The 122,922-nt window shown below is 42.9% G+C and overlaps 1 protein-coding gene across 1 annotated transcript; it reads right to left on the bottom strand.

Moving 5' to 3' along the window:
- Window positions 1-28,875: 28,875 nt before the first annotated feature.
- VWA3B (von Willebrand factor A domain containing 3B) lies at window positions 28,876-121,630 on the bottom strand. The gene is given in 35 exon segments (XM_069972949.1): window positions 28,876-29,077; window positions 30,214-30,448; window positions 31,919-32,084; window positions 34,301-34,393; window positions 34,947-35,065; window positions 35,932-36,018; window positions 47,243-47,402; window positions 48,022-48,116; window positions 57,283-57,449; window positions 63,244-63,341; window positions 64,826-64,960; window positions 65,561-65,685; window positions 67,247-67,364; window positions 72,140-72,344; window positions 73,495-73,545; window positions 74,764-74,882; window positions 81,971-82,127; window positions 82,238-82,295; window positions 82,827-82,964; window positions 91,737-91,876; window positions 92,184-92,314; window positions 93,132-93,314; window positions 94,823-94,921; window positions 103,122-103,253; window positions 105,040-105,178; window positions 107,336-107,490; window positions 108,912-109,099; window positions 111,148-111,258; window positions 112,034-112,131; window positions 112,691-112,860; window positions 114,024-114,180; window positions 114,471-114,721; window positions 119,208-119,296; window positions 120,603-120,736; window positions 121,470-121,630. Coding segments are annotated over 35 exon segments (4,758 nt in total). The 5' UTR covers window positions 121,523-121,630.
- Window positions 121,631-122,922: the final 1,292 nt, after the last annotated feature.

The raw sequence follows: 122,922 nt of genomic DNA, 5'->3' as shown, positions 1-122,922 counted from the left end.
TATATGTGCACCCTAACACTCTCCAGCCTCAGAGATAGCACCTGTATGTCTCCTCATATATGTGCACCCTAACACTCTCCAGCCTCATACGTAGCACCTGTATGTCTCCTCATATATGTGCACCCTAACACTCTCCAGCCTCATACATAGCACCTGTATGTCTCCTCATATATGTGTACCCTAACACTCTCCAGCCTCATACATAGCACCTGTATGTCTCCTCATATATGGTGCACCCTAACACTCTCCAGCCTCAGAGATAGCACCTGTATGTCTCCTCATATATGTGCACCCTAACACTCTCCAGCCTCAGAGATAGCACCTGTATGTCTCCTCATATATGGTGCACCCTAACACTCTCCAGCCTCATACATAGCACCTGTATGTCTCCTCATATATGTGTACCCTAACACTCTCCAGCCTCATACATAGCACCTGTATGTCTCCTCATATATGGTGCACCCTAACACTCTCCAGCCTCAGAGATAGCACCTGTATGTCTCCTCATATATGTGCACCCTAACACTCTCCAGCCTCAGAGATAGCACCTGTATGTCTCCTCATATATGTGTACCCTAACACTCTCCAGCCTCATACATAGCACCTGTATGTCTCCTCATATATGGTGCACCCTAACACTCTCCAGCCTCATACATAGCACCTGTATGTCTCCTCATATATGTGCACCCTAACACTCTCCAGCCTCATACATAGCACCTGTATGTCTCCTCATATATCTGCACCCTAACACTCTCCAGCCTCATACATAGCACCTGTATGTCTCCTCATATATGTGCACCCTAACACTCTCCAGCCTCATACATAGCACCTGTATGTCTCCTCATATATGTGTACCCTAACACTCTCCAGCCTCATACATAGCACCTGTATGTCTCCTCATATATGGTGCACCCTAACACTCTCCAGCCTCATACATAGCACCTGTATGTCTCCTCATATATGGTGCACCCTAACACTCTCCAGCCTCATACATAACACCTGTATGTCTCCTCATATATGGTGCACCCTAACACTCTCCAGCCTCATACATAGCACCTGTATGTCTCCTCATATATGTGCACCCTAACACTCTCCAGCCTCATACATAGCACCTGTATGTCTCCTCATATATGTGCACCCTAACACTCTCCAGCCTCAGAGATAGCAACTGTATGTCTCCTCATACATGTGCACCCTAACACTCTCCAGCCTCAGAGATAGCACCTGTATGTCTCCTCAGATATGTGCACCCTAACACTCTCCAGCCTCAGAGATAGCACCTGTATGTCCCCTCATATATGTGTACCCTAACACTCTCCAGCCTCATACATAGCACCTGTATGTCTCCTCATATATGGTGCACCCTAACACTCTCCAGCCTCATACATAGCACTTGTATGTCTCCTCATATATGTGCACCCTAACACTCTCCAGCCTCAGAGATAGTACCTGTATGTCTCCTCATATATGTGCACCCTAACACTCTCCAGCCTCATACATAGCACCTGTATGTCTCTTCATATATGTGCACCCTAACACTCTTCAGCCTCAGAGATAGCACCTGTATGTCTCCTCATATATGGTGCACCCTAACACTCTCCAGCCTCAGAGATAGCACCTGTATGTCTCCTCATATATGGTGCACCCTAACACTCTCCAGCCTCATACATAGCACCTGTATGTCTCCTCATATATGTGTACCCTAACACTCTCCAGCCTCAGAGATAGCACCTGTATGTCTCCTCATATATGTGCACCCTAACACTCTCCAGCCTCATACATAGCACCTGTATGTCTCCTCATATATGTGCACCCTAACACTCTCCAGCCTCATACATAGCACCTGTATGTCTCCTCATATATGTGCACCCTAACACTCTCCAGCCTCATACATAGCACCTGTATGTCTCCTCATATATGGGGCACCCTAACACTCTCCAGCCCCAGAGATAGCACCTGTATGTCTCCTCATATATGTGCACCCTAACACTCTCCAGCCTCATACATAGCACCTGTATGTCTCCTCATATATGTGCACCCTAACACTCTGCAGCCTCATACATAGCACCTGTATGTCTCCTCATATATGGTGCACCCTAACACTCTCCAGCCTCATACATAGCACCTGTATGTCTCCTCATATATGTGCACCCTAACACTCTCCAGCCTCATACATAGCACCTGTATGTCTCCTCATATTTGGTGCACCCTAACACTCTCCAGCCTCATACATAGCACCTGTATGTCTCCTCATATATGTGCACCCTAACACTCTCCAGCCTCATACATAGCACCTGTATGTCTCCTCATATATGTGCACCCTAACAGTCTCCAGCCTCATACATAGCACCTGTATGTCTCCTCATATATGTGCACCCTAACACTCTCCAGCCTCATACATAGCACCTGTATGTCTCCTCATATATGTGCACCCTAACACTCTCCAGCCTCAGAGATAGCACCTGTATGTCTCCTCATATATGTGCACCCTAACACTCTCCAGCCTCATACATAGCACCTGTATGTCTCCTCATATATGTGCACCCTAACACTCTCCAGCCTCATACATAGCACCTGTATGTCTCCTCATATATGTGCACCCTAACACTCTCCAGCCTCATACATAGCACCTGTATGTCTCCTCATATATGTGCACCCTAACACTCTCCAGCCTCATACATAGCACCTGTATGTCTCCTCATATATGTGCACCCTAACACTCTCCAGCCTCAGAGATAGCACCTGTATGTCTCCTCATATATGTGCACCCTAACACTCTCCAGCCTCAGAGATAGCACCTGTATGTCTCCTCATATATGTGCACCCTAACACTCTCCAGCCTCATACATAGCACCTGTATGTCTCCTCATATATGTGCACCCTAACACTCTCCAGCCTCCTACATAGCACCTGTATGTCTCCTCATATATGTGCACCCTAACACTCTCCAGCCTCAGAGATAGCACCTGTATGTCTCCTCATATATGTGCACCCTAACACTCTCCAGCCTCATACATAGCACCTGTATGTCTCCTCATATATGGTGCACCCTAACACTCTCCAGCCTCATACATAGCACCTGTATGTCTCCTCATACATGTGCACCCTAACACTCTCCAGCCTCAGAGATAGCACCTGTATGTCTCCTCATATATGTGCACCCTAACACTCTCCAGCCTCAGAGATAGCACCTGTATGTCTCCTCATATATGGTGCACCCTAACACTCTCCAGCCTCATACATAGCACCTGTATGTCTCCTCATATATGTGTACCCTAACACTCTCCAGCCTCATACATAGCACCTGTATGTCTCCTCATATATGTGCACCCTAACACTCTCCAGCCTCATACATAGCACCTGTATGTCTCCTCATATATGTGCACCCTAACACTCTCCAGCCTCATACATAGCACCTGTATGTCTCCTCATATATGTGCACCCTAACACTCTCCAGCCTCAGAGATAGCACCTGTATGTCTCCTCATATATGTGCACCCTAATACTCTCCAGCCTCAGAGATAGCACCTGTATGTCTCCTCATATATGTGCACCCTAACACTCTCCAGCCTCATACATAGCACCTGTATGTCTCCTCATATATGGTGCACCCTAACACTCTCCAGCCTCATACATAACACCTGTATGTCTCCTCATATATGTGCACCCTAACACTCTCCAGCCTCAGAGATAGCACCTGTATGTCTCCTCATATATGTGCACCCTAACACTCTCCAGCCTCATACATAGCACCTGTATGTCTCCTCATATATGTGCACCCTAACACTCTCCAGCCTCATACATAGCACCTGTATGTCTCCTCATATATGTGCACCCTAACACTCTCCAGCCTCAGAGATAGCAACTGTATGTCTCCTCATACATGTGCACCCTAACACTCTCCAGCCTCAGAGATAGTACCTGTATGTCTCCTCATATATGGTGCACCCTAACACTCTCCAGCCTCATACATAGCACCTGTATGTCTCCTCATATATGTGCACCCTAACACTCTCCAGCCTCATACATAGCACCTGTATGTCTCCTCATATATGTGCACCCTAACACTCTCCAGCCTCATACATAGCACCTGTATGTCTCCTCATATATGTGTACCCTAACACTCTCCAGCCTCATACATAGCACCTGTATGTCTCCTCATATATGTGCACCCTAACACTCTCCAGCCTCAGAGATAGCACCTTTATGTCTCCTCATATATGTGCACCCTAACACTCTCCAGCCTCAGAGATAGCACCTGTATGTCTCCTCATATATGGTGCACCCTAACACTCTCCAGCCTCATACATAGCACCTGTATGTCTCCTCATATATGTGCACCCTAACACTCTCCAGCCTCATACATAGCACCTGTATGTCTCCTCATATATGTGCACCCTAACACTCTCCAGCCTCATACATAGCACCTGTATGTCTCCTCATATATGGTGCACCCTAACACTCTCCAGCCACAGAGATAGCACCTGTATGTCTCCTCATATATGTGTACCCTAACACTCTCCAGCCTCATACATAGCACCTGTATGTCTCCTCATATATGTGCACCCTAACACTCTCCAGCCTCATACATAGCACCTGTATGTCTCCTCATATATGTGCACCCTAACACTCTCCAGCCTCAGAGATAGCAACTGTATGTCTCCTCATACATGTGCACCCTAACACTCTCCAGCCTCAGAGATAGTACCTGTATGTCTCCTCATATATGGTGCACCCTAACACTCTCCAGCCTCATACATAGCACCTGTATGTCTCCTCATATATGTGCACCCTAACACTCTCCAGCCTCATACATAGCACCTGTATGTCTCCTCATATATGTGCACCCTAACACTCTCCAGCCTCATACATAGCACCTGTATGTCTCCTCATATATGTGTACCCTAACACTCTCCAGCCTCATACATAGCACCTGTATGTCTCCTCATATATGTGCACCCTAACACTCTCCAGCCTCAGAGATAGCACCTTTATGTCTCCTCATATATGTGCACCCTAACACTCTCCAGCCTCAGAGATAGCACCTGTATGTCTCCTCATATATGGTGCACCCTAACACTCTCCAGCCTCATACATAGCACCTGTATGTCTCCTCATATATGTGCACCCTAACACTCTCCAGCCTCATACATAGCACCTGTATGTCTCCTCATATATGTGCACCCTAACACTCTCCAGCCTCATACATAGCACCTGTATGTCTCCTCATATATGGTGCACCCTAACACTCTCCAGCCACAGAGATAGCACCTGTATGTCTCCTCATATATGTGTACCCTAACACTCTCCAGCCTCATACATAGCACCTGTATGTCTCCTCATATATGGTGCACCCTAACACTCTCCAGCCTCAGAGATAATACCTGTATGTCTCCTCATATATGTGCACCCTAACACTCTCCAGCCTCAGAGATAGCACCTGTATGTCTCCTCATATATGTGCACCCTAACACTCTCCAGCCTCATACATAGCACCTGTATGTCTCCTCATATATGTGCACCCTAACAGTCTCCAGCCTCAGAGATAGCAACTGTATGTCTCCTCATATATGTGCACCCTAACACTCTCCAGCCTCAGAGATAGCACATGTATGTCTCCTCATATATGTGCACCCTAACACTCTCCAGCCTCATACATAGCACCTGTATGTCTCCTCATATATGGTGCACCCTAACACTCTCTAGCCTCATACATAGCACCTGTATGTCTCCTCATATATGGTCCACCCTAACACTCTCCAGCCTCATACATAGCACCTGTATGTCTCCTCATATATGGTGCACCCTAACACTCTCCAGCCTCATACATAGCACCTGTATGTCTCCTCATATATGTGCACCCTAACACTCTCCAGCCTCATACATAGCACCTGTATGTCTCCTCATATATGTGCACCCTAACACTCTCCAGCCTCATACATAGCACCTGTATGTCTCCTCATACATGTGCACCCTAACACTCTCCAGCCTCAGAGATAGCACCTGTATGTCTCCTCATATATGTGCACCCTAACACTCTCCAGCCTCATACATAGCACCTGTATGTCTCCTCATATATGTGTACCCTAACACTCTCCAGCCTCATACATAGCACCTGTATGTCTCCTCATATATGTGCACCCTAACACTCTCCAGCCTCAGAGATAGCACCTGTATGTCTCCTCATATATGTGCACCCTAACACTCCCCAGCCTCAGAGATAGCACCTGTATGTCTCCTCATATATGGTGCACCCTAACACTCTCCAGCCTCATACATAGCACCTGTATGTCTCCTCATATATGTGCACCCTAACACTCTCCAGCCTCATACATAGCACCTGTATGTCTCCTCATATATGGTGCACCCTAACACTCTCCAGCCACAGAGATAGCACCTGTATGTCTCCTCATATATGTGCACCCTAACACTCTCCAGCCTCATACATAGCACCTGTATGTCTCCTCATATATGGTGCACCCTAACACTCTCCAGCCTCAGAGATAATACCTGTATGTCTCCTCATATATGTGCACCCTAACACTCTCCAGCCTCAGAGATAGCACCTGTATGTCTCCTCATATATGTGCACCCTAACACTCTCCAGCCTCAGAGATAGCAACTGTATGTCTCCTCATATATGTGCACCCTAACACTCTCCAGCCTCAGAGATAGCACCTGTATGTCTCCTCATATATGGTGCACCCTAACACTCTCCAGCCTCATACATAGCACCTGTATGTCTCCTCATATATGTGCAACCTAACACTCTCCAGCCTCATACATAGCACCTGTATGTCTCCTCATATATGTGCACCCTAACACTCTCCAGCCTCATACATAGCACCTGTATGTCTCCTCATACATGTGCACCCTAACACTCTCCAGCCTCAGAGATAGCACCTGTATGTCTCCTCATATATGGTGCACCCTAACACTCTCCAGCCTCATACATAGCACCTGTATGTCTCCTCATATATGTGTACCCTAACACTCTCCAGCCTCATACATAGCACCTGTATGTCTCCTCATATATGTGCACCCTAACACTCTCCAGCCTCATACATAGCACCTGTATGTCTCCTCATATATGTGTACCCTAACACTCTCCAGCCTCATACATAGCACCTGTATGTCTCCTCATATATGTGCACCCTAACACTCTCCAGCCTCAGAGATAGCACCTGTATGTCTCCTCATATATGTGCACCCTAACACTCCCCAGCCTCAGAGATAGCACCTGTATGTCTCCTCATATATGGTGCACCCTAACACTCTCCAGCCTCATACATAGCACCTGTATGTCTCCTCATATATGTGCACCCTAACACTCTCCAGCCTCATACATAGCACCTGTATGTCTCCTTATATATGGTGCACCCTAACACTCTCCAGCCCCAGAGATAGCACCTGTATGTCTCCTCATATATGTGTACCCTAACACTCTCCAGCCTCATACATAGCACCTGTATGTCTCCTCATATATGTGCACCCTAACACTCTCCAGCCTCAGAGATAATACCTGTATGTCTCCTCATATATGTGCACCCTAACACTCTCCAGCCTCAGAGATAGCACCTGTATGTCTCCTCATATATGTGCACCCTAACAGTCTCCAGCCTCAGAGATAGCAACTGTATGTCTCCTCATATATGTGCACCCTAACACTCTCCAGCCACAGAGATAGCACCTGTATGTCTCCTCATATATGTGCACCCTAACACTCTCCAGCCTCATACATAGCACCTGTATGTCTCCTCATATATGGTGCACCCTAACACTCTCCAGCCTCATACATAGCACCTGTATGTCTCCTCATATATGTGTACCCTAACACTCTCCAGCCTCAGAGATAGCACCTGTATGTCTCCTCATATATGTGCACCCTAACACTCTCCAGCCTCATACATAGCACCTGTATGTCTCCTCATATATGTGCACCCTAACACTCTCCAGCCTCATACATAGCACCTGTATGCAGTGGCGGTCTTTGGCACCAAGCACCCCAAGCGATCGCTTGGGGCCCCCAACATCCAGGTGGGCCCCCACGTCCCGCTCTTGTGCTCAAGACCGCTGGACAGGGCCGCTGCCGCGCTCGCTGCTGCCATCTGAACTGTAACTATGAGCACTCGTAATGAGCGCTCAGTTACATGCAGCAGCACTGACAGGGCGGGAGCCATTGGCTCCCTTCCTGTCAGTCACTCTTGTGGCCGCAGGAAGGGTTTTCCCTGCGGTCACAAGCGGCAGCTTTGTCCTTGTGGTGCCATCACTCCAGTGACATCACTGGAGCATCGGCACCAGGACAAGGGGAGTGCGGCCTCTTGTGATCGCAGGGAAAACCCTTCCTGTGGCCACAAGAGTGAAGAGAAGAGGAGACGCCCGGACCCAGGTGAGTATAAGTGTTTGTCTGTATGTCTGTTTAACTAGGGGAGCACACAGGGGGGCTATATAACAGGGGGAGCACACAGGGGGGCTATAGACTACTGGGGCTTCATAGAGGGGTCTATATACTACTGGGGGCAGCACACAGGGGTCTATATACTACTTGGGGCAGCAGAATGGGGTCTATATACAACTTGGAGAGCACACAGGGGGGCTATATACTACTGGTGGGGCACACAGGGGGTCTATAAACTACTGGGGGAACATACAGGGGGTCTATATACTACTTGTAAGACACACAGGTGGTCTATATATAACTGGGGGAGCACACAGGGGTCTGTATACAACTGGGGCAGCACACAAGGGGTCTATATAATACTGGTGGGGCACACAGGGGGTCTATATACTACTGGGGGAACCACACAGGGGGTTTATATACTACTGGATGAGCACACAGGGGTCTATATCCAAGTGGGGGAGCACACAGTAGGTCTATATCCGAGTGGGGGAGCACACAGGGGGGCTAAATACCCCTGAGGGAGCAAACAGGGGGCCTATATACTAGTGGGGGAGCACACAGGGGTATATACAACAGGGGGCAGCACACAGGGGGTCTATATACAACTGGGGCAGCACACAGAGGTCTATATACTTCTGGGGGGAGCACACAGGGGCTCTATATATAACTGGGGGAACACACAGAGGTCTATATACTACTGGGGGAAGCAAACAAGGGGAATATACTATTAGGGGCAGCACACAAGGAGTATATATTACTGGCGGTAGCGCACAAGGGGTATATACTACTGGGGGCAACACACAGCGGTCTATTGTTTTGGAACGAGTGTCGAGGGGGGGGGGCCCAGACATAACTTCGCTTGGGGCCCCAGAAATGCCAAGACCGCCCCTGCCTGTATGTCTCCTCATATATGTGTACCCTAACACTCTCCAGCCTCATACATAGCACCAGTATGTCTCCTCATATATGTGCACCCTAACACTCTCCAGCCTCATACATAGCACCTGTATGTCTCCTCATATATGTGCACTCTAACACTCTCCAGCCTCATACATAGCACCTGTATGTCTCCTCATATATGGTGCACCCTAACACTCTCCAGCCTCATACATAGCACCTGTATGTCTCCTCATATATGGTGCACCCTAACACTCTCCAGCCTCATACATAGCACCTGTATGTCTCCTCATATATGGTGCACCCTAACACTCTCCAGCCTCATACATAGCACCTGTATGTCTCCTCATATATGTGCACCTTAACACTCTCCAGCCTCAGAGATAGTACCTGTATGTCTCCTCATATATGTGCACCCTAACACTCTCCAGCCTCAGAGATAGTACTTGTATGTCTCCTCATATATTTGCACCCTAACACTCTCCAGCCTCATACATAGCACCAGTATGTCTCCTCATATATGTGCACCCTAACACTCTCCAGCCTCATACATAGCACCTGTATGTCTCCTCATATATGGTGCACCCTAACACTCTCCAGCCTCATACATAGCACCTGTATGTCTCCTCATATATGTGCACCCTAACACTCTCCAGCCTCATACATAGCACCTGTATGTCTCCTCATATATGTGCACCCTAACACTGCCCACTCTCCAGCCTCATACATAGCACCTGTATGTCTCCTTATATATGTGTACCCTAACACTCTCCAGCCTCAGAGATAGCACCTGTATGTCTCCTCATATATGTGCACCCTAACACTCTCCAGCCTCAGAGATAGCACCTGTATGTCTCCTCATATATGTGTACCCTAACACTCTCCAGCCTCATACATAGCACCTGTATGTCTCCTCATATATGTGCACCCTAACACTCTCCAGCCTCATACATAGCACCTGTATGTCTCCTCATATATGTGCACCCTAACACTCTCCAGCCTCATACATAGCACCTGTATGTCTCCTCAGATATGTGCACCCTAACACTCTCCAGCCTCAGAGATAGCACCTGTATGTCTCCTCATATATGTGCACCCTAACACTCTCCAGACTCATACATAGCACCTGTATGTCTCCTCATATATGGTGCACCCTAACACTCTCCAGCCTCATACATAGCACCTGTATGTCTCCTCATATATGTGCACCCTAACACTCTCCAGCCTCAGAGATAGTACTTGTATGTCTCCTCATATATGTGCACCCTAACACTCTCCAGCCTCATACATAGCACCTGTATGTCTCCTCATATATGTGTACCCTAACACTCTCCAGCCTCATACATAGCACCTGTATGTCTCCTCATATATGTGCACCCTAACACTCTCCAGCCTCATACATAGCACCTGTATGTCTCCTCATATATGTGCACCATAACACTCTCCAGCCTCATACATAGCACCTGTATGTCTCCTCATATATGTGCACCCTAACACTCTCCAGCCTCATACGTAGCACCTGTATGTCTCCTCATATATGTGCACCCTAACACTCTCCAGCCTCATACGTAGCACCTGTATGTCTCCTCATATATGTGCACCCTAACACTCTCCAGCCTCAGAGATAGTACTTGTATGTCTCCTCATATATTTGCACCCTAACACTCTCCAGCCTCATACATAGCACCTGTATGTCTCCTCATATATGGTGCACCCTAACACTCTCCAGCCTCAGAGATAGTACCTGTATGTCTCCTCATATATGTGCACCCTAACACTCTCCAGCCTCATACATAGCACCTGTATGTCTCCTCATATATGTGCACCCTAACACTCTCCAGCCTCATACATAGCATCTGTATGTCTCCTCATATATGTGCACCCTAACACTCTCCAGCCTCATACATAGCACCTGTATGTCTCCTCATATATGTGCACCCTAACACTCTCCAGCCTCAGAGATAGCAACTGTATGTCTCCTCATACATGTGCACCCTAACACTCTCCAGCCTCATACATAGCACCTGTATGTCTCCTCATATATGTGCACCCTAACACTCTCCAGCCTCATACATAGCACCTGTATGTCTCCTCATATATGGTCGACCCTAAAACTCTCCAGCCTCATACATAGCACCTGTATGTCTCCTCATATATGTGCACCCTAACACTCTCCAGCCTCATACATAGCACCTGTATGCAGGGCCGATTCTGGGGTTTCTGCCGCCTGAGGCAAACCTCAGGCGGCCGCCCCGAGTGATTGCCGGCACTCCCCCCCTCCCCCCGTCGCCGCAGCCATCCACTCACCTGTCCCACGCCGCAGCCGGCCCGCGCTCTCTGCTGTCTCCACATCCCGTCAGGTCCCGCAATGTCACTCTGCAGCTGTCACGGACCTCCAGGCTGTGGTGAGTGAGTGGGGCGATCGGGTCGCGCGGGGCGGTCCCGCGCGACCCGATCACCCCAGCGCGTCCCCCACCGACCCTGGGCACTCACCACAGCCTGGAGGTCCGTGACAGCTGCAGGGTGACATCGCGGGACCTGACGGGATGTGGAGAGCGCGGGCGACGGGACAGGTGAGCGGCCGCTGTCATTTTTGTTAAGTGATACTTAACAAAAATGACAGCAGGGGGGACATAATGCTGCCCCCTGCCGGACCGCAAAATCTGCCGCCTGAGGCGGAAGGCTCATTCCGCCTCAAGGCAGAAGCGGGCCTTCCTGTATGTCTCCTCATATATGTGCACCCTTACACTCTCCAGCCTCATAGATAGCACCTGTATGTCTCCTCATATATGTGCACCCTAACACTCTCCAGCCTCATAGATAGCACCTGTATGTCTCCTCATATATGTGCACCCTAACACTCTCCAGCCTCATACATAGCATCTGTATGTCTCCTCATATATGTGCACCCTAACACTCTCCAGCCTCATACATAGCACCTGTATGTCTCCTCATATATGGTGCACCCTAACACTCTCCAGCCTCATAGATAGCACCTGTATGTCTCCTCATATATGTGCACCCTAACACTCTCCAGCCTCATAGATAGCACCTGTATGTCTCCTCATATATGTGCACCCTAACACTCTCCAGCCTCATACATAGCATCTGTATGTCTCCTCATATATGTGCACCCTAACACTCTCCAGCCTCATACATAGCACCTGTATGTCTCCTCATATATGGTGCACCCTAACACTCTCCAGCCTCATAGATAGCACCTGTATGTCTCCTCATATATGTGCACCCTAACACTCTCCAGCCTCAGAGATACCACCTGTATGTCTCCTCATATATGGTGCACCCTAACACTCTCCAGCCTCATACATAGCACCTGTATGTCTCCTCATATATGGTGCACCCTAACACTCTCCAGCCTCATGCATAGCACCTGTATGTCTCCTCATATATGTGCACCCTAACACTCTCCAGCCTCATACATAGCACCTGTATGTCTCCTCATATATGTGCACCCTAACACTGCCCACTCTCCAGCCTCATACATAGCACCTGTATGTCTCCTCATATATGTGCACCCTAACACTCTCCAGCCTCATACATAGCACCTGTATGTCTCCTCATATATGTGCACCCTAACACTGCCCACTCTCCAGCCTCATACATAGCACCTGTATGTCTCCTCATATATGTGCACCCTAACACTCTCCAGCCTCAGAGATAGCACCTGTATGTCTCCTCATATATGGTGCACCCTAACACTCTCCAGCCTCATACATAGCACCTGTATGTCTCCTCATATATGTGCACCCTAACACTCTCCAGCCTCATACATAGCACATGTATGTCTCCTCATATATGTGCACTCTAACACTCTCCAGCCTCAGAGATAGCACCTGTATGTCTCCTCATATATGGAAACAAAGATACAAACAACCTCCAACTCCAGACTACACGGATTATGGGGCGCAGGTCCAACTTGAGATCGAGGCACAGTGAGTAATAAAAATGTTTTATTGTGGAGACTCAACGCGTTTCGGAACCGCACCGGTTCCTTTCTCAAGAGTCATGATACTGACAAAACAAAACAGCAATATATATCACAAACCAAAATGACATCAAAAGGGGGAGGGGAACTCAGAACCTCCCACTTCAATCAACACAGACACCTGTGACACCAATAAAGGAAGGCATATAGCCATATACTACATTACATAAAATATTATTATATATTAATTATTAATATTAATTATTATAATAATACTCATAGGGATAATCTAACAAAAGGTGAGAGAAATGCTTTAGACTCTCTTAGATCTAATACTCAATTAGTAATACGCCCGGCAGATAAGGGGGGGGGCACTGTTCTTTTGAACAGGACGGATTATCTTGAGGAGGCATACAGAATATTATCTGACACTGATTATTATATTAAACTGGATACTAATCCTAATCATGGATACACTATTGCTTACAATACTCTAATACAAGAAGCAATGAATGAAGGTTTTTTGAACAAAAATGAAAAAGATTTTCTGTCTATTATTAAAGGGAACCATTCACCCCGTGGCCCCCGTTAGAAACAGACAAACAGTTACATAAAGGTCAATATACTTACCATATCGCTCCCGGTCCCGTCCCGGATCTCGTTGTTGACACGGAGAAATCGCCGATTCTTCTTCTCCCGCCCATTATGGTAATGAGCTGAGATGAGTCCAACGTCCATAGGAAACGACGGACGAGTCCAACTTATTCATGAGGTCCTCTTCTCGTCGCCGCCCATCCACGCCTCCTGGAACTTGATTGACGTCTTCAGTCTTCAGTCTCCTCACGAATTCCCGCGCAGGTGCCGTTGCGAAGGTCTCGTCATCTCTTCTGCGCCTGCGCGGTAAACAGGATACGTGCTCGTGACGTTCCTGTGTACCGCGCATGCGCGAAGTCCAACATGTCGCTTCAGCTCTGACAATCGGCGCACGCGCAGTAAACATTGAAGCTGTGGAGCGGCTTCAATTGTGAACTGCGCATGCGCCGAAAACGACCGTCACGGCGCCTGCGCGGGATCCGGCGAGAAGAAAGAAGACGAGGAGGAAGAAGACCCGGCGTCAATCAAGTGTCGGAGGCGGGGAGAAGGCTGGACTTCGGGCCGGCGGCGCTCATTACCATAATGGGCGCGAGAAGAAGAATCGGCGATTTCTCCGTGTCAACAACGAGATCCGGGACGGGACTGGGAGCGATATGGTAAGTATATTGACCTTTATGTAACTGTTTGTCTGTTTCTAACGGGGGCCACGGGGTGAATGGTTCCCTTTAATACTAATTTTCCCTATTTTTATTATCTTCCAAAAGTGCACAAATGTGAGAAGAAACCACCAGGGAGACCTATTATTTCGGGGGTGGGATCCCTCACATCTAATCTTTCCCATTATATTGATTTATTCCTTCAAAAATATGTTTGGGCACTACCGCCTTTTCTTAAAGATTCCTCACAATTGATTACTGAATTGCAGTCTCTTTCTCTACCTTCTAATTTTTCTTTTATCACTTTAGATGTAGGAGCACTTTATTCCAACATTGACATTGAATTAGGTTTAAATTCTACACAATATTATCTCACTAATGATAGTTCTTTACCTTCAGCTCAGTCCACCTTTATATTACAGGGTATACGTTTTATTTTGGAACATAATGTTTGTTTTTTTTTTAAGATGATATATTTCGTCAAATAAAGGGCTGTGCGATGGGCTCTCGTTTCTCCCCAAGTTTTGCCAACCTCTTTATGGGTCGTTTTGAGGCAGAGCTCATCGCACAGTCCCAAGTCTCTGAGATGTACAGTAAATTTGTGTTTTTTTATCGTCGTTACATAGACGACCTATTCATGGTGTGGACGGGGACTAATGATGATGCGTCTTTATTTGTGCATCTTTTAAATCAGAATGAATGGGGCATTAAATTTACCCTCAACTATAGTGACACTAGTATAGAGTTTTTGGATCTTTTAATTAAGAAAGATATTCCATCTAACAGTATTATTACCTCAAATTTTTTTAAAAAAGTGGACGTTAACAGTTTCCTAGACTATAAGAGTTGCCATCTTCCGAATTGGCTAAAAAATATACCATACGGGCAGTACCAGCGTATAAGAAAAAATTGTACCTTGGATACTGATTACCAGGAACAATCAAAAATTTTATATGATCGTTTTACTAATAAAGGCTATCCCAAACGATTACTATCCAGTGCTTACAGTAAAAACAAATGTACCACACAAAAAAAGATTTTAGACAAGATGACCAATAATCACAAACATGAAACTACTGAAGATCATAACAAATATGGCATCTCTATGATTACAGAATATAATTGTGGTACACAGGAAATTAGAAGGGTCCTAACGAAACATTGGGGTATTATTCTCAGTGATCCCATTTTGAAATCAGTTCTTCCCAAACAACCTAATGTTATTTTCCGTAGAACTAAAACATTACGTAGCCATCTAGCACCTAGCAAACTCTGTAAAATCACTTCAGACATGGAAAATAGTAATAATAATAAAAACAAAAACAAAAATAAAAAAACTAGGTCTGTGGGCACCGTACGTTGTAATGTAGCGAGGTGCTTATGCTGCAATTGGATAACAGATACCCCAGCATCAACATTTACTTCTATAGTCACCAATGAGATATTTTTTGTCCGTGAAACGTATTCCTGTTCATCACAGTACGTTATTTATCTGTTAGAATGCCCATGTCACCTGCAGTATGTGGGACGCACCATTCAGACGGTGCGTTGCCGCATGAACAAGCATCGAGCTAATATTAAAAATTCATTTTTATTGCTTAGTGTCTCTCGACACTTTTTTCTCAAGCATAATTCTGACCCTAGTAGTTTGAGACTCACTATTTTGGAACGTATAGGAGAGAATGTTCCCAATAGATATAAGCAGCTCATTAATAGGGAATCGTATTGGATTTTTAAACTTTGCTCTTTGTCACCAGATGGCTTAAATGAGACATTAGAAAATACGAAGGTATAATTTTAATTTTATATACTTGTTTCATACATATATATATATATATATATATATATATATATATATATTATATACATTATTTATTTTTTTTTATATATATATATATATATATATATATACTTTTTATATACTCTTTCTTATATATTGTTGTATTTTATGTAATGTAGTATATGGCTATATGCCTTCCTTTATTGGTGTCACAGGTGTCTGTGTTGATTGAAGTGGGAGGTTCTGAGTTCCCCTCCCCCTTTTGATGTCATTTTGGTTTGTGATATATATTGCTGTTTTGTTTTGTCCGTATCATGACTCTTGAGAAAGGAACCGGTGCGGTTCCGAAACGCGTTGAGTCTCCACAATAAAACATTTTTATTACTCACTGTGCCTCGATCTCAAGTTGGATCTGCGCCCCATAATCCGTGTAGTCTGGAGTTGGAGGTTGTTAGTATCTTTGTTTCCTTTTGGATATCGGGAGTGGCTGCGGTCCTTGATCTATACGCTGCAGAGTGTTGTGCCTCCCTTTGCACAACCACATCAGGTGAGGGTTGCCGTGCACCCCTAACCCCTTTGCACCTTGTCCTTCTGATCCTCACCATGGAGCGCTGTCGCCCTTTGTTTTTTCCTCATATATGGGGCACCCTAACACTGCCCACTCACCAGCCTCATACTTAGCACCTGTATGTCTCCTCATATATAGTGCACACTGATCCTTGTCCTGTGCTGTACACCTAATATATTTACACTGTGAATATGCACATGTGTAGCATGAAATACTAATCCACAAGTCACATTTATTGGGGAGTTCAGTACATTTATTTTAGCAAATCTGAAACTGTCATTTACCCAGTGGCAGAATGAGAGTGTTCTGGATCCCCAGGCATCGACAGTACCAAAACACTGGACTCAAAACTCTACAAAACCTGCCAACTAGTGATGAAAGAAACATCTCAATGTTCGTTTCGGATCCTAAACACGAACATAAAAAAACTTATTGCGATCAGTTTGTGTTCATCAAAAATTCACAAACAAATAATGAACATACAGTACAAGCATAAATTTTGGTTTACACATGTGTACAGATTATCAGGTGCAAAGTGAGAATGATGCAGTTGCATATGTTCGCAAGATCAAATATGTTTCAAAATGATCGTTATAACCATTCCGATCATCGAACAAATTGTTTGTGACCAGCAAACACGGACAATTAGTGTCATGTTTGTACGAACACACGAACATTTAAGAACATGTGATAAGGCGCCCATAGATCTTCTATAACTGTTGGCTGACAATTCTCTCTCCAGCAGAGATGAGTAAATTTATAGTATCAATGAAGCAAATTGATTTGTTAACTCGGCAGTCAGCTTATCAGCCCGCTGCCTTTGAACTCTTTGCTGCTCTGGATGCGTGAAAGAACTGGATCCAGTCCTGTGAAACTGGGAGAAGTTTCCCAAGACTGAATCCAGCTTTTCCAGACACCTGGTGAGGAACGGCTCAAAACCTGCTGGTGGACGATATAAGTGTATGGTGACCTCCTGCAGATGTTGTCAGGGGTGAGAAAGGTCTGTCATGTTGGATTTCCACTTTGCAACTTTATTCTTGGATAAATAAGTTGCCACCAGAGTTGTCTAGCTGTGGCATAACCCTCCCCTCTCCATAGAAAACACATAAATATTTGGTTGTGGCCACGGTTCATGTGTTTGGGGAGGTCGGAAAAGATAGATGAACATTGGGTGACATATATTAAAAGTATATGGCCACCTTTGGGCATGTTAGATTTCAATTACCCAACCCTTTTGTTTCTCAGAAAGATAAGCTGCTGCCAGAGGTTTCTAGCAGTGGATTACCCCGCTTCTCTTCACAGAGAACACATAAATGTTTGGCTTTGTGTAAGGGGTGATTGGAAGCAATGACTGTAGGCCAAATGTTTGATTGGTTGACAGCTATTTAGGGTGTAATGGTGACATTTAGGGTCATGTGCTCATTTACAACCACTATAGAAATGATTTGGGTAAATAGATTGATTGGATATTTTTCTATTCTGCACACTGCGACAGGTGGCCTCCCCTCTGACAATTAGCCCCAAGGGCCGTATTACATGGCCCGACCCGGCAATGTAAGCAAGGGCCAATCTACTAGATTAGCGATCACTTACAGACATATTACATGGCTTGAGAATGGTGCGGCAGGATTGTTAGCGATGTCCATGCAGTCCTTGCTGTAATAGGCCCTTAGCCCAGTGGGTAACAATCTTAACACATGTTTAAAGCCAGTGTTCAGCTGATGATTGGCTCCTTGGCAGATTACTGTCTCCATTACACGGCATGATTCAGCAGATAGTTGCTTGTGTAATAGGGCTCAGTGTCCTATTGCTAGAATGGCTAGTCCACCCCTGCTCTGTGACCATAGCATTATGTCTAGTGCAAAACAAAAAGAGAGATTTGTGTTTTTGATGGATTTAGCTTACAAAGGATTGTCTTTTTTTATTACAAATTCAGCAAATTCACAGCTTTTTTTACTCTGTAGTTTCTGTTCACTGACAGCAAGCGGAGGTCTTGAAAGGTAAAGGTGATAGGTAAATATATTGAAAAGTTTCATACATTTTCATAGTCAAATCTGACAGCAATGCTTTGGGTTCACTGTCTAACCAATAGCCTGAACATGAAACCTAGCACAACTCAACCTACATGTTCATGTAAAGATATATGATATGTTATTATGTTACTCTGCCTATGCAGCAAAAACCTAGCAGTACTGCCATGCAATAAGGCAACATGTGAACACAGTCTAAATGACTCAGAATAGGCAGCAATTGAGCTTGAATGATGCCGCATAGAACATACTCAACTGGTAGGGCTCAAGACCCCCATTCTACAAACACTAAGGTGTGAATTGCAAGAATTAGGGAAGAGTTCTTGTACAACTGAAAGGAAAAAGAGGCAGAAATTATAATAAATGTCCAATTCTTTATCTCATTTACTGTTTCATTTTCTGAATTTGTTTTTTGTTCAATACTCAGTGGCAGTAAATGTATTTTTTTATATTGGATAGCACTCGTTTTTTTACATAAAACATCACATTAAATGTATAGACATAAAGATGAATTTTAACCTTCTGCCTGCCTGCAGTCCAGGTGGAGCTTAATTTACATTGGTTTATTATTGTTTTCTAAGTTAAAGGGGCAAGGACCCCTTTCTGTTGAATATAAAAAATACCATACACTCACCTACCTGGCTCCCGATTTACCGATCATACGCCGCTACTCTGGTCCCTGATGTGTGGCAGCTTCCAGGTTCCGAGATGTAATGTAGGAGACCCACTTAGCCATTCAGCAGCTGTAGTGTTGTCCCACCTCTGCCACTGAATGGCTGACCAGCCCTGCTGCATCATGTCCCAGAAGCAGACGCACATCGGGGAATGGTGCAGCGGAGTACAGGCGGCAGCATGGGAGCCAGGGAGGTAAATGTATGTTATTTTTTAATTACCCCCTCCCCGGGCATTTATCAGAAATTGGTCCTGGCCGAATAACCTCTATAAAGGGGTAGTTCACCCCCTAATTTTTTTCTTTCAAATCAACTGGTGCCAGAAGTTTAAATACTTGGCTGCTGTATTTTCTATGGGAAGTGGTATTTTTTTCAGTCCAGAAAACTAGAGAGAATTTCTATGTGTATTTGCTACTACTCTGGACAGTTCCTGACAGAGACGGCAGCAGAGAACACTGTGTCAGACTGGAAAGAATACACCACTTCCTGCAGAACATACAGCAGCTGATAAGTACTAGAAGACTTAAGATGTTTAAATAGAAGTAAGTTACAAATCTCTGGCACTTCTGGTACCAGTTGATTTAAAATAATTTTTTCTTGTGAACTACTCCTTTATGACACTATGCACCTATTACCTATTAAGCTACCTCTTTGAGAATATATAAAATGTGTTAAAGTTCCCGCTGCAATATATCCATCCATAAGGTGTGTGTGCCTTTTCATGAATATAGCCAATGCTGTCCTGGATGAGATAATAAACAGTGTGCCAGCACTAAGGCCACTCCCTGTGGTCTCAGTATATGACAGCAACCACAATGTCTGGTCTATCATTCACTAACTAGGGATCTAGTGCTGATACTTGCTCTGATAACTTGCTTAAAGCCTGGTTGTGGAATTGTTCTGTACAACTACAATAGGAATAGAGCAGCAGTAACGTTCAGCTGTATATGCAAATTCTGCTCTCCTACATCCCCCTAAACTAACTCATCCAAAGGCTGATTCAATATTTATTCATGAACAGAAGAGAGAGAATCCATCAGGCGAAGCTTTGAAACCTCCGCCAGGGAAATGTCCTCAGCAGTTGACAGTAAAGCAGCTTTGCATGGTTATCCAGTAGTGAGACTATGTACAGAACACATCTCCAGAGACATATGTCAAATATCAAGCTTTTCAATGGGAGAACAATACTTCTAGCATCATCTCTAGCCTTCCTGTGATTCTACATGATGAGTGTGCAGAATACATAATATTAACTCAATATGTTAGTTACAACCTTTTTTTTTTTTTTTTTACCATGGGGCTATGTTCACACACTGTAAAATAAAAGCAAGATACGACAGTAAAAACAATAATAAGATGCAGCTGTATTTTGAATCTAATAATGTGCTAATAATTAACTAATAATAACTAATTAATTAATAATGTGCTAATAATTAACATTTATGGATTTTTGCCATAAATGTTGCCAGAATTAGCATAAGAGGAGATGTGAAGGCTTCACTGGTAAACGGTATACTGTGATATCAAAGATGACCAGGAAGCATCACACTGAAGTCTGGGCTCTACTGTCTACATGCCTGCATTAATAGCATGTCTTACCTAAGCCGTCTAGGCCATGAACCTTGGATTACTACTAAATACTACATAGCTACAGCTAAACACATGTGTGAGAGGGAATCTGTTCCATTTGTGTCACTCCCTATTTTCTGCTGTCTGAAAAGGAAGATTTGGTGGTGAGCAGACCAGACCTCATATCGTCACACAGAGAATAATAACATGATACTGTAATGTCTTTCTTCATTCATCCATCTGTGTGACATTTCAGCCCTCGAGCTTTTAAAATGGTTTAAAATATCACCAACATGGGTGAATAAAGAAACCACACTATGACACCTCACAGCAGTCATGGGGCCCTGCGGCATATGCCATTAATGTCCATGGTGAGAATTTGCTTACATTTCATTGTCAGAAATGCTCCTTTAACTCTGACAAAAAGTCCTCCCTATTGTAAGACAAATTCAGCTTAACTAAATGCATATAGGTATGGAGCTAGGAGCATGTAGCCACTTACTCCATCCAGCTCTATGCGTATATATGCATACCTCCCAACTGTCCCGGATCCTGCGGGACAGTCCCGTTTTCAGGGTCATGTCCCCCCTACGGGACAGCCCCCATGTGTCCTGCTAGCCCACCCCCCACCCCCGCGACGAGCCCCCGCACTCCACTTACTCTGGCGGAGTAGGAGACATCTGCTTCCTGCTCTGCTGAATCTCTTGTGACTGAAGGCGTCATTCTGCCTCGAGCCACATAAGGCCGCTCTCTACCCTATAGCTCCAGCACCTGAGTGAGTGAGGTCACTCATGCACAGAGCAGGGAGAAGAGACGCTGGAGGAAGAGGAGACCAGCTATAGAGGTGAATATATAGCTGTTTGTTTTTAACTGTACAGGGGGCATTGTCCAGATGGGAGATAGGAGGACTGCCTGCCAGGGGGCAATGGCTACCTGAGGAGGGGGGCTTACTACCAGGGGGCAATGGCTACCTGAGGAGGGGGGGCTTACTACCAGGGGGCAATGGCTACCTGAGGGGGGGCTTACTACATGGGGGCAATGGCTACCTGAGGGGGGGCTTACTACCAGGGGGCAATGGCTACCTGAGGAGGTGGGGCTTACTACCAGGGGGAAATGGCTACCTGAGGGGGGGGGGCTTACTACCAGGAAGCAATGGCTACCTGAGGGGGGGGGGTTACTATCAGGGGGCAATGGATACCTCAGTGGGGGCTTACTACCAGGGGTCAATGGCTATCTGAGGGGGGCTGGCTACCTGAGGGTAGAGCTTAATACCAGGGGACAATGGCAGCTGCATACTGCTCTAAAACTACAACGCCAAGCATGTCCTGACAGCTGCATACTGCTCCACAACTACAGCCCCCAGCATGTCCTGACAGCTGCATACTGCTCCACAACTACAACCCCCAGCATGCCCTGACAGCTGCATACCGCTCCACAACTACAGCCCCCAGCATGTCCTGACAGCTGCATACTGCTCCACAACTACAGCCCCCAGCATGTCCTGACAGCTGTATACTGCTCCACAACTACAGCCCCCAGCATGTCCTGACAGCTGCATACTGCTCCACAACTACAACCCCCAGCATGTCCTAACAGCTGCATACTGCTCAACTACAACCTCCAGCATGTCCTGACAGCTGCATACTGCTCCACAACTACAGCCCCCAGCATGTCCTGACAGCTACATACTGCTCCACAACTACAACCCCCAGCATGCCCTGACAGCTGCATACCGCTCCACAACTACAGCCCCCAGCATGTCCTGACAGCTGCATACTGCTCCACAACTACAACCCCCAGCATGTCCTGACAGCTGCATACTGCTCCACAACTACAGCCCCCAGCATGTCCTGACAGCTGCATACCGCTCCACAACTACAGCCCCCAGCATGTCCTGACAGCTGCATACTGCTCCACAACTACAGCCCCCAGCATGTCCTGACAGCTGTATACTGCTCCACAACTACAGCCCCCAGCATGTCCTGACAGCTGCATACTGCTCCACAACTACAACCCCCAGCATGTCCTAACAGCTGCATACTGCTCAACTAAAACCTCCAGCATGTCCTGACAGCTGCATACTGCTCCACAACTACAGCCCCCAGCATGTCCTGACAGCTACATACTGCTCCACAACTACACCCCCCAGCATGCCCTGACAGCTGCATACCGCTCCACAACTACAGCCCCCAGCATGTCCTGACAGCTGCATACTGCTCCACAACTACAACCCCCAGCATGTCCTGACAGCTGCATACTGCTCCACAACTACAGCCCCCAGCATGTCCTGACAGCTGCATACCGCTCCACAACTACAGCCCCCAGCATGTCCTGACAGCTGCATACTGCTCCACAACTACAGCCCCCAGCATGTCCTGACAGCTGCATACTGCTCCACAACTACAACCCCCAGCATGTCCTAACAGCTGCATACTGCTCAACTACAACCCCCAGCATGTCCTGACAGCTGCATACTGCTCCACGCTACAACCCCCAGCATGCCCTGACAGCTGCATACTGCTCCACAACTACAGCCCCCAGCATGTCCTGATGGCTGCATACTGCTCCACAACTACAACCCCCAGCATGCCCTGACAGCTGCATACCGCTTCACAACTACAGCCCCCAGCATGTCCTGACAGCTGCATACTGCTCCACAACTACAACCCCCAGCATGTCCTGACAGCTGCATACTGCTCCACAACTACAGCCCCCAGCATGTCCTGACAGCTGGATACTGCTGCACAACTACAACCCCCAGCATGTCCTGACAGCTGCATACTGCTCCACAACCCCCAGCATGTCCTGACAGCTGCATACTGCTCCACAACCCCCAGCATGTCCTGACAGCTGCATACTGCTCCACAGCTACAACCCCCAGCATGCCCTTGACAGCTGCATACTGCTACACAGCTACAACCCCAGCATGTCCTGACAGCTCCATACTGCTCCACAACTACAGCCCCCAGCATGTCCTGACAGCTGCATACTGCTCCACAACTACAACCCCCAGCATGTCCTGACAGCTGCATACTGCTCCACAACTACAGCCCCCAGCATGTCCTGACAGCTGGATACTGCTGCACAACTACAACCCCCAGCATGTCCTGACAGCTGCATACTGCTCCACAGCTACAGCCCCCAGCATGTCCTGACAGCTGCATACTGCTCCACAGCTACAACCCCCAGCATGTCCTGACAGCTGCATACTGCTCCACAACTACAGCCCCCAGCATGTCCTGACAGCTGCATACTGCTCCACAGCTACAACCCCCAGCATGTCCTGACAGCTGCATACTGCTCCACAGTTCAAAATCTGTGGGCTCATCTATATCTGCCTAGCTATCCTTAAAGGGGTTATCCAGTGCTACAAAAACATGGCCACTTTCTTTCAGAGACAACATGACTCTTGTCTCCAGTTCAGGTGCGGTTTGCAATTAAGCTCCATTCACTTCAATGGAACTGAGCAGCAAAACCCCGCCCAAGCTGGAGACAAGAGAGGGACTGTCTCTGGAAGAAAGTGGCCATGTTTTTGTAGAGCTGGGTAACCCCTTTATTGGTGAGGAAAAGTGCTCTGAGCTGATCATACACTAACGATTCCGTGGATTGTAATGTAGTAGCTTCCACCAATTCTAACTCCCAAGATGAACTCCCTTTCCTGTACAAAAGTGCCGAAATTGCAGCTCAGTGGACCTCTTGCTCATCTGCCGAAACCGAGCTACCAGCACTGGGGGGACAAGGCCACACTACAAAAAGGCATCAGGGGAGCAGGGCGTGCCCACAACCTTCAAGATTGTGTGGCTCTGTCACTGAAAGATATCAGGACCTTTACAAGAGCAGGTATATTGCCCAAAGCAGGCCAATCCCTAGTTTACTCCACAACTATGCCACAGGCAAGCACACCGATAGGTCATCTAGCATAAGGACCCATTGCTCGGTGTCCTTGCTATGGAAAAGATCTAATATACAAGCCCCTAGAACTGCATTATGATAAATTTTAAAATCAGGGAGGCCTGCCCACCCCTTTTAGCTTAGGTCGTGCTAAAGTCAATATGAGAATCTAGCTTTCTTACACCCACAGATAAATCTGTTTAATAACGTCCTAAGCTTCCGCAGGAAGAGACCTATAGGGACCATAGGAAGTCTGAAAATAATATAGTACGCGGGGTAATACATCAATTTTTACTGCCGCTAAAATTTCAGCCATTACCAACTATCTCTGTCTCCAATTCTCGAAATAATGGGAAAAAATTTGCCTCATATAATGCTCCTATCTCGGGCGTGATCTGCACTCCTAGATATTTGAGTGACTGTGATTGCCACCGAAAAGGGAAAGCCGATTTCAACAGGGACACAACAGGGCTGGGAAGGGAAATAATCAAAAGTTCTGATTTAGATGTAATGTGAATGATGCCTTTTATTGTAAGGATAGTCTTTATTTTATTGATATCACATTTAGGCTAGGTTCACACTCTGTATCTGTGCGGCTGTATTGCGGGCGGTAAATCATCGGCCGGATTTTTCCGCTTAATGCGTACGCTCGAAAGTATACGATATACGGCTGCACAGTGCACACTATGTATGAATCTACGGCCCGATCGTAAACGGACCCGTAAAAAATGAACAAGACCATTGTTTGCGGCTGGAAATGCGGCCGTGGATTGACAGGCGGTCCGTACGGAGTACTTCAAAAATAGCCGGCAATGATGCCGAATGCCGATGCCTCTAATAGTTAATATATTAAATTAATAAAACACATTTTCTTTGTAATAAAGTCCCTTTCGTTGTTCAATAATTTAATTCTAACGAATCCATCATTGTGCAATTAAATATACTGTTAAAATAAATATATATATAAATAAATGTATATTTATATATATATATTTATTTATTTTTTGACAGTATATTTAATTGCACAATGATGGTTTCGTTAGAATTAAATTATTGAACAACGAAAGGGACTTTATTACAAAGAAAATGTGTTTTATTAATTAAATATTAATTAGTACAGGAAGCTCCAGTAAGCCGTTAATTCATATTGCCGGCAATAGAGCATTCTGTACTAATCATCACGTTACTTTAATTAAAACATCAAATGTTTCTTCTAATTATGTTATCACAATAGCATTATTAGAAGAAACATTTAGAATTATATGTGCGCTCAGCTGATTGGCTGATCGGCTCAGCGCACATATAATTAGCGGGTCCGCAGCACAGTGACTTCATTGTGCTGCGGACCAGCGAAGAGGACACATCGGGGTGAGTATAGAGCTCTCCCCACCCCCTCCCCAGCACTGCACCCCTCCCAGCAAGGAAGGGGGGTCACTTAACCCCTTCCTTGCTGTGATGGATGCAGTCTGACATCAGTCTGGCCCCCAAGGGGTTAAGGGGGATGCAATACACCCTCCCTTAACCCCTTGGGGGCCAGACTGTAAGCAGCGATCTGTAAAGATGCTGCATACTGTAAGGTGCACAACACCGCTCACAATGATGGGTGTTGTGCTCCTGTTTGTGTGTTTTTTGTGTGTTTCTCCCTTTTTGATTTTCAGATATCGGTATCCTGTGGATTACGTTGGATTCGGTTGACTACGTCGATGACCAGCGGTTGTTTGTTATTTTTTTAAATAAAATGGTCAATGAGGGGTGTGGGGGTGTTTTTATTTGAATAAAAAAAATTTGTAACTTGTGTCTTGTCTTTATTTCTTTACTTTATAGACTTAGTAGTGGAAGCCGTCTAATAGACGGAATCCATTACTAAGTCGGGGCCTAGTGTTAGCCGGTATAAAATGGCTAACACTAACCCCCCATTATTACCCCAGTACCCAATGCCACCAGGGGTACTGGGAAGAGCCGGGTGCCAGCGGTCCCGGAGCGTCAAAATTGGCGCTCCTGGACTGGGGCGGCAGCAGGCTGGTAAGATTTAGGCTGGGGAGGGCCTAAAACAATGGCTCTTCCCACCCTGGTGTTACCAGGCTGCTGTCGTTTGGTTTTTAACCCGGCTGGTTATAAAAATAGGGGGGACCCTATGCCTTTTTTTTTTTATTATTTATTTAAAAAAAAAACCCGCATAGGGTCCCCCCTATTTTTATAACCAGCCGGGTTAAAAACCAAACGACAGCAAACGATATATAGTTATCAGTAGGGGCTGTGTTTTGCACAAATAGGTACAACTGGTAGGTGGAAGTGCAAGACAGAGATAGAACTATGAAATAGTAAAGTAACCAAGCGTTCTGGCCTTTGGTGTATGCTGAGCTGAGAAAGCTGCTAAAAGACATGCCATGGGGACTGCATTGAAACAAAAGGAGCAAGAAGCATGGCTTTCCACCCCTATGCCTATGGTATAGTATTTAAGTATCGGGGGAAAACATGTGTAGTAATAAGCATCACGTATTAATGTTTTTTTTTTTTTAATTATACCAGGAAAAAAAGAGGAAAAATCAGTGGACGCCTGGGCTTGACACCCTGCAATACTGTAGTTACCAAATGGAAGATATAAGCGGAGCTGGAATTTCTGCTCCCGTATGTACATTTTGAAGCTACATATATAATATACAGTATGTATGTATGTATGGAGCAGGGACTCCAGGTTACCAGCACAGAGCAGAGGAGAAGGAAGAAGGCCTGGACTAAGCACTGGAACAGAAGGGAGGTGAGTGGAATTATTTTTTATTTGGTAGGGGCCTACTAGGGGCATCTACTGAATTGGAGGGGAGGTAACTACCTTCCTGGGGAATCTTCTTTATTGGTAGGGGTTGGCTAACTACTGGAGCATCTACTTCATGGGGGGAAGGGGTTACCTACCAATTGGGTGAATTGGCCATGTATTCAGGGAACCTACTACTATGACAGGCCTACTAAAATTTGGACATTCGTGTGATGCCCTAATAGGGTTATATTATTAGGTACAATTACACCCACTAAACATTACCCCAAAAAGTCGAATGGGCTGGAAGGAGGGACAAGTTTAAGGGGAACTCCAGGTAGAGGTTAAAAAAAATGAAACTTCTGCAGAAGCATATAGCATTACTTACCTGTCTATCCTAGTTTTGAAACTACCAAAAATCCATTTGTTTGGGGGGTTTTTGTTCTGTTATGTGTTTTTGTCCTTCCTGGTTGATCAGTTTCCAGAATGCAATGCTTTCCCTCAGCTGACCATCACAGCCCCCACCCATCAGTAAAACTAGTACTGCACCTGCTTCTGGCCGGACAGAGATGGTGAATCAGTCAGGGGATTGGGGGATCCAGCCAAGCCTCCTGTGACATCACGCCCTGTCTGCATCATCAGCCTGTCCTCAGTAAACACACACGATGTGAGATAGAGGCATGGAATTTTTGTCTCCTAAGGTGGGATAGCAGAAGGAGCAGGAGACAATGTGAATTGGCACAGAGGCCATTTTTTTTTACTTCCTGGATTTCTATTAGCTACCAGTGTGGCAGAACCGCACAGATACGGTAATAAATTGTATAGACACAGCTATATAACTTTTAATGTACTTTTAATAGAAAACAAATTTTTCTTATCCGGAGTTCCCCTTTAAAGAAAACCTAAAAGTGATCATGTATCACACTCTGCAGGTGCAAAAGTTGCCTGCTCTCCGTAAAATGCAAATTGCACAGTTACAGTATATCCATATTTTCTTCATACAGGTAGAAAGAACTGAGCAGTTATTAGTTGGAGTTTTATTATTCCAATTTTTAAGTTCAGATTGCACAAGTTATAGCTTATTTTCACACTGAAATAGAAGTTTCCATTGTTACATGAATCACAGGCCTCTAACAGTTTACTTTTGGGAATCAACTGAGGATATTGTAAAGGAAGAGACATCTGAAAGTGTATCTTCGTTCTCTGAACTATGATCGTCATCAGAAAGTATTGTTGGATTGTTTATGTAGTATAGTTGCACAGCACCGTCGTATGTCTTCTCCGTGAGGCCAAAACAGTGATGAGCTTCCATATTCTGACATCTTAAAGACAAGAAGCATGAATGAGCATGCAGCATGACTTTCAGGAGCTGTTTACATCTTATTTACACTTATTATCACCAGAGAAGTTGTCATGTCAGTTCAGTTACATTTATTATAAATGGGGGATACTGAGAAAGACAGACCCTTTTACAAGGATTTCTTCTTATTAGCTTAGCAGTATATATGCAGTCATCTGTTTGATCCTAGTTTTGAAAAATCTGATCTGTCATGAGAATGCAGGTATGCACCGATATTATATACAATGGTCCAGATTTACTAAGGGTCCATTTACACAGAAAGATTATCTGACAGATTATCTGCCAAAGATTTGAAGCCAAAGCCAGGAATGGATTTAAAAAGAGGAGAAATCTTAGGCTTTTCTTTATGACCTGATCTCTGTTTATAGTCTGTTTCTGGCTTTGGCTTCAAATCTTTGGCAGATAATCTGTCAAATAATCTTTCTGTGTAAATGGACCCTTAAACAGTCTAATTCTTGCCATGTTGTGACAGGTTTAAAGTGACACTGTCACCCCCTTTGTGCATTCTGACATCTCTACACAGGTGTAAATGGTAAATTTAGCGTTTTTCATACCTTATTTCATATCATACGTCATGGTGTTTGTTCAAGTAAAAAGTGTCCTTTTATCAACTGCAGATTGTATTAAGTGGGCGTGGCCTTGTGGCATTAGCGCCACTTAGCCCTGCCCACAACAGCACTGTTGGCCCCACCCCCTTGACGCCCATTGGTTGGCCGACGTAGAGAGGGGGGGGGGTCTAGACCTTTCGGCCAGCTTGTTCCAATGGTCGGCGAGCCCGGGACCACGGCGGTTCAGAGCGGGTCGCCGCGCGGCCCTGCTCCAAATGCCCCCACCCGCGCGAGGACGTACAGTTACGTCCTCGTGCGAGAAAGGGTGTGCCAAGATTTTGGCAGTTTGTCCTAAGCCACGTCCCATTTGGCAGAAGCCCCACCTCCTTTTACTGACACCACACCTCTTTTCAGACACCAGAAAAATTTCAAAAAAGGTGTCTAAAACTAGGTCAGAAATTTGTTGTATTTGTAACAGTAAATTTGGGACAATAAATATTCAAGACCCCAATCTATAAAATGAACAAATACTATAAGAAAGGTAACCAACCTTTTTCCATTACAAAACAGTATCTGCAACGCGGTCCCATTGATGGCAGTTATGATACCAGGTAAGAACGTCAGAGAAGATGGATATGCTAAAGTCAACACATGACTGCCAACCTTTAGTACGTGTGGCTGGCTGAACTTCCCAAAAATCCATTCCATGTCTTGTATTGTTGTTGTACCATCTGCCCAGGAAATTACATACTCCTTGCGATTGTCTGTCAGCTTCTTGACTTCAGCTGCAAAAGTATGACATTTAGAAATTATACTAATTGCTAAATTGTATATAAAGGCAAGGTATCTCTCCCATAATTGAAGTTTCTACAAGAATGTGCAGCAAAGAATCCTCAGATGTCCAACAAGATTTTTAAAGGGAACCTGTCACATTGAAAATGTAGTCCAGTCTGCAGGCAGTATGTTATAGAGCAAGATGAGCTGTTATCTGCCTCCAGTTTTATAATTATATTCATTTATCATAGGATGCTTATTGAATGTCTTTACATTTTGTTAATATAAAGATATATAAAAAGTAAATTATTAATGCATAGAATAATGGGCGTTGGTAATGTTCAGGACATTTATTGGCGGCTTGTTCACACACAGATTTTTTTGCCCTTTTTAACAAAATTAAATAAACCTTTAACCCCTTCCCTCATCAGTCAGTACATTTATGTTCCGTGGCGACCTGACTGTGAACTACTACGATCCCGGATGCTATGTGTAGCCCGGGTCCGCAACTATTAGTGCTAATTATACATTTAAATGCAGCTGTCAAAGCTAACAGCTGCATTTAAATGTATGCTGTGCCCCATTCCCTGGTGTCTAGTGGGGGCATCTCCCCCCTACGAAGATCCCTTCTACTTACTGGGCCGGGGCTCAGTGTCGCACTGAAGCTGATCCCGGCTTGGCAATCGATGTGTCTGGTCTGCTGCAGACCAGAGTAATACAGCAATTATCTAAACGATCATTGCTGTATTAAGTATTCTATAGTGATCTCTATGGGAGCTCACTGAAGTAATACTAAAAGTCCCCTAGGGGGACTAAAAGTTGAAGTATAGAGTGTAAAAAAAGTGTTTTTATTAATATAAAATCCCCTCCCCTAATAAAAGTTTGAATCATCCCCCTTTTCGCATTTTATAAATAAAAATTATCACATTCCTGATCTCGCACTGTAAATGGCGTAAGTGCAAAAACCCGCCAAAGTGCAAAATTGTGCATTTTTGTCACATCAAATGTAGAAAAATTAACTGCACAAATATTTTTTTTTTGTTTCACAGCATACTTTATAGAAAAATTAAGTATGCCATTGTAAAGTACAATTAGTGGTGCAAAAGCAGTATGGCCTTTTAAACACGAGAAGGAAAAAAAGAAAACGCAAAAACAAAATTAGCCCAGTCCTGAAGGGGTTAAAAAATAGCCACACCCAAAGGGGTGTTAAACGCAGCCATCATTCAACCTTAACCTGAATAATGTACCAATGGTTGTCATTGCAATGACGGACGCAAAAGTATGTTAAACAACGACTGTTATTTGGTGCTCAAAATAATGGCTGTTTTTTTGGGTAACAAATAACAGCTGTTGAAAATCTTTGTGTGAACATGGCCTCAAAGCATCCTTGGTCTACTTCAAGATTCTATTGCCAGAATATGTTTGGAAATACTAGTTTAAAGTATGTAAAGATATAGATGTATGTAAAAATAATACAATACCTAAATGAAATGTTCCAGTTTCATCATTCCGGGCAACAACAGGCTGCCCAACCCATCTCTCAACACATTTCAAGATGTAAGATGTATCTCTTTTATATTTTTCTGGGCTTATGGAGTAAATGTGTTCCCTTGGTGCAAAAGCTTCAGTACTGTCATAGTACCGCACCTAAAAAATGAATTGAATACAGATATATGCAACCCACATTCATATATATAAGATACAAACAGCCATGACTAAATGTCTTAATATATGAATATTAAAGTGACTCTGTACCCACAATCTGACCCCCCCAAACCGTTTGTACCTTCAGCTGCTTTTAATCCAAGATCTGTCCTGGGGTCCATTCGGCAGGTGATGCAGTTATTGTCATAATAAAACAACTGTTAAACTTGCAGCTCTGTGCCAAAAGGCCGTGGCTTAGATTGTGTATGCATTAGGCTGGCACACCCTCTCTGTCCCTCCTCCCCGCCCTCCTCATCATTAGGAATGCCCCAGGCATGTATTCTCCTATTCATCAGCTGTGTCAGCACTAGAGATGAGCGAACTGGCCGAGGTTTGGGTTCGTATGAACCTGAACTCTCGGCTTCTGATTCTGCTGTCTGCCCGTTCCAAGGAGAGAGTGGATACAGCCTGAGGACCGCCTGGAAAACTGGTATACAACCATAGCCATAGGCTGTATCCCAGTTTTCCAGGCGGTCCGTTGAACTTCAATTTCCAATGTTTGGACCACTTATGTAGCAAAGCTAAATCATTTTCCATGTTACTGACACCTCCAGGAATATCAACCCTATTGTACACGTTTGTGTCATCAGCAAACAGACAAACTTTACCTACCAAACCTTCTCCTATGTCACTTACAAACATATTAAAAAGAATAGGACCCAGAGACCCTTGTGGCACACCACTTGTAACCAGTCTCTGCTCGGAATATACACCATTAACAACAACCCTCTGATATCTATCCTTCAGCCAACCACAAATCCACTGAACTATCCAGGGATTAAGTCCAATTTTCTCCAACTTCTATATCAGCTCTTTATGGGGAACTGTATCAAAACCTTTGCTGCAGTCCAGATAGGCGATATCCACAGCACTACCTTCATCCAACACTTTTGTGGCATAATCAAAGAAATGAGATTAGTCTAACATGATCGGCCCTCAGTAAAGCCATGCTGGTTTGGATCTATCAAATTGTTGATTCTTAGGTGATCCATTATCTTCTTTTTTAGAAGAGTTTCCACCATTTTCACTACTACAGATGTTAAGCTCACTGGCCTGTAGTTACTGGTAAGTACTCAATCAAGAGTCTCTACTGATGACAAGGGCTTGCCAAGGCAGGCATTCATCCACAGACAGCCATTTCGGGGTGTTTGCCCCTCGTCAGTGTGGAGCAGGATTCCGGCTAGTTAGGTTCATTTGGGGCAACAAGTGTTCTTATATTTCTCTACATAAATTATATCTTGGTAAGATGTGAGGGGGAGCAAATTTTCCTAGTGTACTTGGGTACAATCTTGTACAAGCATGTCTTTTCTGCCATTTTATGGATTGGATTCACTGTACTGATCAGTACAGCAGGAACATCTACATCTAAACCTTGGTGTTTAATGTCATGCCAAACTGGTTGCATTGCCAAGGTCAGTCAAGGGTCCCTCCTGATCCGTGATATGGTGCTGGCCTGGCTGAAGAGCTTATTAATCATTTAAAGCAACTACTGAGCTTTGATAGGATCGAATCCAAGCAACATAAAGAGAAGGGAGATGAAGCATTTTTCAGAAAGTGAAAATCATTTATTGTTACCTATTATACAACTTGGCTAGGTAGTCCCTGAGGAGGAGGACTGTAAGTTGATGTTAATAAATGTAAATGATTCATAGCACTTATGTTCCTAATCTTTTAGCAGCTCATATTTTTCAATAACCTGCTGATATATATCTGTTAAGTTGGTTGAATGGCTTGTGAGGATGTAAAACAAGGCCCCAATATTGTTGTGTGTTGCTTATAAAAAAAAGAAATGTTTTGTTTCTGAAAAATCAATAAATTATTATAAAAAAAAATATCTAGGAAATTTGTCGGCCAAACTATTACCCTAAACAATATGAAATGTTTCTTTAAAGGGCATGTGTCACGTAAATTTTCTTTTACTGATTAGTATTTTATTTGAAACTTTTATTCTAATCTGTTTCTATTTTCTGTTTTTTTTTTTTTTTTAATAAATTGTGAGTGCCATCTGATTCTGTCTCATTTGTATCAGCAGAACGCCTTTCAGAGAAATCATCTATGTAATCACACTAATGAGCAGAAAATATATATCGATGTTTCGACTCTGATGTGAAGACATTCATAGCATTACCAACATGAAGACATACAGATGCATTCCTTACCGTCACTTTGAGATCAAGGGTACAGTTTAATACAACTCCTGGACAATAACTCCCTGGGTGAAGTGGATGAGGTCCAATCACTGGGTCATTTTCCTTTACATAGACAACAGGGAGACACATGATTAGGTGACATAAAATGTTCTCTTTCTAAATTGTTATTATTAGAGGTCAATAAAGAATTGAGGAAAGTTGTTATATGCTGCTAAAAAAAGAACTAAATTGTTCTGGCCTGATAAAATACATCTTGTGCTCCAACGTGTGACCTGCAATTTGTGCACTGCTGAGCACTGCGTTATTGTATCTCTATTGGTACATTGAACACCTAGTTGTCCTCATCAGCTTTTTATTGAATGCAATTTAAAATGTGAATGTATACAAAACTGGTAATCAATGTCACGTCACAATTTTTATTTACTTCTTCCTTCTGAGGTTATATTGGCTACATCTTGCACCAACTCCATCCACTTAATGCAGTGGCCTCTGGAGTTGTCGCCGCAGGATCCTAAGACATCTTTTCCAAAAATATGCCACCTTATACAAATTATGCAAATATGTTAGAATATTTCCAACATATACACCAGCAGTCGACTACAAATGTGGTATGAATTTTATAGGTATTATCATTTAGTTGACTTAGAGTAATTACCTCTATCTCCTTGAAGTCATCAGCATCAGTCAGAAGGTCATCTCTATGTATCCTTACCACTTCACCAGAGGGTTTCTCAATAAAGTAGGTCAGATCTCCACAGTCATGGATGATAGATCCTGAAAAGAAATTAGAATAAAGAAGGCACTTATTTTCTCACATCTTATTCCTCCTCACATTAGATAGTTTGTCTATCCATGGCATAGCGCAACTTCTGTCACAGGCAATGTAAATCATTATATCCCATACAAAACTTCCAACAATAATATTGTAAGGTATTTATATAATATAATAAGGTATTTGATTTGAACTAAAATAAAAAATAGTATGTGTATATTTAAATAATAGTTTGTTGCCCTTTAAGATGAATAAAGGCCCTCAACAGAATGTATTTATTAAGAAAGCGCAGCAAGATCGGTTGCTTTGGTGGAACTGTTGGAGATGTAAATCAACGACTCTAAACAACTTAAGGCTGGGTTCACACACTGTATACTTCAGGCAGTATTTGGTCCTCAAGTCAGGTCCTCATAGCAACCAAAACCAGGAGTGGATTGAAAACACAGAAAGGCTCTGTTCACACAATGTTAAAATTGAGTGGATGGCCGTCATATAACGGTAAATAACTGCCATTATTTCAATATAACAGCCGTTGTTTTAAAATAACAGCAAAAATTTGCCATTAAATGACGGCCATCCACTCAATTACAACATTATGTGAACATAGCCTTTCTGTGTTTTCAATCCACTCCTGGTTTTGGTTGCTATACAGCCTCACAAATACAGCCTCAAATATACATAGTGTGAACCCAGCCTAAAGCTGAATAGCAAAATCATATTGGACGCGTCACTAAGTTATCTAAGAGAAATCCTATTAAAAACCATTACAATTATCCTATCTCCAGCTGTAAATGGCTGCTTGCACATGATGGATTACAGAAAATACATTTTAGCAAGTATTATTCTGAGAAGCCCATTATATGCATACCTTCTTCATACCATCCATTGTGAGAGCAGACACACAGCACTTTTTGTCCTGGCAGAAGTGGATGATCATTATTCAGAACTAGTGACTCTAGAGAAATATAAAGTAAAATGCATATGTATAATGGTTAGAGGCATAATAAAACTACAGTGTAACATTTATAAATAAATGAGCAATATACCAAAAAGAGTATAAGGCTATATCTCCATAATGTAAAATAAGGACTAGTGATGTCACGATACCAGAATTTTGAGTTCGATACTGATACTAACTTTTTTATTTCGATACTCAATACCAGTTCGATACTTACTAAAATATTTTAAAAAACACAACAATAGAAATATAATACCCCTAGACAGCGAATATAATAACCCTGAAATGTTATCTATATTCTTCAGGCCTGCACTATTACAGAGATACCAATTTATGGACCTTTTTTTTAATTTTAATTACATTAAAAATAAAGGTTTACGTTTTTTACATAATTGTGTACAGAGTACAGTGATCACTTAGACAGCTCTGCTATGCAGCGTACAGCGATCATGGACAGCTCTGCTATACACTGCCCACTCGGCTCTGCTATACACTGCCCACTCGGCTCTGCTATACACTGCCCACTCGGCTCTGCTATACACTGCAAGAGGAAGTTCACAGCTCCATAAACGTCCAAAAGTTTATTGGGTGTCCATAAAATACATACAAAAATTTAAAAATACAAATTAAGGGAGACCATCCCGAAACGCGTCAGCGTGTATTTTTAAACTTTTGTATGTATTTTATGGACACCCAATAAACTTTTGGACGTTTATGGAGCTGTGAACTTCCTCTTGCTATGATTACCCAGCTGGTGGTGTAGCCCAGCCCTTTACACATGCTCCAGTCCTACATTGGGAAACCATTCACTCTACTACGTTATCCTGCACATGGTGAGCTGACTCAGTTTCCTTATTCTCTGCTATACACTGCCCACTCGGCTTTCCTATACACTGCCCACTCGGCTCTGCTATACACTGCCCACTCGGCTCTGCTTTAAACTGCCCACTCGGCTCTGCTATACACTGCCCACTCGGCTCTGCTATACACTGCCCACTCGGCACTGCTATACACTGGCCACTCGGCTCTGCTATACACTGGCCACTCGGCTCTGCTATACACTGCCCACTCGGTTCTGCTATACACTGCCCACTCGGCTCTGCTATACACTGCCCACTCGGCTCTGCTTTAAACTGCCCACTCGGCTCTGCTATACACTGCCCACTCGGCTCTGCTATACACTGCCCACTCGGCACTGCTATACACTGCCCACTCGGCACTGCTATACACTGCCCACTCGGCTCTGCTATACACTGCCCACTCGGCTCTGCTATACACTGCCCACTCGGTTCTGCTATACACTGCCCACTCGGCTCTGCTATACACTGCCCACTCGGCTCTGCTATACAATGCTCACTCGGCTCTTCTATACACTGCCCACTTGGCTCTGCTATACACTACTTATACTTATGCTGATGTCGGCACTTCACAGCCCCAGCGTACCTCCCCCACCTGCCAGCCGGCTGGATCCTCACGTGTCCTGTCCCGGACCTCCAGCTCTCCCTCTCTCCCTCTCCAGCCTCCCCACCTCCAGCCTTCTCCTCTGTCCTCCTCTCCCGGACCTCCCGCTCTCCCTCTCCAGCCTTCTCCTCTGTCCCCCTCTCCCGGACCTCCCGCTCTCCCTCTCCAGCCTCCACACCTCCAGCCTTCTCCGTCCTCCTGTCCCGGACCTCCTGCTCTCCCTCTCCAGCCTCCACACCTCCAGCCTTCTCCGTCCTCCTCTCCCGGACCTCCCGCTCTCCCTCTCTAGCCGCGGAGACCTCCGTGCAGCTCCGACTCTTCAGCATAAATCATTTCTTTGATAACAGAGTCTGGCCGAGCCAGACCCTATTATCAGGGAGACACCGGCAGCGGGGGTCTGTTACACATAGTAGCCGACCCCTGCTGCATACGGAGCGGGCTCAGGAGGGGTTAATGCCGCTGTCAGTGTGACAGCGGCATCTGTACAGTTACATAGCCGGCACTAGCAATCGCAAAGTGCCGGCTATTTGAAATTGGCACCGCTGGGAGCGGAGGGAGGAAGGGCAGCGGAGGTGACCGCAGGGGGCAGGGAGAGGCACATAGAGAACACGGCCGGCGCTCAGATAGCCGCCAGTCGTGTTCTCTGCGCTATACTTTATATTAAGCTGCCTAATAGTGCAGCTTAATATAAAGTATCGATACCAGGAAATCCTGGTACCAAACCGTTTTTAAGCTTGAAATATCGATAGTGGTATCGATATTTGGTGCATCGCGCATCACTAATAAGGACAAATAACGGCTGTTTCATGATCATTTTGCAACAACGGCCGTTAGTTGCCCTTATTTATGCATTGTGGAAGCATAGCCTAAGGCTATGTTGACACACCGTCCATTTGCAGTAAAGAACAGATGTTGATTGCAATGGAATCAGCATGCGTTCTTTACTGCAGAGGCGGCATTGCATTGAAGTCAATGCAATGCCCTCCACTGTATGCACACTTTGTTATCTTAATGCCCGTTCTTTAGAACGAACATTCAAATAAATAATGTACATGCTTATTATTTCCGTATGACGTTCACTGAACAGCGTCCAGAAATAATAGCTGTTCACACAATGTAATGTACGACCGATGGCTGCACTTTGTGTTAAAGTGAATGGTTAATTGATTTGTGACACATCCGACGGTGCCCGCAAGTCAATTGTACAAAAAGAACGTTTCTGCAGCCGATACAGAGGTATTGGCTGCAGGAAAGTCCTGAATGCAGCCCGGCGGCTGGCAGATTAACAGTGTCCGTTGCTATGCAACAGAGGCTTTTAGACATAGTGTAAAGATAGCCTAATATTGTAATAGTTCTATAAACTAACCCCAATGGAGAATCCCATGTTTAGTGTAATATGTTGTATAAGTAGTGTAAACAGACAATTTAGAGATCTGTGCAGTTTTGAGCTAATGACATTATACATGATACACAGCACTACATACACAGAGGAATTTTTCTATGTATTCCGATTTGACTCCTATTTTATGAAAATACTGCCCTGTATTGCCAGCACATTTCCAATGTAGAAAGCTGTAATAGAATATTACATTTTTCCTTACAGGCCTGCTTTCAGTATAGAAGTTACTTATTCCTACTGAAGCACTTCTATGAGAAAAATGTCATTTCATTTCCTTCTGCTCTATCTTCCATACCATTAGCACATGCGAGTGATTGGATGAGGGCTCTCATCAGTGGCAATAGACGGACATCATCTGCAGCTACATGATGATAAGTGCAGCACTTTCTACTGTTCTAAGGAGCAGTATGTACCTACCATTGTAATTTGATGAGTCGATGTGATATTAAGACTCCCACTGAATGCAAGATTTAGCCTAGAGAATTGAGCGACTGCATACATCACTCCCCAGCTCGTCACTCAATCCAACCCAACTACTGGGCGGGTAAATGGTGGAGGGGCTTTATTTAAGACTGGCAAATGAGTACACCACTCTTAATAAATGTAAAAAATGTCCCCCACGGTGTTAACAGCCTGAGAAAACCCAAGTACTGAGGATACCTCTAACTAAAAGAGGGATCACTAGAATAATGTTTCTATTCAAGTTTACAGTTTTTGCTTTTTTGTCCTTTTTTTCAGAGAATATGAATGATAATACAAAAACTTTTTTTTTTTAAATCACGATGACAACCAAAAACACCCAAATGACTCTGATCTGCAACTCTTGCACTTGCAGAGGAGACACACTGCTGGACTGTGTGGGAGTCAGGTGAATATGGGCGTTTTGTTTTTAAGATTTAGGATTACAAAGGGTGGGAGTCTACATTTAGGGATACTACCTACTGGGGGTAGGGGCTACTTGCACATAAAAGGCTTAAAACTATTATAAGGGGGAACATAGGGGGCCTAATACTATAACAAGGCACAGAGAAGCCTAATAATATATGGATGCACAGATGAGGCTTAACAACTACATGGAGGCAGAGAGGAGCCTAACTACTATATGGGGGCACAAAAAAGGACTTAATACTATAGTGGGGAGGGGGGGCACAGAGAAGCTGTAATACTACATGAGTGCTCAGAGGAGGTCTTCATACTAAATGTGCTGGAGTAAGGAGCCTAAAATGTTTTTCTGTCAGATTCTGCACAAAGAAGGGCAATGGCCTGGGTCACTGGGAAAAGAAAAGGGAAGGACTCTGATCAGAGAAGACATTAGCTCTGGATATCAATGCACTGCCATCATTTGTATGGTCTCCAGAGCCTTTGTAGAAGTGTATCTTCCAATATATCAGTAATTATATGGTAGTGATGGTGATTACAGCAGGTGCCCAGTGGTTTTTGATATTTTACTGTTGCTGCGTGAGTACTGCAAATGGGCCAACTAAGGCTCTGTTACTCAAGGGCCCACAGAAACCTGGACCCAGCTGTTTTTATATCATGCATCAGGCTAGGTCATCAAAATACAGTGAAGGTCTGACACCTGGCACCCCTGCCAGTCAGCTGTTTGGCAGAGCTTTGGTGCCCGAATGTACACAGTAAATGGAGCCATGAGTTCTAGCTCTATACATTTTGTAGTGGCTGTGCTGAGATGCTGCAGCTTAGTTTCTCTTCTGGCAACTGACAATATAGTCACACTTTAGTTCCCAAGCAGAAAATGTTTTCAGATATATACTGGCATTCTACTGGAGCCTAATTCTTCTCTGAAAAGCAGGGCAGAAGACTATTTTCTTTCTATTCTAAAGTAAACAGAAGATCATTATGTAGCAATCTGGTGTCTACTAGCACTCGGCACACTAGATGCATGGGCACATTGCTGGACACTTTGAACACCAGGTAGAGCCATACTAAGTTAGTAAATTTACTTTCACTGGATAGTTGTTTTTTTTTAAACAATTAGTTGACAATTCTGCTGTATATAATGAATGTGAAATTTTACAACCCATATAAGCTGCGCCAAACCACGTATACTGTATACTGTATAATGATAATATGAATGATTTCTTAAATTTTGCCTATGTTAATTTTACAAAATGAGACCGGCCAGTGTTTCTCATTCTACAACATTAGTGTTGAACAATCTATTATTGAAGGATCCCCAGTGTTATGGGAGCAATGATAGCAAAGCTTTCAGCTTGTAATAGGATTTCAGCCCAATCCATTTGTTTCCTCTGGAGAAAAGTGGCAGCCAACAGATGCTTATTCTTCTTCTTCCATACTAGTGAAATACAATGCATATTAGGAAAGGCCTAAGGGTCATGTAAATTTGAGTTTTCCCTATTTAGCCACATTTATACTTCTGGTAGTCATAAAAAAAAATCCAATCGAATAATTGGCTTGCCATGATGGTTATGATCATTTAGGAGAGGACTAGGTTAAAACAAAATAAGTTAATGCTGAAAAAAGTAAAGTTGTGGTGTCCTTGCCATTTGCTGTAACACATATACAGTACACTGTACAAAGTGTGAACACTGACATCTTTGATCTTTCATCTGCCACTTTCTGAAACTACAGGCAAATCCTGCAGAATCCATTGGACAATCTGTTAATCATAGGTTTAAGCCATGCTTAGCAGAAGGCCCCATACTGCTGTTGTTAGAGCAAAATTACTTGCAGCACATGGAATTGTTATACAATGTAATGACCTATTACTTTATAGTAAGACATCATAATACGTGCTCCTGGTAAATCTAGTCATACTATATAGATAGGACCAAAATACAATTATTGCTGGTAGCATGCATTCTTACAAACTGGAGACTTACTTTCCTTATATATTGTTTAGTTAAACACCATCAGTTACAAAGATCATTTTACACATAAGTGATATACCACTTTTTACACATATGTGACAAAGTCAGACATAGACATGTAGAAAAGTATAATACACAATATCAATTGTAGCAGCAGTTTGGCCAAGAGAGATATTTACATCTCCACTGCCAAGTTTAGATTAATCCTGGTAATGGGGCTAAAACTAATCTCCTGATGTCTAAAGAAAGGCAAATGAGAAGTGGCAAAGCCGCTGCTACAAGGGGAACTGATGTTGTTTCTGACTATGCTTTTAGAGTACCTTTTATGTAACACACAAAAATAAAAAGTGTCTATAAAATGTGGAAAAAAAAAAGAAAATCACAAAAAAATATATAATATATACATATTTGCACAATCTTGCTAATAACTAAAGAATTTGCCTAGCTTTTTATAGACTAAGGTTTGCCATACATTTTTGATATATATTTGTGGATAACGTGTTAATAGGCCATAAAGGAGAACATTGATCAGGGATGTCTAGATTATACAATGATCAGAGGTGTAACATTAAACACCTGTGCCAATGCCAAAGCATAATGCATCCCCCCCATCTAAACATGATCACTGACACTGGGCAAAGGATAAACAAACTTTCAAAAAAAAAATTTTTTTCCTGAAAAATCTTTCATGGACAAACACACCTTCCTGAAAGATCTTTTTTCTATTACATAAAAATTTCACACAAGGCCAACTTAATTTCAAATGATAAATGTCTATCACCGCTTGTCTAAAGGTGCCCATATATTTTCCAGCTGACAGATCATTTGGCCAGCAGGCATACCTCCTGGCTTCCCCATATATATGTGTTCCCCATGGAGAGGGGGGGTAAGTAACTTACTTATTAGTAAACGTACGCCTGTTCTCTGATTTGCCAATGCTTCACATGACCTATGATGTCACAGACTCTTCTGGTGACATCCTGTACAATTAGCTTATAAGCTAGCGGGCTGCAATTCTATGAGTGGTATGCAGTAAGTTGCTGAGAGAGTAGTGACATCACCGGACATGGGATCCAGAGTACATCTGGAAGTGTAAGTTGCTTATCTGATGTAAGCACGAAAGGGGTACTCATTACACTATATAATAACTTTACAAAAAATGTGTGTTGCCAGGTGTTAAAGCGTAACTGTCATATTTTTTTTTAATTTCAGAAAACAGTAGTATAGGCGATTTTAAGAAACTCTATAGTAGGTTTTATTAGACAAAAAAGCCTCTTTCTGTACTAAAAAAGCAATCTCCCAGCCTCCCCCCTCACTTCTTATCTTTGCATTATCAGGCAAATCCGTCTTCACTACAGAGAAGCCAGTGAAGACGGGTTCTGCTGTCTCCATTACATCCCTATGAAGGGGGGAGGGGCTGAGGGAGCAGAAAGAGGAGACATAGAGGACAGAGGTCAGCTATTTGTAGACTGTCTGGGCACCTAAAGCGCTGGATTCAGGGTTCAGAAAGGTCAGTGCTTATCTAGGAACTTGCTGAGAGAAGATTGCAGGGTGTTGTGCTTTGCAGGACTGCTCCGTGCTCCCTCACTGCTTTCAGCCCCTCCCCTCTCTATAGACACATAATGGACACAGAAATCCCTCCGAAGTCAGGGGGGAGCTAGGAAAACTGATTTTCAGTACAGAGAGAAACTCTTTTGGTATATAAAACCTATTACAGAGTTTCTTAAAATCGCTTGTACTTGTGCCTAAAATAATAAAAAAAAAAGGTTATTTCTTATAAACTTTGCTTTTGTGGTCAGCGTGGTGATGTTTTGAAATGTATGTATTATGAATTTTTATGAATATTCGTGAAATATTTAGGGGGCTGATTTACTGATTGACAGTATGGTCCTGGATCTAGGAAATATACTTATTTTTGAGATGTCAGACGCAGCATTTATCAAATTTTATAACAGTTGCATGTTTGTAGTGAAATGTAGATCTTTTCTATGATAAAATACAGATACAAGCCAAAATATTGTGTTACATCTCAATTAGAGATGAGTGGAGATGAGCGAACCTCAAGCATGCTCGAGTCGATCCAAACCCGAACTTTCGGCATTTGATTAGCGGGGGCTGCTGAACTTGGATAAAGCCCTAAGGCTATGTGGAAAACATGAATATAGTCATTGGCTGTATCCATGTTTTCCAGACAACCTTAGAGCTTTATCCAAGTTCTGCAGCCCCCGATAATCAAATACCGAACTTTCGGGTTCGGATCGACTCGAACCTGAACCCGGTTTGCTCATCTCCGAGGTTCGCTCATCTCTAATCTCAATTAATAGAAAACTGGCATAGGCCATTGGCACAAAATCAAAGTTCTATAAGAAATATTGATTTTTATCAAGTAATCAAGCTTGTGGCTATTTTGTTTAGAAAAGAGGTCTTAGGGGCGATCTGATCCCAATGTACAAATATATGAATGGACAGTACAGAGATCTTTCTAGTGATCCTATAACCATGACATAGTTACGTCTAAAGGAAAGAAGGTTTCACAACCGGCACAGGTGAAGATGCTTTACTGCAGTGAGACTATGGAACTCTCTGCCACATGTTGTTGTCATGGCTGATTTATTAAATAAGTTCAGGGGAGGCCTGGATGCTTTTCTTGAAAAATATAATATGACAAGTAATGGGCACTAGATTTCATGTGATAGGATGTTGAACGTTGAGGTATTTATTCTGATTGCCATTGGGGTCTGGAAGGAATTTTTCCTCCCTGTGATGAGGAAATTGTCATCTGCCTCTTAAGGGTTTTTGCATCCCCTGGATCAACACAGTAGGGGTTCTGTAGATTGAACTTGATGGACTCACATCATTCACAGGTAGGACCACCCACTTTTTTTTTTTAAAACAAAATAAACCAGAATTTAATTATGAAACTCAAAAACTATCCTAACTGTACAGTTACTTTTTAATGTTCATATCAGGACAGGATTTGTTTGAAGACTTATAGCAGATGAAGTATCTGAATCTTCTTAGATAAATCTAAAAACATTTCTTTTTATCCTGTCCTATATAGATTTTCCACTAAAGAGACCTGCACTTCTTCCTATGCATGCCTAATGAAGAGGAGGGGGACCCCCTCGAAACGCATAGCTAAATACAAAGAGCAAGCCCTTTTACACCAGAACGTGGAGTCAGTGTCCGGTAACATCAGGGAAAACTAGTGATCCAGACATCAGACTCCTGGGCCAGATTTTCTACTTTTTCTATGTGTACTACTTACCAGACATATGTAATTTGTCTAGGACTAGACACAATTTGTATCTATAATCAGTTGTACGTTATATTTTTGTCTTCCTCGCAAAGACAAATACAACATCTGGAGCTGATATCGGCCTTTTCAGCTTAATGAAAGAGTAAACAACTCAGTGGCTTCCTTCCAGCAGTGAAATTAGTCTGGACACTTAATATGATGAAGCTGTGTGCTTCTAATTGCTTTTAAATAGCCACATCACAATGTAGTGTGTCTATGCAGCACATACTGTATTATGCGTCCTGTGTAGCTAATGCTTGAGAGGTTTCTATAACAGTGTCTAAAACTATAATAGTGTCAGAAAAACCTGCCCATACAAATACAGTAATTCAAGGAGCTTCTAAACTTCAGCCAGTTGCCTTTTTTATTTTTTTTTAACCTATATGTAGTTGTCTGGTTGTAGGCAGGCTTACTTTATCACAAAATACACCTGCACCCCCCTGTGCACCCATCTGGCGATTGGGGCTTACAGCTGATGTATGCCATGGAAAAATTGAGACTCTGCGCCCTTCTCCGTGGCATATGCCAGGGGTGCATTTTTGATAAATGTGCCCCGATATACCTTAAAAACAGAAAATACATAACAAACAAAATGAATAACAAATGGTGGAAACATGAGTTAATTATTGTGACAGAATTGTAAGAAATTAAATAAAATGTGATACATGTGATACATGTGACACATAGAAAAGCCAAATGAAGACTAGCAATAACAGAAGAAAACAGCAAGGGCTAAAAGGAAGCAGTCATGGGGTGTGGAGGATTGGCTGAAACAGATATTCAGTGATAAATCAACAATCTGCATTGGCCAAGGAGATGATGCTGGGACCTGTGTCTGCTGTCATTCTAATGATGAACATAAAAATGAAGAAAACAATCACAAACACTTTAGGCATGATAAAAACCTGAGGAGGAACAGCAAAGTACTAAAGAGAGATTTTATTTTTGTTAATTAATCTGTATGTTTTTTTCTTAATACTTAGGGTATATTTACATATAGCAAGTCCGCTGCAGATTTCATGCAATGGATTTAGTTACCCATTGGATTTAATAGGTAGCAAATGCGCTACTAACTCCAACCAAACAAGAGTCCTACAATCTATGGGTCAGGTGTGCAGTGCCAGCTCACAGAGTTTACAGCGATAAATGGTGATGCATAGCTTCACCACTTACCTCCGCAGGATGTACAGTAAACGGCTGTGCACAGTTGTTTGTTGTATTGGAGCTACAGTATACTCCTGGATGGGGTTTCCCACCCAACAGCGGCAAGTATGCCAAATTTGCCTTGTGCCCAGTGGACGAGGAAGGATGGGTTAGCCATCATTATGCATTTCTTTTGTAAAAGGACTGTCTCAGTCATAAGTATAATAATAGCTTGTCCCCTATAGGAACATTAAAAAAAGTGATAGAAGTCATCAAAAAAAAAAAACGTCACAGAGCTCAGTAGCTCCATGTTTACTTTTTTTTTTTTTTTGTAAAATACACACTTTTTTTTAATACTCACATTTTGCGGACCTGTCCCGTCTCTGTCAGTGATTGGCTGAGCGGGCTGTCACTGCCAAGACAAGCTTGTCTCGGAAGTAACAATGGCTACAGACAGCGGGGACACTGGCAACCACATTAGGACACTGGGGGATTGTGGAGATGTATGCAAAACATGTTTGTTATGTTTTCCTGTATGGCAGCAACATGTAAAAAATGTGCTAGCGTCGGAAATCCCATTTAAAATAGTTTCATTTTTGACAGTTTTCCTTACCGGGACTACCACTATAGAGTGACATAGTGTGACCAGTGCACCAGCTGCAGTAAATTATCTTCCACATCATAGTAGTAGGGCTCACATGATGTAATCATATGACGATACATCCACAGCTGCCCCTGCTTGACCATGAGCATATACATAGAACAGCTTGTTCAGAGCTTAGGCTCTTAGCTCTTTGTGAAACTAGACATGTCTGATGGGTTGGAAAATAAATTATCAACAGGTATCGCAGCTTGTAAGTGAATAGGTTGTGTAAGCAACACATTTTATCCACACAGTATTAGCTAGGTTACATAATGGGGCTACTGACATACACATTGAAATGCCAAAGTGCTATCTTCCTGCCTTTTATCCCAAATCTACTTTTCTATCACGCCTGCAGTAAAATCAATGGTGACATTCACCACACTTAGGAGGCAGTTCACTTCACTGGACCAGAAGTATATGCTTACCATTCTTCTCTTTTTCTGTGTTCCTAATGGGTATCGGCAATTTCAGCTGCTCAACTAAATTGATTTTCTGTTTTTCAATCTGTTTTTCTTCCTCTTGTAAGTGACTTGCATCTTGGTAAGGACGGTGTTCTTTTAGTTCTTTAATGAATACATGTATTGCCTAGTTAACAGATATTAATGGTTAAGTTTAATTACTGAGAAAAACTATTATATACAACAGCTATTCTTATAATTGAGAACATCATTGTGATCATTATGTATACACCAAGTACAATAACCAGTTTTAATTTGGAGAAATTCCACTATATTATATTCCACATAATTTCATGCCAGCCCTCAAATTTATTTTACCATATTGTCCCTGAACTGCACACCAACTGTATGAAAAGAATTTACTATAGCATTGGCAGAGTTAAACAGCAGATGTTTAGGGTATGTTCACACTGAGCAAATTTGGAGAGTTCCACCGCGGAATCCCGCCTGCCTGTGTGTGACACTGTTTCTCTATGGGAGGGCTTGCGTGCATCACTTTCCGCTAAAAGAATTGACATGTCAATTCTTGGAGCGGATAGCAACGCACACGGAGGCGCGTGAGGCCTCCCATAGAGAAACAGTGTCACACTCAGGCAGGCGGAATTCAATTCTGCAACATTTGCTCAGTGTGAACATACCCTTACACTATAATAGACTGTAATAGAAATGCTAAAAACAAAACATTCCCCTATGAGTCTCTATGGTCACTATGTTGCAGTCCCCCCGGCTGATTTTCAGACACTTACTTTTTGATTCTCCTTTTGTTCATTTTGATACTGGGTAACTCGCAAGGCTAGGTCCTCCAGTGTATTGAGAATATTTTGATGTACAAGATTTCTTTCTGCAGGAAAACTAGTATTAGTATCAGTAAGGAATGGACTGGGGGTAAATAACAATACATTCTGCATACAAGCTCATGTGGAGGCTAAACTAGTGGCAGCTAAAAACATTATTAAGCCATTTAATAAATCCACATAGGGAAATGAAAAATAAGAACTTCAGATGCTGTTATCCCATTATGGATGGGTCTCCAACAGGATATCAGGAGGGGTAAAAGGGTTGGTGCAGATCTAAAACTAAACCCTTCCACTGTCCCTGTCTACTTGACAACAAATCACAAAGGCAAAATGACATCCAGGGCACAAGTAGAGGTCAGTAGTGTAACAGAGTTCAGCAGGCAGATGAACATGTATGGGGCCAGGAAAAACCATCACATGCCCCTCCGAACAGTACGTGAAGTGCACGCTGAGACTGGATCTGATTGACCAGGTGCTCAAATTTTCCTGTCCTGCAGAGAAAGTGAGTTGTCTCCTCGCACCCATTCCTGAGCAAACCAAGGAAGAGTCCCCAGGTCCTGTAAAATGCCCAAAATCAATGCTGTCATGTCAAAAGAAGACAGCATTAGCATGGGCGAAGGGTAATAGAAATGAGCTCCACTTGATGTGTTGTGCTGTTGGCACAGCACCAGTAATTACTTTATACAGCTTTATACATTAGGGTGACCAAACTGGGATCTAGTAGTGGAGTGGTATACACTGAAGAAGCAGAGCAGGAACCAAGCCTGTAAAACAAAGTGCTGCCCTAATATATGCCTTACCAGAGAATTAGCTATATTGGACAGCAGAAAATAATCTGGTATTTTATTATACTAAAGATATCAAAGGGACTGACTCCCTTTATCATCAGGTCCATAATACATGCACATTAGAGATGAGCGAACCTCGAGCATGCTCGAGTCGATCTGAACCTGAACTTTCGGCATTTGATTAGCGGGGGCTGCTGAACTTAGATAAAGCCCTAAGGCTATGTGGAAAACATGGATATAGTCATTGGTTGTATCCATGTTTTTCAGACAACCTTAGAGCTTTATCCAAGTTTAGCAGCCACCGCTAATCAAATACCGAACGTTCGGGTTCGGATCGACTCGAACCCGAACCTGGTTCGCTCATCTCTAATGCACATACAACAAAGGTTTTTGCATGTGCTCAGTAATACAGGGTTATTATGATAGAACCACTGTGTTTGATAGGGGGCTTGGTGCCCACCTTGCTTCTTTATTAAGCAATTTAAGAGGTTGTTCACATCACAATTTTAATGCACATTTGGTATATACGTGAAATGTATTCAGGAAACACATAGACAAACATCTGAAATGCGTAATCTTTTCTAACATATATGCTGATTTATATTTCTTTTTCTTGTAAAGAAAATCATAGGAGTGAATTTAAACCTTGTTAAAGAACATGTCTAAAAATGGATATGTTACAAGTATTCTGCCCTGGAAACATGTATACAAAAAAAAGATTAAGCTATTCCAATTAGAAGGCAAAACACAACCAAAAGTAAGCACCTCTGTTCATATAGGAAGTGTGCATAGCTGTCTGCTAACCATCAGCTAACTAAAGGTTACTGAAGTTGGGTTCTGCTATCTGCATACACACTACGTTCAATGACAGACAGGCGAAGAAACCACAGCTTTGTCCTTGGCTAAAGTCCTTCATGCAAAGTAGCCGTGAAGACAGAGATCCACAGAGTCACGCTTGAATAGGATTGGGTAAAATCTTCTCTTTGTATTGTTTCCATTTGCTCCAGTCCGCATTGTCATTTGCCATATCTTCATAATACTTGATTATGATATTTTAGAATATCTCTAAAGGTTTTACTAGTTTGCATATTTCCTGTAGAAACAGCTACTGTGATTGTTACTGTAATTTCTAACCATTTCCATTAATGCATACCTCCATGAGAGAACATCTTTTCATACAGATCATACAATTTAGCTAAGAGATGTCATAGGAGAAAAAGTATGTGAGATAGGAGTACTTCACAGCTAGGGAATGTCTGATGATTATGATGATGATAATACATCTCTGCCTTATCTAAATGACATGAATAATGCAGAAGCCTGACTTTATAGTTACATTAGAATATGTTGACACAACAGACATTGGGGGAGATTTATGAAAGGGTGTAAATATACACTTGTAGCCCTATTTCACAGAACGATTATCGTTCATAGACTCGCTCCAACGACCGCTCGTTAACGAGCACTTAACGATTTTTTTAAGCAAACGATAACACAAAATACGTGTGGGAACGTGAACGATATCTGTAGTGTAGCGATTTTTTTGCGGTCGTTACATCATTACATGGTCGTTTAAAACATTCGCCGTGCTGAGCATGTAGGTGGGGAAATGTAGGTAGACATTTCAAGAAAGACTGAAAGATTTTTTATTCAACAAAAAGATTAGCGAATTATTGTTGAAAGACCAACGATTTTTTTTCGACATGTTGAAAAAAATTAGTGAACAACTCAAAGACGATTTCGTAGTTGTCGTTCGCTTGTTTACAGCTATTCCACGGAACGAATATCGTTAACGAGCGGTCGTTTGAGCGATTTTATGAACGATAGTCGTTCAAAAACGTTCCGTGGAATAGGGCCTTTGGTGTAAACTGCCCACAGCAACCAATCACAGCTCAGCTTTCAGCTCTGGTAGGATAAAAAGGAGCTGTGATTGGTTGCTGTGGGCAGTTTACACCAGGTGTATATTTACACAATTTCTTAAATCTCCCCCATTATGTCTATGTTCTGCTCTCCTCTATCTCCTCTGTAAATAGTGGGATTTACCATACACAAAGCTGAAGTGAGACACAAATTGCAGAGTGAAGAGATCCCCCATGCATACCACTTTTTTTGCTTCATGTTGCAAGGCTACAGAAAAAACAAACTGTACCTTTCAACAGGATGCTATAACCTAGTGTGAACCTCAAGTCACTCATTATATGGAATGTAATTAATCCCACTAGTTTGCATATTTTATGTTGCATAAAGACTTATCAAATGAAGAATATAGAAGTATTTTAAATGAATGGAACATTTTTCTTGTGTTGATTATAGATGAAATGATAGATTCTAACACCAGTTTTAGACACCCATAATATTGCACATTGTATCATTTGTATGAGTGCAATTAGGGCTGGGCACTTATGGTGCGTTTACACAGACAGATTTCTCTGACAGATTTTTGAAGCCAAAACCAGGAACAGACTATAAGCAGAGAACAGATCATAAAGGAAAGCCTGGGATGTCTTCTCTTCTCAAATCTATTCCTAGCTTTGGCTTCCAAAATCTGTCAGATAACTCTGTCTGTGTAAACGCACCATAACTCAAATTAATTTGATTAATTGGCCCTTGGATGGTGACCAATTAGATTTTTTTTAAATCACGAATTTGATCTAAAAAATAAAAACGCAAAAAAAAGTCACTTTCTTGGTGTCCAATGCCAGCAGTGCAGAAGTGATGGAACAAAAATGTCCTGTGTCCTTCTGCTTAACTCTGTCTTTGCTGCAGCATGTGACACCATAAAGTTTACTTACATGCTTACAAGTTGATTTTTGCTTCATCGCTCCTGCACTGATAACCTCCAACCTCTGTTCTCAGTGCACTCAGTGTACAAGCTGTGAAGTTGAAATCTCCTTGTGTTCTGCTCTTTATGCCTTTCTGTATTGCAGCATGTAAGTGAACTTTGTGTCACATGCAGAAGCACAGAAAGGGTTAAGCAGAAGTACACTACCAGGGGCGGTAAGGCAGGTAATCACCCTCCCTTCATGCACCTATGTATTTAATCATAAAGGCTTATAATGAGCCCTAATAGTTTAAAGGAGAAGTCCAGCAACATTTTTTATTTAAGTATTGTATTGCCCCCCAAAAGTTATACAAATCCCATATATACACTTATTATGGGAAATGCTTATAAAGTGCTTTTTCATTGCACTTACTACTGCATCAAGGCTTCACTTCCTGGATAACATGGTGATGTCACGACCCAAATCCCAGAGCTGTGCGGGCTGTGGCTGCTGGAGAGGATGGTGGCAGAGGGATGCTCAGTGTCCCTCCAGTGCCCTGTGTCCCTCAGTGTCCCCCTGCCTTCATCCTCTCCAGCAGTCACAGCCCGCACAGCTCTGGGGGTCGTGACATCACCATGTTATCCAGGAAGTGACATCACCATGTTATCCAGGAAGTGAAGCCTTGATGCAGTAGTAAGTGCAGGGAAAAAAGCACTTTATAAGCATTTCCCATAATAACTGTATATTGGTGATTTGTATAACTTTGGGGTGACAATACAATACAATAAAAACTTTCGCCGGACTTCTCCTTTAAAGGGAAACAGTCAGTACCATTGTGGAGAAGGCGGGACGGATGATGCTGTGGGGGCGGGGCAGTGCTCCCGCCCATTGATTTCGCTGACTAACAATACGGGACTGGTGCAGAGGAAGAAGGTAAGACACATCTTCCTCCTCAGCATCCAGAGTGCTATAGGGAGCTATAAGCAAGTTGGATTCGTCTAACCTGCTGATGGTTCACCTTTAAGTATCACAGTTATTAGAAACTTTGCATCTATATAGGCAAACAGTTACACACATCTGGAACATTTAATATAATAAAAAGTATGGCAGTATAGAGATACTGGACAAGTTTCAATATAAAATTACACAACTGATGTCCCACATTTATAATATTTTGTTTTTATAAAGGTTTTCTTTGTCTCATCTTCTTCTGTTTCTTTTCCATACAAGTGATATATAAGAGCACAAAACTACTATTTTATGATAATTTGTTTGTTTGACACAGTAATGTCCTTGCTGTAGAGAATGTAGCATTCACACAACAAAGATATCACTTATCGGAATTAAAAGGATAAGAAGAAATGTATGCATAGTAAGTAAACAAAAACAACACCATAACATAAGAAATGTGTAGGATATCTCAGTGCCAGCTGTCTGCATAGCCAGTTATTTATCCCCTGTGAAGATATTTAATGCAGATTTATTCTACAGATCATCCATTGGTTATACAGTACTTTAATATTTGGAGATGGAGACAAGGTTCATCTGATGTAGTTGGACAGAGTATGTTGATGTACATAAATCATGCAGCAGGGTTTGTACACTTTCTGTCTTTTCTTGAAACAGTTTTGCCAAGAACCCTGGTACAATTTTAAGACCCCTTCCGTTTTCATTTGGCAGTCAGTGGGAGATGGGGTTATTCTTAGGGTTTAGTAAGCATGGTTTCCTGTTACACGCAGAACTGCAGGGGTTAGCTTTTATAGTCTTACAGCTAATGTCAGGTCTCATCGGAATGTAAAGGAAAGGAGAGAAAACGGCAGAGACCCATCTAGAAAAATTCTATGAAGAATGTCTATGGGGCCATATACTGTAGATTGATTTGATCATTTGATTGTAAAGTTCCCTTGTTAGACAAGCAGCAGCAGGGCTAACATGCAGCCATAGGATTGTACATACTCTACCCAAACAACAGCTACACAAAAATGTTAGTAAATGTGGGTATAAAGGCTAAGATTTTGGAAAAACCACTGTTCATCCAACAGCTAATTAGAATGAAACTTAAATGTTCCTTCAAATTACATTTGTACCTCCTCCCATTCTTCCATGCCCTGGTTTTACAAGAAAAAAAAACAGGAGACAACATCACAGGACATGAAGTTAATAAAGGTCATTTCATTTTTACATTATTTTCTTACTTGGAGCAAGCTGAGTGCATATCAATGTCAATAATCTGTCACACAAGCAGATATAAATAAGGTTCCTATTAGCAGCATTGGACTGGGGTTCCTTGGTTCTACCAGAGGAAATGATTCAAATGGTCCACCTTCAATTTATACAGAACAGCTGCATGACCACTTTAAAGGTAGCACTGCACACCGACCTTGGCCATGACACAGGTTGTATTGCATTGTGACCCACCTGTCAGTACTGGATGAATTTCTGGTAACTGTCGTGTTGTGGCACACAAGTTGACAATACTGCAACGAATCTACATTCCGTTTCATTACGCAACACTTCAACCTTTGGCCTGTGTCACAGCCGTTGTACAGCCCTAGCCATACGTGCACTTTGTTGCCATCATTGTACACATAGGACATATCAGTACGGTCTTGTATTTTTTTTAAAGAACCCACAAAAAGAAGACATAGTAGCAAACAAGCAGCTCCAAATGGGATAGCCTACGGGAACCATTAATGTGTAACAGCCTGGGCCCACAAAGAGAAATCCTCTGGTAGTCTGTTGGGCCAGTCCAACCCTGCCTCCAGGTTATGGTCATTCTTACCTTGTTTTGTTTTTTTAAACAGATGTGTTTCTAAACAGATAATGTGATTCATGAACCTGTGTATGGTTTGTTTTTCAACAAAGACAACTGCATTGGGTACCTAATTATTAACTCCATGTTACTTTATAACAAATCACAAGCCTGTATAGGTACAGTCAAACAATTCTCAATAGCTTCAGTGCAGACTACATCATAGAAGCATGGAGCTTTAAAGGGGTTATCCAGCGCTTTTCCCCCTAGCGCTTTTTGGCCACTTTTCCCCCTACTGTTGCCTCCAGTTCAGGTGCAGTTTGCAATTAAGCTCCATTTACTTCAATGGAACAGAGTCTTAAAACCCCACCCAAACTGGAGACAACAGTAGGGGGAACGTGGCCATGTCTTTGTAGCGCTGGATAACCCCTTTAAAATAAACAGTCAGACAAAGGTTGGGTTTATATGCTACAATATATGATGATAACACATAGGAAATTATGAACTAGAGGGACATTGGAAGGTCTGCTGGAATAGATTATTGTTTGCTAGTGGCACTTGTCTAAGCACACATATTTTAGTATATTACAGTAAATTGACTACAGCAGTGGTTAATGTCCATTAAAAATGGTTTGTGTCATTTTTGCACAATTTTCACAAGGATTGCCAGAAATTAAATGTAAATGTAGAATGCAAACCCACCTTATAAGCGATTTCAAACGATAGTGCTATAGCTGACCTCTGTGACACCCCAAGTCATTGCTTACAGCCATTACAGATAAAGAGAGTTAAGAGTTGAAATGGTTTGACCAATGGGTAATAAAAGCAATGAAACAAGAAGTATTAAATGGCCACTGGCAGTACTTTATAGGACTGACTTTTCATTGACTTGGGAAGATCACAGCTACCAGATTTTCTATTAAACCACACTTGCAAAACAGGGGAATCCACTGTATCATCACCCAATACCCATAACGTTCCTCTGGTGAAGGCGCACATAGGATGACTTCCTTTATCAGTCCTCTAAGGTGTGAAATAAAATCACAGATGTATAACATGTATAATCAGCACAGTTATTTCTATACTAAGACAACAAGGAGTAATATAACTAATTTCCAGTTAGTATGTTACTTTTTTTAGTTCTCACACTTTTGGCGCATTTTGTGAAATAATCAACATTTTCCATTAGACTGTAGTTAGACAACTTTAAAAACTAACATTATAAATAAAAGTGAAACCTCTCACCCAGCATGTCACATCCCATATTAAAGAATGCTTTACCACCACTTACATATGTTCGAGATGGCTGATCTACACATCATTACCTACCCCCTCCTCCTACCATCCCTTGGTCATAGTGCCTTAAGGAGGTCCAATTTGATGTCCTGGAACAGCTCCACTTAACACTTGTTTGCCATTTGTCTCTCTTCCTTCATGGCCATTGGACTTGTGGACTTTAACCAAACTCTTCTACACTCACCTGTCACCCCCACCTTGCCTAACCCCCACCCTCCACAGCCTGTTTTTTACTTTGATATGCAATATGTAATGAAGTTTGGTGGCCACTCTATCCTCTTTTAGGGGAGGAGAAAATTAAAGAAAAACCTGTTAATAGAAACTTAATTTAAAAAAAAACACCTTTAAAGAAATATGTGCTTTCCTTTATGTCCACATTAAGAAACAATTTATCTCAGTTCCTGCATTACGCAAATCACACCTTTGATGTTAAAAAATGTTATAGCTTTGAAGATGTGTAATTTCATGTATCTGTTCTGCTGTTTTGTGCAATTTTGTAAAATACAAATATGAGTATTAGGTAGTTTGGTGCACTGGGGGTGTTCCCTGGCCCCAATCCTCTCTCCTGCTTAACAGTCTCCTCAGCATCGCCCAGTTAAGCACATACAATTCTTAGTAATGGAGTGATGTTTGCTCTCCTAACTGAAGATCCTGCAGTTGCACAGTCACACATCATATAACACTGTCCGTTGCATAGCAACAGATGGTGCTATACTGCTGGCCGGAGCAGTGTTCGATACTGCTGTGTCAGCTGCAGGAGCATTATATTTTTACAACTGACTTGTGAGCACCATTGGGCGTGCCCGCAAATCAATTAACCATTCACTGCAATGTAAAGTGTGGCTGCCGGTCAGACATTCTTTTTTTTTACAATGTGTGCATAGAGAGCTGTTTTTCCATTGACATTAACGTAGCACATTTTTCTTATTAAAATACACCACATTGTATACCTGTTTTACTCATGTATTTTGCTTTTATTTTACTGTGTGTAAATATACTTTGAAAATAAAGATAGAATGATGTGGGTGGCATAAGTGTAAATAGAGATTAAGGTGATGTATGGGTAAGTAGCACAGTACATTGGCATTGATATCACAATCACAAACTGGAACAAGGTGAATTATAAATTGAACACTGGTGCACACAGGACTGACTGTGTGTCTTTTAGATAAGAAGCAGATTGTCTGCAATGCCCTGTTTACCATTCCCAGCTACATCCCCTCGCAGGAATAATTTCCCATAAACTGAAAGAATAATTGGGCTTTTTAGTTTAATACATGTGGTCCTTCCTGTGCCAGGACTGAACTAAGAGCCTGACACTTGGTCATTTTAAGCTAAGACACTGTAGGCATAAATTGGAAGGTTGCAGAATAGAGGGAAATGGAAATGATTGTCAAATTAGAAAATCCTCTGAATGCCTCTGAGCCATTTACCTCTAATCTAGAAATGAGAAACCGGAGCCAATCGTGTTACTTATATGAATGACCAGATCTGTGCATAGTGTCTATGAATAGCAAATGAAAGGGATTTCAGGCTGTCATTTTATGGAGTACATAAGGGAAATATGCAGTGAATGAATCAATAAGCCCTCTTAATGCTAAGTGTACTCTACCTTGATCTGCGCTATCAGTGCTTGCCAAGGAGTCACTGTCGCTGGGAGTTCTGGGCTTTAAATCTTGTATCACTGACCGTTTTCTTCTCCTACACACTGATCTAGGCTTCTTTTCTTCCTGTGGTGGTGTTGGCCTCAGGAGTGGTTTCGCAAGCTGAACACTGGGACTAAATTATGAGATTAATATAAGTATAGTATATATCAAGAAATGCAAATACAAATAAAGGGTTGTGTTAGATTTTAGTAATTTACTTTTACTTTAAAGAAATGTACAAGAGTAGAAAAACATAAGTTGCTTTCTTGCAAGCACAACAAGCCCATGCATTTACTGTGTCTGGTTGTTTTCCCAGCTTGGCTCCATTAAAGAGAATGTGGATAAGCTGCAATATCACATATAATGTACGAATAGATGTTGCACTGTTATGAAAAAAACACAATTTTTCAAGTCTGGAAACCCCTTTTAAAATGTCCAATTATATAAAAAGACCTCAAATGGCAGCAAAAAAGTAGCACTTCTTTAAATTTTATCATGCTGGAGAACCCTTTTAAAGTGACACTGTCACACCCTTTTTGCATTCTGACTCCGCTACACAGGTGTAATGGGTAAATTTAGCAGTTTTCATACCTTATTTTATATCATACGTCATGGTGCTTGCTCAAGTAAAAAGTGATCTTTTATCAACTGCAGATTGTGCTAAGTGGGCGGAGCTTCGCGGCAAGTGCGCCACTTAGCCCGCCCATAGCGCCACAGTGGGCCCCAACCCTCCGTGATGTCATAGGCACATAGGCCATGGGCCGACCTAGAGGGGGTACGGCCTAGACCTTACGGCCAGCCTGTTCCAATGGTCGGCGAGGGGGCGGGGACTATGTGCCAATGACATCACAGAGGGGTAAGGCCTACGGTGGCGCTGTGGGCGAGGCTAAGTGGCGCAGTTGCCGTGAAGCCCTGCCCACTTAGCACAATCTGCAGATGATAAAAGATCACTTTTTACTTGAACAAGCACCGTGACGCATGATGTTACATAAGGTATGAAAACTGCTAAATTTACCCTCTAAGTAGAGAAGTCAGAATTCAAAAAGGGTGTGACAGTGTCACTTTAAACAGGGAGATATTAGAGAAAACGTTTTATTCCGGCGGTGTTCGGGCCGTGATTAGTCACAGCTCTCTACCTGTCAGCTCGCTCTGCAGGGATGATTGACAGGAAAAGTGGTTTCTATTGGGCCTCTTTGCCTGTCAATCATCCCTGCAGAGTAAGCTGACAGGCAGAGAATGGTGACTAGTCACAGCCCGGACACCGGCCACATGACTAGTTTCTGCCTCTCTCCCTGCAGCATGCACCAGAATAAAACAGTGTTTTGCCTGATATAATGCCTAGGAGGACAGCACCAGGGCTGTGGAGTCGGAGTCGTGAAGTCGGAGTCGGAGCTAGCTTTGCCTGGAGTCGGAGTCGGAAAAAAATGTACCGACTCCAGCTTTAAAAAAAATCTTAAAAAAATGTAGAATTGAATTTTTATATGAATTTTACAAGTTTTGCTCATGAATATATATTATGAGCAACATTCTAATAGGACACTGGCCCTATTACATAAGGGTGGTCGGGAAATATATCAGTAATAGGACACTGGCCCTATTACATAAGGGTGGTCAAGGAAAAGTTGTCGGTCACATGTCGGTCTGGATGATTGTATGAGCAGCAGTGTAATATCAAGATATCCTGTGTAATATAGAGGAGGAGGAGAAGACATAAGTAGTGTAACAGTAACCTCTGTCCTCAGTGTGGTGTTTTCTCTCTGGGAGAAGATTGTGTGTTTTTCTTCAGTGTTCTATGGCTGCAGCGGTGTGTGGGTGTGTGCTATGGCTGCAGCAGGCTGTGTGTGTGTGTGCTATGGCTGCAGCAGGCTGTGTGTATGTGTGCTATGGCTGCAGCAATCTGTGTGTGTGCACACACTATGGCTGCAGCAGGCTGTGTGTGTGTGGTGTGCACTATGGCTGCAGAAGGCTGTGTGTATGTGTGCTATGGCCGCAGCAGGCTGTGTGTGTGCTATGGCTGCAGCAGGCTGTGTGTGTGTGCTATGGCTGCAGCAGGCTGTGTGTGTGTGGTGTGCACTATGGCTGCAGCAGGCTGTGTGTGTGTGCTATAGCTGCAGCAGGCTCTGTGGGGGTGTGTGTATGCTATTGCTGTAGCAGGCTCTGTGTGTGTATGTGTGTGTATGTGTGTGTGCGTGCGTGCGTGCTCCTACATTGTCCTTCTATATCACTGTGTGATCTCTATATCACTATGTGTGACCCCTCTCTATATCACTATGTGTGACCCCCTGTATATCACTATGGCTGACCTCTATATTACAGGTATCTGGCATTGTTAGCAGTGTTTCTGTGTGTATGGTGAATATTAGTTAGAAACATAGAAGATTGTCAGCAGGAAAAGACCACCTGCTTCATCTAGTCTAGTTGTGAGTAGTTCAGGACATGGGTTCAGGACATGGAGGCTGGAGACTGGCTGCATCCACTGCACACACAGGAGAATCTGTTTTATATACAGTATTCCTTTATTCCCTCAATAGTCGCCCCAGGATCATGTAGGACATTAGGGAGAAGCTGCTGAGCCAGTGTGATGAATAACTCCCCTGGTATATGACTGGCCATTTATGAAGGAGCAGAAGTCGGAGTCGGAAGTCGGAGTCGGTCCTGATAAAATTCAGGAGTCGGAGTTGGTTCTAATAAAATTCAGGAGTCGGAGTCGGAGTTGGAGTCGGAGCTGCGGCTTACCGACTCCACAGCCCTGGACAGCACACCAAGTACGGCATGACAATGCTTTAGCAACTCTATTAGAAGCTGCTTACAGCGTTATTTGCATTATAATAGCGGTTGGTTCCCTTTAAAAGTGTGGCAGTACAGTAGAATGAAGATATAAACAGTTTTTGAGCTCCTGGCATCATAATGAATTTCAGTCCATAGCCCATCGTCTGTGCATGGACCAATATAACGGAATGTGTGAATGCCCCCTAACTCTATGTTATCAATAAAGAGTAAAAAAAAACTGTGAATCTTCTGTAGGTGGTTTACATAGTTTACATATAGATAATGTAATCCTTCTTTATTCCTTAAAAATAGGACATTTTTTTTAATTCTACCTACATAGGATAAATAGGTAAATGCGTCAGTACAACATCTTCCGTGCTTGCCAGAAGCCCCAAGCAATTTTCATTAATCAGTATAAGTCATGCACAGCCACAACACCCTGCCTATGCAGTAGTAAACTTCGGCCCACTAATTTAATAATATAATTTTGTTTTTATTTGTTTTGCATCACATCTTGAATCGCATAAACCTTTGCAGTTAAATAAAAGGTTTTTATATTTAAAAATTACACAAAAAATGTATAAACCAAAGCCATGGACCCCCACAACACAGCCCAGTCTGCTATCTAGCCATGTTCAGGGGTGTACCAGTCCCTTAGTATGGATGCTGCTCTGTACCTGAGCACTGAAGCTTGGCATAGAAGCCCACTAACCATTGATTACCATGCACTACAGGCTGCAATACAACATAGTAGTTACATGATGGAATAAACAGGGAAACAAAAGATTATTTCAAATGCAATACAGACAAAAAGGTAAGAAATCAAAGGATAGGCACTAGAGGTCTGTAATATTTGATAGTAGAAAAGAATATGGTCTGTAAGGAATTCTGTAAGGAAGTGTCAAAATATAGTTTTGATAAAGAATGTTCATACCATGCAAGTACTATATGTGGAAGGGAAGTAACTACTGCCATTCTGAACTCTATTGTCATGATTTCTTATAGAAAGGGTCCTCTTTTTCACAGTTTACTGCATTTGGGCTAAACCAGCCACAGTTAAATGGTGTCAGCAATGCTGATGACAGCCAACAGCAGGATCCACAAGCATCCTCAATATAAAGAAACGCAGCAGGAATGGAACAACAGAACATACTTATCAGAAGAAAGGAAGCTATTTTACAAGGGAAAAAACCCAGAGCAGGTAAATTAATCTCCCTTTACAGTTATTGTGCTTTTAGTACATAGACATTCTTGAAATATGCATTTTCTTCAACCCAAAGAAAAAGCCAGTTAAGGCCTGACTACGTTCTTCCATGCAGAATTCTCATTTAAAATTCTGAGTGATGTGTGCAGATTTCCATGAAATGACTACCTGTCGTCAGTCACTTCTTGTTTATCCACAAGATAATTATTGGCTTTACCAAGTGAAGAACATAACCTCAGAAATAAGCTTAGAAATAAATAGAGCCACCGCTTCATCTTAATACATTAAGAAGGCAAATTATTGGTGGTACATGCTTGGTCATTGCTATTTATTTCTTTTAATTTAGCACAATTTAATTAGCAGATTTCATGTTGTACGTGCAATTGATGGGGGCAATTTACCTCTACTAAGTTACTGTGAAGTCCAGATGCATAAAAACCCATGCAATTATACATGCATCAAAAAGTCTGCATCAGTATGGCACATAGCCAATGATTTAAAAAAATCTCAGCTAGAGGACACACACAATGGTCTATGTGGTTCATGACATCTAAATCAGCCTTTTTCATTCATATCCACCAATGGACCCTCTAGGATTGGCCAACCGAAACCTAGTGAACCCCAAATAATAGGTACGTGCCTCTTATATACTATAAGGGTATCTTAACACTGAGTAAAAGGGGAAGAATTCTGTGCAGGGCCCCCACCGCGGACTCCGCTCGGAATCCTGCCTGCCTCAGTGTGTCAGTGGAATGCCTTGTGCCCCTCCGCTCTCCACCTAAAGAATTGACTTTTCAATTGTTTGAGCGAAGGAGCGTGTGGCATCACATTGACACACTGAGGCAGGCAGGATTCCAAGCGGGGTCCGCGGTGGGGGCTCTGCACGGAATTCCGCCACTTTTACTCAGTGTGAACATACCCTCAGTCATTTTGTGCCTAGCCGAGCATTATGTATGCATGTTTATGGGGAGGTTGGGCAACATTTCTTTATGTATAGCCAGCTTTCCTGTAAATATAGATCAGATTTCAAATTTGATAATTGCCTATTCTAATTTATAAACAGAATTTATCATCAGAAAATTACATTTCATTTGATTTTCTTTGTTTAACGTGGACCTGTTGGCAGTTAAACAGGGATGTAACTAAGCCCATGGGTAGACAGGGCTTCTCATCAGGATTCTGGGCATACATTTTTTCCCCTCTATAGTCCAGTGCCAAGATATAAGATAAGCCTTTTTGATAATATGTAAATTAGGCTCAATTGCCCAGAGGACGTTTTTTGAGCATGGCAAGAGGCTAGAGTTAGCAATGTCCTCTTATTGGCTGCCTTTGTGCCTACCCCCACAAGGCTTATTCACTACACAGATGCAGTGAATAAAACATAGACTGGTTGACCCTAGGCTCTTGCTATGCTGGGAAATGCCTTCTGGGCACTTGAGTCTCACCTACATATTAACAAAAAGACTATAAAAATAAGAAAGTATGCCCAGAATCCTGACAAGCAGTTCTATCTGGTCAAGAGCTTATTTTTAGCCAGTTTAGCTGCTGATAGGTTCTTATAGCATTACTTGAAATAAAAAAAAAAAAAATAGCAGTGACTGGTCCCTAGAGCAGCCACAAGACGCAGACAGGTCCTGTTTTCTTACTGTCACCATTGCTACATAGACTAGGACAATGTGAACAGAAGAATTCCAATGACAGCTGCGGGAAGCCTAAAATAAGGCAGGTTAGCAGCAGCATACACACAGGTAACACTCTGTATGTATCTCCTATGGCACTCTCTGAGAGAGAGGGAATGTATTCTATCTGTATTCTTTTTATCTGATGACAGAGGGAAATTTAAAAGTGCCGGAATTATACATGAGGCCCACTTTGCATGATTTAGCAATTCTCTCATTTTAAATCTTGTATATTTCCAACAAATAATTCTGAGAAAAGGCAGAATTATACTCACATCGTAAAATCAATCATCTGTGCTTTTCTAATATATCCACAGGAAACGGCAAATTGAGATGGAGTGATTTTAATGAGCTCACTTCTTAAACAATGTTCCTGAAATGAGACAGAGCTCTTGTTAATGTTTGCAGATTTATTTCACCTTCTTCAGCCAAATCAACACAGTGAAATAAAGTGAAGAGTGCAGAGGATAAATGGGATTTCAATTTAAGCCGTGCATTTTCATTCATTTGAATATTTATTTTAAGTATTACAGTGTTAAATGTGCATTGTTAAGCTACAAAGTCAAATCACGTTATTATGACCACTTCCTATTTGGCAGCACATAGCTCATGAAGAAAGTCATGAGCTGGCATTGTGGGTATGTAAGGTGTGCAATGGTCTGCAGACAAATCCCTCAATGTGGTTATGAAAAGGCTGTGTTCACATGGCTTTTTTTTCTTTCAGGTTTTTATTTTTTAAAACGGCCATCATCTTGAGTTCAAAATGACATCATTTCTTGTTTCGGGACGCCCGTCATAACAATGGCGACTGTTGGTACATTATTCTGCCCTTTGGGTGGGTCTTTAATCTAAAATCCATTGAATTCAATAGTTAAGGCGGTAACAAGGACAGTGTCAAAAGTAAAAATTGCCAAAAATGTTGTTTTACTCCAAAACGCACTGCAGGGGGAGAGGCGAAGGTCATCTTGGCCATAACTAGTCAAGGCTCTGTACCTGTCTGCATGCTCTGCAGGAATGATTGACAGGCAATGAGGCCTGTTTGAAGCCCCTTTTCCTGTCAATCATCCCTGCAGAGCCTGCTGACAGACAGAGAGCTGTGACTAGTTACAGCCCAGATGACTAGTTCCTATCTCTCTCTCTTCAGCAAGCCGGAATAAAACAACATTTTCTCCTATATGCCTAACAGAGGACAGCACACCAAGTATGGTAAGAGAACGCTTTATTAGGAGAAATCATTTGTTTCCTTTAAAGCCCTACTATGTTCAGGCCCTACTGATCACTAAAATGAACTGAGAGAAGTGCTTTGCTACTTCAAGAGAAAGATTCTAGAGTAAGGGTGCCTCTACACAGACAGATTTATCTGACAGATTTTTGAGGACAAAGCCAGGAACAGAGTATAAACAGGGAACAAGTCATAAAGGAAAGACTGAGATTTGTCATCTTTTCAAATCCATTCCTGGCTTTGGCTGTAAAATCTGTCTGTGTAATTGTCTGTGTAAGTCTATGGAGCCCAGCTCCTGCAGCATAAGAGGGAGAGCAGACAAGCCCTTCCTGCAGCTCTTCCTTGTGGTTGGTGTGGATCAGGGACACTAGACGACCCAATTATAAAGATATATATAATGATATAATCTTCTTATAATAAAGAAAATACCTGACATTACAATGTTCACGCAGTAAAACAAAACCGAATCTACCTATGAAGAGCTTTATTCAATAGACATGTTAAGTTTTATTTTGCTACGTGTTTCAATTGAATGATGAACCGAGTATAATGCAGGTTCTATTACATGACAGCAAACATTTTACAATTTACATCATATTGTTTTGTAATCCAGAGAGATGTGCGGCAACACTTACTTTTCTTTTGTCGTACTTCAGAACTGTGTACAGTTTGTCCGCTGCATCCGTCCTTGGTGTTGCTATGACCACTGCAGGTACATAGCAGCCTCCTCCTCCTCTTGCCCCAGTTTTTGAGAAAACACAATCACCAACCTGGAAGCACAAACATGTTAACAAGAGATATAATGTATGCTCTGCATTAGGTCCTTAGCTCGCTGGTTCTCAGTATAAAGCTGCCAGCCCCAGCATTAAGAGGGTGTTTACATAACATGTTCAGAATTGATCACAGCACCTTTACAAGGTACAGTACACCCTTGAAAAAAGCTAAAATATCTTTAAGGACACTTTAAAAAGAGGTTTTCCAGCCAGAATAGACTGATCAGCGGGGTGCCGACACCCAGCACCAGAGCCAACCAGCTGCATTACACAGCAAATTAATGCTCTACGCAAAAAAAGTGGAAAATAAAATGAAAGAGTCCATTATCTGCTGCCGGCAGTGTGGTCAAATACTCTGGACTATTCCCAAATGGTTGCGGCATTTTGGCAGCAATATGCTACATCAGATGTTGCTTTGGTTTTGTACCTATTCGTGATGATACAGAAAGCCTACAAGAGAATTATCAACATTACTATCTAAAAATAAGACCCAGAAGAGAACCATAATTCATAGTGTTCTGTAAAAAATTTTTTGTTCATGATTAAATGTATGCATTTTAATTAACATAATGGATACCAAATAATAAAAGACAAAACCTTCAGGATTGGCCAGGGCAGAGCTCCTCCAGTCTGTATTATAAATCTAATAGGGACAACTTCATTTTCTCCGAGCCAAAAATCCACAAGGGCAGTCCGAGGGTTAATACTTTTGAGCACAGTGCCTATGTGGGAAAAAGCATATTACAAACATAGAAAATTGTCGGCAAAAAAAGACCCCCTGGTCCATCTAGTCTGCCCTAGTAATTCCTTTCTTATTATCCTATAGTTAAAGCGTAACTGTCATGTTTTTTTTTTATTGCAGAAATCAGTAGTGTAAGCGATTTTAAGAAACTCTGTAATAGGTTTCTTCAGCCAAAAAAAGCCTCCTTCTGTACTCAAGAAGCAATCTCCCAGCCTCCCCCCCTGACTTCTTATCTGTGAATTATCAGGCAAACACGTCTTCATTACAGAGAAGCCAGTGAAGACGGGTTCTGCTCTCTCCATTGTAAGCCTATGAAGGGGGGAGGGGCTAAGGGAGCAGGAAGAGGTGACATGAAGGTCAGCTGTTTGTAGACTCTCTGGGCTCCTAAGCCGCAGGATTCTGGGGTCAGAAAGGTCAGTGCTTATCTATGAACTTACTGAGACAAGATTGCAGGGTGTTGTGCTCTGCAGAAATCCTCCGTGCTCAGTCACTCCTAACAGCCCCTCCCCTCTCCATAGCCACATAATGGAGACAGAAATCCTGCTTCATTTGATGTGAGGGGGGAGGCTGGGAGATTGCTTTTTCAGTACAGAAGGAGACTCTTTTAGTACATAAAACCTATTACAGAGTTTCTTAAAATCGCTTGTACTGTTGATATTTAATGTTTTCAGAAAAATGGCCCTGAAATGACAGTTGCGCTTTAAATCCGCACCCTGCCAACCTCTCTTGTGGCACAGGCAGCATTCTGCCTCCAGCCACCAGAGGCCGTCCCTTCCCTCTTTCAGTGCTACGGTGCACTCATGCGCTCACACAGCAATGACAGAAAACCCTGGAGAACTGATGCAGACCTTGAGCCATGTGAGTATGGGTGATACTAGGGGAGATGACTACCATGGGGGACACTATCTACTGGGGAGGGGGAATACTAGTGGAGATGGCTACCACAGGGGTCACTATCTCAGGGGGGGGGGGCAGAATACTAGGGGAAATGGCTACCATGGGAACACTAGAACACTATCTACTAGGGGAGGGAACATACTAGTGGAGATGCTATCTACTGGGGAGAGGGCTAACTCACAGGGGGATTACCTACAATGGGATACCTATAACATTGGAGAACACTACATACTGGGAAGGCACTAACTACTAGGGGGTTGCCTACAGGAGGATGACGAACAGGTGGTGGTTGAGTGCTAACTATTAAGAAATGCCTGCATGAAGAATACTACATACTGGGGGGTGGGGTTACCCAGGGCTAGCTACTGGGAAGACTACTTGGGGGGGGGGATACTACCTCTTGGGTGTATATACAGGGAGGCATAACCATACTATAGGCGTGCAGAGAGAGGCCTAGTCAGTGTATGGTGGTAATATTTGTCCCTTATAGTTGCTCCTTGTATACTTTGCTATAGGAATTAGCCATCTCTACCTACTCCCCTGCAGGACTCACTTAATGGGATATCATAACATAAACAAACAAATATCTATGAATATTTGCATTATCAAGCCAAGGGTTACAAAACTGTAGCATGACTGAATACCTGGATAGTAAAATCCATCAATCTCAGACCTTGCAATAACTTTTTGACCTCTTAGTGTGTCCAAAAACTTTTTCGACTTGTGTTTCTTCTTTAACTTTTCCAGCTCTTCACGATTCATCTGTTAGGAAAATACACTTTTAGAGTAAGTTCACACTGAGTAGATGTGACGGACATTTCAATTATTTGTGCGGAGGGCGGCGGGAGAGGACAAAGACAAATTATGCAACGCTGAGGCAGGTGGGATTCATATATATATATATAATGGTTCATACTGGACAAATAGTAGCAAAGGCTAATGTAAACACAGACATAACGGTCTGCCAACCATCTTAAAGGGGTTGTCCAGCGAAAATCTTTTTCCTTCAAACCAACTGGTATCAGAAAGTTATATAGATTTGTAATTTACTTCTATTAAAAAATCTCCAGTCTTCCCATACCTATCAGCTGCTGTATGTCATGCAGGAAATGTTGCCTTATTTTCAGTCTGACACAATGCTCTCTGCTGACATCTCTGGCCCAGACAGGAACTGTCCAGAGCAGGAGAGGTTTTCTATGGGGATTCATAGAAAACTGAGACAGAGTTCCTGTCTCGGCCAGAGATGTCAGCAGAGAGCAGTGTGTCAGACTGAAAATAAAACATTTCCTGCATGACATACAGCAGCTGATAGGTATGGGAAGACTGGAGATTTTTTTTAATAGAAGTAAAATACAAATCTATATAACTTTCTGATATCAGTTGATTTGAAAGAAAAAGATTTTCGCTGGAGTACCCCTTTAAAGATGACCCATCAGCAGTTTTATCAAAACTGCTGACAGCTTTTTAAAGAGGCAGTGCAGCCCTGCCTGTAGCCCCTAAATTTTCTTGATAAATGTGCCCCATTATCTTTACATGCATATACTTAAAGCAATAAAAAGTGAATTACAAAGAAAATATTTAAAACATATGTCAGTTTCTGATAAGGGTGGACCTATTAACACCTTTGTCCCCTAAAACTGCTGACAGATCTTCAGTGGTCAGGGGGAGGAGTAGAGGCCATATCTGTGGTCACGGCACAGAAAAAGGACTGTTACTGAGTAAAGCAATATATATGGGGAGCTTGAATAGAGATGAGGATGATGCTGGAGCGAGGCTCGGTCTGTCGGGAACATCAGAGATCTGTATGCTGAGTGTGCATTTCCTGTCTACATGGTGTGTCAAGAGAAGTTTTGAAGAAGAGGACTGCGGCAAAGCCTGGGTAGTTGAGTTGGGAAACTGGTGACGGCAGGGGGAGTGGGACAGGTAAAAACTGTTACAGGCTGGGTGACCCCTTTAAAGTGAACGTATCACCTAGTTTTTCTTTTTTATTAACTCATTAGAGCCATATATGGAAACATTTTTTTCTAATGTGTTTTTATTTTCTTAGATTTTTTGAACATTTTATTTAAGTCTTCTTGCCTGAACTGCTTTTAACAGAATTTAGGCACAATAAGGATCCACAGGCCGTATATTTTTTTTATAGGGCAGGTTTGTAAGCATGTTCTCTGGAAATGTCTATCTACTGGGGAGGGGATGCTGATCTGCTAATGTCTTATCTATATACTGCCAGGGGCGGATTAACTTTACCATAGGCCCCGGGCTGATCACCAAGCCTGGGCCCCCCTACCCCACTGTAACTATGGCAGCACTAGTGTGGTGTTCATAGTACAGGATAGAAAATGTCATAATGCCCTGATTTAGGCAAAATTGATGCAAAAAAAGCAGCGATTTTTTGCAAATCATAGCAGAACTGTATCCAGGAGACCTTACACCGCTAAAAGTATAAGTCTGTTTGGGCAGCCATGGGCCCCCCAGGAGCTCAGGGCCCCAGGCTACCGCCCGAAACGGACCTATTATAATCTGCTACTGTATACTGCTGTTACCTTTACTTGTCTCATTCTTACTATCACAGACAGAGTGGAAGCGTCCGCTTACTCTTAGGTTTAGTGGTTAGAAAAAAAATGTTTAACATATGTTTAACATAAAACCTTGATTTAAGTGCCCATCTACCTGTTAGTGCCTAGTAAAATGTAATGCATGGACCAAACACTTCTATTTAAATGTCTGTGCAGGAATTGTGAAGGCAACATGTTGTTTCACAAAAGCATAGTACCTTTGTCAATACAAGAAGTAGCGGATGTTCTGAAAAACTCAAGGTCCACAATAAGAACCAGGACAGAAGTAATTTATCATAGGCAATGACCTTGAAACATAGCTGTATCAATGACAGCAGGATCCGTCAAGCTTTCTTTGCAAGAAACGAAGATGAGAATTATTAACGCTAAGGGGAAATTTATTTTGACCGGCATCTCCTGCGATGGTCATAAAAATCCCCCTGGCGGCGCATAGCCACTCGGAAATTATGTAAACATAAATTCCATGCACATGCAGGAAGATCTACACCAGCTCAGATTTTAGCAACAATTTACACTGGTAAGCCGACATAAATTGTTATACATGTGGCGCACACAGAGACCGTGCCCCCTCTGCGTGAAGCCGCACCCATTGCCTGCCCTCTCTCTGCCATAATCTTGCAGAGGACCAAGATGCGAATAATTCATGTGAAAAACAAGTGGCTGTGCATAAATTATTCGCAAAAATGCCCTCTGTGTCTGATGATAAATGTCCCCCTAAATATGTACAGTAGCATTAAAGGGGTAGTGCGGCATTTAATATTTATTCACTAAATAACACACATTATAAAGTTATACAAGTCCCGTTGTATATTACAAAGTTATACAACTTTGAGTTATACAACTTGGGTTGACATCGTCAACCCAAGATGGCATCCGGGGTCGTCAGCGAAGACGTAAGTATAATACACCACACTTCCGGGGTGGGGGGAGCACAGGGAAGGGGGCCATTCACTTAAATAACACACATTACAAAGTTGTATAACTTTGTAATGTGTGTTATTTAGTGAATAAATATTAAACGCTGCACTACCCCTTTAATCATCTTTTGTCACATGGCATAAAACATAAAAATTATAGCTTGCAGAGGCTCCAATTAAGATATTGGAAACTGGTGAAATTAAACTAACAGCATTCTGTATGTTTTGGTTTTTTTTTTATTTTATTTCAGAATTGGTTATCCCTAAGATCAAGTGGGGGGGAAGTTGATCACTATAGACCTACTGTGTTTCCTCCATTGACTTGTAAACCAGGATCTTTTCTACAGTTGTGGAATTTTGCTACCAATTCTCAATTATGTACATATTGCAGGTTAGAAAACATAGAAATATATCCCATGCTAATGTAAAGTTTTTATTTTTCAGTAAGGCAATAGGCTAAAACTGTCTGACAGTTAAAATAAATTCTCCAATTCCCCCATTTGAGAAGGTAAAAATCGGTGTGGAACACAATATGCTGTTTTTCCATAATGAAATTGACTGGCACTTAAAACTTTTAAAGGGAATCTATCAGTTTGTCGGAACCCGGACCCTCAGCATTTGATTACCGGTGGCTGAAGAAGTAGGATGCAGCCCTATGGGAGCATAGGTGTCGTGAGCACTATATGAAGGTATAGGCAGGAGTAGGAGTACAGGTAGCATTATTACTATATAGAAGCACAGGGGGGCATTATTACTATATAGGGACAAAGGGCCATTAGTACTATATGGCAGTACAGGGGGCTTTATTACTATATAGGGCACAGTTGGGAGTCATACAGTGGTTTTATGAATGTTGGACATAGTTGGGGAATTATTAGTGAAGACATTATTATTGTATGGTACACTGACATGTCAAATTTGGGGATACCTCACATCAGAGAAGATGTCACCTGTCACTGCAATCATATATAGACAAATAAATAATTAAGAAGAAGGTGGTGGGACATAGGGGGTCCCTATATGCTGATATACACAGTTTATAGGCCACAAACAAACAAACAAATCCAAGTACTCATGTGCTATATAATATAAAAGTGTCATCCCATATCTCAAGATCCACATCAGTCATTTAATATTTCAATACCATATAATGGTGGTTAAATTGCCCACCTACCCAGAACATGTGTTCAGACCCAAACCACAAAAGGGCCTAAGCATATGAGACCTGACAGCAACGCATCCCCTTCACCTCACCGTCCAATGTGCTTTGTAAATTCTCTCTCAAGGAGTGGTGAGTTTTTATGGAAGTATTTGGCAAATATTGGCATTACTAAGGCATTTTTTTTATACATATAGGTGTCATTTGGTTTATCAAGGGCTAATTGTAAGTTGACTGTTGTATTTGCCCTTGGCAAGAGTTACTGATTTAAAACATCACAATATTAGGTTGTTAATCACCTATACAGGCTCTGCAGCTAGTGTGTAATATTAGAAACTACCACCATATGGGCATTCCATAGGGTGAATATTGGTTATATTGGTATTTGCAGTAGATGTGATCATTGTGTGAAATGATAATTTGGCCTTTGTATAAAGCCGTTAGTAAGAGCAGGACTATTGACTAATGTACTTATGTTCTTATAACAGGGTCTTAGTTTGCCCCCTTTGGTGAAATATTCCCCAGCTATCTAAAAGGCCTTGTACACTGACTGATTATCGGCAATGAGCGTTGGTAGAAACACCTCTGCAGCTGATAATTGGTCTTATTCTCGGCTGATAGGGTTTTTAGAGCAGGTTTTTAAATTTATTGTTGCTGGTACCACATCTTCCTCTGTTAACAGGGTTATTTGTGACTGGCAATGATATATATGATATATATATATATATATATATATATATATATATATATATATATGTGCAGTTTAAAGATCACAAGACACATCTATGCTGCTTGTGATCTGGCACTTTTTTGACAAGCCACCAGACGCTAATATTTTTCAAAGTGTTTTATTGTAGAATGTCTTACAACCAACTATCATTTTACCTGTTTATCTGTATTTTCAGTCAGTGCTTTTTTACTGGTGATTTCCCGCAGATCCAAAGCTTGTTTAAGATATGTTTTTCCTGCATGTATTTCATCCTCAAGTAACATTACATCTTCAGTTGGTATAGGCCATCCTAGTCTGTCTAATGCTTGTAGGAGCGCCTCTTTGTTATCCAAATATGATATTGGAACATCACTGTCAAAGCTTTAACAAGTAAATTAATATTATGCATAATTATACACCATTCATGATAAGTCATAATAATAATCTACTGTGATATTATACAGTTAAAATACAATTCTAAAGTGGTTGTCCTGGAAAAAAAAGGTGGTGGTGTAAACATAATAAACAAGTTATATGCCCCTGTCTTGGTCCTCCACAGCCGCCATCCCTGGTCCTCTGCTGGTCTCTTCTATTTTCCAGTTCTTGTGACAGCTTGTAACCAGAGGAACTGCTCTGCTCAGCCAATCAGTGACTGAGGTGGGACAATGCTGCAGCTACTGATTGGTTGAGAATGGAGGAAAGCCAGGAACAGCGTCTACAAGGGACCGCGAAATGTGCAACTTGTTTATTACATTTACACCAACAAATCTAACGTCGTGCCTCTGTGTGTCATCCAAAAAACCTCCATGCACTTGAAGAAAGAAGTAAGCCACCTAACATGGTGCAATTATTGGAATAAAATTTCTGCATAACCTTATATATAAATTATTTCTGTACACTTTCATATGCGGTAGCAGACAACAAAGGTACAATTAATATTTTTATTACAGTCAAGAAGGCACTCAAAATAATGACTTAAAGGGATATTCCACTTAAATTAAACTTTTAATATGTTGTTGCCCTGGTGTAGAACATAACAAACAGACAATTCTTACCTTTTTGCGCTCCCCCAGTTTCCTCCTGTGACCCAAAGATGACGCAGGAGGACACAGGGGGAGCACAGAGAGGTAAGAATAGCCTTCGTTTTAAACTAAACATTTCATTTCACCGGAATACCCCGTTAACATGGGAATAACCCTTTAACATGGACCAAATGTCGGCAGGGAGGGCTGCTAAAAATGCTCCTTCTAGTAATGATTGGCTCATGTAAAGGTGTCAATGATCGGCCAAGGAACAGGAAAACATGCATTCAACATCTCTGTCAGCTGCACATGTCCCTTTGTAAACATGGGATGTGCATCTGATAGCAATACATTTAAATGGTCACACAAACGATTCTGTAATCGTGTGGCCTGGCCGCTCGATTAATCGTGCCTAGTAAAGGCCCTGCAAAGGAGCGCTGATCTCCCCTATCAGCGCCTATTTGCAGCTGCGGATAGCTAAAGACCATCAAATGTAAGAGGACCCTTACTTGTCTCTTTCCTCCTGGGATAAAGCCCTCCATACGATTAGATTAAGGCGCCTAGTAAAAAATACAAAAGGTGAATTGTGCACTGTGAAGTTGATTAGCATAATGCTAGTTAAACCAATAGATTATACAGTTCAAAGGATAGATAAATAACAGACAAAAGAGTGATTTAAATTCCAAATGAAGAGCAGAATTGAGCTACATTTCATAGCGTAGACATACATTTATCATTTACATATAAAGATGAGAAGACAACATTTTCCATTATTCTCGTTATTCTTTCTAGGTCAAGCAGGACACAGACAACTGGGACAAATAGCCAGGAATCAGTCAGGGCTACAGTGTATTCTATTACTTTAAAGTAAGACGACATTTATTTTTTCTATTTGTTTTATTTAACATGTTGCATATAAGGTACAATTTATATGAAAAAAGAAAAAAACTGTATATACATTATCCAGCCAGTATCTCTGTCATTGAAACTGCACATTCAGGCCTTTGCCACCTCCTGCCATCTTCACATGAAAAACATTTCCCAAATCCACTTTTTCCTCAACTCTGAAACTACTGTTACATGCCTTTATCACCTTCTGCCTAGACTACTTCAACATCATTTTCTCTGGCCTTCCATCTAACATTCTTGCTCCCTTTCAATCAATCTGGAACTCTGGTGTGCGACTGATCCACCTCTCACCTCACGCAATCTCCAATCCTCATAAGACCGCCGTCTGTGCTCTCCCTTTGTCTGCTCCTTCAAGATACCTCCCAAGCTTCCCTCATACTCTGGAACTCACTATCCCAACACATCTGGCTGTCATCTATGATAACTTAAAAAATGTTTGTTATGTTATATAGATATTGAAAATACTCTTTGCTGAGACCACCACTGATTGCTTGATCTGACTCATTGCAGGAGATAAACTCCTTTATAAGTCTATGAAGATCAATACCACTGATCGTCTAGCCTGATTGCCCTTCAGCAGTGATGAGCGCTGGAGCACTGTGGAGGCTGGGGGGATTGCTGCACTAAGAGCCATAGTCCCCATAATAACAGATCAGACTTTATTAGTAATAAAGGCTGGAAAACTGTTATTTCCAAAGGGTTTACTCTTTTTTTTTCTTACAACAGTAAGCAAATTAAATTTGTCCACTTACAAAAATGCTAAACATAGACCAGTTCTCACACATGTATACAGTTTTCTTCTGGAAGCTAAGCAGGTCATGTTGCTATACGTTGAGTAAATATTCTACTTATTACAGTATAAAATGTACCTTTTATATGACTCAATTGCTCGCTGGAGCCGTTCTTTGTAGTCTGAGAGGTTCACAGCTTGGGGATTAATTAACGTGATAAGTTTTCTGTTTCCACTTATGTGAGCCAGAGGAAGAACCTGAAACAGTAAGCAGAAGCTGTCATCATATGCAATTATACCACTGTGGAAAGCTTTGATCTACATATAGTGCTTTTAGGGTCTGTTAGCACAGCATGGTCAAATCTGCTAAGATTGTTTGAACATTGGGGAAGAACCAAGATATGACTCTAAAGGCGGTTATACATCTTCATTAACTAATGGCCAAACAATTGTTCACCCCACAGTTATCTCTTCTTTCCCACCTATACACATGAACTTTCCGCACAGCCAAATTGTTCCTATATTCTCTATGGAGAGGCATTGAAACCAAAGGGCAGTGAAAAGCCATCACGTCTGAAACCTATCTCCACCAACATCATCTGGCAGCATGACACTAGTTAGCGTGATTGACAGTGTGACATGCCGATTGCTGGTCATGCCACTGGTAATCAACTTGTAGCCAAATCCTAATGGTCCCCATACACTTTACAATGACGGCCAAATCCTCCGGGTTCAGCTGACATTATTTTAAAAAAGTTTACTGAGGATACATGACGATTACCGAGCATCCTGCTTTCAAATATCCTACTCTTGTGCACACAAATTGTATGCACTCTTTCTAAATGTTATATGTTGGAACTTCCATTGTCTGTGTCAGTTATCGACTACTTTTTTATTATCTTCATTTTGTTCTTATTTTGGGCTGACATTTTTAAACGTTTATATTCAATTACTACTTTTCCATAGGTTTTAAGATACAATATTTTTAGGTACTGTATGTCCGGCAACTTGAGGGACCACTGTATCAGCAGTTTGGAACATGAATTGCACCTGGCAGATTCACTTCAACTCTTTCCATTAATTTTGGTAAAGTAACAAAAGAGAGAACAGTAAAGAATGTCTGGCATTCCACCTGTGTGTTTCTGACACAGTGATGGGCAACATTTTGAGCTTGGTGTGTCAGCATTCGGCAAAAAACAAGTATAACTTGGATGGTGTTTCACTTCAAGAAAAAACACCATAATTTCACGATATTTATAGTTTAAATAACAAAAATATGTAATTGTAATATATATAACAGTACTTAATAAACCAAAAAATAATTATTGTGTGAAGTAAACTACAAACCACACACACACACACACACACACACACACACACTACTCCACCTGATCCTCATCCCTCTCCATACACTACCCTACCTGACCCTTCCACACACACACACAACCCCACCTGACCCCCATCCCTCCCCATACACTACCCCACTTGAACCTTCCACACACACACACTACCCCACATGACCCCTATGCCCATACACACTAGACCACCCGACCCCCTTACCCACATACACACTACCCCACCTGACCCCATCCCCACACACTACCCTACCTGATCCCATCCCCAACCACACAATACCCCACCTGACCCATCCCCCGACACCAATTCCCTGACCCACATCCCTCCCCACACACACACACTTACAATACTGCTGCAGTCCAGGATGCGGGCTGTGGCGTTGGAAGACGACGCAGGTGGCAGGAGCAAGACGGGGCTGGAGTGCGGCACCGCTGCGGCCAGCCGTATGCAGCTACTGTGCCAGGTGACGTCACAGTAGCTGCGTCAGGGCGGTACGTCGGGCGGGGAATACGTCGAGGGGTCAGGCTGCACTGTAAGGCCACGGGGCTGTTCTGGAGCTTGCATGCAGCCGCATACTTTTCTGTATGCGGCCACGTGGCGGCTACGTGTCAGTGCTGAGATACGTGTCATAGGTTTGCCATCACGGTCCTGAGAAGCAATCTCATTTTCAGTAATAATGTCATCAGGAGTGCAACTAATGGCATCAGGATAGAATGAAAAGTTCTTTTTTTTGTGGCACCCATGGCTCTTACTTTTAGATCAGACTCACATCAGGGGACCCTCTCCTATCAGCTTAGTATGAGCCAACAGGTTACATTTAATGGGTTATAAAAAGCTTCATTAGGTATAGCAAATGAATTCACTTAGATATTGGTGATAAAAATATAACAAACATTTCCGCACAAACATATAGTCCCAGTGGATTTTTTTCCACTCAGTGAAGCCATTAGGGTGTTGGTTAATTATCCAGTAAATGAAGTCCAGAGGTAATACAGTGTATATGTGACTGAGGTGCCATGTATTAATAACACATAGGAAGCTCCACTGAGAGATACACAGTGGTAAAGGGCATACAGTACCTCTTTCTTATCATTTATACTCCCTCAGGCTGGGTTCACACTACGTATATTTCAGTCAGTATTGTGGTCCTCATATTGCAACCAAAACCAGGAGCGGATTAAAAACACAGAAAGGATCTGTTCACACAATGTTGAAATTGAGTGGATGGCCGCCATATAACAGTAAATAACGGCCATTGTTTCAATATAACAGCTGTTGTTCTAAAATAACAGCAAATATTTGCCATTAAACGGCGGCCATCCACTCAGTTTCAACATTGTGTGAACAGATCCTTTCTGTGGTTTTAATCCACTCCTGGTTTTGGTTGCTATACTGACTGAAATATACTGACTGAAATATACGTCGTGTGAACGCAGCCTCAATATGCTGATGGTTGTATAGGTTGTTAAATAATGCAGATATAAAGCTATACTTTGTCCAATCACCTAGACATCCAACGCAGCACTTTGTTGTCTGTCTTTTGCGTGTTCTTCAGCACTAAATATCAGGTAACCTATCCATCCTTTTCATTTTTTAGCCTTTCTTTGGAGCTGATCTATTCTATCAGTATCTTGATAGGATAGGAGAAAGGACAAAAGTTAAAGTAGTTTCTATAAATCATAGACAACCAACACAAAAAATAACCTGTGCGACCAAAGTAACCTAATGACAGGCCTGACACTGGGCTTCTGGATAGTAGATGAGTATTCTAATGAGGGGTATAATGAATTAATCTCCTGAAGCAGATGAAGCAGTGCACTTGTGCTATCCAGCTCCTGAACACACGCTGGCCTGATGGTAATGAGGGGCTGCCATAGCAACTTAATATGGTGGAGGGGAGACAAGAGGAGCAGGCAGATTATAACTGGCCGTGTAGTTTTGTCAGTAAGAAAACGACCCTTTCTAAAGGGAAAATTGGCAGCTGTTCTGTAACATTATTTAGGCTTTCATTACTGAAATAGTAAATTCATAATTGTAAATTGACACCAATTAAGTCTATTACCAATTGACGTCAATGATAAAAATAACAATTTTAGATGTGCAAAAACCAAAAGGTGTTATCAAAGCTTGACAAAATTGATGGTCTATCCTTTTTAGACTGGATGGGGTGTTTGAAGGGACCAAAGTGCTCACCTACTGTAAGTGCTGCAGCCTTGTCAACAGCTTGTACAAGCACTATACTATCTGCAGCTGTGGTGCATGGTTCTCTGCTTTTTGGCCCTTTTACAATTATTCCTGAATGGAAATTAGACACAAGACCCCAAAGTGCAGCACAAAAGCAAGTTTTCTGTAAGACATTTACATTGTGAATATACTTAAAAAGGGGAAATTGAGTGATTTAAACCCTAACTTCCTAATAATAATCTAGACACACACATACAGGGTTGTGGAGTGGGTAAGCCGCAGCTTCGACTCCAACTCAGACTCCTGAATTTTATCAGGACCGACTCCAACTCCTGCTCCTTCATAAATGGCCGGTCATATACCAGGGGAGTTATTTATCACACTGGCTCAGCAGCTTCTCCCTAATCCTGGGGCGATTTCTGAGGGAATGAGGAAAGATATAAAGCAGCTTCTTCTGTGTGTGCAGTGGATGCAGCCAGTCTCCAGCCTCCATGTCCTGAACTATTCAAAACTAGACTAGATGGAGCAGGTGATCTTTTTCTGCTGACAATCTTCTATGTTTCTAACTAAATATTCACCATACACACAGAAAACACTGCCAACAATGGCAGATGCATGTGACATAGATGTCAGCCATAGTGATATAGAGGGGGTCACACAGTGATATAGAGGGTTCACTGTTGGTGTGGAGGCACTGAACACTAACACTGAAGAAAAACACACCACTGAGGACAGAGGTTACTGCTACTACTTATGTCTTCTCCTCGTCCTCTATATTACACAGGATATCTTCATATTACACTGCTGCTAATATACAGTCATCCAGCATCCAGGAAGAGACCAGAACAGATCTCCCCCCACACAATGGACTCTTCCAGCTCAGAAACAAACTGCCAAATAGTGACAATTTTTCCCTACCACCCTTATGTAATAGGGCCAGTGTCCTATTAGAATGTTGCTCATAATATATATTGATGAGCAAAACTTATAAAATTCATATCAAAACTCAATTTTAAATTGTTCTAAGATTTTTTTTTAAAGCTAAAGTTGGAGTCGGTACATTTTTTCCGACTCCAAACTAGTTCCGACTCCACGACTTCGACTCCACAGCCCTGCACACAAGGGAAAGTATCACCTAGATAACTTTTAAATAATAAGAGCCACATACTAGGAGAGGTTCTTTTTTCTAATCTGTTTTATTTTCTGATAGAATTTTTTTAAAGGGGAATTCCGTAGAATTTTTATTCTTTCAGATCAACTGGTGTCAGAAAGTTATAAAGATTTGTAATTTACTTCTACTTAAGATCTCAAGTCTTCCTGTACTCATCAGCTACTGCATGTCCTGCAGGTGTATTCTTTCTAGTCTGACACAGTGCTGACAAAGGCAGCAGAGACCACCATGTCAGACTGAAAAGAATCCACCCCTTTCTGCAGGAAATTGAGTTTTTCTCCGGGCCGCAGGGGGTTGAGGAGGCTTACATATTGCCAGCGGGATGACAATTCCGCTGTGAGTATGTAATCTTATTGAAACTGAAAGGTGGGGAATAACAGCGGATTTCGCTGTGAACGCTCAGAGTGAAATCTGCTGGGATTCTGTTATGTGTGAAGCTACCCTTAAAGCTACTCTGTACCCACAATCTGATCCCCCCAAACAGCTTGTACCTTCAGATAGCTGCTTTTAATCTAAGATCTGTCCTGGGGTCCGTTTGGCAGGTGATGCAGTTATTGTCCTAAACAAAACAACTTTTAAACTTGCAGCCCCGTGCCCAACGGCCGGGGCTTAGGCCCTATTCACACATCCTGTTCCTGTCCGCAATTGCGGATCCGCAGAAAAATAGGACCAATGTATTTCAATGGACCCATACACACATCCGTGTTGTGTACTGGGCTGCAATCCGTTCCGCAAAAAAAAAAGGACAGACCCTATTTGCGGATTGCTTACGGATTCAAAATTGCGGATTGGAAAATATACTGACGTGTGAATAGACCCTTAGAGTATCTGTGCCCTAACTTTGCACCACCCCTCCTCCCCATTCTCTTTATCATTAGAAATGCAACTGAAACATTTTCTCCTGTCTGAATATTGCACAGATGCCTTAACGATCCAGCCCATGTTTAGTATTCACACAGCTGATGAATAGGAGATAATCTGGAGCATTCCTAATGATGAGGAGGGCGGGGAGGAGGAACAGAGAGGTTGTGTCAGCCTAATGCATACACAATCTAAGTCCCAGCCGTTGGGCACGGGGCTGCCAGTTTAAAAGTTGTTTTTTAGGACAATAGATGCATCACCTGCCGATTGGACCCCAGGACAGATCTTGGATTAAAAGCAGCTATCCGAAGGTACAAGTGGTTTGGGGGGGTCAGATTGTGGGTACAGAGTCGCTTTAATGTCAATCAGTAGGTTGTGAGCAACAGCTATGGTGTGTACATCTGTTATCTATGTACTGGTGTCATCTTTCACTGTCCTGTCTGTGTTGATATTTAGGGTACTGCTGGGAAATTATCTGTACAGAACAGGAAGTCTCAGCTTGGTTTTTAGCCAAAAATAAAAGGAGAAACGGACCCCTGTATGAACTAATATTGATGGTCTATTCTGAGGAAAGCCAATTTTATATGGCTGGATATACCTTATTTAAACATATTATATAACAGATAATATTCAACATATGCATGTATGTGCTTTCATATTATATCAGTATTTATGCATGTATGTGCTTTCATATTATATCAGTATTTATGCATGTATGTGCTTTCATATTATATAAGTATTTAGAAAGTCAAAAGGGCAGAATAAAATTTTTGGAACAGTGAACATTTTTACAAATAATATTATCACTACAACTGGCATAGAGTATTATTTGTACAGAGAACTTATATATAACACCATGGCAGCAGCTCCACACTGCCCCATAGTGGTACCATAAAAAATACATATGCCTCAAAAATGATGTCTAGCTTATCTGTACAATAACAAATGTTTTGGGCTATCAGAAATAACTGTGCTTATACAGGTCTAGTTATAAGTGTATATCATTTTGTATGTTCAGAACTTATAAAAACATAGAAAATTGGTCCATCTAGTCTGTCCTTTTAGTATTTCCTTTTTTATTACCTTAGGATAGATATATGTTTCTCCCAGGGATGTTTAAATTCTGTTTTTGTAGATTTACCAACCACATCTGCTGGAAGTTTGTTCCAAATATCTACTACTCTTTCACTAAAGTAATATTTAGTAATATTTGAACCTTATTTAGGCCCATAATGTATTTAAAGGTTTCGATCATGTTCCCCCTTTACCTTCTTTCAGACAGATTCTTAAAGGAGTACAAGGGATAAAGTAAATAGAAATCAATAAAGAAGCTATGCTTACCTCTCCATTTCCTCTTACGGTTCTCTAGTGTCTCCCACAGATGATTCTGTCTCCACTTCCAAGGGGGACTTGTCTTGGGGATGAGAGCCCGCTTAGGGTCCATTTACACAGAAAAATTATCTGACAGATTATCTGTCAAAGATTTGAAGCTAAAGCCAGAAACAAACTATAAACAGAGATCAGGTCATAAAGGAAAGCCTGAGATTTCTCTTTTCAAATCCATTCCTGTCTTTGGCTTCATATCTTTGGCAGATAATCTGTAAGATATTAGTTCTGTGTAAATGGACCCTTAGTCAATAACTGGTTGAAGCAGAATTGGATGACCCTCCATAAACACTGATTTCTGCCAGCTGACACTGGTAAAGGTAAAATCTGCAAGGTGTGAATGCTTTACGAGTTCCCTCTTACATCAGTATTATAGTAGTGTTCTTACCTCATCAAATACCTTAGAAACAACATGCTTATCAAGAATTGGGATATATGTAGCAGAGTGTGGAACAGTTGTTGGTGCCAGGGCATCCATTATCGTAAGCCTCCTTGGCACCAGCCCATAGGTCTTCAGCCAGCGAGATGAAGAAATGTCCAGTGAACTGAAAAGTCATTACAAATTAACAATATCATAGTATTTTACACGTAATATTAAAATACAAAACAAATAAAAACGTGAAACTAGAAAGACAATGAAAAAGTGCAAACATACTTTTTAGGTAGTTTCTTCACCTTTGCTTGAACTTTGCTGCTATCTATAAGGTTCATCTCTATGAAGAAAACACAAGGATGTAATTGTATATAGATCTTTTATTTACATAGTGACAGCTATCTAACATGACATAGCTACAAATGGTACTTGGCTGCAAGTCATGCATGTCGTATGCACAAACTGTGAGTCTGGGTCTGGAGTTTTTCCATCCAAATCCAAATCACTGTTTCCGCTTTGTTCCACTTACAGAAAAATGTGGTCAACCAAAAAGCCCTAGCTATAAGGCACAATATTTTACCATACTAAACCTGTTATGACAAACAGGAAAATATTATGAAGCCTACTGTGATGAGAATAAGGGTTTTAGTAAACTGATGCTTTATCTGCCATTACTAGTTTATATTATAATCTAGTGGAATGGCATAACAATCACATTCAAATAGATTTTCTTATTGTTTAGTAAAATCAAAGGGCTCTGAGTGCGAGCTTGAGGCTAGGGCATAGTAGACATATCACAATTTATGACTTACTTATACTTTCATAACTTGCACTTCATTTGCATTTTACTTTTCAGTTCACACAAGCTTACCCTTAAGCACAGATGCAGTTTTCTTGTCAATGTTGAGAGACAACTCACTAGTCTCAGGAGGTGTATGTAAATCTGTCACATTCTCTGACAGTCTCACTCCATGGCTCAGAGCCCTTAGAAGGCTAGACCTTGTTTGTTCTGTTAGTAAAGCCAAGATAGGGAAAAATATAATTAATCTATAACTTATCTAGTAATTTAATAGAAAAAAAAAACAACAATTTAAAGCGACTCTGTACCCACAATCTGCCCCCCAAACCGCTTGTACCTTCAGATAGCTGCTTTTAATCCAAGATCTGTCCTGGGTTCCGTTCGGCAAATGATGCAGTTATTGTCCTAAAAAACAACTTTTAAACTGGCAGCCCCGTGCCCAACTGCCAGGGCTTAGATTGTGTATGCATTAGGCTGGCACAACCTCTCTGTCCCTCCTTCCCACCCTCTTCATAATTAGGAATGCCACAGGCAGATTGTCTCCTATTCATTAGCTGTGTGAATACTGAACATGGGCTGGATCGTTCAGGCACCTGTGCAATGTTCAGGAAGGAGAAAATGCTCCAGTGGCATTCCTAATGATGAAGAGGGTGGGGAGGAGGGACGGAGGGGTGGTGCAAAGTTAGGGCACAGATATTGTAGCCCATGGCAGTTTGACTCAGGACTGCAAGTATAAAAGTTGTTTTTTAGGACAATAACTGCCGAACGGACCCCAGGAGAGATCTTGGATTAAAAGCAGCTATCTGAAGGTACAAGTGGTTTGGGGGCAGACAGATTGTGGGTACAGACTCGCTTTAAACTATACATATATATACACAGTAAGTAGTGTGCAAAAGTTTTAGACACGTGTGGGGAAAATGCTGCAAAAACGTACTCCTTTAAAAAATAGAAGCGTTATTTAGTTTATTTAGAATCAGAAAAAAAAATAAAAATCTATATTTGGTGTGACCACTGTAGAAAATGGCGTTAGCACCTGTAGTTTATGGCTCGCCGCAGTAGGATGACATCAGAGAGGTTTCTTTATAAAATGGAGATTTATTGCTTCTTCTTTAAAAGTAGTGAAATTACAGAATTGAATAGAAAAGAATATCAGAGAAACGTCTTACAGCCCTTAGTGTCCATAGTTCATATGAGAGTCCTTTGAAGTGAAGGGTTTGTCTTACAAATCGTCACGAGCTTCAGGCAGCTGTTGCTTCACTCAAGCATCCTGGGAGACATTCCTTCCTTCACGCTTCCATCATGGATTCCTCACGCTTACATCACAACCTTCTCCTTGAAGGCTCTGGATCCTTCTTGTGACATAGGGCTCATACCTTCTGTACAGCCCTGATCCAACCAACCTCCATCTTGGTAACTACCATCTTATATAGGGTTCATGACTCACTGTCAATGTCATGTGTGGGCGTGTTTATTATAATTGAGTGTTTGTGTCTGCACATATATGACCATAACAAATATAGAACTCTTTCTTTATACATCAGCATAACCTGTTTCCAGCTATGGATGTATAGTTATCGTGCTGTGTACAGCATTACCACCCTACATAGTCATGTAACCGTGAATAGTGCTGTGTACACTTATGTATCTATTTCCAACTTATACACGTCTCCTTAGTATAGAATATGATATTATAATGTCAGTATTACAATCACTTTATACAGTGAATAGTGTTGTGCTATTATGGTGAGGTCAGCAGTATATATATGACTTACATTATATTATACCAAGATATTGTTCATTGTAAAACACATCATATTTAACAACCACCTTCTGACTTCACAACAACATCCATTCTTCTAGGTACACTTGTATACAGTTTGTAAAAAAATATCTTGGCAGGAAAGTTGTTCCAAACATCTTGGGGAACTAACTACAGATCTTCTGTGGACGTCAGATGCTCAAATCCTTCTGTCTCTTCATGTAATATCATGATAAGATCAGGTATTTGTTGGGGCCATATCATCACTTCCGCAACTCCTTTTTCTTTATGTTGAAGATTCAAATGGCGTTTCGGATCATTGCAGAATAAACATTTGCAGCAAGATAAGAGCCCTATTACACCGAAAGATTATCTTGCGAACATTCATTATATCACGTTTTTAGCTGACCATAAAATCGTTCGATATATGTACACATCATTTGTTTGTTATTACAATCGTTCGCACACTAAAGTATACTAGAAATCGTTATGGCGATCATAAAATATGATTATAACCAACAACTATCATTCTGTGTACAATAGTGATTAATTTCAGGTTGTTTGTGCTAACAGAACCCTTATTTTGCAGTATTTTTCACACACCTGCTTAAAACTTTTGCACTACATATACACACACACTATATTCATATTTAGTATCCCTAAGTTTACTAAAATTAAATTTAAAAAAAGGCATATGTCAGAATAAAATGCACTCATGTTTTGGTCTGTGTGCCAGAAAAGCATACTCATAGCAAGAATGGATTTGCTTCATAACTTACAGTACCCTCTGGCATAAGATATGATAAATATATCCACCCACAGAGGCCAGACCCTCTTCCATTAACCCCTCCCACTTTTCTTGTCACTTTGGAAGAGTCATGAGTCATGCAATGATGGGCGTTATTATGAAAGACAGACGTCGTTTTTACATATTGTGAACCCAGCCTTAACCTGAAATCAAAAGTAAAACCTAAAGAAAGGAAAAAGAATTGAACAATGTGTACCTCTCCTAGTTTTGGCTTACAAATACTGAAACAAATATTGCTGTGTGAAACCAGCTTGAGAGTTAAAGGGGTAGTGCGGCGCTAAGAAATTATTCACAGAATAACACACATTACAAAGTTATACAACTTTGTAATGTATGTTATGTCTGTGAATCGCCCCCTTCCCATGTCCCACCACCCCCGCACGTGTACCCGGAAGTGTGGTGCATTATACATACCTGATCCGTGTCGCGCATGTCCGCCATCTTGTGCCAAGACGTCATCTTCGGACGTCCGAACCGCTCCGGCCGTCCCTAGTGCCCGCCGCCTTCTGCAGCGTCATCAGATGCTCAGCCGCGCTTGGCTGAGCATAACTGTGCTCAGCCAATCGCGGCTGAGCGGCTGATGACGTGGCCGAGGGGGGGCCAGCATCAGGGACGGCGGCAGTGAAGATGACGTCTTGGCACAAGATGGCGGATATGCGCGACACGGATCAGGTATGTATAATGCACCACACTTCCGGGTACACAGGTGGGGGTGGTGGGACATGGGAAGGAGGCGATTCACAGACATAACATACTGTAACACCTGGAGTAGTGGATCCACTGGACCGTCACCAGCGATGGCACTAACCTCACCAGGGAGCGGAGTCTAAGGGGCCGCTGGTTTTCACCAGAGCCCGCCGCAAGGCGGGATGGACTTGCTGCGGCAGGCGACCCCCAGGTCGCTACCCCTGGCTTGGTTGCTAGTGACGGCAGGCGAGGCGTGGCAGGAGCAGTAGGCAGGAGATAGTGCAGGCAGAGGATAGTATACGTGCTTGCAGGTAGCGGACAGGACTCAGGAACAATGGGAAGGCAGCGGGCAAGGACTAGGGACTAGGACTGAAGACAGGAACAAGGGACAAGGACTAAGGTCAGGGACAACAGGGAGCTGGGCCAAACGCTATGGGAAGCATATAGAGGCTCCAACACGAGGGGCAGGGCACGCTGGGATTTATAGGGAGTGATTAGGTGCAACTACCAATTAGGGACGGACTGGCCCTTTAAATCTGAGACAGCTGGCGCGCGCCCTAGGAGGCGGGGACGCGCGCGCCGGCCGGCACAGACGGAGACCGGAGCGGGACGAGGTGAGGCGCCCCCCGGGGCCGAACAGCCCGCAGCGCCGGGTCCCTGCACAAGGACCCCGGCAGCTGCGTGGGACAGAGGGAGGTCGCCGCGGCGGCCCGGAGCACGGGACAGTACCCCCCCCCCTTTGGCCTCCCCCTCTTTCTAGCCTGCAGGAACCCCTTGATGAGATCTTTGTCCAGGATGTTAGCCTCGGGTTCCCAGGACCTCTCCTCAGGACCAAATCCTTTCCAGTCCACCAGGAAGAATCGTCTCCCTCTGACAGTTTTCATGGCCAGAATGTCATTAACAACGTAGACGTCGTCAGAGACGGCTTGTGGAACAGAGAACGGAGACTTATCGGCGAAACCGGTTGAGAACCACTGGCTTCAAGAGGGAGACATGGAAGGCGTTCGGAATCCGCATAGTAGGGGGCAGGCGGAGTTTGTAGGTGACAGGGTTGATGCGTTTTAGCACCGAGAAAGGACCAAGGAATCGAGGACCCAACTTGTAGCTGGGAATCTTGAGTCGAACATATTTGGCCGAGAGCCAGACTTTGTCACCTGGAAGAAAATTCGTGGCAGGCCTCCTCTTCTTATCAGCCTGGTCCTTCATGCGTTCAGAGGCTTTGAGTAAGGACTGTCGAGTTTGTTCCCAGATCGACTGCAGGTCAGATAACAACTCCTCCACGGCTGGGACCCCAGAGGATGGAGAGAGAGGCAGAGGAGGACGAGGGTGATGCCCGTAGACCACATAGAAAGGAGACTTGCCTGTGGAACTCGAGTCCAGATGGTTATAGGAGAATTCCGCCCATGGAAGTAGATCGGACCAGTTGTCTTGGCGGCTGGACACAAAATGACGTAGGTAGTTACCCAGGATCTGATTGACTCTCTCCACTTGCCCGTTGGTCTGGGGATGGTAGGCCGATGAGAAGTCCAGCTTCACTTGAAACTGCGATCAGAGGGCACGCCAAAACTTGGAGACAAATTGAGAGCCTCGGTCGAACACAATGTGAAGAGGAAGTTCATGCAGGCGGAAGATGTGTCGGAAGAACAACTGAGCCAGACGAGGAGCAGAGGGTAGTCCAGGAAGGGCCACGAAGTGAGCCATTTTAGAGAAGCGGTCAGTCACCACCCAAATGACTGTATTGCCCGCAGATGGAGGTAGGTCCGTGATGAAATCCATCCCAATGTGGTGCCAGGGATGGTCCAGGACTGGCAAGGGCAAAAGTAGGCCGGCAAGTCTTTGACGGGGAGACTTATTCCTGGCACAGACTGCGCAGGAAGCCACAAAGTCCTTGACATCCTGGAGGAGATTGGGCCACCAGTAGTGACGGGAGATCAATTGCCCGGTCTTTTGAGCTCCTGGATGCCCGGCCACCAAAGAGGAATGCCCCCACTTCAAGATACGTTTTCGGAGTGCGGGGCGCACATAAGTCTTACCGGGAGGCAGTCTCTGCAGAGCAGAAGTGGCAACTGGTACTAGGCGATCGGGAGGTATTATATGACGAGGAGATTCCTCTTGCCCCATGACATCGGATGCTCGGGATAATGCATCGGCCTTTATATTCTTCTCGGCTGGACAGAAATGAATGGTAAAGTTGAACCGAGAGAAGAAGAGGGACCACCTGGCCTGCCGGGGATTGAGGCGTTGAGCCGATTGGAGGTAGAGGAGGTTCTTGTGGTCCGTGTAGATGTTAACGGGATGTTTAGCCCCCTCTAGGAGATGACGCCACTCCTCCAGTGCCAACTTAATAGCCAGGAGCTCACGGTCTCCAATCGTATAGTTCCTCTCGGCAGGGGAGAAAGTCTTAGAAAAGAACCCGCAGGTTCTGGTCTTGCCTGATCTGTCCCTTGCGAGAGGACGGCTCCTGCGCCCACAGAAGATGCATCGACTTCAAGAGAAAACGGCCTGGTGACATCTGGACGGACTAGAGCAGGAGCAGAGGCAAAGGCAGACTTTAGGCTATTGAAGGCTTGTTCGGCCTCAGGAGGCCAACGTCTGGGATCCGCCTTCTTCTTGGTGAGAGCCACTATGGGTGCGACCAGGGTCGAGAAGTGAGGGATGAATTGCCGATAATAGTTGGCGAATCCAAGGAAACGTTGGATAGCTCTAAGTCCCACAGGGCGTGGCCACTGGAGGACAGCTGAGAGCTTGGCCGGATCCATTTGTAGACCCTGGTCGGAGACGATATAGCCAAGAAACGGAAGACTGCGCTGATGGAAAACGCATTTCTCTAGCTTGGCGTATAGATGATTGGCCCGTAGTCTTCGTAGGACCTGACGCACTTGTGCCACATGAGTCTGCTGGTCAGGGGAGAAGACCAAAATGTCGTCAAGATAGACAATGACGCAGACATAGAGGAGGTCTCGGAAGATATCGTTCACAAATTCCTGGAAGACCGCTGGGGCATTGCATAGGCCGAATGGCATGACCAGATATTCGTAGTGCCCATCCCTGGTGTTGAAAGCGGTCTTCCATTCGTCTCCTTCACGAATACGGATCAAGTTATACGCTCCCCTGAGATCCAGCTTGGAGAAGATCCTAGCTCCACGAAGACGGTCGAATAGTTCGGGGGTTAGCGGAAGAGGATAGCGGTTCTTGACAGTCACCTTATTTAAGCCCCGGTAGTCTATGCATGGGCGGAGGGAACCGTCCTTCTTCTGCACAAAGAAAAATCCAGCGCCAGCGGGAGACGTGGATTTACGAATGAAGCCCTTCTGTAAGTTCTCCCGGATGTAGGAGGACATGGCTTCAGTCTCGGGCACAGAGAGGGGGTATACTCGACCCCGTGGAGGAGAAGTTCCTGGAAGAAGGTCTATAGGGCAATCATAGGGCCGATGAGGTGGTAGGGAGTCCGCCTCCTTAGCTGAGAAGACATCAACGAAGTCTTGGTAATCCTCCGGTAGTCCAGACAGAGGCTTGGCGTAAGCAGGTGACCTCGTAGAGCATTTGGGTTGAGGAGACCTCAGACACCTATTTGGACAGTCCTGGCCCCAACTGAGAACCTCCCCAGTTCTCCAGTCAAGCTTAGGGGTATGTAATTGCAGCCAAGGAAGACCCAGCAGGATGTTGGAAGAGGAATGGCGCAAGACGTAGAAGGAGATCCTCTCCTGATGTAAAGCGCCCACCTGGAGGATTAGGGGTACAGTCTGGCAGTGTACAGCTTCGTTAAGAATCTCGCCCGTGACCGAAGAGATAGACCGGGGTTGGGCTAGCTGGATCACGGGTAGCCGCCATCTTTGGACCAACGAAGCAGAAATGAAACTGCCAGCAGCGCCAGAGCCGATGAGGGCAGTGGTCTGGAGAACTTGTCCAGAGGGTGTCTGGATGGAGACTGGCATAGTCAACCTTGGAGAGGTGGCATTCACACCTAGGGAGGCCTCTCCCACCGGACCTAGGTGCGAGCGTTTCCCGGACACTGAGGACATTGGGGACATCTCTGCCGATAGTGATCAGCGCCACCGCAATAGAGGCAGAGATTCAGGTCCAGTCGACGGGTCCTCTCATCAGTCGTCAGGCGAGCACGTTCCACCTGCATAGGAACCTCTGGAGACGACTGGGACATAGGAGCAACGGGATTCTGGAACACCGGTGCCAGCCGAGGATGGCGACGGGGCAAACTCAGACGCCGTTCTTGCCGAACCTCCTCCTCTCTCTCGGAAAACCTGGTGTAGACTCTGGTAGCCAGTAGGATGAGTTCGTTCAAAGAGGTAGGCAGGTCTCGGGCAGCGAGCACATCCTTCATTTGACTGGACAGGCCCTTTTTAAAGGTGGCAATCAGAGCGGCCTCATTCCAGTCTAGTTCCGCAGCCAGGGTGCGGAACTGGATGGCGTAATCACCAACGGAGGAAGTTCCTTGGGATAAATTGAGGAGAGCAGTCTCAGCCGAAGACGCACGGGCAGGTTCCTCAAAGACAGCTGGAACTCGTCCAGGAAGATTCGGAGATTGGCAGCAACCGGATCATTACGGTCCCATAGTGGTGTGGCCCAGGCCAGAGCTCTACCCTCCAATAGGCTGATAATGAAAGCCACTTTAGAGCGCTCGGTGGCAAACATAGTACATAGTGCATTGGGTCAGGAATCCTCTGCACAACTTGGGGTCACCTCCATATTTACTTGGGAGAGCCAGTCGTAGTTTTGAAGAGGCTGCAGGAGGTGATGACTGCTGAGCTGTGGTATGCTGCTGTATGGCTGCAGTCAGTTGTTGGATCAGCTGTGACTGTTGCTGGATCTGTTGAGCCTGTAGGGCGACCACTCGGGCTACTTCGCGGATATCAGGCACCTCGCCGGGATCCATGGTTGGAGCCTACTGTAACACCTGGAGTAGTGGATCCACTGGACCGTCACCAGCGATGGCACTAACCTCACCAGGGAGCGGAGTCTAAGGGGCCGCTGGTTTTCACCAGAGCCCGCCGCAAGGCGGGATGGACTTGCTGCGGCAGGCGACCCCCAGGTCGCTACCCCTGGCTTGGTTGCTAGTGACGGCAGGCGAGGCGTGGCAGGAGCAGTAGGCAGGAGATAGTGCAGGCAGAGGATAGTATACGTGCTTGCAGGTGGCGGACAGGACTCAGGAACAATGGGAAGGCAGCGGGCAAGGACTAGGGACTAGGACTGAAGACAGGAACAAGGGACAAGGACTAAGGTCAGGGACAACAGGGAGCTGGGCCAAACGCTATGGGAAGCATATAGAGGCTCCAACACGAGGGGCAGGGTACGCTGGGATTTATAGGGAGTGATTGGGTGCAACTACCAATTAGGGACTGACTGGCCCTTTAAATCTGAGACAGCCGGCGCGCGCGCGCCCCAAGGAGGCGGGGACGCGCGCGCCGGCCGGCACAGACGGAGACCGGAGCGGGACGAAGTGAGGTCCCCCCCCCCGGGGCCGAACAGACCGCAGCGCCGGGTCCCTGCACAAGGACCCCGGCAGCTGCGTGGGACAGAGGGAGGCGGCGGCCCGGAGCACGGGACGCCGCCGCGGCCATGACACATACATTACAAAGTTGTATAACTTTTTAATGTGTGTTATTCTGTGAATAATTGTTTACCGCCGCACTACCCCTTTAAAATATTCCCGCAATACACTTTTGTGTAGATGCAGCTGGTTGGTAAATCGTGGGGTGCTGAGTGGGATTACCTGCATGTCGTGTCTTCTTTCTTCGGAGAAGCCGTGGAGGACTTAAACTCGACCTATGAAGCAATGATGATGAGGAAGATCTGAGTTCATGTGCAGACTGCAACCTTGGAGGAGATGTATAGCTTTGCTTCTGTAATGTTCTGAAATAATAAAATAATGTCATATTTACATCTGATTTACTCCTTCACCATGCTCAGTTTTTTGCTCCACATGTTTTTCTGAATATGCTATTTCTATGTACTTGGCTGTCAGGTTAGCAGAATGATATTCTAAAAAAACACAATGTCCAGACTTTCCCAGAATTGAAACTGTAGGATTTTAATAATCTTGCTTTAAACGTTTGAAGCCCAAAGAATCATAAAAAGCTACATACACAACAATACACATCTGCAAGATTTCTCTAGGCATGAAAAGCAGATGCTTCAGTTCAGTCAATAAAGTAGATACCTTTGTGTAAGATCCGTTTCTCCATTATGGTACCAGTCCAACATCAAACAATCTAAATGGAGTTTTTTTATTTTTTCTAAAGTAGATTTTCCTTCTTCAATCTCATCTAACAGAAACTGTATGTCTTCACTCTGTGAATCAGAAGCTGTTGTTAGATCGCAGGCATATAACAATGTGCTTTCATACTCTGCAACTTACTACCATGGAGTAAAAAGAAAACATTTTATGTAATGCAATGTTCCAGTACTCTCGTAACTAGATATGTAAACTAATGGTGTTTTTCCATGCCACTAAGTTATGGCAGATTGCTAGGATATGCTATCACTTTTTGATTATTGGGGGTCTGACCTTTGGGACCCCAAACAATCCTGAGAATAAAGAATTTTTCCCTGCACAATGCTCCTCCGACCACCGGCTGTGCAGGGACCTGCAGAAGAGTGACATTCTTTTGTTGGAATAAAGTACGTGAAGGGGCCACATTGCTAAACCAGTATGGAAGCCCCACGATTCCCAGAACTGGGGGATGTCCATGCAGGCAGATGTCCTCACTTGGCGTGATGGAAAAACACCTTCAAATCTTATATTTTAAATGCAGTGTGCTTCCATGTAAACTGTAAAAGATAGCTATTAGCAATAGCTTGGCATGTCCCTGTAGAGTAGCTTATCCTGTGTCACAGCTGAGAGGTTCTGGTTCTTTCAAGGGTATGTAAGCCTGTGATCAGAAAAAAACTGTAGCAGATAACATGAAATGAATAGATTCCACAGATCTGCAATGGCAGAGAAAATTGGTAAAAGCATTAGTTTTCCTTAGTTAACTATATACTATCACTATCACTTTATTATTGTGGGGGTCTGACCACTAAGACCTCCATTTGAGATCTCGGCACTGCAGATCTCCTTTCACAGTCCTACCTCAACCAAGAGTTCTATGTGCATGTGAAAACTTACCACAAAAGGTTGAGGTGCATCAGCATCCAGACGGTGACTGCTATAAGTATGAAACCGGCCACCAGTCTTGCTAGAGAGTTCGTATAAAAAGTTGTTTGCCTCGGTGTCATCACAGTTAAATGAAATTGTGTGTATTGGTACCTTACTAAGGATATTAACTTCATCGAGAATTGTATCAATGGGCTGCAAAAGATTACACCTTTGTTATTTCCAGTTACCAATTCATGTATGGGGTAGAGCGCTATAACTTTAACTATGGACACTTACAATACAAGATATATGTTCTGCTGCTAAAGTATTTCATCACCATTGCTTGTCTGTTTGGTTTCCTAGGATATAGTATTATTACACAGTACACTTCATGCTGTAATAATGGTGGCTTGTCCTCTCTCAGCATGCATCAACAGAAGCAGCTATTGGCTTACTTCCCACTGCCGCAGCCTGTGCTTGAACCTTTGCCATCCTACCCTGCCGTCTCCTGGTACTTTGGGCCAGCTGCCACCTACACTGGGACCACTCTCAGAGGTAGAGACTGGTAGTTCCCTGCAGCAAAGTCCACATCCTGTATGGGGGTTAAAGGATGAAAACCAGATGGGCTACTTAGACAACACCCTCAAGAGTGGCACAAAGCCAAACCAGTTGGATGGTATTGAGCAAGAGCTTGCCGCATGGCTCACAGCCATCTGCTAGAATAGAGACTTGGTCTAGCATATGGCTAAAAGCCTATTAGCTGAAGCCTGCTAGGAGAAGCACATCCTGCGTGTGCCATAGTGCGCGCCTCAGAGGTTGAGGCATGCTCTTACGACCTCTCCCAGTTTCACCTAATCTATTCACTCCCCTTGTTATGGATGCACCTCAAGAGCGCTGCATATTAACTATCTGCTCCAAATTACAAGTAATACGTTTATAGTGCGCACTGAGAATCACACTGATGGTTAAGGTGGATTGGGCAGCATGGTTGCTGGGGTCCTGGGTTCAAATCTGCATCTGTGTTTGCGTGGGTTTCCTCCCAAAAACATACAGATAGGTGGATTTAGATTGTGAGCCCTAATGGGGACAGGGAGCAATAATTGGCAAAAATGTGTAAAGTGCTAAATTTGTGTGCGCTATACAAATAAAAGCATTATTATTGTTTCCTTTATTCAAAGATGGCAGCCAGTTTATATATCCTGGAGGTATGTGTTCTTTTACTAAGGGTAGGTTAACACTGCGTTTTCAGCATCTGTTTAACGGATTCGTTTTTTTAGCGGTCAAAAAAGTTGTGTCAACAGTACTTTATTGTGCGTCAAAAAAAACGCATCCGTTTTGATCCGTTTTTTTTTATAATGGAAGTCAATGGAAAAACGGATCAAAAACGGATGCACACAAATGCATCCGTTTTTTGCAATCCGTTTTTTGCAAAAAACTGATCCGTTAAACGGATGCTAAAAACGCAGTGTGAACCTAGCCTAAAGCTCATGTCAGTACTTCATTGGCTGAGGTACCAGGCCAGTTACTTACGTAGCACCAGTGTTTACTTACATACGCTTTAAGGAATGTAAGATCTCTACCTGTTTAGAAGGTCAGCGCCATATTGTAATGGCTTCACTAAGCATACTAATTATCACATCCTTAACACCCTTCTCTAGCCATATAAATTGTCTTTTAGTATCTATTATTTATAATATTACGTTTAGCTACTTTGTCAGTACCTGATCAGGTCTTCCATCAGTAAGTAGGTAGACTGCCTGGGTATTACTGTCAGTGAGGGCAACTTCAAGAGCCTTCAAGGTATTTGTTGAGCTGCCAACCTTTGAATGAAAAGATCAGTGTCACATTTTTTTCAGCCTTTTTCAGGATCATTGATTACTAAGAAAAAAAATGTACTAGTAATATACTGAGAAGAAAAAGACGAATAGATGAATGCGTCCTGACTTGTAGACTACAAACATAGAAAGAACATTTAAAGTAACAAAAAGTGGTAGACTGACACTAGAGATTCAGGTGTCAAACAGATATTTATTCAGTGCAAGCGTTTATATACAGTGAAGCAAATATATATGAAGCAGCCATACAGACTGAGTGTTATCATAGAGGATGGTTGGGTAGGGTGTTTTTAGAGATATGTATAGCTATTACACCCTGTCTACCACTAAGAGATGCGTCCCCTGCACCAAGGGGGATTAGCCCTACGCTAAGTGGAAAACTGTCAGAAGAAGTCTGATTTTCCAGTCCATCATATGGGTCACAGTCAAGTAAGATAATTTTGTCTGGGTGATGATGAAGTAGATACATATATTTAGGTGTGCACTCCTGGATGAGAGTCTGTCTAGACTGTCGCTCTTGTAAGTGATCTTGCTCGTCTAATGATCATCCGACACGTTTCCTCCCCCCAGGTTAGGATAGCTAGGTTCATCAGTGATGCTTGTGGATTCTCAGCCATAACAAGTGTCATAAGATGATCTCTACTGAGTGCTGGAGAGTCATACAAATAAAAAAAACTCCCAGTAGATGTGCAATTATGATGATGATATAAATGGTAATGTTGTCCTGGCCTTAGGTATACATATTGCTTACACAATTGCTGTCCACTTTAAGATATTGTGTGATATAATGTGAGCCAGGGTGCCCCTCTTTTAAGGTCCCATGTCCAGTGAGGGGGGGGGGGGGGTGCAGCAAAGTTTTGGTCTTGTTCAGATGTCAGTAAGCACTGAATGATCAGCAAGATAGCTTACAAAAGTGACAGCCTAGACAGAATCTCATCCAAGAGTGCACACAATATATATATTCATTTACCTCATCACCCAGCGGAAATTACCCTGCTTGACCAACATGAAGGACTAAATAATCAGACGAATTCTGTTTTTCACTTAGCATAGGGCTAATCCCACTTAGTACAGGGGACGTACTGTCCTAGGGGCACGTCTCTTAGTGGTAGGCAGGGTGTAATAGCTAGATATACATATCTCTGACAACACCCTACCCAACCATTCTCTGTGATTACACTCAGTCTATATGGATGCTTCATATATATTTGCTTCATGGTATAAGAACGCTTGCAATGCATAAAAATCTGTTTAACACCCAAATCTCTAGTGTCAGTCTACCACATTTAATACACTGCAAAGGTGCTGCAGTTTTATGCACAGAGAGACTGTTTTTGTCATTGTATAATAAAAATTTAGTTACTGAGTTCACACTGGATTTTTGATTCCATTTAACGTATACATTAAAAAAATGGCTACATTAACTCATTGTAAAAAAGATGCTGCTACATGCCATACAGCAGAATCCGTTTCTTATTGACTTACATCATAAAAAAATAAAAGAGAGTGAAACGTATCAGTTTTCTTGATGTACACAAAAATGTGGTTGACCATGTTTTCTGTACCTTAAAGTGAAATATACTATAATGAAAACAGTGAAAAGGACAGAAAAACACAGTGTGAACCCAGCCTTAGTTTTTTTTTATTAAGATAGCATTTTAAAGGGGAACTATCAGCAGGTTAGAGAAATCTAACCTGCTGATATGTCCCTACTGCACAGGAGACACAGAGGAGGAAGGTATGTCTCTGTCCTTTCCGGTGCAGTTAGTTTATTGCTCCATGGTCTGGTAAGATTGTTAGGAGCACTGCCTGCCCCCAAAGTGCCAATCCAGCCTTCTAAAGATCTCATTAGACTAACTGGACCGGAACAGCACAGAGGAGAAAGTTAACACACACATATCAGCAGGTTAGATTCGTCAAACTTGCTGATAGTTCCTCTTTAACCCCTTCACGTCGTATATATACGTTCCTATTGCACATGCCCCGTGCAGTAGGAATGTACATATACGTTCCTGCTTTGACGGGGGTTTGTGATGAGAACGGGATCGCTGCAGGGACAGCGATCCCGCTCTCATCTGAGTGAGGCACCGGAGATAATGAGAATCAGCTGCGATCCCGCAGCTGACCCCCACTAACCCCTTAGTGACCGCCGAAACGGCGGTCACTAATGGGCCGGTGCCGCAGCTATATTTCATCTCCCCCCACCGTGAATCCACGGTGGGGGGAGATGAAATAGTTAAAATCAGACCCCAGACCAGCCCCCCTAGTGCCCCGGTATCTAACCCCCCCTCCCCGCGGCGGCCATCAGATCCAAGATGGCCGCCGCGATCACTGTGAGCAGACTAATGTCTGTTCACAGTGATCTCTTTGTAAAAATGAATGAAAACCCCATGCTCTCCGCCACCGGAGGGAGAGCATGGGGCAGTCATCGGGGACCCCCCCTGTGGGGTCCCGGTACAAGCGATCAGCGGTATATACTATATACCGCTGATCGCTTGTGCCATGTGCCGCCGGAACATTTTATCCCCTGTCACCATGAATGATTGGTGACAGGGGATAAAAAGTGATGTCCCCCCACCCCCTCCAGTCAGATTGCACGTAACCCCCCAGATTACCCGTAACCACCGCACGTTGACCGCAACCACCGCACGTTGACCGTAACCACCGCACGTTGCCCGTAACCACCGCACGTTGCCCGTAACCACCGCACGTTGCCAGTGACCCCCTCCAGATTGTCTGTAATCACCCCAGATTGCCTGTAACCACCCCAAATTACATGTACCCACCCCAGATTACCTACAAGCACTTCAGTCTATCCGTAACAATTCTAGATTGTCTGTAACCCCTCCAGGTTGCCCGTAACCACCCCAGGTTGCCCGTAATCATGCCAGATTACATGTAACCCCCCAGATTGCACGCAACCACTGCAGGTCGCGTCTGACCACCGCACGTCGCATCTGACCACCGCACCTCCACCGCACCTTGCCTCTGACCACCGCACCTTGCCTCTAACCACCCCAAATTGCCAGTGACCCCCTCCAGATTGCCCGCAACCACGCCAGATTACAGGTACCCACCTCAGATTACCTATTAGCACTTCAGTTTATCCGTAACCACAGCAGGTTGCCTGTAACCACCCCAGATTGTCCGTAACCACCCCAGATTGTCCGTAACCACCCCAGATTGTCTGTAACCACCCCAGATTGTCTGTAACCACCCCAGAGTGTCTGTAACCACCCCACGTTGCCCGTAACCACAGCAGGTTGCCTGTAACCACCCTAGATTGTCTGTAACCACAGCAGGTTGTCCGTAACCACAGCAGGTTGTCCGTATTCACCCCAGGTTGCCTGTAACCACCCCAGGTTGCCTGTAACCACCCCAGGTTGCCGTAACCACAGCAGGTTGCCCGTGACCTCCCCATGTTGACGGTATCCACCCCAGATTACCCGTAACCACCCCAGATTACCCGTAACCAGCCCAGATTACCCGTAACCACCTCAGACTGCCCGTAACCACCCCAGACTGCCCGTAACCACCTCCAAATTACCCGGAAACCACCCCACATTACCTGTAATCTAATTTTTTTTATTTTATTTTAGTAACTGCGCTATTCTAATAACTATTACTAGCTACTGTTTTGCTCAAGCAAATTGGCGCTCCTTCCCTTCTGAGCCCTGCTGTGTGCCCATACAGTGGTTTATGCCCACATATGGGGTACCGTTGTACTCGGGAGAACCTGCGTTACAGATTTTGGGGTACGTTTTCTCTCATGTTCCTTGTGAAATTTAGAAATTTCAAACTAAACCAACATATTATTGGAAAAATTCAAGTTTTTCATTTTTACTGGCCAATATTGAATACTTTCCTCTAATACCTGTGGGGCCAAAATGCTCATCCTACCCCAAGATGAATTCTTTGAGGGGTGTACTTTCCAAAATGGGGTGACTTTTGGGGGGGGTCTATTCTGTAGACATTACAGGGGCGCTACAAATGCACCTGGCGCTCAGAAACTTCTTCAGAAAAATCTGCAATGGAAAAGCTAGATGGCGCTCCTTCCCTTCTGAGCCCGGCTGTGTGCCCATACAGTGGTTTATACCCACATATGCGGTACCGTTCTACTCAGGAAAACCTGCGTTACAGATTTTGGGGTGAATTTTCTCTCCTGTTCCTTGTGAAATTGAGAAATTTTAAACTAAAGGAACAAATTATTGGAAAAATTCGAGTTTTTCATTTTTACTGTCTACTTTTGAATACTTTCCTCTTATACCGGTGGGGTCAAAATGCTCACCACACCCCAAAATGAATTCTTTGAGGGGTGCACTTTCCAAAATGGGGTGACTTATGGCGAGATTTTACTCCGCTGGCACTACAGGGGCTCTGCAAACGCACCTGGCACTCAGAAACTTCTGCAGCAAAATCTGCATTGAAAAAGCTAATTGGCGCTCCTTCCCTTCTGAGCCCCGCTGTGTGCCCATGCAGTGGTTTATACCAACATATGAGGTACCTTTTTACTCAGGAGAACCTGTGTTACAAATTTTGGGGTACTTTTTTTCTCTTGTTCCTCGTGAAATTGAGAAATTTTAAACTAAAGGAACAAATTATTGGAAAAATTCGAGTTTTTCATTTTTACTGTCTACTTTTGAATACTTTCCTCTAATACCTGTGGGGTCAAAATGCTCACCACACCCCAAAATGAATTCTTTGAGGGGTGTACTTTCCAAAATGGGGTGACTATGGGCGAGATTTTACTCCGCTGGCACTACAGGGGCACTGCAAACGCACCTGGCGCTCAGAAACTTCTTCAGCAAAATCTGCATTGAAAAAGCTAATTGGCGCTCCTTCCATTCTGAGCCCTGCTGTGTGCCCATACAGTGGTTTATGCCCACATATGAGGTACCTTTTTACTCAGGAGAACCTGCGTTACAGATTTTGGGGTGAATTTTCTCTCCTGTTCCTCGTGAAATGGAGAAAATTCAAACTAAAGGAACATATTATTGGAAAAATTCGAGTTTTTCATTTTTACTGTCTAATTTTGAATACTTTCCTCTAACACCTGTGGGGTCAAAATGCTCATCCTACCCCAAGATGAATTCTTTGAGGGGTGTACTTTCCAAAATGGGGTTACTTATGGGGGGTTTTCTCTCTGCTGACACTACAGGGGCTCTGCAAATGCACCTGGCGCTCGGAAACTTCTTCAGCAAAATCTGCAATGGAAAAGCTAGATGGCGCTCCCTTCCTTCTGAGCCCTGCTGTGTGCCCATGCAGTGGTTTACGCCCACATATGGGGTACCGTAGTACTCAAGAGAACCTGCGTTACAAATTTTGTGGTGCGTTTTCTCTCATGTTCCTTTTGAAAATGAGAAACTTTAATCTAAACGTATATATTATTGGAAAATTGTAATTTTTCATTTTTTTACGGCCTAATGGTGAATACTTTCCTCCAGCCCCTGTAGGGTTAAAATGCTCATTATACCCCTAGATTAATTCTTTAAGGTGTCTAGTTTCCAAAATGGGGTCACTTATGGGGGTTTCCAGTATACAAGCCTCCTAAATCAACTTAAGAAAAGAACTGGTCCCTAAAAAAATCAGTTTTGGAAACTTTTACGAAAATGTGGTAATTTGCTGATAAATTTCTAAGCCCCGTAACACCCTAAAAAAGTAAAATATGTTTATGAAATGAAGCCAGAATAAAGAGGACATATCGGTAATGTGACTTAGTAACTAATTTATGTGATACGACTTTCTTTTTTAGAAGCAGAGAATTTCAAAGTTCATAAAATGCTAATTTTTTCAATTTTTCATGATATTTTGATGTTTTTCACAAAAAGCACACAAAGTAGTGACCAAATTTTGCCACTAATATAAAGTGCCATATGTGACGAAAAAACAATCTCAGAATCGCTAGCATACGTTAAAGCATCACTGAGCTATAAGAGCATAAAGTGAGACAGGTCAGATTTTGAAAAATGAGCCTGGTCTTTTAGGTGCAAATAGGCTTGGTCTTGAAGGGGTTAAATACTTACAATTTCTGCTTACTGTTATTGAATAGAAACATAAATAGTTTGATTCTAGAGGCATGACGTATATAATATTATCACACAGTCTACTCAATTACTCCTAGGTCTCATGGACACTTTGCAGATTAGGGCTATGTTCTCACTACAGGAACAGGCCGTCATTTAGCAGGGAAAGGCGGACGTCTATTGATAAAAAAGACTGCAAATAATGATCATTATCATTATTCATTATCATTATTTGCATTCGTCATTATCAACAGATGGTCGCCTTTTCCTGATAATATTCTATACTGGGAACATAGCCTTGGTCATTATTTGCACAAATTTCTTTAGCAAAATCTAGAATGGACATAAGAAAAGTTTCAGTGTTTCTAATATATTTTTTCTGTGTTTAGGATCCGCTACTGGCTTTGGCTAAAAAAAAAACACAGTCAGCAATGTGCCCCATAAGTAATTTTCTGATTATCATCTCTCAGTTGCCTGCCACATAAATTACAGCAGGATGAACATTTCCCTAGCATAGACTTTGCCTTCACCAGTCTCTGATCCAAAAAACACAGTCTCCCAAGAGACAGCCTGTCTGCCAAGGCTTATATGAATGCCATTACCATCTAGTTATTATGCCATGAAAGTCTTTGTTTAATATTCATCAGCTGACAATTTTTCAGTCTTTGTCACAGCAAGACAGGTAATGTATTTTAGAAGCTTACATACACATTAGAGAAAAGTTGTCCAAACTTGCCAATATTGGCTGCATCTCTGACTGTCTAATGTGTATGGGGGCCTCCTGACTCTGTGTATGGGGGCCTCCTGACTCTCCCCTGACAGATAATGCCAGGAAAGAGAAGGATTGGGCATGTTTGATCAACTGCCTGATCCTTTTATCCTCAAGAGATAATCCTCTAACAGAAGGGGCTGGCAGCAGCTTACCACCTGTAACAGTCTGGGGTCAGGATTAGAATGCAATAACAGTAACAGCACAGAATACAGGCAGCATACAAGGGGCAAGCTGTAATCAGATCATGAGCATCAGCAACATGGCTGAGACAAGCCTTGTTAAGCATTGTCAGTCAGAGGTCGGTACATAAATATTAGCAATATGGTGGAGACAAGCCTGGTCAGAAATCAGGCAGAGGTCGGTACACAGGTATCAGCAATATAAGTAGAAGGTAAGACAGAAGTGTAGTCAATGCTTAGCCAAAGTTCAGTACATAGGTAGTAGTATGGCAGAAGTGGACAGCTTGATCAAGGCAGTGAGCACAATAATCTCGCAGGAATAGAAAGGCCAATCAAGACAACAAGAGTAGCAGACCAAGAGACAAGGACCTGAAGGCCCTATTCCACCAACAGATCTGACGACAGATTATCTGCCAAAGATTTGAAGCCAAACCCAGGAATGGATTTGAAAAGAGGAGGAATCCAGTCTTTTCATTATGACCTGTTCTCTGTCTATAGTCTGTTCCTGGGTTTGGCTTCAAATCTTTGGCAGATAATCTGTCATCAGATCTGTTGATGGAATAGGGCCTTAAGGGTACTATTACACCAAGCAATTTTCCGACGACTAGCGATTAACGATAAACGATCTTAAACGACCGCTAAGGCAAACTACCCGAAATCGTTCGCCCAAGTACACGAAACGATGATCGTTATTTATGATCGTTCTTGCAGTCGTTTAGTCGTCGCTATTGCGTACGTTTCAGCTGTGAATTCTTATTCCACCGAACGATGAGCGAACGATCAAAAGATAAAAATAGGTCCGGATCCTATTAAACGATCAACGATTTCTCGTTGGTCGTTTAATCGTTGCCTGCTATTACACGAAATGATTATCGTTCAAATCCGAACGATTTAACGATTTTTCAAACGATAATCGTTCCGTGTAATACCACCCTAAGGAATGGTTTTAGAACTGTCCAGCAATCTCAGTAGGTCAGTGAAATTGCTGCTGCCTACAGCACAGTAATCTTTTTGGATTAGAATCCAGATACTGTCTCTCTGCCCATTCATGCACCATACATAAGTATGGGATGAATGGAAAAGAAAGCTGTCAGCCAACTTTTGAGGGTGTATGGCCACCTAAAGATGCGTGGGGGTGGGACCTCCAATGAAGATCCATCAGGAGTCATTTTGATGCCAGGTATTGAGTGAAGAAAGGTCAATTACGTTACCTGAAGCTCCCTAATCCAGCACCAGGCTTCTTTTATGTGTTCCTCATTGACTTCTGCCAACTTTGGTTTCCAGGCTTCCACGTTAGAGTCAAACTTTACAAAATTGAACATTCTCTTGTGTTTCAGCTGCTCCTGTAGAGATCAATGTTACTATAACAGTCAGAAACTCTTACCATGTTATGTTTAAAGAGGCATATGTTATACTTTGTTTGTCTTTATAGTTTTCATTAAAAAACACTGAAGAGAACACTTACAATACCCAGAACACCTCTAAACTGTGAGCCCATGGGGCACAAGGGGCGTCTCTGGCATACAGTAATATATACAAAAAATGTGAAGGAAAAAAGGCTCTCTCACCAGGTCGCTGTAATCTTCGGGTGTTTCAACCCACTGTACTCCAGCAATATGGAGTGCAATATACTCAGAGTCCACTTGACTGCAAAATTCTTATTTATTTTTCATTGAATACAGCAAACATTATTTTTCATTGAATACAGCAAATATATTGCACTCCATATTGCTGGAGTACAGTGGGTTGAAACACCCAAAGATTACAGCGACCTGGTGAGAGAGCCTTTTTTCCTTCACATTTTTTGTATATATTACTGTGTTTACCGGACTGGTGGTGTCTGAAGGTGTGGAGGGTGCACATAAGCATTTCAAAGTGCGTAATTATTCTGTTGAACGTCTCTGGCATACACCACTGAAAGGAGCAGATTTCTGCCTTTTTCATTGCAGGTTCGTCAGGCAGAAGCTCTGCTCGCCTGATGGGCGAGCAGGATGTGGGGGTGTGTCAAAGCTGGAAGAAGGCGTGGCCTAACAACACCTAATTTATCATAATTTATGCCTGAATACAGGCCCAAATCATGCAGGAATATACACTTGCTCTGGAGCAGGTGTAGATTTCTGCCCAAGCCCTGAGACAGGTGCTGGTCCTGCCAGATTTTCTATGAGGTCTGCACCTCTAAGAAAATCTGTCCGGGTAAGTAGGGGCTTTATTTAAGACTGCTGTACGAGTACCCCAGTCCTGATAAATGTCCCCCATAGACTTGAGTGGTCTCTGTCTGTCTGTGTTATCTTGCTTCAAGATGTTAGCAGCAAATCCTTTAAAGGCCCTAATCCACGGAACAATTATCATCCGTATTCGGCCGATATCGGCCGCTACAGACGATAATCGTCCCGTGGAATAGAGTGCAACGATCAGCCAACATTGTTCATGTTGGCTGATCGTTGCAGTCGCTTGTTTTTCAACATGTTTAAAAACAAGCGACTGATACAGCAACGATCTGCTGCCGTCGCTCCGTTGAATAGGAGCATCGGCAGCAGATGCTGCTGTATCCTATGGGCTGCCCGGACGATCAGCGATCACCCGGGCAGCTCCCCGACGCCCCTCCTGAACTGCACCACCCTGCATCACACTGTCTCTACCAGTTTGTCTTTTCCCATAGTGCATCCTGGTACAATCTCTTCCTCTGGTAAGACTCCGCCGTGTTTAATGGTGAATTGGGATGCGGGCGCACACGGATCCCACTCAGCAGAATTGAAGTTTATCCGGCCGGTACTGCAGTACTGGCCGGGATAAACTTCACTGACACCTTTCTGTGACGCAGCCGGGTCACAGAACGACCGATGTCTTACGCTGTGTAAACTCAGCCTTAGGGTATGTGACGCTGCAGATTTGACACTGTGGATTTGATGCAGTGTAAATCAATGTACTTAAATGATTGGACATAGCTTCAAATCCATGGTGAATACAGTACATGTGAATGCACCGTTAGTTATTTATGTGTGTGTGCGTTTGTGTCTCTATGAGAAATGATGAAAAAAAAAAGGCTCCTGTTACAACAAACCTAGCAGTTCATTATTACTGTGGATGAAATAACTAATAATATGTCTATTTTGCTAAATAATAAATTACCTGCAAAAGCTGCAATATTTTCTCTTTCACTAAAAACAGCTTGTCCTTCATAGAATGTGAGGTATCAATGAGAATATACACTTGGTCTTCAAGGATGGTACCAAACAGCTCCCTACTTCCTTTCTGAAGCCATTTAACCCTAAACATGTGATAAACAAAATACAATTACATACACTCAAAGTAAAATCTTTTTTTTTGTTAACATTAAAATGTTACTGTCATTAAACAAAACTTTTGAAAGAGAAATTCTGAAGTTTTGATCAGTCAGAGTCTGGGTGTTCAGGTCTTCACTGAGCGCTAGAACAAGCCAGTTAAAGTTATGAGCTGAGCGCTCCCCTTTCCCATCTCCCTTTCCCCCTTTCCCATCTCCCATTTCATGCAGGAAACAGATTCTATAGTACTTCTATGGAGCCATCTCCGGCAGTGAGCTCTTTTCCTGGCTCGTTTCAGCAATCACTGAGGGCCTGACCCTGAGCAATCAAAATTTCTGACTTATCTGACATGTCAAAAGTTTTGTTAGGGTACGTTCACACTTACCAGATCCGCAGCTGATTTTCTGCTGTGGATCCGCAGATTAACTGAACACAGCATCAAATCTGCACCATCAAATCTGCTGCGGATCCTGTAGGTTTGAACGCACCCTTAACCCTTAGAGGACCCAGGGCGTATAGTTACGCCATGGATGTCTGTCCCCAGACGACCTAGGGCGTAACTATACGTCCTGGGTGTTTCTCCGGCTATGAAGCGCGCCCCGGAGCGGAGCGCGCTTCATAGCAGGTGGGGGCCGGCTGCAATTAGCAGCCGACACCTCACCGGTAATGACATGCTGCAGCGATCGCGCTGCCGCGTGTCATTAGCTCCTTAAACGCCACTCTGCACAGTCAGGCTCCATGAGCAGATCGCCGATAACACTGATCAATGCTATGCCTATGGCATAGCAATCAACAGTGTAGAAATCAAAGTACTGTATGTAAAAGTCGCACAAAGGGACTTCAAATGTGTAAAAAAAAAAAAGTTAAAAACACTATTACAATACCCCAGAGCCCCTCCCCCAATAAAAGTTGAAATCACCCCCCCATCCCATTATATAAATAAAACATATAAAAATAAATAAACAAATAAACATATAATATACTGTAGCGTGCGTAATTGTCCGATCTATTAAAATATAATAAGCGTCATTGCGAACGGTGAACGGCGTAGACGAAAAGAAGGAAAAAAGTGCACGGATTTCCGTTTTTGTTACATTATATATAAAAAAATTTTTTATAAAAAGTGATCAAAACGTCCGATCTTCACACATATGGTATTAATAAAAACTAGAGATCATGGCAGAAAAATTACACCCCATACAGCCCTGTAGGTGAAAAACTAAAACAGTTATAAGCGTTACAATAGGGACATTTTATTAATAATTAATTGCCAAAAAAAGGATTTAATTTAAAAAAAATATATATAACATTAGAGAATCTGTGTAACCTGCATATGGTTGTGTTCGGACTGACCTATAGAATAACGGTATCATGTGGCTTTTACCATATAGTGCATTACGTAGACACAGGAACCCCCCAAACGTTACCATATTGCATTCTTATTTACGATTTCACCTATTTATATCTTCATAAATAATATATTTGGGATTGCGTCATACATGTTATGGTAAAATGAAAGATGCCATTACACAGTACAACTATTCCTGTAACAAACAAGCCATTACATGGCCCTGTAGATAGAAAACTGAAAGTGCTAGAGCTCTTAGAAGGGGAGGAGGGAAAAAACTAAAACACTAAGATCAAAATTTGCGCGGTCCACTGGGTCATTTTGGATCATGTGATATAAAGCAAGTTTGCAATTTATACCCATTATTTTTTGTTAGTTATCATGTTCAGTTATCACTTGTTTCCCAGGCCATCTGAGCGCTCACAGAGAGAAGGCAGTCATGTGACTGATGGACACATTGAGCTGTGACTCTGTACTGGCCGGAATTCTTGTGTTTAGTCTTTTTTTTCAACCAGCAGAAAGTTTTCCTTCAGGAGACTGGACCTGGATTTCTGGTAAGTTCAGCTTTGTTTTACAGCATGATAACAAAAAAAAAAAAAAAAGAATGTATATGGCAAACTTGCTTTATATCACATATACTGTTGACTTTGAAAGTTACGACAGGGACACTTAAAAGTACAGTAACATTTTAAATTGGCAACGTTCATCTTTATATTATCTTTTCCATGCCCACTTTAATGGTACAAGATTATTTACAATATCATAATAATAAGATATTAACACATAAAGGCACAACCTTCTACTGATCTGGTCTAGCGCAGTCTTCATTTTCTCCTCATACCACCGGCATTTCTCCTTACTGATATGAACATGTACCACAGCGCCATCTTTCCAAAGCACATGAACAAAATGGTCACAATACTTGGCGTTTATCAATTTCATATTGTTTTCCTGTAGGTTACAAAGACAGGAGATCTGTTTAACTCCTCACAAAGCAATGTTAGATAGTGTGATATGCAGATACAGAAACCTGGTGTATTTATGTTCAGCTGTAGTCACACAACACCACACAAGTGACATGTCACAGAAAATGCATGTCAGTACAATGTGCTAACCTGTTGCCAGGACAGCTTGTATAAGAACAATAAGGCTACCTCAATTAGGCTGGCTTTACATTTTTGTCTCCATTTCACTGTTAACGTTAGGGCCCGTGCACACAAAGCAAAAGAGGCAGAAATTTCAAGCAGAGCCCATGCCTCTTTTGGCAATTCTTTGAGTGGAGAGCAGAGGCACACAAGAAATCCCATTGAATCAATGGGACAGGCAGAATTTCAAGCGGCGTCCGCATGTGCACAGGCCTTACTGTGGATGTACTTTTTATGTACAGAAAACCATGGCTATCCACAGTTTTGTGTAAGTAAAAAAGAAAAAAAATGAATACATTGTGGCCTGTGTTTTGTTTTTTTTGTTTTTTTTTAAAGCGACTCTGTACCCACAATATGACCCCCCCAAACCACTAGTACCTTCAGATAGCTGCTTTTAATCCAAGATCTGTCCTGTGGTCCGTTCGGCAGGTGATGCAGTTATTGTCATAAAAAAATTATTTTAAAATTGCAGTCCGGTGCCCTACGTGTGTATCTGTGCCCTAACTTTGCACCACTCCCTCCGTCCCCCCATCCCCTCTCACCACCCTCTTCACCATTAGGAATGCCACTGGAACATTTACTTCTGTTTGAACATTGTACAGGTGTCTTAATGATCAAGCCCATGTGCTGTGGTAACACAGGTGGGGAATAGGAAGCAATCTGCCTGGAGCATTCCTAATGATGAGGAGGGCGGTGAGGAGGGACGGAGGGGGTGGTGCAAAGTTAGGGCACAGATACGCCCGTAGGGCACGGAGCTGCAATTTTAAAAGTAATGTTTTATGACAATAACTGCATCACCTGCCAAACAGACCGCAGGACAGATCTTGGATTAAAAGCAGCTATCTGAAGGTACAAGCAGTTTGGGGGGTCAGATTGTAGGTACAGAGTCGCTTTAAATGTAAGTCAATGGGAAACGGATTGAGGTTTTAGACATGCAGCAGCGGCCACTTTTATTATTCGTTGTATCCATTTTTTTCCTTTTTAAGTGTATAAAATGTCTACATTACTGAAAAACTATAAAAGTATGTGAAATTGTGAAGGGACTGATCAGATACTAAAGTGTAACTTCATAGCATGTAGCATAGTTTACCAGAGCTGAAAGCTGAGCTGTGATTGGTTGCTGTGGGCACTTTACACCAGGTGTATATTTACACCCTTTCATAAATCTCACCCTAAAGCCTTAAAGTGACTTCAGACCTGAGTGTAGTAACTTTCCAGTGTACTTACTGCATCTGTCTGAAGAGACTCATCCTCTGGTTTGATTTTTATATCCACTACTCCATCACTGTGACGAAAAGCGCAGTCAGCAAGGGCATCATAAAACAACAATTTCTGAGGTTTTAAACCAAACTTCTTTAGCCATTCTTTCGAGCTAGCACAGTCTTCAGAAGTCTCCTCTACCATATTGTCCTTTTCTGCAAAAACATAAAGATAGGCACTGGGTACATACACTTACACCCACATATATCCTGCTTAACTTGTAAACTGTGTTCATTGATCACAATGGGGATGGTAGGATGGGACAGGAGACAAGGACAGGTGAGCCCTAAAGCTGGCACCTGCACTGCTGTCCCTGCCTACTTTCCCCAGAAGCTCTAATAGCAACGGACAACTGGACAGCAGTCCCTGAGCTGACTAAGTGACACACAAAAACAAAATAAGACAATACACAACGCAACAGAGAAAAAATCAGGATTCCAAGTCAAAAACCAGCCGGTCAGTAGAGTACAAAATCATGTCCAAGGGGAAGTGAAAGGGTCGATAGCAGAAGTCAGAAAACCAGAGAGAAATGCAGGAAAACGCTAGGTCAAGTAAACTAGGAGCTAGATATTATCTCAGGTGCTGGACCTGATACAAATGCAGATACTTATGGAACCGGAAGTCCCGACCCCAGAGGCGATTGGAGCCGAGACTCCAGGTCCAACCCAGTAGCTGACAGCTGACTGGAGTGTCAAAAATCACTGAACTGAGCACACCTAATGTCGATCGGCCGGGGGTGGTGAAACCCCAGCCAAGGCTACATCATATTAAAGCAGCGCTCTAAAAGCAGGCCGGCTGCTTGGTGACGCCGTCAGTGCGCTCCTAGCAACCGGCCCTGCACATCACTAGGGACGCTGTCGGCGTCTCTATCACAGTGGCTGCACGTCCCAGCAGCGTCAAGAGCTGGTCGTGCGGCTCCTGCTCTGACAGGGGAAAATTTACTAATACGGTCTAATTCTTAGACAAATTTAGACAGTCTTCAAATACACCTGATTTATTTTTGATTTTTCCCTTTGAATTCAGTGGGGAAGTAAAAAGTGGTGATAAATATCTGTAGTAATGCAGATTAAACTGTGGAAAGACTGCAGATCTGCTACAAAATGTGCAGTTTGTGGGTTTGGAATACATTGTTTTTTTCCCTCTATATTTACATAATCCCCACTGTACAGCAAATCACCAACAAATCCACACATAAACCTACACGAATTGGAGCACATTTGCTGCTACAGAATTAATTGTGCAAAATATACAGCATATCCGGCCCACAAAAAATTGCTTAAATGACGTTCTTATCCATCTGGTGTCTAATCATCTCTCTTGGTCCAAAAAGCATGCATCAGTGTCTCTTGGCACCGCTGTTGTTATTTTTGTTTTTTCTTTCTCTACTTTTCCCCCATAAGCACTATTTTGGAGGAAACAAATTGGGAGAGTGACAGGGGCCTGAGAGACTCACAGGGACCTAGGTCCCACTGTCGCTAGTAATTTTTTTCATTTTTGTGTATTCAGATAGGGCTTTAGGATTTCTCAGATTAGCCATTTTTTATTTATTTACAGCTATCTAAGTGGGCAGAGAATTTCCGGGCACATGCTGAAGGAAGACATTGATGAACAATGCTTTTAATCTGGAGTTTCTTGAAATTTCACATTAAAGGTTATGTCTTAATAGTTCTACCATTTTTTGCTGTGATTTATGGACTATGGCTATCTTTTTTGTTTATGCAGTAATTAATGCTTGAACACTACCTGTAGCCAACACCTCCCCCTAAAAAAAAAACCAAAATTTAAAAAATTAATTTCCTGAGACATGTGGGTTTATAGGGCTGGGTTTAGGGGTTGGCTACAGTTCCTCTTTAAAACCTTCCAACTTATTTGTAGCTCATATGTTCTATTGTATTAAAATTAGAGATGAGCAAACCCCGAGCATGCTCGAGTCCATCCGCACCCGAACTTTCGGCATTTGATTAGCGGTGGCTGCTGAAGTTGGATAAAGCCCTAAGGCTATGTGGAAAACATGGATATAGTCATTGGCTGTATCCATGTTTTCCAGACAACCTTAGAGCTTTATCCAACTTCAGCAGCCACCGCTAATCAAATGCCAAACAATAGGGTTCGGATGGACTCGAGCATACTCGAGGTTCGCTCATCTCTAATTAAAATCTTTTTGTGAGTGAGGTCTCCAGAAGTATTCCAAATCCATATTTACCATCTTCTGAGTGGTAGAAGGTCTTCCATATGTCTTGCAGCTGTTTAAGGTTCTCCTGAGCTTGGCTCAGTTCATTCCTAATCAGAAGCTCTTCCTTCCGCACATCAAGTTCTAGAATGCCGGTTATTTGACAATTAATGCAAATCAGTATAAAACAAACACCTTCCTAATATATATTATATATCAGTCCTTGATCATTACTGTCTTAAAGAGTCACTGTCGTATTTTTTTTTTTTTGCAGAAATCAATAGTCCAGGCGATTTTAAGAAACTTTGTAATTGGGTTTATTAGCCAAATCTGCCATTATCTGCATGTAAAAAGCCTTTTCCCAGGTCCCCCCCTCCCTCCTCTTTTTCATCCACTCTGAAAAATCTGAAAATTGTGACTTGTTGCAGGAGACGTACCCTGTCTGTTCTAGGGAGAGGGGAGGGGGGAGGAGGAAGGAGGGAGTTAGCCGGCAGCAGAAAGCAGATAACAGAAGATTACAGGCACGGAGCTGGGTGACAGCTGTAATCCGAGCTCAGACAGGTCACTGGTGACTGTCACAGGAGATATCCCGTGAGGGATTTGTAGATTAACTCTTTGTTGTCCTGTTTTGGTCTTTTCTTTAGCTCTCTCCATAGGAGAACAATGAAGACAGGGGGGAGAGCTTCAAACTGCTTTTTCATGATAAAAATGCATTTTTCGGATAATAAACCCAATTACAAAGTTTCTTAAAATCGCCTGGACTATTGATTTCTGCAAAAAAAAATTCACGACAGTGACACTTTAAGCACACTAGTTTGTGAATTTAACCCACATTTATGAGATCTGAATAGTTACTTTAGGCAACAATGGAACCCTTCCTTTTCATGAAGGCCATGAATACTACCAGTCAAAACTTTACCAGGTAGATCATTTGATGGTTCTGGCATATCTGGATAACCATTGGACTGATTTTTCTTCATGTCTTCCTCTTTATTTTTTTCAAAATACACATGGAACCTGGTGGAAATGACAAAATATTTACAATAAAATTATGTAATTCTAATGCATGATGATGCCTTGGGAAACCAACCATAAACTTATAGTAATAGTAACAAGTCATAATGAAACATTCCTCTTATTTTATGCTCCACTGAAGAGCAAAGTTACTCAAAGGAGGGGGCAGTGCTTTAGGCTGGGGTTACACCAATACATTCCATAATAAAACTATTTTTATAGCATAATTAAAACCTTAATTTATTTCCAAGAGATTCCACACGATTTTTAATAAATTTTTTTGATTTTATTGATTTCTATTCAGGACTTGTTAACTCATGGTCATGTGACCCTGATGCTAATGCAGGCCCTTCACCCCCCTAACTACGAAGATTGCACTGATAATGCAGGACTTGTATTAGGACTTATGCTGATGTCCCCCCCCCCCCCTTCTCACATAAAGAAGCACTGAATTAGACAATAGCATGCATTTGTAAACTAAAATAGCAAATAATATTTTAGATGACCTTATACCATATAGCTTAAACCATATACAGAACATTTTTATTTTATAACTACATACCTTCCCGATGTTTGGTGACTTAATTCATTTAGCAATGTGATAGTCTTGGTTTTGTGTGGGTTATAGCACACAACATGCAGCGGATAGGAGCTGTTTTCTATGCTTTGCTTCAATTTCTGGATGTTTGCCACAGGAGTATCCCCAGCAGAAAAGTAGTAAATAGCCTCTACCTGTAATATAAAACCCATCTCTAAAGAGGTCACATTTGGGCTATGTTCCCACAATGTCTTTTTATGGCCATTTTACAGACGCCTTTTTGGACGGCCATCATTTTGAAGAAAAATGTTTAAAGTGACACAGTCACCCCCTTTTTGCATTCTGACTTCTCTACACAGGTGTAATGGGTAAATCTACCAGTTTTCATACCTTTTTTTATATCATAGGTCATGGTGCTTGTTGAAGTAAAAAGTAATCTTATGTCAACTGCAGATTGTGCTAAGTGGGCGGGGATTCACAGCAACAGCACCACTTAGCCCCACCCAGCACGCCACCGGGGGCTCGCCCCTCCATAACGTCACTGACACATAGGCCCCCGCCCCCTCGACGCCCATTGGTATGGGCTGACCTAGAGGGGGTGGGGCCTAGACTTTTAGGCCAGCGTTTTCCAATGGTCGGTGAGGGGGTGGGGCCTATGTGTCTATGACGTCATGGTGGGGTGGTGCAAACTGTGGCTCTGTGGGCGGGGCTAAGTGGTGGTGTTGCCATGAAGCTCAACCCACTTAACACAATTTGCAGTTGATAAAAGATCACTTTTTACTTGAACAAGCACCATGACGTATGATATAAAGTAAGGTATGAAAACTGCTAAATTTACCTTTTACACCTGTGTAGAGAAGTCAGAATGCAAAAAGGGGGTGACAGTGTCACTTTAAGTCATAAAACAATGGACTTCATGTAGCTTTGTTTCCTTTTCAACAAAACCACAATTCACCATCAGATGTCCTATAACGAGTACAATTATATTAGAATGTTACTCACATAGGAAGGGTATTTGGTCATCCAAACAAATGCAGGTCATTTTGCAGCGTCCTACTTTTTTTCTATGATAACATACATTTTTTGGCACATGCTTTACATTCTTTGCTGTTAGGTAACACATCTATATAATTTTACCATTTAAATATGCTGTAATAAGAGCTGTATTATAAGTGACCTAATGCCCTAGTTGCGCAAAAGGTCATAAAAACTATACATACATATTGTTATGTTTTTATTATATCTTGCTCAGCTTCTGGTGACCGCTAAACATGAAATCACAAATGAGAACAGAAAATAAAATCCACCGCATGTATGTAAAATATGCTATCCTATAGCACTTAACCTTGTTTCCTACCTGATCTTCCAAGGCTTCAGACACAGCTTCAGCTGCACTATCCACATTGGCCACTGGAGACTGCTGAAGATTCCGAATCCATTCCGCAGCTTCTTCTATGGAGTGCTGAGTGACACGGATAATCTTCTGATGCCACTTTACTGGCTCTTGTGAAACCCTACACAAAATATTACATAACAGATTGAAAGGCACTTGTAAGGATATATAAGGAGAGCTATAAAAAAATGCAATACACCGTACAAGCGAACGCTTGTTCAAGACTAAAGGTGTGAGTAAAAAAAAAAAAACTAACCCCCAAATATTACAAATTGCCAAGTCATGGTCTTCAAGTCAGGAAAAAGAGTACACTTAAATGACACTGACTGAATATTGGATTACAAATGGAAACTAGAGCTTCCCTTTAGATTAAACAGTCGATGTTCCATTAGATTATAATGACATACTCACCAAATAAGATTGAACTTGGAAATGTGTGCAATCTGTTCTTTGATGACAAGGCATAAGGCATCCTGGCACAGGCTGTGCTGTACTTTGGTAGATGCATTAAGGTCAAGTATAATGACTACAGATCGTTCCTGGATCACACCAAACACTGATCGACTTGAGCTGTTCAGCCAGTCCAGTCTTCGATTGTAAAGTTCAATGATGTTTGTAATCGATTCAATTTTCTGTAAAACTTCTTCTCTTTTAGCTATCAACTGATAAAAATGAAAACAAGTGTTACATACAGGCTAATAAAGGGCTACTTTCTTGACTTAAAGGGGTTCTCTGAGGATAATGTTATACATATGATGAGGGGGGCCATAAAATTAAATGTGATAAAATTAAATCAATCCCACAGCAAGCAATCCTGTGAAGAAGCTGTGGGACACGGGTACAAAAATATCCAGATAAACGTGCCCTAGATCAATATAACATTGATTTCTATACTGCTCTTTCCAATCTTTGCAAAGCATTTTCTGGAACATGTAGTTTTGAACACTAAGGTGCAGGAGTCCAGATGTTCATGCCTTGGCCCACTGAAGCCCAATACTTATAGTGTGATAATTATGCTGTCCTACATATCAATAGTAGGGGCCATATTACACGAACCAATGCTGAATGTAAGCAAGCATCGATCTGCTAGATTGGCCCTCGCTGAGCCTATTACATATATATATATCATTAGTGATGTCCATGCAGCCCTTACTGATATTGCTGATCCTTATTGCATATATAGAAAATAATCAAGCTATACTTACCTCTCCAAAGTGTCATCCTGGCTTTTCCCCACATTCCCTGTTTACTGCAGCCACCACTGACACGTCTCTGTAGTGACAAGCCGCTCAGCCAATCACTGACCAAGACGAGACAGCGTCATGGCCAGTGATTGGCTGAGCGGCATGTCACTGCAGAGACATGTCAGAAGCTTCAGCAGTGGCTACAGTAAGCGGGAAAAAGGCATTTGGACACCAGGGAGCCTGGAAAGTCAAGTATAATCTTTATTATTTTCTATACACTTGATAGTTGTCCGATTTGGCCTGATTTGGCAGATAAATGTCCTGTGTAATAGGACCCTAATTGTAACTAGGGATGCACGATGCACCGAAATATCGATACTACTATCGATATTTCGGGCAAAAAAACGGTTCGATACCAGGATTTCCTGGTATCGAAACTTTGTTAATTAGCATTATAGCGCAGTTTAACAAAGTATAGAGCAGAGAACACGGCCGGCGGCTATCTGAGCGCCCCCTGCTCCCACCTGTCACTTCCTCCACGCTCTCTCTCCCTCCGTTCCCGGCGGCGCCAATTTCAAATAGCCGGCACATAGCAATTGCTAGTGCCGGCTGTGTAACTGTGTAGATGCCGCTGTCACACTGACAGCGGCATTAACCCCTCCTGAGCCGCTCCGTATGCTGCAGGGGTCGGCTACTGTGTGTAGCAGACCCCCGCTGCCGGTGTCTCTCTGATAATAGGGTCCGGCTCAGCCAGACTCTGTTATCAGAGAGATGATTTATGTGGCATGTGGAGCTGCACGGAGGAGAGCGGGACGTCCGGGAGAGGAGGACAGAGAAGGCTGGAGGTGAGGAAGCTGAAGACGGAGAGCGGGGGTCGGGGAGAGGAGGACGGAGGAGAAGGCTGGAGGTGAGGAGGCTGAAGAGGGAGAGCGGGCGGTCCGGGAGAGAGGAGGACGGAGGAGAAGGAAGAGGAGGTGAAGAGGCTGAAGAGGGAGAGCGGGCGGTCCGGGAGAGAGGAGGACGGAGGAGAAGGGAGAGGAGGTGAGGAGGCTGAAGAGGGAGAGCGGGTGTCGGGGAGAGGAGGACGGAGGAGATGCGGCCACTCCATCTGGCTGCACTGTGAGGTGGGGGCTGCAGGACTGTGAGGAGGAGCGGCCAGGGCCCTCAGATAACTCCCGGGCAGACATCAGTGGGGGATGACCAGGAGGTCGGCCGTGCTCTGATGGGGGAGGGGGGCTGTAACCTGCAGATTACCCTGCCGCCCAGATCCTGGTCACCAAGCCCTGGAAGCACGAAATGTGCAACTACAACCCTCATCATCCCAATAGCTGAACTGTGTGTGTTACATGACTACAGCCCTCATCATCCCAATAGCTGAAGTTTGTGTTACATGACTACAGCCCCCACCATCCTCCTGGTAGCTGAAGTGTGTTTTACATGACTACAGCCCCCACCATCCCCTTGATAGCTGGTGTGTGTTACATGACTACAGCCCCCACCATCCCCTTGATAGCTGAAGTGTGTTACATGACTACAGCCCCCACCATCCTCCTGGTAGCTGAAGTGTGTGTTACATGACTACAGCCCCCACCATCCCCTTGATAGCTGAAGTGTGTGTTACATGACTACAGCCCCCACCATCCCCTTGATAGCTGAAGTGTGTGTTACATGACTACAGCCCCCACCATCCTCCTGGTAGCTGAAGTGTGTTTTACATGACTACAGCCCCCACCATCCCCTTGATAGCTGGTGTGTGTTACATGACTACAGGCCCCACCATCCTCCTGGTAGCTGAAGTGTGTTTTACATGACTACAGCCCCCACCATCCCCTTGATAGCTGGTGTGTGTTACATGACTACAGCCCCCACCATCCCCTTTATAGCTGGTGTGTGTTACATGACTACAGCCCCCACCATCCTCCTGGTAGCTGAAGTGTGTTACATGACTACAGCCCCCACCATCCCCCTGGTAGCTGAAGTGTGTTACATGACTACAGCCCCCACCATCCTCAAATAGCTGAAGTGTGTGTTACATGACTAAAGCCCCCACCATCCTCCTGGTAGCTGAAGTGTGTGTTACATGACTACAGCCCCCCCCCCATCCCCCTGGTAGCTGAAGTGTGTGTTACATGACTACAGCCCCCACCATCCCCCTGGTAGCTGAAGTGTGTGTTACATGACTACAGCCCCCACCATCCCCCTGGTAGCTGAAGTGTGTGTTACATGACTACAGCCCCCACCATCCTCCTGGTAGCTGAAGTGTGTGTTACATGACTACAGCCCCCACCATCCTCCTGGTAGCTGAAGTGTGTGTTACATGACTACAGCCCCCAGCATCCCCCTGGTAGCTGAAGTGTGTGTTACATGACTACAGCCCCCACCATCCCCCTGGTAGCTGAAGTGTGTGTTACATGACTACAGCCCCCACCATCCCCCTGGTAGCTGAAGTGTGTGTTACATGACTACAGCCCCCACCATCCTCCTGGTAGCTGAACTGTGTGTGTTACATGACTACAGCCCCCACCATCCCCCTGGTAGCTGAAGTGTGTGTTACATGACTACAGCCCCCACCATCCTCCTGGCAGCTGAAGTGTGTGTTACATGACTACAGCCCCCACCATCCTCCTGGTAGCTGAAGTGTGTGTTACATGACTACAGCCCCCACCATCCTCCTGGTAGCTGAAGTGTGTGTTACATGACTACAGCCCCCACCATCCTCCTGGTAGCTGAAGTGTGTTACATGACTACAGCCCCCACCATCCTCCTGGTAGCTGAACTGTGTGTGTTACATGACTACAGCCCCCACCATCCTCCTGGCAGCTGAAGTGTGTGTTACATGACTACAGCCCCCACCATCCTCCTGGTAGCTGAACTGTGTGTGTTACATGACTACAGCCCCCACCATCCCCTTGATAGCTGGTGTGTGTTACATGACTACAACTCCCATCATCCCCAGCTAGCTAGTGTTTCAATTTCTATTCTTGTGAGGTTTTTTTATGTAATTTATTCAGTATCGAATTGGTATCGAGCATTGAAAAAAAAAAGTTGGTATTGGTATCGAACTCAAAATTCTGGTATCAAGACAACACTAATTGTAACAGAACACAGAAATAAAATAGTGAAATGTAAAATAACATAACTTCAAGAAGAGCTTGAAACATAGCGAAAAATCTTTTTGTACACCGTGATTTTTGATTGGTAAAGCACACTTGGCTGGACTGTCACTTTTATTTGAGATATTTATTAACATTAGGCCAGATTATATTTTTATTTTTAATAAGTCATTTCTATCGCTGCATTAAAAAATTTTACTGTGATATATAGAAATGTGTAGGTGTGAGCTTTAAAGGCATTTATAAACTCTATAGACAGACCTGTGATACATCGGCTACATTGTCAGCCTATGTTTACACACCGTACTTTTTATAAAAAGAATGGCTGTTGTTTTCACTTGAAACAACGACTGTTCTTTCCATAATGTAATGATTTGCATTGAAGTGAATGCAAACAACATCCGTTGATTCACACAATGTATTGAACAATAGGCGTTGTTTAGCTATGGCCATCGAAATAATGTTCATGCTATTTATTTCCGGCCACTGTGTTCAATGACATTTTTCATTCGAAACAACGGCCGTTGTTTATACATAGTGGCAACATAGCCTTACGGTGATCTCTTACTATTTATACAGTCATCTTCTGAGGAGGATTACATAAAATGTATTACTACAGTAAGACAAGGAATTCATAATGTAATCAGACAACAATTTGGCTCATGATTAACTAGGAAAGTGGGGTGTAAGAAACTCCTCTATAAACAGGCAGTAACCCTAGAGGGCGCCTATGTTCGAAAATAAGTTCATAGCCTTGATAGATGAATAATTCATATGTGGCACAGGTATTATGCATGTCTTCACTTCTTCATTGGTGACAAGAGAAATGGTTTCAACATTTTCCCACTTACATTGTAGATTTTACCATTGCTTGTATACTGTCGAAAAAGACCATGAGAATACCGGGAGGACACTGGGCGCCCTAGTTTATTCACATAATCTGTGGGAATAAAAATAGTATGACTAAACTCATAAAAACTTTATTTACAATTAACAATGGCAAATAAAAAGGAATGAAGTTATATGACAGGTTCTTAAAATTTGAACAGCAAGTAGAATGCCACATATACACCATAAAAGTTGCCCTTGTTTTACAAAGGATTTTCCCCCTAGCATACAAAAAAAATTACATACAGGTTGGAAGTATTAAAGGGGTTATCCACACTAAGAAAAACATGGCCGTCCTCTTCTATAAACAGCATCTCTCGTGTCCTCAGTTTGGGTGTGGGTTTTGCAGCTCAGTACCATTGAAGTGAATGGAGCTGAATTGTAATACCACACACAACCTAAAGACAGGAGTGGTGCTGTTTTTGATCCTGGATAGCTAGATTCTTATTGGAGAATAAATACAATCATACGTTTCATTGCAGAGCGCACCGTGTATAAAAAGCGACACATCACAAAACTGGGGTGTGTACAAATGACCTACTGTAGCAGCATCATCACCTTCATTTCTCGCAGAGAATGTCTGAAATAAGGGACTGAAGAAGGGCACATATGCGCAATTATTCACATTCAGTGCATTTAAAGAGACACTGTCACCTCTGACACCCTTACTACACAATTACAAACAGTAAAAATCTGTCAATCAGCAATGAGCATTCGGTCAATAAACCGTGTAAAGGTGTTACCGATCAGCTGAGGAGCAGGAAAATGCTGCTCATCGGCTGATCGCATTTTTTGAGCAGGCCTATAAACCATTGTTTATTGCCCACACATGGATAGAATGGCGTCGGCGCAGGGAAGCCGGCTCCGCGGTCCTTTTTTTAAACCAGTTCCCGTGTATGGCACTGTTCTATTCCCAGGCACCGGCCAGGGGTGAAGAACTGGAGGCGGGCCGGCCCGCCCCCCAATGGGAGGAGCCCCTCTATGATGCAGCTGCATTGTTTTGTAATGGAGCAGTGTCATTGAGGGGTGGGGGGGTATCCTCCCACTGGGGGCTGGCCCACCACCAGTGCTTCACCCCCGGTGCCCAGGAATAGCCCCGCCCCTCACCCCCTTCTATACAGACAGAACACGGTCTATTATAAACATTCTGATGACAGATTCACAAAGCAAATGTTAGGAACCTGAATTCCCCTCAATTGCCTTACTAGTACTAAAACAACCCTTGTTGTCAGGGGAGAAATTACAAAAGTGAGTATGTAATAGTCGGTTAATAAATGTGAATTTCTCTGATATAATTGTGTATTTTTATTTTATCTTTAATCTAGTAAAAAATGAAAGAAATGTATGATATGACCAACCTTCCCGCCGCTGAAAACCAAGCCGTGCCAGGATCTTGGGCATTGTAAGTTTCTTCTTACTGAGGCCAAAAGATTGCAGCCATGCTGATGATGAAACTTGTGCCGTCTCTTCCATCTCTGACAACATCACCCATCTACATATAAGGAATCAATGTAAACTCCTGTTATTTCCTTTCCAGGCGGCTAGTAGTCTACTTGTTTCCAGCAATGACCCGCTCAATAATGTGGAATCTCACTAAATGTTTAGCAGAATACTGAGCGTACATATAATAGTGATGGGAGCATATACTGATGCATTTCAAGCTGGGACCTAACGTCTCATGAACATCAGTTCTTTTTTTATATGCTGGTATGCTTGACCTAACCAAACGCATTCTGACAATATTTAGATTCTGTGCATGAGGCCTATACGTTTTTAAACATTTTAGACTCTGACAATGTTATAAAAATCATTTAAATGTATAATAATATGGTAAAGGTACATCACCCAGCACCCCCAATAATCAGTTGTCTGCCAAAGCCATGGCGCCTGTATGTACAAAGAGCTAAGTCAGCTGCAGATAGCTCCATACATTGTGTAGTGGCCGTGCTGGGTTACTGCAGCTCAGCTCCTACTGACTTCAGTGAGAGCTGAGTTGCAGTAACCTAACACAGCCACTATACAATGTGCAGAGTTGTCTGCTTTCATCTTTTTTTTTTTTTTTTTTTTTTTTTACTATACTTGCAGATGCCACAGTTCTAGCAAACAGCTGACTGGAAAGGGTGCTGGGTGTGGGACCCCAACTGGTCTGATAATGACGGCCTACCCTAATAGGGGTGGTGTCATGAAGCAAAGAAGGTACAATCAGATGTGTGCCACATACTTACATGTAAAGAAGAACAAATGTGTTGTTAGTGAACCATTTTTCTTCTCTATGCATCTGAGTTCTTCCTGGTTTTCTCTCTGAACTGTGACCCTGCTGTTGCCATGTAACAGTGCAGACACTTTCCCACAACCCCTCTTGCTTGCATGTGAAGTGAAAACCAAGTGCCAGTACTAATGGGACAGATCAGGTGACTGCAACTAAAGTGAGCACGAGTGACCCAAGAAGGTGGTGGGGTTAGGAAACAAAGCAGCACATGGGAGGATTAGTCAGTCTATAAGACTTAAATAATGCATTTTAAGCAGGGCTATGGAGTCGGTAAGCCGCAGCTCTGACTCCAACTCCGACTCCCAAATTTGATAACGGGCTGAATTTGATAACGGATGGAAAGCACTTTTTCCATCTCCCTGTTCTAAAAATCCATTTAATATATGGTCCCCAGATAGGGAACGTATCAGATACTAAACAGGGGAGTTATTTATCAAACTGGCTCAGCAGCTTCTTCCTAATGTCCTACATTAAACTGGGTCGACTTCTAAGAGGAGAGATAATAAAGCAGCTTTTGCTGTGTGCGTGTGTGTGCAGTGGATGCAGCCAGTCTCCAGCCTCCATGTCCTGAACAACTCAGAACTAGACTAGATGGAGCAGGTGGTCTATTTCTGCTGACAGTCTTCTATGTTTCTAACTAAATATTTACCACACACAGTACACCATAAACCATGCGCGGGCGTGCGCGCACACACACACACACACACACACACACATACACACGTGCGCAGCCATAGCACATACACAAACACATAGCCTGGTGCAGCCATAGCATTCGCACACACACACACACACAGCCTGCTGCAGCCATAGCGCACTGAAGAAAACCACACTATCTTCTTCCAGAGAGAAAACACCACACTGAGGACAGAGGTTACTGCTACACTACATATGGTTTCTCTTCCTCCTTCTCTATATTACACAGGATATCTTCATATTACATTGCTGCTCACATACAATCATCCATGAAGATAACAGCAGAGATCTCCCCCCCTTCTTCCCCCACAATGGACTCTTCCAGCTCAGAAACAAACTGCCGAATAGTGACTTTTCCCACACACCCCTTATCCAATAGGGCCGGTGCTTTATTACTGATGTAAGGAGGAAACTAAATGTATGTGAGAAAGGGTTTTTCTGGTTGTTAGAAATAAGGGGATTATATTAATAGAATATAAAATATATTTGTGAGGAACATTTATAAAATTCAGATGAAAATTCAATTATGAAATTTTAAAAGATTTTTTTTAAAGCTGGAGTCGGAGTGGGTACATTTTTTCCAACTCCAACGCCAAAACTAGCTCCGACTTCACAGCCATAATATTAAGAAATGTTATACTTTGGAAATATGTTTCAGTTACCAAAATGCATCACCTAGTTTTCTTTGTGACACCACCCCTTTAAGATAAAAA

Source organism: Dendropsophus ebraccatus, chromosome 5, assembly GCF_027789765.1.
Source record: "Dendropsophus ebraccatus isolate aDenEbr1 chromosome 5, aDenEbr1.pat, whole genome shotgun sequence".
Classification (NCBI taxonomy): Eukaryota; Metazoa; Chordata; class Amphibia; order Anura; family Hylidae; genus Dendropsophus; species Dendropsophus ebraccatus.
The sequence above is the reverse complement of the archived record's forward strand: the minus strand, read 5'-3'. Positions and strand labels throughout refer to the sequence as shown.